General features: G+C 38.2%; 1 long non-coding RNA gene across 1 annotated transcript; it reads left to right on the top strand.

Moving 5' to 3' along the window:
- The first annotated feature begins 10,119 nt into the window (after window positions 1-10,119).
- Window positions 10,120-60,315, top strand: LOC103890507 (uncharacterized). The gene is made up of 8 exons (XR_008524283.1): window positions 10,120-10,410; window positions 11,317-11,454; window positions 16,742-16,797; window positions 49,791-49,887; window positions 55,607-55,669; window positions 57,307-57,371; window positions 58,756-58,850; window positions 59,296-60,315. It is a non-coding gene; the product is annotated as an uncharacterized LOC103890507 (long non-coding RNA).
- The last annotated feature ends 61,581 nt before the right edge of the window (window positions 60,316-121,896 follow it).

Here is a 121,896-nt window from a genome sequence, read left to right as displayed (position 1 = left end):
GAAGTTCAAAGTCAAATAGCAATAAAGAGATTGAAGTTAGAGACTAAAGACAATGCAAAAAAAGTTAAAGACTGTAACTGCTGGTTAACATGTTACCTATTGCCATTGTATCCTCCAGTTTTCAGCAAAGAGAAGAGAGCCATGGAGTAAGGGATTTTTCAGAATTTATGAAAGAAATTACACTACAGATACATGTAGGAGCTTACTGGGGAAATCAAGCTCTGGAAGGAAGACGTTGGAAGATTAGAAGAAATCGTCACTAAGAAATAACAAAAGCACTAGTGCAAGCAAACACATTGGATCTTGTGAAGAAATCCAAGAAGCCAAGCACGCCTGTCAGCCGAAGTGGGACCACACACAGGCGTGCACATACACACACGTTCTAACAGCATCAAAGCAGAGAAAAAAGAATAATGAAGAAAGACAAGGCCCTAGTCAAGGAGCCAAATATGATGACCCATTTCTGCCATGATTTTATTTCAATTATTATTATTAAATAATTATTAAAGGTTCATTTTAAAGACTTCTGTTATATTTCTCATATATGTTGGTTTACAAAATAAAAGGCAATAGGCTAGTAAAAAGGAAATTCACCTTGACATACATAGAAGATTTCTAGGTTCAATTTGCTTTACTTTACAGATGAGTAAATTGAGATCTAGTAAGCTTAAGAGATTTATCCAGTGTACAATTACGTGACACTGTGTGACAGAAGACAGAATTCTTGTTAGTCAACTCCCACTGTAGTGTTTTTTCTACTATGCTTTGTTCCCCTTTGAAGAGACAATTTCACTTAAACTGCTGGCCAGGTCTCATACTCTAAAACACTTTGATCCTGTAACTGGCCTTATTGACACTTACCTTAGCAAATCTACTTTTCAAGCCTTAATTCTGAGAGGCTGGATGGCCTCTTGCTTCCCTAGAGACTATGTTGTAAGAAGTGGGTGACAAATATAATTTACTGTTTCTGTATAACACAAGAATATTCATATTTATCCAATTTTACCAAGAAATTCTGAGAACCTGTTATATTCCATGTACTGAATTAGGCAATAAGAAGAAGTGTAAAAAAGATAGGAACTGACCTCTCTGCTTTAGAATGACATAAATTTTAGGTAATTCTACTGATTCATTCTGTTTTTCCATATCACATTCAGCTACCTTCACATCAGCTTTTTGATGATTGAAAATGCTTGGTAAAGTGGGTAGATTAAATATTCAGCTCAAATTTATCCTAGTAGACAGAAAAATAAAGGGTGTGAAAAGTGGTGAAATTAAGTGTTTTTTTTCAAAGTTACAATAAAAGATAGAAAAATATTACAGCAATTGCAGGCAGGTTTCCACATAAGAAAATTCTGTCTTTTAAAACTGGAACACACAATGAACCAAACTCTATCCTACAATGTTACAATCTGAAATTAAACTCTGATGGTACAGGAACAATTAAAATGGGAATACCTAGATTTCTGTACTATCTAATACCTGCTTTGTCTTCCATTTTCATGAGATTTCTAAGATCACCCGAACAAATTATAACCACATGTAGTTGTGCCTGTTGATCTTTCACTATTACTCTGTTTATGACATGTAAAGTAGAGTAGTAAGTTGCTGATGCTATTGGTTAATAATCATAGCAACACTTGGGAGCTTAATCAATCTTCAATTTATTGTCTGTGCAGCTTACAGTTAATGCTGCAATTGATATTTTTTTCTTTTTATACATTTAAAATCACAGAAAAATTGCCTCTCTTTCTTCTTCTAGGTGGTGGGCTGTTCCTTCTATGACTTTCTGGAAGAGATCAGTAAGAATAAATTATTATCAGCCTTTCCATAAGCTACTGAAGATGGAATCTACTTTTCCTGGGGATACTAGTCATTCTACAATCCTGTTTCTTATGCCAAGAGAGGGTTGAGAACAATTAGACAAATGAAAGTATAACTAATGAAAGTGATACAGTGTCAATTTCTAGGGTGTGGTTATTGAAGAATGAGTGAGCTGAGAGGGAGAGGGTGATGAATGTTTGCTGAACATACAGAGGCAATTCTCTTCCAGATTGTCACATTTGTGCTCTGCTAGATTCCTTCTGCTTCCTGTTTGCTGAAAGCTCTCCATAAACACTCATGCTTCCTTGTCTATTCTGTACCTCCACTTCTACACATCCTTGTTTCCACATGACAACTAAATTAGCCTCCTTTGTTCTACCTGAAGGGAGGACATTGTCAAGTGCATGAATGTAACTTGAATACAGGTGATGCCAAAGGTTTGGCCACATTATAGAACATGAAAACACAAGGGACAAATAGTGGGAGAGATGCCCAGTATTCAGAGTTCCTGCTTTTTCTTCTATGATAGTATTCCCTCAACAATCTGAAGAAACAGGGCCTACACTTCAAGTCATTTTAGGCGGTTTTGTGAGGTCTCCTTTTGTTGACTTGTCTCATAGTTTTGTTTTTGTTTTGTTTTGTTTTGTTTTTTGAGACAGAATCTCGCTCTGTCAACCAGGCTGGAGTGCAGTGGCAGGATCTCAGCTGACTGTAACCTCAACATCCCGGGTTTAAGCGATTCTTCCACCTCAACCTCCCAAGTAGCTGAGACTACAGGTACACGCCACCATGCCTGGCTAATTTTTGTATTTTTAGTAGACACAGGGTTTCACCATATTGGCCAGGCTGGTCTCGAACTCCTGACCTTCTGATCTCCCCGCTTCGGCCTCCCAAAGTGCTGGGATTACAGGCATGAGCCACCGTGCCCTGCTGGATTTTTTTTTTTTTTAATGTTATATCATAGAGGAAAAGAGAAACCAATTTTGATTTGCTCCAGGTCTGATATCTTTGTTGTTTTGCTTTGGAGAGCACCATTTCACTGAATTTAGAGAACTTACAAATTGTCAAGGAAGGGACTAAAATATGACAAAATGATAGAAAAAGAGACATATGTGAAAAGATGTTTATAGAAATTGAGTCTTTTGTCACAAAGAAATGAAAGAAGAGCAGGGATGATGGATTCATGGCAACAAAAATTCTAACCAGCCTGCTAGCAATGCATGGAATGGAAACATATATCAACTGAAAGTGCATGGGATGGAAGGATAAACTCTGACCCTTATTATTGTACCTTTAGTTGGTGAGGCAAAGGCAGTGACTGCTAGATCTCACCTGTCAAATTCACATTATATTTTGCAATCACAATTTTTTGAAATTATATTTTAATTGACAAATGGCAATTATGTATATTTGAAAGATACAATGTGATACTTTGATGTACATAAACATTTCAGGAAGATTAAGTCAAGTTGATTAACATGTCCATCTCTTCATCAACTGTTTTTTGTTTGTGGTGAAAAGATGAAAAATCTACTCTTCTAGCAATTTTGAAATATACAACAAATTTTTATTAACTGTGGTCACCATGGAGTGTAATAGATCACTAAAACTTATTCCTCCAGTCTAACTAAAATTTTGCACTTGTTGATCAACATCTCCCCTGTACCTATCCCTTCTCTACCTATGGTAACCACCTTTTTACCTTGTTTCTCAAAGGTTGACTTTCTTACACTCCAGTGTAAGTGAGATGGTATAATATCTGTCGTTATGTACCTGGTTTATTTTACTTAGCAGAATGCTCTCCAATTTCATCTGTGTTGTTGTAAATGACAGAATTTCCTTTTATTTTGTCTGTGTGTGTATATATATATCACGTTTTTCTTTATCCATTAATCTGTTGATGGACTCTTGGGTTGCTTCTATACCTTGGCTATTTTGAATAATGAACATGGGAGTGCAGGTATCTCTTTTGCATACCAATATCTATTCCTTTAGATACATACTAAGAAGAGGGTACAATCACAATTTTTAAGGCTCCCCTCCCATGTCACTTCTTTTAGAAAGTATTTTGTTTTTCTTGCTATTTAACCCTTCTGTCCCAAACCTCCTTAGACACGTTTATCTTTTCCACATATAACATGCCACCAGTTACAGTAGCTTTTATTTAAGTGTATTGATTTAATGGTGATTTTCCCAAGGATCCTAACTCCTTGAAAACATTAATTACATTCTTTCAATATTTTTTATTAAAAAAACCTATCAGAGTGCTTCATAGATAACTGGTACTCAATGAGTATTTAAAAAAATTAATCTGAAAGAAAGTTGTTACAGAAGTAGTTTGATTTGAAACAAAGACTGGCAGAAAAGGTCGAATGTACATAGATCTCTGTGGAGCATTAGAAAATGGGCAACCCAGGTGGTCAAATCTCGTCACGCCAGCTGTGCGGTTTGAGTCAGCTTCCTGCCTTTTTCCACCATATTCTCAGCTCCTATAATTCTCATCCATTCTAAGCAGATACAGATACTTAATATTCAGCAATCAAAATGAACTCAAACCAAATAATAGAAAAGAAAATGAGGGCATCAAGTGGTCCACTGTCATTCACCAACATAATTCGTTGACTTTTCAATAGAATCTAGGGCACCATATGGGTACACTGAATGAGCTTATTTCCTGAACAACAAAACCAAAGTATAACTCTGTGCAACTGTGGGAACAAAACAGTACCAAGAATATGTATACTGTTGGAAATTGGCCCACAAGGATAGGAAAAGTCCATTTGTTCAATATTCATTTAATTGTTATGACCAATCATAATTTCTATAAGTAGCAATCATTAATCTAAATCTTCAGAACTAGCTCTTTAAACATTACCATAAGCACATGTAGTATTTTATTACCTTCCACAAAAAGAGAATCAGAAACAAAATGTCGACCACTTGAAGTTTGCTTTAGACACTGTCAGTGCCTCCTTACGTCTGATATTCTTCACTTACTGCCCTCACTTTTTTTTTCTTTTTGTGAGCATGGCCACCATGCTTAATATGGCACCCCTTCTGAGTAAAAAAATTTTAGTTATTAAGTCTAATTGAGCAGAGAAATGTCATGTACCTTTTAAAAGGATTTTGGAAAAAAATAAAAGAAAAGAAAGCAGGATTCAATAAACACGAGGAAGGAAACAATTTATTGAGTGGGAGTGAGGAGCCTACGTGACAGTGCTGAAACTTAAGTCTGTAGATGTATATGTAGTCTAGTCATGGCATTCCCTAACTGACGACAGCAAGCAGGATTTTGAAATATTTGTTTAAGTTTAATGGCTGATATAGTATCTTGAATAATTGATTTCTTAAAGAAGTTTTTAACCTGAGTCTTATTGTGTCCTGGCTACATGAAGAAATATGAGTCCCACAGTGGATAAATAGGCCCTGTGTGTTCTAAATGAGTAGAATATTGACCTCTACTCTTTCCAGCAGTGTGGTAGAGCAGAGTGGTGGAGATGACTTATGAGGCGAGTGTACCACATTAATTTAGGTGACATACTCTTTCCTTCACAAATATCTTCAACATTTTCTGCTCACACAGCAAGTGCCTTTGCCTTCTTTTGAATCAGCAATAACATTTGCTCACTTCCACATATTTAAATAACCAGTTCATAAAAAGCATCATAGAGCGTTTGTTTACACACATTATACAAAAGAAAATGGAGTTTGTGTTTGTAAAACTTCACTTTTAGTACAAGGCTTTCAATACTTGTTTTTAGTTAAAATATTAATTTCTGGAACATTCTCATTGGAAATGACAATACAAAAATAAAATATACGATTAAAAGTAAATATATATGTTATATATATGTTAACATATATGTTATATATTAATATATATAATATATATAAATAACTAAGAGTATTAAAGCTGTGGAACCAGGAAAGAAATAATATGACAAAATTTCATTAATTGACATTGATTTTGCTGTTCATCAGCTTCAAATTCTAAGTTCATTTTATTTTAGTAGAAAAACTGTATATTTTTAAAGTATAGTCCTCGAAGACAGTCTTTTGAGTGCTGAATGATCAACAATGTATCATATTTATGGTTTATTTTCTTGATGCATTCCTGTAGCCTTGGAGAGCAAAGTTCTTAATGAATATGGCCACTCTGAATTTTTTACAGTCTTCCAGCTCTGTAAATATTAGAAGGTATTTTGAAAGCCAAGATTTCTCACCTTTATACTTTATGATAGAATTATAAAAGTGAGGCAGGTGGACAGGTAAGAGTTTTATTTACTTTACCATTTAGAGTAGAAAGTAAGAGATAAAAATAAACAAAAGGCAGGAGACGTCAGCAAGATGGTGAAAGTCTTGGGCTTCAATCCCCCATCACAGAAAGTTCAGCAAACAACTATTCACAGATTAGAACATCCTTTTGAAAACCCCAACACTTAGAAACAAGCCTTTGACACCTATGTGGTCCATAGAACTGAATGAAATCTGAATTAGAAGGATAAGAAGAATGGTCTCACTCTGACTGTGCTGCCCCTTTTCCTCCCCCAAGTTAGCACAATGCCAGAGGGAGAGGATTTCCCTGGGCTCACAGTTTTTACAGGGGGAAAAGAGAACTAGAGGTAGTTATCCAGCTTTCCTAGCATTCTGAGTTGTTTCCTACAAGCCCACTCTAGTCTCACAGGGAACACTGGGGAAAATGACATGGCTAGAATGCCTGGTGTCAGGTAGAAATAAAGAAAGGAGGCATAAGTCATAGTTATCAGCACATGGATCTTGGTAATGCCTCTGTGCTGTTGCCAGCTATGGAGCCTGATCAGAGACATCAGTCAACCTTATAGCCCATCCACAAAGCTGAGCTGGTTGCCTTGAGAAGCATGGTGGGAAGTTCAAGCTAGTCTGAGTTTCTAGACTTTTATTCTCCTTGCCTGCCTCAGAGCCTACTCCAGTGGTCCCACCCAGTCAGGGAGATGCTTGCCTCCTCCCATTTTAGAGAAGCAAAGAGACTAGACTGTCTTGATCCAGAAAGTCAAGCAGCAGCTCCATCTAGCCATAAAAACCACCCAGCGACCCTGCATAGGGAAAAAGACTTCGGCCTCAGTGGATTTCAGAGAAGTGAAGGGGCTAGACTGGCTTGACCTTGGAAGTCAAGCATCAACTCCACTCAGCAGCAATTTCACTCAATGACCTTACCCAGGCAGGAAGACTCCCATTTTCACGTATTTTAGAGAAACACAGAGACTAGTTCTGCTTGGCCTAGGAAGTTAAGCAGAGCTCCATTTAACCAAAAAGAAATCTACACAATGACCTTTCCCAAGCAGGGAGACTCCCACCTCCATGGATTTAAGAAAAGCAAAGGAGCTAAATGGGCTTGACTTGGGAGTGGTCAGCTACTCAGCTCATAGAAAAGCCCACCCCATGGCTCCACCCAGACAAGGAGGCAATCCTTAGTCACACATCTGTAAGGAGGGTAGCCTCTGGTCCTACCTGTCCTGAGTAGCACTGACACCTAACCTTGAAGCCCATCCTACAGACCCACTCAAATATAGATCCCAAATAACTGAATTGCCTGTCCAGGGAATATATCTTGTAACTTACCTGACCAAAAGCCATTGTAGTACCCAGCCAGTAGCTTTGCCTCATAGCAGAGCCCAGGTAGTGGTCTCACCAGATAGCAGCAGCCCCATCCAACATTAGAGTGAAGGCAGCATCCTAGTCAACTAAAGAACTCAAAACAAGCTCTGCCTGCCTGGGATTGTTACAGTTGGTCCTTCCAGAATCAGAGACTAGACTAAATAGTGAAGGTCTATTCCTGCCAAAGAACACCTGAAAGGGCCAGAGGGGAAGCTGTCTCCTCAAATGCACGGACAACAGCACAAGAATGCAAGAATTACCAAGAATCATGTAATCATGACACTTTCAAAAGAAACTAGTAAAGCTTCAGTAATGGCCGAGCACGGTGGCTCGTGCCTGTAATCCCAGCACTTGGGAGGCTGAGGCAGATGGATCACTTGAGGTTGGGAGATTGAGACCAGCCTGGCCAACATGGTGAAACCCTGTCTCTACTAAAAATACAAAAATTAGCCAGGTGTGGTGGTGGGATCCTGTAGTCCTAGCTACTTGGGAGACTGAGGCAGGAGAATTGCTTGAATCTGGGAGGCAGAGGTTGCAGTGAGTCGAGATCGCACCACTGCACTCCTGCCTGGGCGACAGAGCAAGACTCCGTCTATAAATAAATAAATAAAGGACTGCAATAAAATGGAGATCTATGAAATGATTTGCAAATAATTCAGAACAATACTCATAAATAAGTTCAGTGAACTACAAGAATATATGAAGAGGAAATTTAACGAAATTTAGAAAACATTTCATGGAAACAGCAATAAGATTGACAAAGAAATAGAGACAATAAAAAAGAACCAGATAGAAATTGTAGAGATGAAGAATGCAATGACTGAACAACAACAAAAAAATTAAGAGAAAACTTCAATAGCAGATTCAAACAAGCAGAAGAAAAAAATCAGCTGAAAGAAAGAACATCTGAAATTATTCATTTAGAAGAGCAAACAGACAAAAGAATAAAAAAGAATGGAGAAAGCCTACAGGAATTATTGGACGATCAAGAGACCAAACCTTTGCATAAGGAGGAGAAGAAAGAGAAAAAAGGCCAGAAATCATATTTAAATAAATAATGACTTTCCTAATATGGGGATAGATGCCAACACCCAGGTACAGGAAGCAGAGGGAGCTCCAATTAAATTCATCTCAAATTGAGTATATTAAAACACATAATAATCAAACTATCAAAAATTAAACACATATAAGAATTGTGGGAGCAGCAAGATGTAAGAGATGCATCAAATATAAAAGTGTCAATATGACTATCAGTAGATCGGTGGATTTCTCAGCAGAAATCCTGAAGGTCAGGAGAGGATGGAATGATATAGCCAAAGTTCTGAAGGGGGTGGGGGAAACTGCTAACCAAAAATACTTTATCCAGTAAAACTATTTTTCCATATTCAGACAGTAATAAAAATTTTCTTACACAAACACCCAACCTTAGAGAGTTCATCATCACTATACTTGCCTTATAGGAATTGCTAAATGGAGTTCTTTAAACTGAAGCAAAAGGCTGCTAATTAATAACATGAAGCATAGTAAATCACAAAACTCAATGGTATACGTAGAGCAGAGCCATATTCAAAATACTATAGTTCTGTAATGATGGTGTGTAAAACTATTAATAAAAATTGTAGGTAAGATAAATTGCCAAGAGATATACATTATAAAATGATGTAAATTTTGACATCAAAAACATAAAATATGTGTGTGGAGGGTGGAGAGTGTAGAGTGCGTATAAATTTCTGTTGCCTTAGCATCCATTTTTAAATGTAAGTTTAACTTTTTATTACCAGAAATAGGGCCCAGTCACACTTGGCACAGTTTCCTATGCTATACTCACCTAAATGGTTCCAGCCAGTGACCAGAGATAAAAACTTAGAGGCATCTCTCCCATGTAGTAGGCTGGGCTCCCAGCTTCTCTCTCACTTATTTTGAATAGACCATTCAGACATTTGCCTGTGAATTCTAAGTGTCTACCTTCCAGTCACAGCGTAACCTCCTGGAAATAATGACTGCTTGCTTTAAAACCACCAGTTATAGCTGGTGGTTTCCCTACAGGAAAACTGTTTGGATAATGCCCTGGACCCAATAAAGGCATTGACACATGGGTCCCTTCTCTTTCTCTCTACCAGAACCCCCTGACCTCTATGTGGGTACTAAAATCTCTTAAACTATTATATGGTGGTTGTGTCACTGAAGCCACACTTGCAATCTGACCCCTGACTGTGAAGCCACCGAAAGGAGACTCATGCAGGTGAATCCCTGAGTGATGCTCTTCTGTCTGGACATCTGGTAGCTGCTGAAAACAATAGCCATCAACTCAAAGAGTTTTATCCAAAACAATTGATGTAGAAGGTATGATTATAGCCAAAGCTTGGATACAATATCATTGTCTGCCCACTGGGAATGGATGACTTATTTTCCATATCAGATGGTCCAGTTGGTATCTGATGGCACTACTACTTGCCAGTAGTCAATCAAGCTATTTTGCACTGGTGCCTACTTCTGCTCTCAGGTGTTGCCTTGGGGATTTGCTTGAAATTGTGGTGGCTGTAGACAGATTGATGAGCCCTTAAAGTTCTTTTGAAGCTGTCAGAGAGCAAGTCTCAATATAATCAGGGTGTGTTTTCCTTTGTGACATCATCAGCTTTTCTTGGGATCTCAAAGGACCCTGTGCAGCAGGCCACTATTTGAATGTGTGTTGCTCCTTGTGGCAGGTATACTGTTCCAATGCCCTGGGATCTCTGTAGTGGTCAGTACTGTATTGATTATAAATGGTGAAGTCCTAGTATCTTGCTAGAGTGAGCTGGCCAGGATGGCGGAGCTCTACCACCATTTCACAGGTTATAGACAGGGGCCACCAGGTTTCAGGAAAGCAGCAATGACCCCTCAGTAATAGTTGGAAAGTGTGATATGACACTGAGCTTCACTGTGTTGGTGAAGAAGAGGTGAGGAAAATAAAAGGTAATTAATTTAATTACCTTTATATATAGAACATTAATACATATATATGCAAACACAATATTTCAATATAAATATATAATAAATTGTATATATATTTTCCATAATTTGATTTCATTGGAAAGTCAAAATTCATATACTAAAGAATTTTTGTTAATAACAAAAACGATAAAGGGCACTGATTGGCTTTTGCATCTCCACAACAGAGATTCTAACTTAACTTTTAACATTTGCTAAAATGCACTAATTGACCAAAATGCATGGGCTTAATTAATACCGGGACTCAAACTATAGTTACATCTGGGGTCCCACTAAATTTAAATATTCTACTTCTATATTTTGCCTGTATAAAATACAAAAATGAGTATTCCTCAATTTAACTATGGCCATGCCTACACTTCCCGTAATCATATACCCCATTGCTATAAAATATTCTATGTTGGACTTAGATTCTCTGACACAGTAAGTAATAAATTTAAATTAAAGTAAGTTTTTGGTACTTACAAATTGGATTGATAAAATGGGACCCCATAACCCCCCCAGTTAATAGTTAATATGGCCCAATATAAGTTGAAACGGGCTCCTCAAGGATTAAAACTAAGTATATAAAACCCAATTATTAAAGGGATAATTCTCCCTCCTGCTTTTCCATTTAGCAGCCAATCTTTCTCTGTTCCAAAATCTGAAAAAAAAGAAAAAAAATATATATATATGTACACATATAAAAGGTGCCATACTACAGACTACTACAACCTTAATACTGTGATCCTATTCATCAGGACCCCTATACTCAATAACTAATATTATTAACATTGTTGATTCAACCCAATTAACATCTGGTACATAGTTTGCTCTTATAGATTTGGCTAACCTGTTCCATTCAGTTTCTATTTCTACATCCTTTCACAGCTGTAGTTTGCCTCCACCTCTGAAGAAGCACAATATACCTTTCTGGGTTACCCATGGGATACTTCCCAACGGCTTTGTCATCACATACAATATTCGCAAACAAGATCTTAATGGCATCCACTTTCTCCAGGAACACAGGTATGATACTACATTAATATCCTCTTCCAAGGAGATTCAGTGTTTACAACCATTAAGGTCAGTTAAGTCCAATATTTCTTAGTGCTTCTGAGTTCTGGTGGCAACATATTCCTCATTTACAAATTTTACTTCTAAATTAAAATCAATAGGCACTCCTGTGAGTGCTCTCAGAAAACTCCTTCACTGTAGAGGCTTTGAAAACCTTTTGGCCTGGCACAGTGGCTCATGTCTGTAACCCCAGCACTTGGGGAAGCTGAGGTGGGGGGATCATTTGAGGTCAGGAGTTTGAGACCAGCCTGGCCAACATGGCGAAACCCGATCTCTACGAAAAGCACAAAAATTAGCCAGGTGTGGTGGCATGCACCAGTAGTCCCAGCTACTTGGGAGGCTGAGGCAGGAGAATTGCTTGAACCTGGGAGACAGAGGCTGCAGTGAGCCAAGATCACGCCACTGCACTCCAGCCTGGGTGACAGGGCGAAAATCCGTCTCAAAAAAGAAAAAGAAAAAAAAATGAAAACCTGCTTCCAGGAGTCCTTGGACCACTGATAACTAACATTGGTTGCCCCAGGGCTTCTTATGCAAGATATTGCCCCTCTTGGCTTTATGCTATACACCATTAAAACAACAAGTGCCTGGCTACCAACAGGGATCTCTTGAAAATAAAGACTTTCACAAACCCTAAATCTGTGATTCTCAATACCCAACCACTCACTATGCTTTAAGTAATAGAAACGGCACCCTACAAGCTTGGCATAGCTACAAAGGCCTCTCTAAGAAAAGCCAAACCTGGGCCTTCTGGTGTATGCTACCTGAAGGAGGGGTGGCTTCCCTGGTCCTCAGTCCCTTAAAAGATGCCAGGGTGCTGGAGGAGGTCATCCTTACCCTATACCCCTTCTCTAGGCCTGGGAAGCCCTTTGGGAATAACTGAGTAAATGATAATGAGTTGGCAAACTATGTAGACAGCACTGCTAACCATCATACATCATGGTACTTAGTGGAATGTTGCTTCTTTCCATCCCTTAGCCACAATGTCCCTGTGTTAGGCCATTTTTTTTAATTGCTATAAAGACTGGGTAATTTATAAAGAAAAGAGATTTTATTTTGGCCTATAGTTCTGCAGGCTGTACACGAAGCATGGTGTTAGCACCTGCTTCTGCTGAAGCTCAGGAAGCTTACACTCATGGCAGAAAGCAATGGGGAACAAGCATGTCACATGGCAAGAGAGAGAAGGGGGAGGTCCCAGACTCTTTTAAGAACCAGATCTTGCATGAACTAACTGAGGGAGAACTCAGTTATCACCAATGGGATGATGCTAAGCTACTCATGAGGGATCCACTCCCATGATCCAGCCACCTTCCACCAGATCCCACCTCCAACATTGGAAACCACATTTCAACATGAAATTTGGAGGGGACATGCATCCAAGCCAAGTCATTATGACCCTGGCCCCCCAGATCTCATGCCCTTCTTACACTGCAAAATACAATCATCCCTTTTCAACAGTCTCCCAAGGCCTTACTTATTCCAACATTAACTCAATCAAAGGTCCAAAGTTTTATCTAAGACTCAAGGCCAAGCTCTTTCCACCTCTGAGCCTATTAAATCAAAAAATAAGTTATTTACTTCCCAAATGCAATTGTGGTACAGGTGTTGGTTATACATACCTGTTTCGAAAGGGAAAAACCAGCCAAAAAAAAAAGGAACGGGTGGCAGCAGGCTCCAAGTAATTCCAAAACCCAGCAGGGCAGTCATTGAATCTTACAGTTTCAAAATAATCAACTTGGACTCCATGTCCCACATCCAGGGCACACTGGTACAACGGGTGGGCTCGCAAATCCTTGGGCAACTCTGTGTTGCAGGGTGCAGCCTCTGTGGCTGCTCTCACAGGTTGGAATTAATGACCTATAGTTTTTCCAGGCTCAGGATGCAAGCTGCAAGTGGCTCTATTATTCTGAGGTCTGCAGGTTGGTGGCCCTCTTACCACAGGTCCACTAAGCAGTGGCCTGGTGGGGACTCTGTGCGGGGACTCTAACCTCACATTTCCCTCTGGGAACTGCCACAGTAGGGATTCTCTGTGGAGAATGCCCCTGCAGCATGCTTCTGCCTGGACACCCAGGCATTCCAAAACATCCTTTGAAACCTAGAGGGAAGTTGCTGCACCTCTTTCACATGGGCATTCTGAGCACCCGCAGACTTAATACCATGTGGAAACAGCCAAGGCTTATGGCTTGCACCCTCTGGAGCTTCATTCTGAGCTACACTTGGGCTCCCTTGAGCCAAGGCTGGAGCTGGAGTGGCCAGGATGAGGCGAGCTGTGTCCTGGGGCTAAGCAGGGCAGCAGTGCCCTGGCCCTAGCCCCTGAAACCGTTATTCTCCTAGGCATCTGAATCTGTGGTGGCAGAAGCCATCCTGAAGGCTTCTGAAATGCCTTTGAGGCCTTTTTACCATTATCTTGAATATTAGCACTTGGCTCCTTTTTACTCATGGTAATCTCTCTAGCCAGTGGTTGCTCCACAGCCTGCTTGCATTCTTTTGTTACCATAGGACCAGGCTGCAAATTTTTCAGACTTTTACACTCTGCTTCCCTTTTAAATATGTTTCAACTTTAAGTCATTTCTTTATTACTATATCTGATTGTAGGCTGTTAGAAACAGCTAGGCCACATCTTAAACACTTTGTTGCTTACACATTTCTTCCACCAGATATGCTAGGTTATCACTCTTAAGTTCAGCCTTCCACAGATCCCTAGGATGTGAACACAATGTAGCCAAGCTCTTTGCTAGGGCATAACATGGGTTGGGCATAACATGCCCAATAAATTCCTCATTTCCATCTGAGACCTTGTCAGCCTGGTCTTCACTGTCCATATTTCTATCAGCATTTTGGTCACAACCAAAGTTCCACATTTTAATTCGTCTTTCTGTCTTCTTCTGAGCCCTCCAAACTCTTGTAACCTCTGCCTCTTACCCAATTCCAAAGCCACTTACACATCTTTCCTTGTCTTTATAGTAACATCCCGCTTCTGGTACCAATTTTCCGTGTTAGGCTATTTTTGCATTGCTATAAAGGAATACCTGATGCTAGGTAATTTACAAAGAAAGGAGGTTTTATTTTAGTTCATGGTTTTGGAGGCTGTACATTAAGCATGGTGCTGGCATCTACTCTGGTGAGGCATCAGGAAGCTTACAATAATGGCAGAGGTGATGGGGAGCCAAAATGTCACATGGAGAGAGCAGGAGCAAGAGAGACAAGGGGGAGGTCCCAAACTCTTTTAAACAACCAGATTTCATGTGAACTAACTAGGGGGAGAACTCAGTCATTACCAAGGGGATTATGCTAAGCTATTCATGAGGGATCTGCTCCCATGATACAATCATCTTCCACCAGGCCCCACCTCCAACATTGGGAATCACATTTCAACATGAGATTTGGAGGGGACAAGCATTCAAACCATATCAGTCCCTAATAAATGATGGAGACCAAGAAACAACGCACTTAGCCAAACTTCAGGCCATTGTGTTTGCACTACATGCCCTGGTCAACAAATGGTTTCATCTTTATATTTATTATAAGCTGTTAGGCCATTGCTTAAAAATTGTACCCTTTAAGGCAAAAAACAAAGACAAACCAAACAAAACCTCTGGGAATTTCTTGATTTATAGACACCCAAAGAATAAATCAAAATTACGAATCTCCGTATGTTCTGAGGCCACAGTCTAAGGCTTTGCTGGGATATTTCTTATTCCCTTCAAAGTTACAAGCATTACTACTACTTAAAAAAAGCACAAATTTCACTTATTAAAATATATCTTGCTAGGTTCTTGAAAAAGACATTCAATAGAACTTTCACATCCTTGATAGCTCCCAAATAACTGCTTTAATTGAGAGACACAATGATGCCCTCAAAAAACTTTTCAAATTCCAAGACAACAAATAAACTAAGGTTCTCCAGTTTGTCCCAGGCCTTAACTACTTTTATATACATTTTTAATCTTGCCCCCATCCCACTAACACTGGAAGCCAGATGAAGGACTCATATTCTCCTAGAATTCATTACAATAGATTGTCCCACAGACCAGGTATCTATTCATATAACCAGGAACCCATTTAAACCTAAACTTTCACCCTGAACAAAACCATGTCAGGGGCAGCTGCACATTATTCTATTGATTATTGGTCTTATTACTATTACTGGTTTGGGTACTTTTATTGGTTTACAATCAGACATCCAAATCCTTCAGCAAATGATTGTTTCAACCAATTATGCTAAATACTATGTCCTACATTAACACAAATGGGTACCCACTTGAAAAGGATACCCAGTCAAACATTCCAGATGTCATTGACCTGACCCAAAATCTCTGCACTGAGATGACATTACCTCAGATGACATCATCCTAACCCAAAACCTCGATGTTGTAGATGACTTCACTCTTTACACTAAACCTCCACCAAGGGATGCTCACAGACTGCCTTTCCTAAGGCAGAAAATGGACCCAGCACATTTTTACATATCCTTCTAAATTCACTATCTGCTTATCCTGTGATCCTGGTATACTACTTCTTCTCTGGTGAAATATATACCCTCACACTTATATACCTAAAGAGAATTCTGGTACAGGTTACTAAAATTAATGGAGATTATTGCTTTCCCCAAGAGGCACCAATTCTATGTCATTAAACCCTTTAACTCCCTGAGGAGAGGACTTACCCACTCTCTGATGTCTTTTTCTACCACCTATCTCCAACTTTTCACTCTAATCTCTTGCCTTGTGTCTCCACACACAACCACCACAACTACTCTCTTCCCTTACAGTCAATAGATCTCCACCACTCAACTCCAATTGCCTTACTTTTGAGTATGATTCTAAGACATCATGAGATAAATTGCATTGAATGTTAATAATTTTATATTGCTTCAGTATTGCTTTTAAAATATAAATTTATTAATACTAGAAGCAGGGTTTAGGCCACCTTGACCCTGTTTCCAATACTGTATCCCACTTGAATGGCTCTAGTCAATGACAAGATATAAAAACATAGAAGCATCTCTCCCATCTAGCAGGCTAGGCTCCCTGCTTTTCTCCCACTTCCTTTAAATGGACCATTTAGACATTTGCTCAGGAACTTAAAGTGATCACCTCTTATTCACAATATGACCTCCTGAAATTAGTGCCTATTTGTTTTAAACCTACTGATTAAAGCTCTCCACAGGAAATTTGGATAATTCTGTAGGTCCAATAAAGGAATTGACCCAAAAGTCCCTTCTGTCCCTCTCTTCTTGCAGCCCCTGACCTGTGTGTGTTTAAGTAGAGACAGCATGCTATGTACCCCCCAGGATATGTGAGTATGAAAAACTTTTAAACTATTGCATTCTGATTGTGTCATTAAACTGCACCTGCAATCCAATCCCTAACAGTGAGACCACCTAGAGGAGACTCATGCAGGTGGATCCCCTGCTGGTGCTCTCCTGTATGGGCCTCTGGTGGCTGCTGAAAACAGTAGCTACCAATGAGTTATTAAAGAAATTCAAAGAGTTTAAATGAAAACAGGGAGTAAAATGTACTATTGTTGTATCAAAGTTAGTTAAGCCATCAAAGTTAAGTTGTTACCAGCTTGAGATAGGCTGTCATACATATGAGATGTTCCATGTAGGCCTCATGGTAATTACAAAGCAAAAATCTTCAATAGAAGCACAAAACAAAACTAGAAAATATTCAAAGCATACTACTATTGAAAACCATCAAATCACAAAGAAAGACAGAAAGAGAGAAAGAAACAAATTCTTTTTTTTTGAGATGGAGTCTGGCTCTGTCGCCCAGGCTGGAGTGCAGCGGCACAATCTCGGCTCACTGCAAGCTCCGCCTCCCGGGTTCACGCCATTCTCCTGCCTCAGCCTCCCGAGTAGCTGGGACTAGAGGCGCCCGCCACTACACCGGGCTAATTTTTTGTATTTTTAGTAGAGACAGGGTTTCACTGTGTTAGCCAGGATGGTCTTGATCTCCTGACCTCGTGATCCGCCTGCCCCGGCCTCCCAAAGTGCTGGGAAGAAACAAATTCTTAATAAAACAACCAGAAAACAAGAAAATGGCAGTAATAAGTTCTTACCTATCAATAATTATCTTAAATGTAAATAAGTTAAATTCTCCAATACAAAGAAAGAGAGACAGAATGAATAAGAAACAGGACCCAGTTATATGCTGACTACAAGAGACTCACCTCAATTTTAAGGACACACATAGAGTAAAAGTGAAGGGATGGCAAAAGATATTCCATGTAAATAGAAACCACAAGAAAGCAAGGGTAGCAACCAAATAAAACAGACTTTACGTCAAAAACCATCAAAAGAAGGGCATTATATAATGATAAATAAGCCAAATCCTTAGAGAATATAGCAATTGTAAAAATACCTTCATTCAACATTAGCACACATAAATATATAAAACAAATAGTAAAAAATCTGAATAAAGAGACAGATTGCAATACAATAATAGAAAGAGACTTCAATACCTCTTTTTCAACAATGAAAAGACGATCTGAACAGAAAAATGTTAACTAAATATTAGTTAAATTATTAAACTTTAAATTAAATGGATGTAATAGACCTATATGAAACAGTCCATGCGGTAACAACAGAATAGGTATTATTCTCAAGAACAAACAAAACATTCTCCAGAAAAGAACACATGTGAGGGCACAAAAACAGCCTCAACAAATTCAAGAAGACTGAAATTATATTGAGTATCGTTTTTGACCACAATAGCCTAAAACTAAAAATCAGTAAGAGGAATTTTGGAAAAACTAAAAATACGTGGAAGTTAAACAAAATACTCCAGAACAATCAATGGGTCAACAAAAAAATTAAAAGAAAAATTTTAAATATCTTGAGATAAACAAAAATGGAAACAAAACCAAATTTATGGGATACAGGAAAAGCAGTTATAAGAGGAAAGTTTATAGCAATAAATATCTAGATAAAAAACAAAACAAACTAAAGCAAAACAGAAAGATCTCAAATAAACAACCGAATATTATACCTCAAGAAACTAGAAAAAGAAGAACAAAGCTCAAAATTAGCATGAGGAAGGCTGTAATAAATAAATAACATGGAGAGAAGAAATAAATAACATGGAGACTAGTAAAACAATACATCCATGAAACTAAACTTTTTTAACTTTTAGGTTTAGGAGTACATGTGTAGATTGTTATACAGGTAAACTGCATGTCGCAGGAGTTTAGTGTGCAGATTATTTAGTCACACAGGTAATAAGTATAGTACCTGATAGGTATTTTTAAAATCCTCTCTTTCTTCCTATCCTCCAACCTCAAGTAGGCCCCAGTGTCTGCTGTTTCCCTATTTGTACCTGTGTGTCCTAATTTTTTAGTTCCCACTTGATAAGTTAGAACATACGGTATTTGGTTTTCTGTTCCTGTGTTAGTTTGTTCAGAATAATGGTGTCCAGCTCCATCCATGTTGCTGCAAAGAAAATGATCTCCTTCTTTTATATGGCTGCATAGTATTCCACAGTTTATATGTGTGAGATTTTCTTTATCCAATCTACCATTGATGGGAATTTAGATTGATTCCATGTCTTTGCTATTGTAAATACTGCCCTGATGAACATATGCATGCATGTGCCTTTATAGCAGAAGTAATTATATTCCTTTGGGTATATAACCAATAATGAGATTCCTGGGTCAAATGGTAAATCTGGTTTAAGTTCTTTGAGAAATGGCCACACTGCTTTCCACAATGACTGAGCTAGTTTACACTCCTACTAGCAGTGTATAAGTGTTCACTTTTCTCCACAACCTCGCCCTCGCCACCATCTCTTATATTTTTTCTTTTTTTTTTGAGATGGAGTCTTGCTCTGTCACCCAGGCTAGAGGGCAGTGGTGCGATCTCGGCTCACTGCAAGCTCTGCCTCCTGGGTTCACACCATTCTCCTTCCTCAGCCTCCTGGTAGCTGGGGCTACAGGTGCCCACCACCATGCCCAGCTAATTTTTTGTATTTTTAGTAGAGACGGGGTTTCACAGTATTAGCCAGGACAGTCTCGATCTCCTGACCTCGTGATCCGCCCACCTCGGCCTCCCAAAGTGCTGGGATTACAGGCATGAGCCACCATGCCCAGTCATTTTTTTTCTTTTTTATAATAGACATTCTGACAGATGTGAGATGGTATCTCATTGTGATTTGGATTTGCATTTCTCTAATTTTGATGTTGAGAATTTTTTAACATGCTTGTTGGCCACGTGTATGTCTTCTTTTGAAAAGTGTCCGTTTATGTCTTTTGACTACTTTTTAATGAGGTTGTTTCTTTTCTGCTTGTAAATTTCTTTAAGTTCCTTATAGATTCTAGATATCAAACCCGTGTCAGAAATATAGTTTGCAAAATTTTTTTCCCATTTTATAGGTTGTCTAATTATTCTGTTGATAAGTTTCTTTTGTTATGCAGAAGCTCTTTAATTTGATTAGGTCTCATTTGTCAAATTTTTATTTTTGTTGCAACTTCTTTTGGTGTCCTTATCATTAAATCATTGCCAGGTCCTTGCCCCAGAATGAAATTTTCTAGGTTATCTTCTAGAAGTTTTATAGTTTTAGTATTACATTTAAGTCTTTAATCCATCTTGAGTTGATTTTTGTATATAGTGTAAGGAAGGTGTCCATTTTCAATCTTCCACATATAACTAGCCAGTTATCCCAGCAGCATTTATTGAATAGGGAGTCCTTTCTCCACTGCTTGTTTTGGTCAGCTTTGTGGATGGATGCATGTGTGTGGCATTCTTTCTAGAATCTCTAATATGTTCTTCTGGTCTATGTGCCTGTTTTTGTACCAGTACCATGCTGTTTTGGTTACTGTTGCCTTGTCATACAGTTTGAAGTCAGTTAACATGATGTCTCCAGCTTTGTTCTTTTTGCTTAGGATTGCCTTGGCTATTTGGGCTCTTTTTGGTTCCATATGAATTTTGACCCAGTTTTTCTAAGTTTTTTTTTTTTTGACAGAGTCTTGCTATCTCACCAGGCTGGAATGCAGTGGCATGATCTCAGCTCACTGCAACCTCTGCTTCCCGGGTTCAAGAAATTCTCCTGCCTCAGCCTCCCGAGTAGCCACCATGCCTAGCTAATCTTTGTATTTTTAGTAGAGACGGGGTTTCACCATGTTGGCCAGGATGGTCTCAATCTCCCGACCTCATGATCCTCCCACCTTGGCCTCCCAAAGTGCTGGGATTACAGGCATGAGCCACCGCGCCCAGCCAGAATTGTTTTTTCTTTTAAATAAACGAAATTGATAAAACTTTGGCTAGACTAAGAAAAAAATGAGAGAAGCCTCAAATAAATTAAATCAGATATGAAAAAGAAAACACTACAGCTGATACCACAGAAATACAAAGGATCAACAGAGACTATTACAAACAATTATATGCAACAAATTTGATAATTTAGAAGAAACAAACAAATCCCTAGACACATATAACCTACCAAGACTGATTCATAAAGAAATAGAAAATCTGAGCAGAAAATAACAAGTATGGAGATTGTATCAGTAATAAGAAAGTCTTCCATCAAAGAAAATCACAAGATCTGATGGCCACATGGCTGAATTCTACCAAATGTTTAATGAAGAACTAATACCAATCCTTCTGAAACTCTTCCAAAAAACTGAAGAGGAGGGAACATTTCCAAGCTCTTCATGAAGTCAGCATTACCCTGATACCAGAGCCAGACAAGGACATTACAAGAAAAGAAAATTGCAGGCCAGTATCCTTGATGAACATCATTGCAAAAACCCTCAATAAAATGTTAGCAAACCAAATTGAACAATATATTTAAAGGACCATCCATTATGATCAAATGGGATTTAACCCTGATATACAAGAATGGCTCAACACACTCAAGCCAATGAATATGATATATTACATTAACAGAATGAAGGCCAAAACACCATGTAATCATCTCATTAGATATAGAAAAGGCATCTGATAAAATTCAACATCTTTTTTATGATAAAAACACTCATCAAATTAGGTACAAAAGGAAAGTACCGCAACACAATAAAGGCCATGTAGGAGAAGCCCACAGTTAACATCATACTTAATGGAGAAAAAGTGAAAGTCTTGCCTCTAAGATCTGGAACAAGACAAGGATGCTCATTCTTGGCACTACGTTCAACATAGTATTGGAAGTCCTTGCCAGAGCAATTAGACAAGAGACGAAAATAAAATACATATAATTAGGAAAGTAAGAAGTAAAATAGTCACTGTTTGCTGATGACATAATCGTATATATAGGAAACCCTACAGACTAAATTAAAAAAAAAAAACCTGTTGGAATTAATGAACAAATACATTAAAGTGGTAAAATATAAAAATCAACATGCAAAAACTAGTCAAATTTTTGAATGCTAATAACAAACTATCTGAAAAAGAAAGAAAACAATCCCATTTATAATAGTGACAAAAATTAATATACTTAGGAATAAATTTAATCAAGGAAGTAAAAGATGTGTACACTGAAAAGTTTAAAACATTGATGAAAGAAATTGAAGAAGACCCAAATAGATGGAAAGATATCCTACGTTTGTGGATTGAAGTAATTAATATTGTTAAAATATTCATTCTACCCAAAGTGATTTACAGATTCAATGTAATTACTGTAAAAATTTCTATTTTATTTTTCATAGAAATAGAAAAAAACAATGCTAAAATTCATACAGAATGACAACAAACCTTGAATAGCAAAGGCAATCATGAGCAAAAAGAACAAAGCTGGAGGTGTCACACTAGCTGATTTTAAACAATACTAGGGAGTTCTCTAGTAATTAAAACAGCATGATGCTAGGAAAAAAAAAGACGTATCAACCAGCAGACTGGTTGAAGAGAGCCCAGAAATAAACCAATGCATGCACAGTTGATTGATTTTCAACAAACCTGCCAATAATACATGGTGGAAAAAGGATAGTCTCTTCAACATATGGTGGTGAAAAAACTAGATATCCACATGAACAATATTGGACCCTTATCTCACAGCATAAATGAACTAAAAATGGATTAAAAACTTAAACTGAAGACCAGAAACTGTAAAACTACTAGACAAAACACAGGGGGAAAACTATACAACATTTGTCTTAGCAATGATTTTTTGGATTTGACACCAAAAGAACATGCAACAAAAGCAAAATAGACAAATGGAGTTATATCAAACTAAGAAGCTTCTGCACAGCAAAGGAAACAATATAGGGAAACAACCTATGGACTGGAAGAAAATAATTGCAAGCCATATCTGATAAAATGTCAATATTCAAAATATATAAGGAGATCAAACAACTCAATAGCAAGAAGACAAAAAGCCCAATTTAAAAATGGGCAAGGGGCCTAAATAAGCACTTCTTAAAGGAAGACATACAAATGGCCAACAGATATATGAAAAAATACTCAACATCACTAATCATCAGGGAAGCGCAAATTAAAATCAGAATGAAATATCATCTCACATCTGTCAGAATGGCTATTATCAAAAAGATAAATAATAACAAGGGTAAGTAAGAATGTGGAGAAAAGGAAACCCTTGTACACTGTTGTTGGGAACGTAAACTGGTATAACCATTTTGAAAAACTATATGGAAATTCCTTAAAAAAACTAAAAAGAGAATTATATGAGGCAAAAATCATATTTCTAGGTATTTACCCAAAGATTTGAAATAAGTTTGTTGAGGAGGTGTGTGCACTTCTATGTTCACTGAAGCAGCCAAGTCATAGAATCAATCTAATTGTCCATCAACAGATAAATGGATAAGGAAAATGTGGTTTATATACACAATGGAATATTCTTCAGCCTTATGAAAGAAGGAAATGTTGTTATGTGCATGTATGCAATTGGAGAACATTACGCTAATTGAAATATGACAGGCCCAGAAAGACAAATACTGCGTGTTCTCGACTATATATGGTATCTTAAAAGAGTTGAACACATAGAAGAGACTAGAAAGTGGTTATGGAGGTTGAGGGATGGGGAAATGATGATCAATATGGGTTTTTTTAAATATCTATTGCACAGTGTGGTGGATATATTAATAGTTGATAATGGAGTATTCTACATTTCAAAATTGCTGAGAGTAAATGTCAAACATTCTCACTACCAAAAAATGTTAAGTATTTGAGGAAATGGATGATTTAACTAGTTTGATTTAATTATTCCACATTATATTCATGAATCATAACATCATATTGTACTCCAAAATTTTCTACAATTATAAATTGTGAATTTACAATTCTAAATAATGAGAAAAATGAATAAATGGCTTGTCTTAGTGTTAGGAACAAATTAGGAGATTTGTCTTAGTGTTAGGAGCAAATTAGACAGATTTTTCCTAAAACCTCCATCTACTTTTGAAATCTTTGTATTTTCAAAAAAAATGCAACTATAATAGTCATTTCCTTTTCATTTAATAATATACTATACTTCTATGTAACATTTTGACTTTAGGATACTAAAGTATAAATAAGATTAGATAACTTTAATTTTATGTGTTATTATTTATATTCTGCATTATTAAAAATGTATAAAGGGGCTGACTTATAAGATTAAGATACCATTTTTTTAAGCAAGAAATTAAAAGAAAATAAGTAGGAAAACTGAGATAAATATTAAAACATAAAATGCATCACATAATATCCAATATACTTGATTGAGAATCTGACCTCAATTTTCCTGTTAATACAGAAAACATTTAAGAAGGATTTTATTCCTTATACTGTAAGATTTTTCCTACACATCTTACTATGAGCTTATAAGAAATATATATTTCCAACATGGTATATTTAACAAAAGAACAGAATAGTGAGAAAAGATTGTTAAATCAAGTATGAAAGCAAACTAAATTTTAATCAAAGCATAACCTAAATTAGTTTTGGGGTCCAACTTTTAGGTGGTATGATATGTCTCCTGGTTGTATGAAGAACAAATGAAGAGAATATTAAAGTGGACATTTGTATATTTTTGTGGTAATATTTATTCAGCATCCCTCGTATGCCCTGAGATTATAGTAAATACTTTTATTACGATAAATTTTTCAGATTGATTGACTAGGTTCATGACGAATTATAAGTAAATATTCAATATAAGCTGAATGTATCTAGTTATCTCTATAAAACATATGGTAATGCCAATGATACTGGCCAATTGGGAGAACATCCAGAGGTATATTTGGATACTGATGCCCCTTTTCTTTTTCCATAAGTCATGCAAATATTCTCTGTTCTCAGATGTTAGTTAAAAAATGTTAACAATATTTATTGAGTAACAGTTATGTGTCACAGTATGTAGTTGCTACAGTTGATATTAAGAAAGAGTAAATCCATAACTTAAGGTGCATATAATACAGTAAAGGTATAAGACAAACTTAAGAATGTAATACACAATCTAGTAAGGAAGGCTGTCAAGAAGTATCAACAATGTCTGATACAGTGCAGATGAGGGAAGGATGGCTTCTTTTGAGGGACAGAAAAAAAGGTTTCATGGAAGAGGTGATATTTGAAATGGGTCTGAAAGAATTGATATGATTTGAACCAGAGGATAAAGGTGTTCCATGCAGAAAGAATGCCATCATTCTAAGAGCCCAGGTGGCATTCAGTTCTGTTCACATCCATAACTCTCTGTCCCCAGACCCCAAAGAAGCAGTCACAATAGGAAAAGTCATTTCATTTCTACTCTTATTTACAGAGCTTTAGCCTGCATCTCACACTCTCCAGTTTGAAGCATGTGTCCTGTCCTCTCTCGGTGTTCCTGGCTTCATTAAGGAATCCTCATTTTTGTAGCACTCATTAAATTGACAACTTATTTGGATGGTCTGCATGACTTTTCTCATCAGCAACTCTGAGAGTTGCTCTGACTCAAATCACTTCCTAGTGCCCCAGCAGCTGCCTATTGATAATATTACAAGGGATACCTCTTCTCTATTCCTCTCCCTCCTTTCCCCCTGAACCAGGCATATAACATCCCACACTCCAGACTAGTTGACCCCAGAGCCCTGATTTTCTGCCTGTCTGGGGTCAGGATAAGATAATAGGAAAGCACCATATAACACAGGAACTGTGAGTAATCTAGTTTACTAGGAACAGGAGATACACTCAGGAGATTGGTAAATTGTCGGCTGGAAAGATAATTTCCATATTATCTCATATTGTAGAAGTCTCATATTAGGCTCATATTGTAGAAGTCTTTGAGTGACAAGCTGAGAAAATTGTATTTGATTTGATAAGAAACGAGAATCCAATGGAGGATTTTGAGCAGAGCTTACTGTTTGCATTTAGCTCTCTCTCTCTCTCTAAGTACTGGGTATGTGTATGAGTGTGTGTGTTCTCCATGATATATTCTTATAGGAAAAAGAATAGGGTCTATTAGATTTTCTTTGCATAGAGCCACTCACAACTGTGTGCATATAAGAAAGGCTTTGTGGAGATGAGGATGATGAGGAAATTTGGGAAAGTTTATTAGACCACAGTGCTTTGCAAAATGTCACATTCATAAAGGGCTCAAGCATTCCTGAGAGGGAAACATAAAGATTATCAAAGAGAAAGTAGGCAATGCCAGTAAAAATGGAATAGGTATTTACCCTGTGGAAGTCTTTAGTTTTAACTGGCAGAGACTAGATGGAAACTGAAACAAATCTCAGAGTTTCATGCTCTGCTGACAGCAGAGATGTGGTTCAGTTAGCTTCTTGCCGAGTGTTTAAAGGATGCTGAAACTCTTCCAGTTTACAGTACATTTGGCAGCTCCCTGTTGGATGATCTTTTTTATGTGTATTTTGTTTAGAAGTGAATTCTACACCAGTTATTTTAAGTATTATTTTTTAAATCTGTTGCTGTGTTAATTATAGCAAGGACAGTAGCAACACAATAATAGGCTGATAGGAATGTTTTATTTAATGAACCAAGGAAATATCCACCAGGGCTGTATAGAAATGGCAGTGGACTGAAAATAATCAAATATGAATGGGTTTAGGTAGCCAATGGCACCGACAGCTTATGAAGCTGAACACCAGATTTTTTTTTCCTGCTGTAGTTTATGTGAGAGTCACTGAAGAAAAGAACCCTTGGCATGATTATATTTTCTTGTGGAATGTAACTAATTTCACAGTGGAATAATTTTGACAAGAGTTCTTAGTTTCCTTCCATATGTTTTATTTCATTTTTTTAAAAAAGAGGTCTTTTCCCTGGCACATTTGAGTGCTATTGAGCACCACAGAAAAACTGTTTATTTTTTGTGCCAAAAAAAAAAAGAAAGGTGAGTCACGGTAAATTGCTCTTACACAATTGCACGCTAGCATGAAGACCTCAAAACCAAACAAAGCAAGAGGCCATCTTGAATCCTCATCAAGGTCTGAAGCAAAGTGAAAATTATGGATGAACATTTAATATTAAGTTCCACACTTTCCCTCTGCCCCTGCAGACCAGGTGTATAACCACCTTTGTTTTAAAGACAGGTGGAGGAGTTACTGTGTTTTCATTCAAATATGTAAACATTTGAAAAGCAATAGCATGAGAATAAGTGGCTGAAGTTATAGAAAATTAAATAATTTTTACTCTTTTCCTGTATGTACAATATGTAAGGAGGAAAATAAAGAATACCTAGCAGTAGTACTGATTGATGTTGGATTTTTTGAAGGGCAGGCCTTTCATTTCCTTGAATTTTCCATTGATTTACTTCAAAGTATCATTTCTAAATAGCTTTCTGGGACTAGGGATCTTGGCATGAAATCTTCAGTATGTTCTAGGATACTTTATTCTGGCACTTATTTATCTTATAGATTAAAAAGAAACTTAGAGCCTTAAATGGTTGGTTATGTAATCTTGCCTCTTCCACCTCCACCCCATATACATGAACACACACACACAGGCACACACACACACACACACACACACACACACAATCTTTTCCTGCTGATATTTTTAAATTGTATGCCAAATAAAAACCAATTGTCAGGCCTCTGAGCCCAAGCCTGCACGTATACAGCCAGATGGCCTGAAACAACTGAAGAACCACAGAAGAAGTAAAAATAGTCAGTTCCTGCCTTAACTGATGACATTCCACCATTGTGATTTGTTCCTGCCCCACCCTAACTGATCAATTGACCTTGTGACATTCCTTCTCCTGGAAAATGAGTCTCAGAAGCTCCCCACCAAGCACCTTGTGACTCCCGCCCCTGCCCGCAAGTGAACAACCTTCTTTAACTGTAATTTTTCACTACCTACCCACATCCTATAAAACTGCCCCACCCCTATCTGCCTTTGCTGACTCCTTTTTTTGGACACAGCCCGCCTGCACCCAGGTGATTAAAAAGCTTTATTGCACACACAAAGCCTGTTTGGTGGTCTCTTCACCCGTACGCACGTAACACCAATCTGCTGAATAAATTCTGCTTGTTGTAAAGGTAGAAAATAATTTTTTCTCTACTTTTTCTGAGTTCTTAACTAGTCCCTCCAGTAACAAAAGATAGATTAAGAGGAGAAAAACAAATAGAAGTTTATTAACATTTATTCCTTAGATAGACATTCATTCTAGATATTCAGAGAAATTAGTCAATCTCAAAGATGTGGGCTTAGTTCAGGCTTAAATATCGTCCTCTACTGAAAAAAAGAAAAAAGAGAGTTGGAGGACCAGTAATGTGGCGGTAACCAGGGAAAACATGGAAAACAAGGAAAACAAGGGTAAGGTTTGTTATGCAGATTTAAGTCAGTGCCTTGTCTATTGATAAGAATCTCTAATGATTTAAAGTCACTCGCTCCTGGTACAGAGAGGAAGACAACCTTACCACTGGAGATTTTCTTTATAACTGTACATTTCCCTTTACAAAAGGGTAACCTCTATTCTATTTTTAGGGCTTCTCATGTATCTGTAGTACCTTCAAATAACCAGCTCAAAATAATCCTTATGCTAGGCAGCCATATTTCAGGGTGGCATATTCTGGTCTCCTACGTAATTGTTCAACTAAATATCAGTAGAATAGGAAAAAGAAGTAGGGCCACAACAAAACAATGCTGTAAATGCTGTTAAATGTAGCTAATACCAACGTAATTATTAAAATTTAACATGCATTTAAGCCCAAAAGAAAAAATAAGCACACAATAATTCATTAAAAAAATTTGTGATTGATGTTCAGTACCTGGTAAGCTAATGTACAAGAGGCATGAAAAGTTGAATAAGATATCTGCTCTTGAGATCCTCAAAGTCTGATAGCAAATGTAGAAAGAATTATGACGTAGTATGGTGAGTTCTATAATAAATTACACCTGCCTTTGCAAAAATTATAACAGTGAGAAAATTATGACAGTGAAAGAGATCTGACCTACCCAACTTCATCTTGCTTTTAGCTTCTAAGCTGCCCTTGTTCATTCCTGGGAGTAGGCCAAGCTAACTTTTGGAGGAATTTCATTTATACTTTAACTTTGAAACAAAGATGACAACAGTTTCTCCTGACACAAAATCCCTCCTGGCCTGGGAACCAGACTGCCTTTGAAAAACTAACAAATTAGCCACAAGATTAGAAATTACGGCTCAGGAGTCATGCAGCCAGAGGCCACAAGATCACCAACCTCCCCAGTTGCTCCTACAGACAACATTACTATTGTAAAACCTAAGCTTGGTGTTTGTGGTATTTCTTAGGAAGTACATTCTGACGGATCAGCTGGCGCCACCTAGACTGGTGAACTGGCTCATCTGGTCTTGTCCCCACCCAAGAACTTACTCAGTGCAAGAGAACAGCTTCAACCCTCATAAATTAGCTTTAAAAAACCCTAGCCTCCAAATTTTCGGGAGGCTGCTTTGAGTAATAATAAAACTCTTGTCTCTTGTTTAGCTGGCTCTATGTGTATTAAACTCTGTCTTGTATTTCCCTTCTCTTGATAAATCAGCTTTATCTGGGCAGCAGGCAAGAAGAACCAGTTGGGTGGTTACAAAATGAATAGTTCACAGGCAGTGATGGGGCTCACATCATCCCAAAATATGATTGTAGGAGACCAGTATATACAATCCTAAAATATGCCTCTTTGGCATATCATTTTGAGAAACTGCAGACATAGAAGCAGCTCTGAAAAGTTGATCCTTTGTAAGAGAAATTGACATCTATAATGAAAATCTCTATTTGTAAGGGTGTCTCCCTCTCTGCACCCTGAAGAGAGAGATGAGTAATTGGAGAAGATATTGACTTAAATCTGCATAACAAACCTTATCTTTGTTTAAGGTGCTTTTCCAGGTCATATCATAACCAGGCCTTTCCCCACATCCTTCTTTCTTTGTTTCAGAGAACAATGGTATGTAAGCCTGAAGTTTAAATGCTTTTCTTTGAGATCTACTCTAGAGAATTACTCATTTCCTAGCTGTCTCATATAAAAATATACATGTTAATAAACTTGTTTATTTTCCTGCTATTAATGTATCTTTTGTTAGAGAGAGTCCCACATGAGAAATACGAATGGTAGGGAAAATTATTTTTTCTCCCCTACAGCAACTAGAAAGTAAGGAGGGTTATTAGTAGCAGAGTCAAAAAGAAGAAAGCATACACTAGAAAAAATTGTGACTCATATAAAAACAAAACAGATCTAATTTTCTTAATATGTAAAAGGTTTCCATAAATAAGACTAATTACCTACTAGAAAAATGTGAAAATTATATAAGCAGATAATTCATTAAAAAGAGATACACATAACCCTTAAAATATGAAAAGGTGCTGAACTTGAATCATAATGAAAGAAATAAAACATAAAATTACACTGCAATAACATCTCTTACCTATAAAGATGGATAAAGATATGTAAGTTTGATACACAGTCTTATCAAGAATGTGGGAGAAATGTGAACTTCACATATTGCTTGAGAAAGTATAAATTTGTACAACACATATGGAGAATAACCGAAAATATTTACCATAATTTTATACTGTCTGATGGAACAATTCCAATTTATTCTGTGAGTATACTAGTATGTTTTTGCAAAATGACATATGTGTTACAGGAAAGGGGTCCCAGTCCAGACCCCAAGAGCAGGTTCTTGGATCTCATGCAAGAAAGAATTCAGGACAAGTCCACAGTGCAAAGCAAAAGCAAGTTTATTAAGAAAGTAAAGTTGGCTGGACATGGTGGCTCACGCCTGTAATCCTAGCACTTTGGGAGGCCAAGGTGACAGATCACTTGAAGTCAGGAGTTCGAAACTAGCCTGGCATGGAAAACCCCATGTCTACTAAAAAAACAAAAATTAGCCAGGCATGGTGGTGTGCACCTGTAATCTCAGCTACTCAGAAGGCTGAGGCAGGAGAATTGCTTGAACAAGGAGGCGAAGGTTACAGTGAGCCGAGATCATGCCACTGCACTCCAGCCTGGGCAACAGAGCTAGACTCTGTCTCAAACAAACAAACAAACAAACAAACAAAACAAAACAAAATTAAGTTAAATAAATGAAAGTAAAGTGGTGAAAGGACAGCTACTCCATAGACAGAATAGGACGTTCCTGAAAGTAAGAGGAGGAACGTGTCCACCTCCACCCTAGGTATAATGCTTGTGTGTATATATATATATATGATAAAAATAGATCTTGGGGAGATGTGCTCTGCTACAAGAGTTTATCAATTACTATATTTTGCAATAATTGATATTATTATCTTTAAAGCAAAATTACGAATGCCTTTGTTCTCCAGATAGCAGGATATCTGGACACTCCCAAGTCTGGGTCTGTTTCGTAAGCATTATTAATTTGTTCCCTTAACCATAAACCTCTAGAGGCTAAGGATGCCTCATTTTCTGGAAATGCAGCCCAGCAAGTCCCAGACTCATTTTCCTAGCCCTCATTCAAAATGGAGTCGCTCTGGTTCAAATGCCTCTGACATATGTACAGGACTATTAATTCCATCATTGCTCATAATAACAGAAGTTAAAAATCATTTAGAGTTTCATAAATAGGAGAGTGATTAAATATACTATGCTATAACCCTGACATAAAATACTATACAGCTGTATGGGAATGATGCTATACTCTCTATACTAATATGAAAACACCTCTCTCCAAAACACAATCATTTAGTGGAAAAAAGCAGTGTTCAGAACACACTGCATAGCACCGTACTATTTGTGTAAAACCAGAGCAAACTTGTCTTTGCTAATTTATGCATAAATATTTTTGGAAACACAAAGTCAGCCAATGAGAAGTGAAAGGCAACAGCATGAAACAATAGTGCAAAGGAGACTTTTCACCACCTGCCTCTAAATATGTTTGGATTTTGGACTATGTGAATGCAATATCTTTTTAATTGCCTGATAGGATTTTTTCTGCCAACTGCACACACAAAATCAATTCACTGAGACCACAGTATTGCACTAAAGAAAGAGTTTCATTGATGCAAGAGGAGCTATGCTGAAGATGGGGTTATTACTCAAACCAATCTCCCCAAAGGCTTGGAGGTTAGGGTGTTTCAAGTATAGTTTGGTGGGCATGGGGCTAGGGAATGGGTGCTACTGATTGGTTGGGGATGAAATCATAAGGGTGTGGAAAATGGTTCTCTTGTGCTGAGTCTGCCTCTGGGTGGGAGCCACATGACTGGTTGAATCAAGAATCACAGATCTGGGTGAAATCAGCCAGCCATCAGAAATGCAAAAATCTGAAAAAACATCTCAAAAGACCAATCTTAGGTTCTATAACAGTGATGTCATCTACAGGAGTAACTGGGGAAATTATAAATTATGTGACCTCCTGAACAATGGCTGGTTATATTTTAGCAGATTTAGGCTCCCTTCATAATGCTAGCCTTATGGCCTTTCATTAGTTTTACAAAGGCAGTTTAGTTTTGGGGAAGGGCAATTATCATCCTTGCTTTAAGGTTAAACTATAAAATAAATTCTTCCCAAAGTTAGCTTGGCCTATGCCCAGGAATGACCAAGTACAGCTTGGAGGTTAGAAGCAAGATGGAGTCAACTATGTCAGATTTCTCTCACTGTCACAATTTTTCAAAGGTGGCTTCACTATTTGAAAAAATGAAATTTTTTTTTAAAAAAGAAAAAGAGGAGGGAATAAATACTTCCAATTTTGGCAGTCAGGAAAGCCTTTAGAAAGGAAGTGTTAGTTGAGCTGAATTTTGGAAGACGAGCAGTTCAAGCATAGAGGAAAGAGAAATGAATGGCATGAGGAAATACTCAGAAATATGAAAATATGTGGAGGGTCAGAAAAACCATAAAAAGACACTTGGAAGGAAGCTTCAAAGAGCGAAAAAGAGAGCAGTGATATATAAAACAAAGGAAGTGGAAAGCTCCAGGAAGGAGGGCATGATCATTAGCATCAAAAGCTGCCAGGAGGTCACTTAAGGCTGCAGCACTCCCGCCGTTTATCTGCAGCTTATCTGCAGTTGATCTCCACTTTCTGCTCTTGACTTTTTGCCATTGGACACTGTGGTTAAAGGTGTTGGTTTTGTTTCTAGTTTTGCTAACCAGTGATTTGCAGATTCTTTGCTATCAATGTGTTTCTTTGTTAGGCACTTGGATAATGAAAAAGGTAACAGATATAACAGATGACTTTAAAAATTTTTAAATCTATTTTGTGAGAAAAATTGCATCAGCTAAAGAGCTTATGGACAGTTAGAACTCAGTATACCTAAAAATGCAAAATAGTACAAACAAATTTATGATTTTCATAGCACTTAGTTTGTTAAGATACATTACAGGGCTCATTGAGTGGTAATCAAATGAGGTAACACATATAATAATAAACCATCATGGAGTATGGTATGAATAGAAGGAATGCTGATGAAGACAATAATGACGATGCAAACATAATGATAATCTTGTGACAAAGGGAACATTTCACCCTAGCTCTGTGTTTTCCTTTGTGCTTAAGCCTGTTCCTCCCCGTGCTTTTTCTTCAGAATGTTCCATAACTGTGTGGTTAAATGGATAAAACTGGCCAGAATTCCAAAAAAAGCTTCATGAATTTATGTTGGGAAAAGGAGCAGGACATTCAGGAAATAAAAGGAGACTGGATGACGTTGACAGAAGGAATAGCAGGAGCACAACTCTAGTCTCCTGAAAGGGTGTGGCTTGTTCTAGCCCCAGGGAATGGGAAGAGTCTGCAGTTCTGACCTGATCATAAACTAGGGGTGTGATAGCGGCCTGATCATCTCACCTTTCTCAATTTCAGCTTGATTACCTATAAAATGACAAGATCAGTGGTTTCAAATTTTTCTTTTAGAAGTGCAATTTTATTTTTCTCAGGTAAACTGTGCTTAAAAGACCAGTAGATAGAACAGTGGTAGGAGCTGCTCTGGCTGGAGCAGGTATGGGCAACCAGCCGCCCTCTTTTCTCACTGCCTTTTGAGATGGCCTCTGAATGAAGCACCATAATCCAGTAAATGAGGGAATTGGACCATCTTATGGCCCATTCAAGTTCTAGGTTTTTTTTGTTTTTGTTTTTGTTTTGAGACAGAGTCTCATGTCACCAGGCTGGAGTGCAGTGGTGCGATCTTGGCTCACTGCAACCTCTGCCTCCCGGGTTCAAGTGGTTCTTCTGCCTCAGCCTCCTGAGTAGCTGGGACTACAGGCACACGCCACCACACCTGGCTAGTTTTTTATTTTTTCTTTTGTATTTTTAGTAGATACGAGGTTTCACTATGTTGGCCAAGCTGGTCTCGAACTCCTGACCTCGCGATCTGCCCACCTCGGCCTCCCAAAGTGCTGGAATTACAGACATGAGCCACTGTGCCCGGCCTCTAGTTTTTAAAATTGTCCATGGCTTTAGTATTCTGAGAGCACTGAAAAGGTGATTAGTCAAAGGATGAGATTATTCTAAAAAGCATTTCTCAATGTCTTCTTTGATCATTTCAGTAGTATTTCAACTTTGGATTATAAAAAAGCTATTTCCTTGGGCATCATGGTGGTCTAGGAACCCCAAAAACCTTACTGAGAAACTTATATACCAACCTCAGAATCTTATAACTGAAAGATACATGGGTTGGCAGTTACATATTATATAAACCTCAAAGGCAAATACAATGCGAGCTGTTTAAAAGTCTCAACTTAATATCAAACTATGCTTATTGCCATTATATTATTCTCCTATAATATATGCACAGGAAAATAAATTATTTTATAACAGAGAGCAATGTATCAAAAAGCTAATTTTCCTCACAGCATAGATAGTTCTCTATATTTCATTATGTCACATGCACAGTGAAAGGTTATTGTGTTAGTGTGTTAGGGTTCTCCAGAGAAACAGAGTCAATAGGAGATATATATATTATTTCCTATTATATATGTAAGTATATATATAAATACCTAGGTTGGTGCAAAAGTAATTGTTATGGACATTACTTTCACTGGCAGTAAGGGTTTTGGACATTACTTTCAATGGAAAAACCTCAATTACATTTGCATCAACCTTATACACACACACACATTCACACATATATATGAGATTTATATATACATATATAATTATATATATGTGAGATTTATTATAATAAATTGGCTTACTTGGTTATGGAGTCTGAGAAGTCCCATGAAGTCCCACGATCTGCCATCTGCAAGCTGGAGACTCAGGAAAGCCAGAGGTATAATTTGAAGGCCTGAGAACTGGAGAGCTGATAGTGTACATTCCAGTCTGAGTCTGGAAGAGCACTGAGAGCAGGAGAAGATTGATGTCTCAGCCCCAGCAGTCAGGCAGAGATTGAATTCAACCTTCCTCAGTCTTTGTTTCATTTAAGCCCTCAATGGATAGGACAATTCCCACCCACACTGACGAGGGGCCATCTGCTTTACTCAGTCCACCCATTCAAATGCTAATCTATCTCTCTTTCTTCTTCTTCTTTTTTTTTTGTTTTTTGTTTTTTTGTTTTTTATGAGATAGGGTCTTACTTTATTGCCCAGGCTGGAGTACGATCTTGGCTTACTGCAACCTCTGCCTCCCAGGTTCAGGCAATTCTCACGCCTCAGCCTCCCTAGTAGCTGGGACTACAGGTGTGGGCCACCACATCCGGCTAAGCTTTGTATTTTTTAATACAGACGGTGTTTCGCCATGTTGCCCAGGCTGGTCTCAGACTCCTGAGCTCAGGCAATCTGCCCACCTCGGCCTCCCAAAGTGCTAGGATTACAGGCATGAGCCACCACACCCGGCTTTCAGATGCTAATCTCCTATAGAAACACCCTCACAGACACCTCCAGAAATAACGTTTAATCAGATATCTGGGCATCCTATAAGCTCAGTCAAGTTGACATGCAAAATTAATCACTAGTCATGAAATTCAAAGCTTAAATGTAGTTATGATTTGTGGTAAACTTTTAGGCTATACTTAATCAATCTACATTGGTTTATTATAAAGAGATGGTACCACCCTAATAGTTTGTTGATTCATATTTCTAACCCTTACATGGTGTTTAACTGAATGTTGGTAAGCCAGCTTCTTGCTTTCCAAAAAAATAAAATACGTCGATGCTGCCTAACTGCAATTAACCAACATTCTTAAAGCATTTGCCAAAATGGATTGTTTATGAGAACTCATGGTGCTCAGCACTCACTTTCTTCAATAAAATCAATTGAAAAGTTCTAACTGTTGGTGAGTGAAGACTGTGGTGGCTTTAGCTGCCTTCTGATTGCTTGGGCAGATGTGCGTCAGCATGCTTTCTCTTCTTCTGCGGAGTGAAGGAAGTCCCCTTATGTGTGTGCCCAGGACTGGCTCCTGTTCCTGGAATAAATACCATCATGTTGTGCAGTCTTGCAGTTTCTAGTAAGTGCTGTGCATGATTGGCATGTCCTTCAGAAAGCAGCGAGCCTGGATAGGAGACAGAAGGGAAAGCGAGAATGATATCAATAGCCTCCAAGGGGATTTATTTTAAAGCCTGCCATGTTGTCAACATTGTTTCAATACGACAGCTGAGGCTTTTGCCAAGTATTGAACATCTGACCCCATTTGGCTCATCACTTTAAGCTGTGCCTTTTTCTAAATGGAAGGGCTGACCCTCCGAGAAACCGTAGTCTGTGTTTGGTTCATCACCGAGTTCAAGATGATTATCTGAAGTTTGTTTGAACCTCAAGGGAGAATAAAATTGAACTGAAAATCTCACCCCAGCAAATTTCCCCAGTGATGTTTGGCCCTTCGGCTTTTGCTTAGAAATGACATAAAAGCAGCTTTTGTCCCCTGGTCATTTGGGACTGGATGGTAGATTCCAGACATATCATATGCCATTCTGGTGATAATCCAGCAGGGAAAGAAATGTATTTAATCATTTTTGAAATAAGAAATAGGACATGCAGTTTAACTTCAGCTTAAACATTGTTTAAGTTGTGTTTATTTTGCTGATAGATATTGTCATATACAACAGTTTATGCATTTCAACTTCCAGAGACTGAGAATTTTCCTACTAAAAATTCAACAGCTAGCATAAGTGAAATCTAAGCTTTCAGAAATAGTCAATAAGAATGCAAACTTTGAAGTTAGACTTGGGTTTAAATTTTGACTCTACCACTTCTTAGAGATGAAGCCAAGAGCAAATTATTAACCTCTCTGAACTTTGCTCTACTTATCTTTAAAACAAGGTCAACAGTGCTCCCTTTATAGGCCTGAAATAACGATTATATAACCTCTAAGTATAGTGTCTGGATCTTAGTAAATTCTTTATAAATGGTGACAATTTTTATGCAATAAACAGAGAACACAGTAGATATGTAAAATATGCAATAAGCCTGTAAATTTGTTTTATTCATATTTGCCACTAATCCTTCCAAGGTAATAGATCTTATTAAAAACAATAATTACAGTAATGCAATGATACCTTTGGAGGGATATTATTTTACCAAACATTGCCATTTTACTTTATAAATGTTTAAAAGAAAGGAATTGTGTGTTTATACTTCACTGCATATTGTAGGTACTTGCTATGTTTTGCTCTAAAAAACTGACATACCACACTATCAAGCAATATTTTAACAATTTTTAAATAACAGAACTTTATGTATAATATTAAGAAATGAAAGGCATTTTTATCTTGGAGATTATAATTTAACAAGTTTTGATCTTCAAATTTTTGTCTTCCTAAACGAAGAAACATTATCATTCTTTGAATTGTAAACAATTACACCAGGAATGAGGAATAGTCCCAAGCTGGCTGTGGAATTTGCAGTAGTATTGAGATGGCTTCATGTGACAGTTGAGGACCAAAATGTGTTAACTAGCTTTGTGGCATTTCAGCTGGACTATGTGGATAACGTTCCTTTCTAAACATTTATCTGGTGATATCATGTATCCTCATATAATCAAATCAATAATAAAATAGGAGTGGATTAGTGGGTTGCTTCATGACTATTCACATCGTTTATTTAGCACAGTAAGATGCCATATATATATATATATATTTGTTGTTGTTGTTTGTGTTTTAGACAAGGTCTTGTTCTGTCACCCAGACTGGAGTGCAGTGGCATGATCATGGCTCACTGCAGCCTTGACGTCCTGGGCTCAAGTGATCCTCCCACCTCAACCTCCTGAGTAGCTGGAACCACAGGCATGTGCCACCATGTCCGACTGATTTTAAAATTTCTTGTAGAGAGGGGATGTCACTATGTTACTCAGTTTGGTCTTGAACTCCTGGGCTCAAGTGATCCTCCCACTTCAGCCTCCCAAAGCACTGGGATTACAGGTGTATGCCACTGCACCCAGCCAAGATGCAAAATTTTAAGTATTTAAAATTTTCTGTATTTAAATTGGTAGTTCTAGCCCAGGCATGGCAGCTCACACCTGTAATCCCAACACTTTGGGAGGTACAGGCAGAAGGATCACCTGAGCCCAGGAGTTTAGGGCTGCAGTGAATTAGGATCCTAGGACTGTGCCACTGTACTCGAGGCTGGATGACAGAGTGAGACCCTGTCTCATAATAACAACAACAAAAATACATTTGTACTTCTAACCATAATTTTTTTTCTTTTTAAATTCTTTAGTTTAATTATATGGTTCTGTCAATGAAATGGGGAAGGGGTAAAAATTGAGTTAAAAATATTAATTTTAGGGCTGGGGACCATGGCTCACACCTGTAATCCCAGCTCTTTGGGAGGCCGAGGCAGGCAGATCACCTGATGTCAGGAGTTGGAGACCAGACTGGCCAACATGGTGAAACTTTGTCTCTATTAAAAATACAAAAATTAGCCAGGTGTGGTGGTGTGTGCCTGTAATTCCAGCTATTCAGGAGGTTGAGGCATGAGTATTGCTTGCACCAGGGAGGAGGAGGTTGCAGTGAGCTGAAATCATGCCACTGTAATCCAGCCTGGGCAACAGAGTAATATTCTGCCTAAAAGAAAAAAAAAGATATTAATTTTGACATATTAGGGGAGGTAGCAGACTTTGAGCTATTATACAGGGTACAGCAAAGCTAAACTGCCTGATTTATCGTATGGCTAGAAATGCAAAGTCAATTCCAAAAGTGGTGTTTTCAAAATACTTAGAACAAAGCTATCAATGAAATAATAGCTTATTGGGGAGGCTCCTTTTAAGGAAAATATCCATTAGAATGGCAGGTAGTTTTAATGCATAAACAATTTTATTCCTTTATAGTCACACACCATGTTGTTTTATTTAAGAACTTGGTCTTTTCCTGAATACTAGCCCTATGCTACTCACTTTCACTATGTCACTCCAATAGAAAACGGAAAATTATAAAATAAAGCATTAGAAACTCTTAAATTTTTTATCAAAAGAAAACTATTTGTTATTAGCAGCCAGTGATTATGTCTTCCTAGTCAACCTTAAACATGAGTCGACATGGATAGGAAAATAACACAGTAGATGCCTTGATTGCTTTTAGCTCTCTGAAAACAGGCACTTAATTTCCTTCATAGAAAAAAAAATTTTTTCTTTAAAGTTGACTAGTTAAGTGTAGGAGTAATCAAAGCAGCCAACTCTGGAGCAAAAGGCAGTGACTTACGATTTGGTCCATTTACTTAGTGCACGAATTTGTTTTCTAAACTGTATCATGGGGTAATAATAGGACTGATAATCATAAGTAGGCCTGTAAGAAGGATGGCATGAAAATATTTTAAACAAATGATGGTGCGTGTGTTTAGAAAGACTAGTAGAAAGGCTGGTGTCTTTCAGGTTCTGTGCATGTTTCCCTGGATTTAACTTCAACCTCTCATATTACATTTTTTATTTTTAAAAAATTGTATGTTCTTAGCAATTCAGAAACTAGACAGTCAACATTTCTGGCTGAAGTAAGTTACATGGCAGACATTCTCTGAGCTCATGCCAAGATATTTTTCTTTTCTTTTTAAAATATATTATGTCTTAATCCATTTTCTCCTCTGACATTTGTATTTCTATCACCTTAATGACTTAAGGAATATAAACTGGACTTATATTCCAGTTTTGCTGAATGGACATTTTGCTGAATGTCTAATCATTCTAATGGCACCTGACTTATCCAAATTTCCCCAGAGAAATGACTAAATTCAGTAGGAAAATTATTTCATTGGTCTTATGCATCACACATAAGACAGTAATATTCTTTCTCTTTTTAATAATAGCATTACTTTGTTGGTAATTACTTCTGTTAATTTCACTGAAGGCATTTTAAAAAATGAATTATACTCTACCCATCTCTTCATAACTGTGTTCTATTAGTTTCTGAGCACTTCTCCATTTAATCAGGGCTGTTTTGAATACCTTTTCTATTCTTATTCTACTAAGAATGCCTGGGTACTTGAAAGATTAAAAAATAAATAAATAAAACAAATTTAATCATAACTAAAACCTCACTGAATTTTTTTTATACTCTTTATTAGTGGGTGTGATCTCAAAGGGGTCTTGTTTTATCTCTCATAGAAAGATGGAGTTGATAAAGAAAGTTGTAATTCAAATTCTGCTAAAGTTAATCTTAAAACAATTAAAGTATTGTATATTGCACAATTAACTGTAGTCTAAATCTCTGCCATACTTTCTAGCTTATTCTCATAGTGTAATCAGCACAAGCAATATAGATCATGCCTACTATGGGTTATTATAAAATACATGAAATGGCCAGAGAGTATACAATACCACTGGGATGCATTTTTTTTTTTAAGATGGAGTCTTGCTCTTGTCACCCAGGCTGAAGTGCAATGGCATGATCTTGGCTCACTGCAACCTCCGCCTCCCGGGTTCAAGCAATTCTCTCTGCTTCACCCTCTCAAGTAGCTGGGATTACCAGTGCCTGCCACATGCCGGGCTAATTTTGTATTTTTAATAGAGACGAGGTTTTGCCATGTTGGTCAGGCTGGTCTCGAACTCCTGACCTAAGGTGCCCTGCCCACCTCGGCCTCCCAAAGTGTTGGGATTACAGGCATAAACCACAGTGCTGGACTGCATTTTTATAAAATTACTTCTCCTAAATACATCCTGTTAATAGCATGAGGATGCTTCATACCAATTTTTCTTTCTCTGTGCTTCAGTATTTTTTTTCTTTCATTGTACTATTATTAATGTGTACTAAGGAGTAGCTCTTTCAAATAGAGTGGTTTTTTTTTTCAGCTAGAAATCTTGCTATCTCCTGTTCTCCCCTTGATCCTCTCTCCTTGTATGTCTGCTGTTTCTCAACTACCTCATACAAGGATAAAGAGGTGGTGGCCTCCTTGAGCTTTTAAGAGTCTTTGAATGAATCCTAAATTGTTTAGAGGCTTTTCTCTCCTATCTAGAGTCTTTCGAAACTGTGACTCAATTTTTTTCTTGTTTGTACAATCAGCCCTTTGTCTTTGGGGGTTCCACATCTGTAGAGTCAACAGATCAGATTGAAAATATTTGGGAAAAAATTTGCATCTGTACCAAACGTTCAGACTTTTTCTTCTCATTCCTTAAGCAAAACAGTATAACAACTATTTACACAGCATTCATATTGTTATGTATTATAAGTAATCTAGATACAATTTAAAGTGTATGGTAGTATGTGAGTAGGTTATATGCAAATACCACACCATTTTATATCAGAGACTTGAGCATCTGTGGATTTTGGGATCTGCAAGAGCTTCTGGAATCAATGCCCCAAAGCCCATGGATATTGAGGGACAACTGTACTTGGAACTGATATGTGTTGCTTGGAAATTAAAATTCCTAGTCTAAAGCTTTAAAAGTGGCTAGCCTAATACAAATTTCAAGGTGACTTTTTTTTTTTTTTTTTAAGAAAACATACCATTACCTAACATGGAAGAAGAATTAGTTTACAAAGAAAACATAGACAAATTTGGTCAAAGATATTGAGGCAAGGAAATAAAAAGGAACCATGAAAAGCTGAGTTAAAAGGATGTTTTCCAATTTAGAAAAAGAGATTCATCTTCTAAAATCCTTTTGAAAATAGTGCAGAAGCCATAAAGTATATAATTATTTCTCTACTCTAAAAATAGTACATGATTGAAACAACGTAATATTCTGGGGGGAAAAAAACCCAAATCACTTCAGTTATATTTGTGCTTTGTTCTTATAAGCCATTTCAATTTGCTGAAGCCAGAGGACTATTAACCTAGTCTCTGAAATTTTGAAGTGTCCTGAATCCTGTTTTCTGTGAACAACTAAAACTCGATTATATACATAAAGTGAAATTTCAATAACTGAACATATGATCGTAAGATCTTATGAAGGGATGATAATCAACAGAATTAATGAGAGTGTTTAATTTCATGCAGCAATTTTCACAAAAGGTAGAGCACAACAGTAAACTCCATGAGTTGCATTGTAATCAAGCTCCTCTTGTAATGAATGCAGGCCCTTAATTTATTGAAACTAATTTTGAAATCATGGTACCATACATGCTGTCTACTGTAGAAATAATTTATAAACATTAATTGCAGGAAAGAGAGGATCCATTTGCTTCAAAGAGCCCATCAGCAAGCTGTCCTTCCCGTTTTATCAGTAAGGAAAGCTGAGAGCAAATAACAGATGGGACTGTCCCTTGGTGGTGGCGCACAGCACGCATGAAATATAGCACAATCTTCCTCCAGTGTGTTATGCTTTTAACAGTGGAAGATCAGAGCAGGAGACGTGTGGGCCAGGATGAATAACTGTCTCTGATGAAACATTCTTTTCTTCTAGCAAGATTCCTGTAGCAGATTGAGCTCTGGCAGTTGATCTCAGTGGTTTGATAGAGTGTCATTATAAAAATGCACCTGGAAGATTCTGTGGAAAAGAGACAAACCTCAGAAGACCAAGGTGAATCCAAGGCCTGATCTGGACTCTTAATGGGTGGTTAAATTCTAGTTCCTTTAAATAAGCATCAAAGACACCACAAAACCACAGATAAAGCTGCCATAGACAGCTATATTTGGTACTCATTTATCATTTGTCATAAGCATTTCATCCTCTTGCAATATTTTTTTCTACTTACTACTTCTACAAGAAGGTGAGTAGTTGTGCATTTGATGTGTGTTGAGGGGTATGAGGCTAAAATCTTCTGCCTCTGTTGTTTGTATAACCACACTGAAGGCTGTTACTAGGGCTGTGGAAGCTGGATTTAGTATATGTTATTCCTAATGGAAAAATCTATCAGCCCCACTTCAGTGGCTATTATTAAACTGCTTTTAGTCAGTCAGATAGGAAGTGATCCCCAATTCCACTAGTAGATTCATGCTCCGTTCATTACCACTGTTCACAGTAGCTTTTCTAAATGTTTTTCACTTATCCTGGATTTCTAAGTCTGCCTCACTCCTTCAGGTTTGGACGCTGCTCTTATGTCCTGTTGAAGTGAAAAGATCAAGGCTGCCTGATCTCCTTTAACAAACAACTGTAACCTGCCCCTCTTTGATTTACAATATCATTGTCATCATTAGTCCTTTTTCTCTCTCCTATTTTAGGGAAAATATTATCCTCTTCTTTTAAAAAGTTAATCCATACATATGCTCTTAATTTTACCCATTTCCATTCATTCTTCAATTATCCCCGTGATTACTGAAATATTCAGTCTTTTTCTCTTAAGTGCATTCTCTGACTTGATGAATTTACCTCTTATAAAGAAAAGAAACAAAGCATTACTTCCAAATCTGCATTGCCCTTCAAGCTACTATCTCCTCTATTTCTATGAAATTTCTTAAAAGATTAGTCTGTCATCATTAGTTCCTGTAATTGTTCTTCTTTACCTAATTTGCTCCTCTCTTTATTGCAGTCTCACTTTCTGCTCCCCAGTCACTTGAAACTATTCTATCATAGCATCTAATTCCTAATCTATCAATCAGTCGTAATCACTTCAGAATATTAGGCATATGAACACTCTTTCTACATTGAGTTTTCAAGTCTTGGCAGAAGGCAGGGCTTCATGTCCAAGGATGAAGAGGTAATATGCTTTGTCTTTCTATACTCAGGCAGAGAGGACAAAGGCACATAGCCTTGGTTTGACAAGTCAGATGGTCCCATCTGGGGACAGAGGAAAAATGATCCACAGTGCCACAGTAGCAGCAGCAGCAGAGACTGGAACAGAGGTGATAGTGCTAGCTGGAGACTCTGTGGTGTCCCAATCTAGCCTTTTCCTATGCAGTGTTTCTTGTTGACAAATCTCCCTTGGTTTCCACTGACTTTCTGAGCCTTCCTGGCTAAGTTTCATATAATTCTGTGAGCTAACTAATATCTTTGCCATAAATTACTTGCTTGCCTTAATTGAAACATATTTGGTTTATCTTCCTTTGAACTAAAGACCTCATTAGTACAGAAAGTCATACTTTGGAATCAGTTTAATGTAATAGAGTTTTAGGGAAAGTGGAGTGAAAAGTCAGCAAGTGGAATTGATTTTCAGACTGGGGCCAAAAGGGGCAAAATTCCATTTGTCATCACAGACACGATCCTGGTAGCCCATCCTATGCCACGGTGAAAGAGCTAACTAAACAGTGCCTTTGGTCCCTGTAATGAAAGGCTCTCTTAGAATGAAATGCCTATTCAAGGCGAGGTTTTGCGGAAACCAAGTTGACACTGTCATTGAAAAGATGAAAGACTGTAGGGATGCAGCTGATGTTTGCAGGGCACCTAAAAGCTAAAAAAAAAAAAAAAAAAAGATAGGCTGGGCGCGGTAGCTCACTCCTGTAATCCCAGCACTTTGGGAGGCCGAGGCAGGCAGATCACGAGGTCAGGAGATGGAGACCATCCTGGCTAACACGGTGAAACCCTGTCTCTACTAAAAATACACAAAATTAGCTGGGCGTGGTGGCGGGCGCCTGTAGTCCCAGCTACTCAGGAGGCTGAGGCAGGAGAATGGCGTGAACCCAAGAGGCGGACCTTGCAATGAGCCGAGATGCGCCACTGCACTCCAGCCTGGGTGACAAAGTGAGACTCCGTCTCAAAAAAAAAAAAATAATAATAATAATCATAATCATAATAAAAGATAAATGATAAGTTAATCTTCTTAAATTATTGATTATGGCAAAGACTGAGTTCCTGGAACTCTCACAATCCTAACAGAGTCTCAATTCTCTCTAATTCTTTCAACTTTCATGTAGGTGAAAATCAAACTCCAAGTTTGATATTATGATCGCCAAATTGTACTATCAGTTGATTTTAGAGTCTTGCCAGTCCTTGTATGAGAAAGTGAGAGACAGCAATGCTCAGAAAACTATAGGACTGGAGGATCCTAAGCATAAGAATTAGACAATGTGGGGTGATTCCAAAGCCTTGAACTCATAGCCTTTTCCCCCTCTGTAGCTGTGTGCTGGAGCCAGCTCTTGCCAGCTCCTGAGATTAACTGCATTTATCTCATCTCTACTCTGTGTCCATGATATGTTGGCAATTTGAAGTCAGTTACAAGTATTTGAAATGCCACAATCAGGGCTGTCCCTAACCCCCTTGCTGGGGAATGGATTGTTAAACATTTGCCAGTGCAGTACTGTTAATGGCATCACAGAAGTGCATCCTCCCTTCTTAGATGGAGGCGGTTATTCTTGCTTGGAGACTGTATTCCCTTTCTTTTTCAGAGGCTGACTTTGCAAGAGAGAATCCATTTACCACTTAGAACAGTGAACACCACCCCCACCCCCATTTATCTCTAGACTTGAACTAGTAGTTAAATCCCAACATGTCCCAGAGAAGTAAAATGCATTGTAAAATCTGGGTGAAAAGATTTCTTTCTTTTATCTTATGACAACAAAACTTGGGACTATGTGCACTAATAATTGACCTTGGACAGGTAACGTGTAATTTTTCAAAAGAATAAATGTATCACTCAGAGCTTCTATATTGGAAGAGTTACCCAGAGTGGCTACAGTGGGTCTGATTCTTGGCTCATTTGCTTGGTTATAATCTGGGTTTCATGGAGGCTTGGGATAGTGAAGTTGAGATTCTAGAAATCTCTTACATAATGCAGGGAAGGGTAGCAAGTACTCTGGGTTGGAATTATACATAAATCACCTTCATCCTAATTTATTACTCAAGATGTCTAGAAGATAATTTCTTTACCAATATCTTGAGGAATGTATTGGTGAAGGGAGTTTTGAGGAGAGTTTGTTCTACTGTTCTTCCTAAGCTGAGGATGTTGATGGCAGATGCTTAGTTGACATGGTTTCCCTGATTGAAATGAGAAGGAAACTATTCTAGGGCAGCAGAGGCCAAGTAGCAGCATTCAAAGGAAGGATGCAAAATCATTGTGGTTGTCATAAAAGGCAGCAGGGCAAGCTCACCAGCAGAGTGTTATGTATTACAGAAATCTTTGGTAGTGGTTCACCAGTCACTGGGTCTCTTGACTGAAATAGATGATAGTACTTTAGTCCTTCTTGATTTGTGTTATGGAAAGCACCCCACACCTGGGAAGTATAGGTCTGACCTGGGTCATCATTATGGGAAGTTGGTCATTCTCTCCCAATTCTCAGACCCGAGTTAATGCCATAATCAAGAATTCTTTGAAGATGGACTCAGCAATAATATCACTTGTTTGTGCAATAAATCTCCCCAGCCTTCAGCAAAGGATCTTTGGCTATTGCAGATATTGCAGATAAATAGCTTTTAATCTGGTTTGCCTATTCTTTGTTCAGGGGTTTATTCAGAACGGCTAGAAAATGCTGTCCTTTTGGAGAAAAAAATTCCAAAGAGCTACTGCTCTTTTACACCAATGATCTAGCAAACAGCATGAATAGTGATATTACATTCTAAGGGTAATGTGTGCTTTTAGGGGTCAACATTCACATAAACATTTTCAGGTAGCAAATGTTACTGTTTTAACTTTGTGACAAAAATAGACTGCTTGCATTTTAGGTCATGCTGATAAAATATTTCCTAGAATCTGGCTACACAGACATTTCATGCCAGGTATTATTTATATGTGAATAGAATGCAATGGAATGTGAATAGAATGCAAAGGAGCTATAAAATTCCATATAGTAAAAATACATACAGTAAACATGCCCTGGAAAACAGAAATAACCAGAGCTTTGGGATACTGTTAAACACCAACTCGGAGCTATCCTGATTCCCGGAGACTGAGAATAACACTGTCTCTACTGATGAGAATGACAAATTGTACTTCAGGTTATAAATTGAGTTTTGATCTCAGTTGGCCTCTAGGTAGTCCAGTCTTGTGGTTATTTTTCTGAGGATATGACTGGAATAGGTTTCTTAAGCAATTGGCAGAATCCCCAACTGGGTCTCTGCACCATGGAGTAGGGCCATTGTGATAGAAAATGCCAAGCTTCTGGAATTGCCCTTACCTCCTAAAGCACTAAAATCCAAAGCAGTATTGCATTCATAGATGAATTACAGAAATTAAAAATATCATTAAAAACCTGAAAGATGTTGGGTTGATGATTCTTTTTGTGTCTCTATTTTGTCCTGTGCTTAGAAGATGTAGTGATACTGAGCAATCACAAATTGTACCCCTGGATGGTCATTTAACAAACATTTATTCAGTAGCAACCAAGATTCATGCTTTGTGCTATGTGTCAGGGGTACAATGATGAGCAAATCTTGACATGTTCTTTGCTTTTATAGCACTAATAATTTAATGGTACAAACTGGACAGTCACTGCTCAAGATAATTCTATAAGCTTGTGTTACAGGGGAACCCTCTGTTGTCCTGGGGTGTGTGTGTATCTGTGTGTCTGTGTGTGCAGGGAGTTTTGGAGGAGAAAATGGGAAAGGCGGGAAAAGTCTTACTTCAGCAAGTGATATTTCAGATGAGCTCTAAGGCAGAGGTAGGTGTCAAAGAGCACAGACAAAGGCGTCCGTGCAGTGATTCCACAGCAGGAGAGAAAAGTGTGCTTGAGAAGTGAATGGAAGACAGTACACCCGGAGTGAGGAATACGAGGTTCAGAGTGACCAAGAGGAGCCTGAAAAGTAGACAGGGACCTGAACTTGCAGGATTTTCTCTGATCTGAATAGCAATGAGAAATCAAATGTGTAGCTTTAAGCAGGGACGATATAATATCATGATTAGACATGTAAAAGAATTCTCTGGGTGCAGTATGGGTATGAACAGAGAGTGGCAAGGTATGTTATTGAATTGTTGCAGTGAGAGTTTGTTGTATGGATGTAGAAATAGGTAGAGTTATGAGATATTTAGGAATTAATATTAATAGGACTCATGATTGACTGTTGGTGATGGATTGAATACTGGGTGTGAGACAGTAGAAAATGTAAAACTGTTCTTATATTTCTGGTTTGCATAGCAGGATATACATAAATATGTATATATATTCATCGTGTATATACTGAATGAGAATAAGATTGGGGCCAATGATCTTAGACCTATAATATTTGAGGGGCCTGACACACATTTATATGAAGATGTTGAGTGAGAAATTAGATATGAGGATAAATAAAAGGAACTGGTTTGGTGATGCAATAAATACAGAAGTCGTTGGTCCATAGATGGGAAATGAGGCCCATTATGTGGAGAAAGTGCAGACGGAGGAGAGAAGAGCCCGAGGCTGTGCACGGACAGACATCAGCACATGGGGTAAAAGTGCCCTTTGAGAAACAAAAATAAAATCCTAAGTCCCTAAACCAACTGAATAGACCCCTTCTTGGCCAAGGGGACCTCAGAGAAACCTTAAAAATGGAGTTCACAGCCATGACACGATGGGAGGTCAGATGTGCCTTGTATACCTCCTCCCTTGCTAACCGCCACTAGGCTCTCTTCCCTAGGTGTTTAACAGAAACCAGCCCTTTTGAAAGATTCCTTCTGCCACTGATAGGAACCAACTGCCTGATGCTGCCCCTCCCTTTCAGTTTTTTCTTTAAATTTATTTTTTATTTTCATTTTTTGAGATGGAGTTTCACTCTCGTTGACCAGGCTGGAGAGCAATGGCACGATCTCGGCTCACTGCAACCTCCACCTCCCAGGTTCAAGTGATTCTTCTGCCTCAGCTTCCCGAGTAGCTGGTATTACAGGTGCCTGCTACCATACCTGGCTAATTTTTTATTTTTAGTAGAGACAGGGTTTTGCCATGTTGCTCAGGCTGGTCTCGAACGCCTGACCTCAGGCTGGTCTCGAACTCCTGACCTCAGGTGATCCACCTGCCTTGGCCTCCCAAAGTGCTGGGATTACAGGCGTAAGCCACTGCACCTGGCCCTTTTCACAGTTTTGACACAGCAACTGACCAGCATTCCTTCCTGATAAGAGACCATTGACCATGAAGTGCTCCTGAGGCCCGTCTTTGGAGGCTGCCACATAGAGGTTCTTTGTGTCCCCTGGTTCACCTTTTGATGTATAAGGTCTAATTGTAATATATTTAAATGTTAAGTCTTCATCCCAGAGTGAACATGGGATGCATGTTACACATGCTGTGCCTCCCCTTTGTGAATATTCATATCTCCTTCTATGACCTGCTGAATATGTATACTTAGCTACCCTGTTAGCCATAAATCCATCTTATTTTTCCTATCCTACCCTCTACATGCCTGTTTCCAGCTTCTGGCCAGAGGCTACACTTCTCAGTCTGTGAGAATGGTCGCCGACAGGCTCCAACCCTTCATGAGAAGAACCTTTAAGCTCTCCTTTCAGATTTATGAAGTTACTCACTCTTCAGTTGACACCCTAAAGTGCAGTCAGTAAACTGTGATGCACTCAGCAAGGACTTACTAAAGGTTTATAGGACTAAAAACAAAACTGGTATGAGGAAAGAGCACCCTTCAGGCTCTCTGACTTCTTGCCAGCTTAGTCTTGGGTTTGTTTTTACTCTTTAGCTCCATTGCAACGTTTGGCTGGATTTCTCTGGTTCTGATAATCTTGGGTATTAGGTATTTGATGAGGTAATTCAAATAGTGTATAAAGTGTTTCTTATTGATAAAATTAATTTTGGGATACTCTCTACTTCACGCTCACACTAATTTTTCTTTGTGTGCTTTTTAATACTTAGCAAACTCTATTTTATCTTAAATTCTTCATCTAGGAATCTGCCCACCACTCAAGCCTGGAAAAGCTGGCAGAGGATGCACGTGTTTTATTCACCTGAGTGTTCACAATGCTCGTGAGGTGCCTCCCTGATAGTAAGTGCTGCTCTTTCTTATTGACATTCTTTTTTCCTTTAAAATTTGTTTCAATCCATGAGATAAAAAATAATGACGATATAGACAGACGAATAGTTCATGTTGTTTTTCCCTGCAGTCAAATAGACAAAAATTTCAACACAAACTTTTATTCCTGGTATTTGGCTTAAAAGTAAACGTCAGGTACGTCAAGAAGCTAATGGTGTTCTCTGCATATCTCACCAGTCACTGATTATTCTACTTAATATAAAAATGCATTTCCAAAATCTTACCACTGGGGGGCAGCATCGTGCAAAGCTAGCCTTTAGTTTTTCCTTCCTGTGTCCAGTATAGAGTGCTCCTAGTATCTATCACAGACTCGTGCTGTGCCATTAATGGAAGAAGAGCGTGCGTCCGTCTGTCCGTCCGTCTGTCTATCTATTTTCCCTTTGCCAAATTCTTTCCTATTCCTTTTTTTCCCAGAGTTCTTTGTGAGTTAAAACTTCTGTTTTTGAAACTTCCAGGAGCTTAATTAATAAACATGAAAACCAAGTTGAAGCTGGCACAAAGCCCTTTTTTGCTCAACCACTTGGGCATGCTAGGGTAACTGTAGTTATTTACATTTGGCATCCAACTGACTCAAAGAGCAACACTGCTTTTTTTTTTTTTTTCCCTATGAGTACCGAAGCTATTAAATTAAACAGGTTAATGTGGCTACAGCATTTCACCCCCTACTATCCCCACAGCTATAGTAAATCTGCCACCTGTTTATTTCCATAAAAATTCAATTACAGCACCACCAGTTATTCTTCTTATGTGAGCAATTAACTTTAGGCAGTTTCAGGCCACAGAGAAGGCCAGGCTGGCGTGCTCCTTTCTTCTTCGCTCCTTTTAGCCGCAGATCGTTCTTTCGCTAAGTGACTGCTCCTTCACACTAGTGAAAAAATGAAAAAGGAAAGAATAGACTAGACTGCTGGGCACTGTCATGCCAATGAAAAAGCAAAAAGCGAAAAACCGCAAACAATCTTCTGCCTCCCTATGCCCAAGCCTTAGAGGCCCGGGGAAGTTAGCAGCAAGCCGGCAGCCAGGGCCACAGGGGCATACCGGTGTTGTTTAATAGCATACCAAAATGAAGAAAAATTACTTGCAATGTGTTCATTTTCTTTTTTCTTTATATTTGTAAAAAACGTGATCAAGAAGGGAAAGGCTGGTAAAATGCCACAGCGTTCTGGCTAAAGCAACAACGCAATTGTGAAGAGAGAAAACCGCATTCATCCACATGTCCCAGCAAGAGCTATTACCAAAGGCATTGTGAAGCAGTTGAGCAGTTACATCTGCTCTCCTTTAACAGGAATGAGTCTTTAGTACCCGGCTGCAAATGTTGACTTTTACCTTTTCTTTAAATGTCTGCTACTCTTTGTCATATTTCTTCTCCTTCTCTCCAAATTCTACCAATAAAAGTAAAAATTACTGAATCTTACATCTAGTGATTTTCTGCATGACCTAATTGTTGAACAGGGATTGAGGTACTTGCTTTCCATCAATCCCTGTAATGCCATTGACACCGATTTATATTTCTAGTAAATACATAAACATGGTTTTAAGAGTAGGTTAGACTCTGAAATAATCTTTAAGTAAACCTTACCCCAGGTTCAGGTTAAAACAAATATTTCTTCATAAGTAGGTTGGTACCAATTCCTATTGAGAGGTGACAGCTTGCTGGCAGCCCTCGCTGGCTCTGGGCGCCTCCTCGGCCTTGGCGCCCACTCTGGCCGCGCTTGAGGAGCACTTTAGCCCACCGGTGCACTGTGGGAGCCCCTTTCTGGGCTGGCCAAGGCCAGAGCCGGCTCCCTCAGCTTGCGGGGAGGTGTGGAGGGAGACACGCGGGCGGCAACCAGGGCTGCGCGCGGCGCCTGCGGGCCAGAATGAGTTCCGGGTGGGCGTGGGCGCGGCGCGGGCGGGAATGGGGCTGCGCGCGGCGCTTGCGGGGTTGCCCGCGGCGCTTGCAGGCCAGCACGAGTTCCGGGTGGGCGTGGGCTTGGCGGGCCCCGCACTCGGAGCGGCCGGCCGGCCAGCTCGCAAGCCCCGGGCAGTGAGGGGCTTAGCAACTGAGCCAGCAGCTGCTGTGCTCGATTTCTCGCAGGGCCTTAGCTGCCTCCCTGCGGGGCAGGGCTCGGGACCTGCAGCCCGCCATGCTTGAGTCTCCCCCACGCTCCCCCGCTCCCCCGCTCCCCCGCCGTGGGCTCCTGCGCCGCCTGAGTCTCCCCAAGGAGCGCCACCCCCTGCTCCCAGCGCCCGGTCCCAACGACCACCCAAGGGCTGCGGAGTGGGGGCAAATGGCGCGGGACTGGCAGGCAGCTCCACCTGCGGCCTGTGCGAGATCCACTGCGTGAAGCCAGCTGGGCTCCTGAATCTGGTGGGGACTTGGAGAGCCTTTATGTCCAGCTAAGGGATTGTGAATGCATCAATCAGCACTCTGTGTCTAGCTCAAGGTTTGTAAATGCACCAATCAGCACTCTGTGTCTAGCTCAGGGTTTGTAAATACACCAGTGGAGACTCCGTATCTAGCTAATCTAGTGTGGATGTGGAAAACTTTTGTGCCTAGCTCAGGGATTGTAAACGCACCAATCAGCACCCTATCAAAACGGACCAATCAGCTCTCTGTAAAACAGACCAATTGGCTCTCTGCAAAATGGACCAATCAGCAGGATGAATAAAAGCAGGCTGCCCCAGCCAGCTGTGGCAACCCCACTGGGTCACCTTCCATGCTGTGGGAACTTTGTTCTTTCACTCTTTGCAATAAATCTTGCTACTGCTCACTCTTTGGGTCCACACTGCCTTTATGAGCTGTAATACTCACTTGAAGGTCTGCAGCTTCACTCCTGAAGCCAGCCAGACCACGAACCCATCGGGGAGGAACGAACAACTCCAGAGTGCCGCCTTAGGAGCTGTAACACTGACTGCAAAGGTCTGAAGCTTCACTCCTGAGGCAGCGAGCCCATGAACCCACCAGAAGGAAGAAACTCCGAACACATCCGAACATCAGAAGGAACAAACTCAGGACACGCCACCTTTAAGAACTTTTAACACTCACTATGAGGGTCTGCAGCTTCATTCTTGAAGTCAGTGAGACCAAGAACCCACCAATTCCGGACACACTATCGAAGTGTAGTTATTATCAATAAATTCAGAGAATAAGAAAAACATCAAAAGAGAAATAATTAGGGTATAAATAGATGATACAACCCAAGGGCACCTTGAACCCCTATCTAGGACAGGTGTATGGAGGGCTCAGATTACTCATCCAAATTGTCATGTGTCTGAGTTGATTCCTGAGCAACATTTGCTCAGGCAGTGTTGCTGGGCAGGCATGGATGTCAGCTGTTGGCCAGTCCTAAAATACTCCCAGGGGATTAAGTGAGTATATAAATATCTCCCTCCTGTGTTCCTGCATCTGAAGGTGCCCTACACCCGACGGCATTAGTGTGCTGCTAGGATAAAAGAATGTAATAAAGTGGACTTTGAAGGCACATGTCACAGGAAAAAATACAGTCTAATTAAATTTAATCTTCTTTTAAATGGTTACTCAAAAGAGAGACTCTGTTAGAAGTTCAAAAGGCCTATATAAATCCTCCCGAGGCAAGTCCATACCTAGAGCTCACATATGGCAGTTGGAAAAGTAAAGGAAAATTTAGAAAGTTTGTTTCATCTTGGTAGGGCTGATGGGACTTTAATGAAGAGAGAACAGTATCACATGGCCCTGAGATCACATTCTCTGCTGTCAAATGGGTTCAAGTTCACAGTCTTGAAAATTGTCCTTTTCCTATATTCAAATGTTCTCATGAGCCCTTTTCTTTTCAGTTGAAAGTAGATGTTAAAATGAGTTTTAAGTGTTTATTCTTTATCCTAGATTTTGGGCAGATGCCTAATTTCCATAGCTTCCTTACCTCCTGAAGAGTTTCAGGCTTTTTGCTTCTGCCAAAATGAAGCAAACCTACAGCTTGGTACTTTGAAGTTTGAGTTAAAGCAAAACTAAATGGACCATGTTTATCTGATCAATTAAGGCATTGCCTACATCCTCAGTACTGATGTTTCTCATTTAAGCAGCGTTCTATACAATCCTCAGGAAATTAACAACAGAAATAGAGTTTGGGGAAAGGGGGGTCATTATACAAAGAAATGCAGGAAGAGTGTGGAAGAATTTGACTAGGCTCCAATATAAACTACATAAACTGGTCTCCAGTGTAAACTGAAGAATGTCTTTGTAGAAGTGGGACCGTAGAAAAATATTTTTTAAAGTTCCAAAAATAGAAGTTTGATTTAAAACTCCTATTAGGTAAAGTGATCTACTAGATTTAATAGTCTTTAACATGATTGATGTTTTTAATTAAAAATACCTCATCTTTCTCTCAGGGATTAGCATGTGTACAATTCAGTTTAACTACAGTTCAACAGGGAGAATTCTATAAACAGTACCATGCTAGGCAGAGTATTCAATTTAAAAAAATAAAATGAGCATAAATTAAAATTCTTCTAGGAGTTTACAATTTTTTTTTCTTGAGACCAAACCGAACAACACCAATTAATTAGTATGAGAATGAATGATAGGTAATTGAACCCTCTGGCTGTTCCCAGTCAACGTTCTGTTCTACTATTCCCAGTAATAGCTGGAGATACACTTGTTTGGCTTCCATTCCAGCTAGCTCAGGACCTGTGTACACAGCCCTTTCTATAGAAAGACAGGAAACCCTCTTTCCTCAGAATGCCTGCTAGATTCCTTAGTCCTTGTTTTGAGCGAATCACATCGTCCAACTGGCACCAACAGATTTAACTTGAAACTTCGTAAAGAAAATGATGTGCTTTTTGATATCTGGCAGATACTATGGAGATTGCCTTCCAAATTCAAAGATTTGTCTCCGAAATTGTGCCTTGGCAAGAAAACTAATGTACAATCTTCACACATAGGGTGTGTTTCACTTCAATTTTAATACTATAGAGGCAAAAAAACAGCTTTCTCCAAGTTCCAAGTTTTATGTCCATAGTCTCTTCAACTATAAATGGGAAAAAATCGCAAAGATAAAGCTATTAATCTGTCTGACCCATATTCCCCTAAAAAGTTGCTTTTTCTTTCTAATTTGGTTTTCCATATTTATTTTATGATTTACTTCGATAAATATTTTTATGATTTTTCTGATTTATTTTATGCATCTGTTTCTTCCACAAAGACATATGATGTCTGTCCAGTTATTTAAATTGCAATAACTTTTAAACTTGATTTATTAAATATATGGTGGAGATAATTGTAGAGACTTTTGTGGAAGCCTGTACAAGAAAAAGTTTTCCTGGGGAAAACTGTTTTAACATGGTACATGTCTTGATAAAGATGTGTTGATTTAATGGAAAACTTATTTCCCGATGTATTTATAAGTAAAATTTCATATCATTAAATGGCAGCCGATGGGGAAAACTTGGGGAAATAAATCACTTTTCCTTAGAAAAAGATTCATTTATATTATAACCCCTGAGACAGTGTTACTGATGATATTATAGTTAGATCATTATTTACCATTTCAGATTTACACTAAATATCTCGATTTATCTAACATGGATGAAGGTGTTCTTGGGCCTACTTATATCTTTAAGTAGACTAATGAGATGACAATTTTGAAAAGGGTAAGAAAGTGTAAGGAATATTTTTATTCTGTTATGTTCAAGTTGTTTTTGGTTTCTTTTTTTTAAGAATATTTCAAAACTGCTTTGGCTGTATTGAAGGTGGAAATGAGGATTTTTCTCTTAACAACAGGTAATTGGTACAATGTGATCTATTTCATGTTTGGAGTGATATGTGTCTTGTACTTAAAGTTCCTGGGTTGACAAGAGCTGTGTGGAAAGGAGAAAATAAAAAGGGACAAAATCAGTGAAGCTAGAGACATAGAATCATGAAAGGGGCTACTCAGGATATCACCCTGTTTAACCTTTTGTGCATTGCTTATTGCTTCTACATAATTAAACTATGATAAGCTTAGGCAATACATATTGGGTTTGAAGTTTCAAACCACAGTGAGGCTATTTTTAAACTGACAGTTAATTTTTCATCTCAATAATGACAGAAAAATTATCAAAATTTTGTAGATATTAAGCCTATCATTGGTTGGAACATTTCAACTGCTTCATGTAGAGCAGTTGATTTAAATTTGTAATTAATTAAATAACTGAAGGACTTGGACCTTTAGTTATCTGTTTACTGGAGATTTATAAAGATAGATAAACCCCTCATCAGCCTCTTTTCTCTCCTCAGAAAGAGTATATTTTATCCCAGGTTTATACAAGTATCTCTGAATCTGAACTCAAATTTTCAAGCATTTCATCTAAGTGTTGTGTGTTTTCTCTTTGACAAATTATAAGTATGGGCATCTCAGTTATGCTGCATGTTAATTGTATTAGTTTTAGTCTACCAAATCTGCTCCAATATCGACTCGCATTACTCTATTTATCAACTTAAGACAAGAACACTTTATGACCCCATTTGGCTTGCAGTGGACTCTGTGGGTCAGAATGTTTTGTTGGTTATTTCCCAAGAACGCTATATGAACTCCTGGTTACACATTAACAAGAATCACTAAAAAAGTTAGGTCAGTGGAAATTCTCTCAGGACTAATTGGATAACGTTTTTGAGATTTTTGACTTCACTTTGTTTTAAATTATATTTAAGACATCGATCTTCTGACCTCATTTTTTTGTTGGTTTTTTTGTGTGTGTGTTTTTTGAGATGGAGTCTCACTCTGTTGCCAGGCTGGAGTGCAGTGGCACGATCTTGGGTCACTGCAACCTCCGCCCCCCGGGGTTCAAGAGATTCTTCTGCTTCAGCCTCCTGAGTAGCTGAGGCTACAAGCATGTGTCACTACGCCCAGCTAATTTTTGTATTTTTGGTAGAGACGGGATTTCACCATGTTGGCCAGGATGGTCTCGATCTCTTGACCTCAGCCTCAGCCTCCCAAAGTGCTGGGATTACAGTTGTGAGCCACCACATTTGGTCTTCCTCACATTTTTGAGAGAAGACTGACAGACCACCCCTTGTATAAAATTTGGTGTAACTGGCTACATTTCCACAATTTCTTTTTTCTGTTATTGTGTGTTTTTTGGCATTGGTTAACCTCTAGGCAAGATTCAGTGTTACTTTCACTCCCAACTACTACTATCCTTTTCTTTTCACTCTGTAAGTCACTAGTGAGAGGTATAGATTTAACTAAAATGGAGGTTTTATTAAGTTCCCAAATTTTATTCATAAAATTGTGCTTAGACCTTTTTCTCCAAATTATTTCCTCTATTTCTCAAAATATCCCTCATCCTTTTGAGAAGGCAGCTTTTGTGTGAGAAGAAAAAATAATTGTTTTTCCAACTGCAAATAAATTTTATGTATCATATTATGCTAATTTGCAGTTTCATTTGACTTGAATGGACAATTCCTAATGCTCTTCAGCTACTGTCAGCAGTAATGCCTTAAGGTGAGTCAATCAAGAATTAACATTATTGTATTTGATACTGTTCTCTAAAATAGGTCAACTCATTTGGTTACTTTGGGACACATTATGTAGATAATTAATCCTAGCAGATACTCCAGTAAGCCTCTTGTTTTATATAATTTCATGAATGAGAATTTTCCATGGTTATTTTAAGCAATAGTAAACCTTTCTTGAAAATTTTCAAGCTAAACAAACTAGAACAAAGCTTCTCAAACTATCTGTGATGAAGGACTGTGTCTTATTATTATTATTTGCTTAAGTTTCACACAGTCACAGACCAACATTTTTGTAAAATGCATTTATCATGTGCTTGGATGGCATGACAATATCAAATTGTCATACAAATTTCTTGGTGCTTATTCTCAATTTCTGTACGTATCTTGCTGTGGATTGGTAGCAGTTTGCAGACCACCACCAGTCCACGGGCCACATTTTGAATTGCTTTGATGGAGGTTATTGTCTCTGGTAGAACTTCGGAGAATTGATTAACAGATTGTTCTTATATTATAGCAAAGTTAAAATTTATTTAAGAAAGATTCATTTCTCACTGAAGGAAATCTTTTGTTGAAGTGAAATATTTCTCTATTCAGGATGGAATTTTGGTTAGGCTTGTGGGTTTTTACAAAAGGATGGCCACATCATCATTTAGTAATTTAATCTGCCATTTCTTATCCCGTAGATAATCCAGCGCCTTGCTAGAGAATATAAACTTGGAATCCTACTTCTGTCAAAAGTTTACATGGAAGACATTATTATATCTTTTAGATGTCTTCTAGGTATTCCAGGTTTTGCTTTAGACTTGATTTGCTCATTTGTTTTTGGCTTAGACTGAATCAGATTATTAAATATCTGATTATGTAAATCATAGTGCCTTGGCTTCTGACAGAATCATTTAATTGAGAAAATTATAAATTGTTCCCTTTTATTTAGAGACGCTATAAAAATATTAATATCAAGCCCAAATACTACATTTCCTTCAGGAAAACTAGGCCCTGGTTACTTAGATGTGAGCAAACTAGGCATTTTACTTGCTTTCAAAGAACATAGAGTCTAGTAGGGGAGACAGGTATATAGTCACGTAATAAACAAATGTAAATGTATAATTATGTTAAGAGCTCATCTTAGTCCATTTGGGCTCTTATTGAGACAGCCAAGTAAAAGGAGCTTCTCAGAGAATCTCCAGGTGGTCTGAGCATGGGGAGGAGGGTGCGGCCTCGGGAAGTTCATGCCATTTGCAGCAGGGAAGGAGCCTGGCCCCTCCTGTTCCTGGATGGTTACTGGGGATTCAATCTGTGAGATGAGGGCCTGTAACAGAAACCCCTGTCTCACTTTGCTGTGTTGTTTTTCTTTTTTCCTTTTTGCCCAGTAAATCCCCCTCCTCACCCTTCAAAGTGTCTGTGAGCCTAATCTTTCCTGGTCATGTGACAGGAGCCCGGATTTTCCTACAGCATTATGACAAAGGTATCATACATTGAGTGATTTATAAGCAACGGATATTTATTCCTTATAGTTCTGGAGGCTGGGAAGTCTAAGATCAAAGGTCCAGTTTGGTTGGGTACCAGTGTGGTCTCTTCTGCCTCATATGTGGAAGAGGAGAACAAACTCTCTGGGGTCTCTTTTGTAAAAGCACTAATCCCATTCATGAGAGATCTGCCCTTGTGACCTAATCACCTCCTGGAGGTCCCACATCTTAATCCTATCACATTGGGTTTCAATATATGAATTTTGAAGGGACACAAACATTCAGAATATAGCAGTACTTATATATACTTATATCAATTATATATTAATATCAACATTATAGGTAAATAATATAGAAACATTATTATAGAGGTATATTTAATTGTTGGAATTATTCAGCCCAAAGGGATGACTCTGTCTTTCATTTTCTGTTTTATGTTACCAGGTAATGATAGCGTCTCACAGTTCAGTTTAAGGAAGCAATACAGAGACATGCAAATCATCCCTAAGACATGAGTACTCCATGTGAGGGTGTTGTGAGGGCCTAAGAAGAAAGACAATCATTTGGGACAACGTTCTAAGAAGGGAGATGGTTGCTGCCCTCGTGGATTTAACAGACTTGGTTATGTGGCTAGTTTTCTTTTTCTTCTTCCATACCTGAACTGTGGTGTTACTCAAGAGAATCATCTGAAGCTTGTGTTGAACAGGACAAGCAATAACTTCAAACTGAATAATGAGGCCCAAGATGGACAGTCCCTCTTTGAGGGTCAGAGTCAGCACCCTTGTAGACTGTGACTACAAAGCCAGCTCCTAGAGCTAGAGTTCCATATGGACAAGGACAAGCTCTAGCTAGATCAGAGCAATTTCATCACAAAGCAAGTTTTATTTTCAATTGTCACTGCAGACCACAAAGGTCAGGCTAAATATCGACAGATCTCTATTGTGGGAAAATTTGGACTTTTGGCTTATTATCAGTACTCAACCTTGATAGACAGCACCAGATTAACTGCTAAAGATTCTATGCATCTTTATCTCATTAGTCTTTTACATTTTATCCTGTTTCTTAGCCTCGGCTGGGGGACTGGTACAGTCAGGTCCCGCTGGAGCAACAACATAAAAGGTGGGAAGGAAAATGTTTATGTTGACACCAGGATAGTGAAAGCTATCCAAGCTATGGGGAATTTAATGCCGAGAAAAGGCAAGATCAGGGTGGAGCATCCGGCTGGGGTCGCTGCCTTTCACTGGACCCCTACCAGCCCAGTTTGGGACATGCAAGGGGAACAGCACATAGATAAAGCTTTCTCAAGGTTTATGAAAAAACAAACGGCAGCACAGCTAACCTCTAGTACAAATAAAAATCATACATTTAAGGAAACTTTAATTCCTGCCTGGTTAAAACCAAAATATATGCTATAATGGTTGATGATAAAAATTTTAAGGACAGTAAAAGTAGGTTTGTAAATATTGTCAATGACCACAAATCTGTTAGAGAATTTCCCAGAAAAAGCAAAGGCCTTCTTTCAGATTTAATTCCTATGGATTCTGAAATTTATCCTTATAGATTTGTGTTCTTATCGCTTTTACCAAGAAGAGCAGACACTCTTCTCCCATGTTCAGCTGTAAGCCACAGTGATTCTGGTTTTCCCTCCTAAAATACAACCTTTTAACTAGAAGCAATGATTGCAAGACTTATAAAACAGATGTGTTAGAAAATTGTATTTGGTCACAAATTTATAGAGTATATTTGTCACTGGTAATTGAATTTTTTCAGTAACCTTGTGATAATTAACTCATGGGCTATGACCTCATAGTTTTGTATTTTTTACTCTACCAATATAAAAAGTGTGAATTTTCTTGCTAGTCAGAAAAATACTCAGAACTTAGGTTTGTTTTTCTTTTTGTCTACTGACTATGTAAGAAAATAAATATGATGGTCTGTGGCAGAGATTGTGACTGTCTAACAATATGCAATCTTCTTTTCTCTTTAGTAATAGAATTTAAACTTTATTTAATGAAGCAATTTGCCTAGCAAGGTAGGAATTATTTGTGTTTTCAAAACATTATTAAGGATCAGGGACTATTGTATACTAATATGTCTCTTGACATACAAGAAACTTGCACTGGATTCATTCAACTTTCGAAGTGTTTAAAGAGTTAACATTTATTTCAGTATATTGTGTATATTTATAGTCCTCGTAATGACAGATAAAAGGCACTGATTTTCCCTGAGTTCCGAATGAAATCTGTGGAGCTGAACTAAGCTTAAAATACATGTGTGTGTGTATATGTGTATGTGTATATATATATATAGAGAGAGAGAGAGAGACAGAGAATATTGGACTTTAATATTTTTACTACTTTACAAGGAGACAGTATTTTTATTTGGTATTTTAATTTCTGTGTGGTAAAATGATAATGGAAGAATGTTCATTATGTTCAAATTTGAGAAAAATGTTCCATCCTAGTATTTGGAATATGATGGCCTCTTGTGTGCCTAAGGCATCTGTGATTTTTGGCCTGCTGGATATCCATTCACTAATAAAAATACTCCTGTTTTGCTTTATTGAGACATCTTTCTCCAATTCTCATGTGATAGGGAGGAGTTGACTCTACCTCGTAACTCCAGGGCTGAGAGGATACCCAGCCTATAGGGTCACAGGGATTATTGTTTCTGGGATAGGCATGTGATATAAGCCTCCAGGTCGTCCCTCTGATGGGATTAGTAAGATAGAAGGAAGTACAAATCACAACAATGTTGATTCTCTTTTTACTGGCATGGGAAAGTCTGCCTGAGAATTAAGCCAACACAAAGGGTAGCAGAACGAAGAGATGGAACACAACCAACTCCTGATATCATACTTTGAAGCACATGTCTGAAGCTGCTGCCACATCTGGATTTTTTAATTTATGTGAAACAATAAATTCCTTTCTTTGCATAAACCTAGTTTGGGATGGTGTTCTGTTACTTATAACAGAAAGAGTCTGACTAACATGTGGTGCTCACTCTATACCCCTCTCTTGTGAATCATGTTGGATCATGTAGCTGGGCATAAATGGAGAGTCAAAGTAGAACAGGGAGAGAACGTAATCTCGTATTAAATGTGTTTTAATGGTGGATGTCTGTTCTGACCTATTTCAGAGACTTAGTGGGCAAAAACTTAATTTTCTACCTCACTGGGCTTAGGAGACTACAAAAAGAGATTTTCTCCTAAGAGAGACACCAGTTCACTGGCTGAACCTTAAATTACCTATCACTGGATGTAGATTAAAATAGAATAAGAAATGAGCAGGCACAAGGGAGAGAAGAAAATGTTAGGCTGCCTTCAGGCCATGCTTCCCTCTGCCAATACGATTCTTAGCCCTTCCAAGGAAGCAAGAGGTACCAGTTTTGATTAGTCAGTGTGCAGAGCAGCTAACAAGGCCACACTGACTTGTGGGTGGAGTTACTGTTCAATAAAACTGTGCACATCTATGCAGGCTTCTTATCTCTCTTTCACTTCTTGGATCCATGCAGCTGGATGGGTCAAGTGAGTGAAGGGTTTTCTTGGGACATGGTACTTTGTTCTGCTCTGCTTCTCTTTCTTTGTCCCTCTCCTCGTCATTCTTTCTCAGGCATGCATTAATGTGCTGTTCTCAAGACTTCAGATTCATGGAATTAGGTGTCTCTTTTTGGAGCATTTAGACTGTGTACTTTAGCTCAAACTTTACAAGAGTTCTGAACATAAGGGTCAGGAACTTGCACAGCATTGAGTACTGAGGTACTTCGTATCACATTTTGCTGCTGTTATTTATGTGAATAAGAAATAGTGTGTTTATACAATAAGAATGAGGTAAATAAACATTTTTTTTCTTCTTACATTACCTTCCAGGAAGCTACAATCCAAATGTATGTTTTAACTTTCATATATGTGAATAATTCTTTGGCTTCATAATCTGTATTCACAAGATTGTACTCAAGGGATCACCGGGCTGTGTTTTCATCTGGAGGCTTGTCTGGGGAAAAAAATCCGTTACTGTGCTCATTTAGGTTATTGGTAGAATTTATTTTCATGTAGCTGTATGATTAAGGGCCCTGGCTTTCTGTCAACTGTCAGTTGGAGGCTGCTGTCAACTCCTGGAGGCTGTCTGTAATTCTCTGCTACATGGTCCTCTCCCTTGGTAACTCCAATATTGCTGTTTGCTTCTTCAAGGGCAGCAGATCAGTCTTTCCTACCAATCTGCTAAAAATAATTTTATATGACATAATGTGATCATGAAAGTGACATCTCACTAACTTTATAATAAAACCTAACTAAGGGATAGATATTATTCTATTATTATATTTGCTATATTCAAGTAGCTAGAAGCAAGTCACAGGTTCTTCCCACACTCAAGGGGAGGAGATTATGCAGAGTGTAGCACTAAATGATGGAGATCATAAGGATCATCTTAGAATTCTGACTACCATAATCAATATTTGGCAAAGTGTGTCTCATTGAAGATTACTTTCATAGGTTTGTTAGTAAAGCTGTCTTCATCAAGAATCTTATTTTTATTTATTTTTTGTTTTGTTTTGTTTTTTTTTTGAGACGGAGTTTCACTCTTGTTGCCCAGGCTGGAGTGCAATGGTGTGATCTTGACTCACTGCAACCTCTGCCTCCTGGGTTCAAGCAGTTCTTCTGCCTCACCCTCAGGGATTACAGGCATCCACCACCATGCCGGGCTAATTTTTTTTTGTATTTTTAGCAGAGAGAGGGTTTCACCATGTTGGACAGGCTGGTCTTGAACTTCTGACCTCAGGTGATCTACCCGGATCGGACTCCCAAAATGCTGGGATTATGAGCATGAGCCACCACGCCCAGCCAAGAATCTTTTTCAAGCAACAGAATGCAAGTGATAAGAGACCAATTCAAACCATCTTAAATGAACAAGTTATTTTACTTACTCATAGAACTGACCATTTCAATGGATCATTTTGGGCTCTGGGCAATAATACAATTGGGGTTGAGAAAGATTCTGCTTTAATACAGTAATTAAAAGAGAGCATGCCAGGAATGGGAAATTATGAACATTGGACAGAAGTTGGAAAAAGATCTGACAGAGAATGTAGCCATAACACAGGATGTGCTAGGGCTGGGACCAAAGGCAATTCAGTCTCCATGACTCACATTAAATCTGAAAAAAACATGTCATATGCAAAATTAGAAAGGAGGAAAACATAGGCTTCCACCCTGCACTCTGTCATATTTGCTTATATGAACACAGCATTGCCTCTCAGATATTTCTGCATTGGTAAATATTGTTACTTTTTCTGCTATAATAATGGTACTGATCTCATCCTTGTCTAAAATGCACCTGCAAATTTTCCATTTATTTTTTCATGTTTCAGTTCAGCAACTCTATGAGGTATTCTCTAACCCCTACTTGTCATTCAGGTGGAGTTGGGTCCCACACCTCATATTCCTATAATTTGGCAGGCACTATTATCAAACTCAGCCATCCCCTACTTCAACCCCTTTGTTTCTTAATACCTCTATGCAGTCGTGACCACAAGACAGGGTTCTCACCAATGAGACATAAACCAAATTTTGATATGGGGAAAACGTTTGTTGTCTTGAAACAGAAATCTTCCATTTTCTCATCCATTCTCCCACCATTGAACACAGACATAATGGCTAGGGCTGCTCGAGTAGCCTTGTGAGCATAATGGAAATTACAAGTTAATCATAAATATTTGGTCTCTGTTATCATTAATATGATGAACGAATCTAGCAACTGACTTCCACTATACTTACTGTATGTAAAACAAAACAGAACAAAAACTAATCTTAACCATTATAGTTGAATTTTTATTATGTGAGGCCTAATAAGATTCTAAATGAAATGCAGTCTTATATATTTCTAGATGATAGCACTGACTGTGACAGAGGCAGTTATTTATTTAATTTTCTGCTTAACCAATGGCAGCATGAATGAACTCCTTCATATTGCAAAGCTTGGCCAGGTGCAATGGCTCACATCTGTCATCCCAGCACTTTGGGAGGCCAAGGTGAGGAGTTCAAGACTAGCCTGACCAATATGGTGAAACCTTGTCTCTGCTAAAAATACAAAAATTAGCCAGGCATGGTGGTGGGTGCCTGTAGTCCCAGCTACTCGGGAGACTGAGACAGGAGAATTGCTGGCACCTGCGGGGCGGAGGGTGCAGTGAGCCGAGATCACACCACTGCACTCCAGCCTGGGAGACAGAGCAAGACTCCATCTCAAAACAAACAAACAACACAAACAAAACATAAACAAAACTTGTCTTATTATTTGTATCTTATTCATCTTAGCATCCTTATTCTTAGAAGAGTACCTAGAACATAGAAAGCATTTAGTAAATATTTGTTGAATCGACTAATACATAAATACGAGATTTTGTCTTTCCAAGTTTTAACAGCTTACTTAGAAAAAGCAATGTGTCTTTGCTAATCAGAATGAAAGATTTCTAGTGGTATGATTTGTCTGTTTCCTCAGTTATTGCCTTTTCTTATTCAGCATGTTATCAACAGCTTAAAAATACAAAAAAGACAGATGAAAATCTATGGGTGCTGCAAAAACTGCTGCTGTAGCTAAATTACTTGATGATAAAAGCAGTATTTAAAATGAAATACTAAAAAATGTGGGAGGATTTCTAATTCTAAATGTAATAAAATCAATATGAATAAATAAATCTAGCACTTAGATGTAAAAAATGAAACTCAAATCTATAATATGGGATCAGAAGCTGAAACTAACAAATCCAAATCTGTTTGTTGAACATTGGACACTTACAGGTTAAAATCAGATGAGTAAGCATCCACAGAATGAAGAATATTTGAGTTAGGGAAGATGATTCTTGTAGATGTGGAAGGGATTAGGAGAAAGAGTATAACATGTGACCTATTTGAAGCTCTTTCTTATAGGAGATAGGTTAGATTTATTTGATTTAGTTTCAAAGGAACTGAAAGAATTTTGGAGCAAAGTGTGGAAGCTTCAGGTTGAGAAATTGGAGCTCGACCTGAGAAAGATGTTAGCAATATAAAATTTTCAAGCTAGATTTGTCTGACTTGTGAGGCCCAAAGTTGTGAATTGTCACATAACTACCTGTAAAGGATAATCACAGACAGTTTCCTGCTTTGGTTAGGAGCTTGACCAACTTGCCTGTTAAGATGTTCTAATTTGATAGATTTAAGTTAAACTAATTTGATAGAGTCTTTTCTTTTGTTCTGCAGGATGGTATTTCTGGGTATTTTATGAAATAAAGTGACAAGGTAGTGGTAGTTACGGGATGAGTATCTGATGACTATACTATTCGTTTAGCTTTGTTTTTATAACAAAGTAGTTCCCTATGCTGTTTTTTCCTATCCCAGATGAAAGTGTGTCTGATATTGCCTATTGGTATAGGATGAGGGAGGCTCTATTATACTTTGTTGTTTTAAGTATTAGGTAGGCAGCTAATTATACAGAAACATAAGCTTGCTCACATCTGAGAATACTAAAACAGAGTTTGAAGTATGCACATTTGCATTAACATAGCGTGCTTTAAATGTGGCTAATACTGTTCCTAGACTTTCTTGAATTTTAATGCTTTTAAAGGTATAATCACGGTGAACAAAAGGGTTTACCACAAGCTTTCCAGACTATGTTGTGTTTCATTTTCTACTTAATGGATTGGCTTTTGCAATCTCTGAAAGCTGTTTTGATTTCCAGGGATAAATTTGAACTATGCAAAATGGAGATGAGTTATTGACTTGATAACTCATATATTAATATTCCTGCCTAAACCTTTAAAGGGAGTCCCATATGAATGACACCTAAGCTTCCAGGGATTTACCATGGGATAATTTCTCTTTCCTAACTTTATCTCTTCTCTCTTTATCTAAATTTTCTTTTTTTTTCAGGGCTTTTCAGTCTTCTCTAGTCCCATCTCCCTCTTTCCAAAATAATTTTCCCCAGTTTTGCAAATTATTAAGTCACATATTTGCTCTTGTGTCTTGTATATTATAGAGTAGTAATTTTAGTATGTTTTCTTCACTATTATATCTCCAAAGCCTAGAATATTTCCCAACACATAGATAAGAATTAATAAAAATTGGTTAAATGAATGAATAGATGAATGAATGAATTCATGCTCCAGAATAAGCCATGGATTAAAAATGCTTCCAGCTCTGACAGATTTTGGCACCTATCTGGGGAGAGGAGTGATCCTATCTGGGGAGAGGGAAGGGACATCCAGGTGATCCAACTGGAGAAGACCACTTCTTCCCCACAGGGGCATTAAAAAAATTTAATATTGTACACTGTGGGTTTGTTTTCTCTGTAAGATAATCCTATTTCTCTGTTAATTTTATTCTCATTATCAAGAAATGTTGATTCTTTACTTGATGCGGATTATATTACAAATCCTCTTCAACACATTTGAAAACAAAGGGATCCACACCTGATTCTGTTGCTGATGTTTTCCTGAAGTGCTACTATAGAGGCTAAGCTTATCAAATGCATTTTAAAACTATATATATTCAGGCTTCCACCTTCTTTTTCATTTATCAGCTAAGCCCAGTCCCTTAAACATAGTGGTCAATAAACATAATCAAATCATTTAGCAAAGCCGATCCCTATCCTAGCCACATAAAATACATTAGTCAACAATTTAGATAAAGAGCCCTGCCCCTATGGAGCTTACATTTAAGCCAAAAAATTAAAAGAAAGAAGATCAGTAAGCCAGTCACAAAAAAATAAGAACAAATATACTATCTTAGAAGGTGATACATTCATGAACAAATATATAGCAGGAAAAAGGGTTTTGGAGGGATGGGTTGAAATTCTGCTACTCCAGCTTTATTGAAGTATACTTGACAAATAAAAATGGTATATTTAAGAAGTACAATGTGATGTTTTGATATATGCATACACTGTAAAGTGATTAAGTAGGCAATGAATTAAAACATTTTAATTGATGCCACCATGCTCTGATCTCATACAATCTGGAATTACTTTAAAAATAGAAAAATATATTAGTAACAGACACATATTATTTACATGTATAAAATGCAACTAAGTTTATTTTTATGTGAAATTTTATTTGTATAATTTTACTTGGCAGTCCTTTAGTTTGGATGTGACTGAATTGCTATAAACTGAAAGGTAATGATAGAGGGCTATATAACCAACTGAGAAAAATATAATCAGGGAAAAGGTTATTAGGTGTCTTATTCAATAATATTTAGTTGGAAAAGGATAGAAAAATCATGCCAACAAATTTGGAGGAGTTTAACAAATTGTCATTGCAAATACTGTTCAAGATAAACCAATAATAACAATTAATTAAAGATGGTAAAACTACAAAATAAAAGTCAATATGAAAAAGAGTCATAACATATAGCATGCAAATTATAGTCTTAGAAAATAGCAATGAAGAAATGGAAGCGATATCAAGCTAGAAGTCACAGATACAAAATTGGACTTTTAAGATTATACATTAAAAATAAGTTATATCTGGGAACTTCCCAGATGTATCCTCGTTCATTCAACAGAACCAGATAAAAATGAACTTTTCCACCACATTGTATTAGCATAGCCATAAATTGAGTACAACAGATAGTTAAAACAAGCAGAATAGTAGAGAAAATTACGGTAATCTTTGATCAAGAAGATGTGAATTTGGTCTCACATGTGACACAAAGTGACCCCCTGTATTTGCTGCTGCAAATGAAATGGCTGAACCAAATGTCCAATAAGATCATTTCTAACTGTAGAATTATATGATCCTGGCCTGTCTAAAGATTCTTCTGGATTATTGTAATTAATGGAAATGATTAGTTGGTCTTGGAGATCTAAACTTATTTTTTAGACTCATGTAATCCCTATCATAAACCTGAGATCACACAGCTGCTTATTAGCACAAATGTACCTTTTAATAGGTCATTTATGGAAATATAAATTTTTTCTTTCATTTCAGATACCAATCTATTCTGCCCTGTGTTGGAAATGTAATGGTAGAGGACTAAGTGGGAATAAAGATATTTGGTTAGATCTGATGCAAAAAGATATTGTGGAATTTTTCTTTTCTTTAAATGGAATGGGTAGCAGATAAATCAATACCCTTAATCATAATGCCTTAAATAATAGGAATATGACAATAAATCAATGGGATACAAAAACTAAAGTCACTGATATAAGGACTTTAGTTTTGGATAATCATTACATTATCTTTTCTTAAATTATTACATAATATTTGGACATATTTATGGGGTTCATGTGATATTTAGTTACAAGCATAGAATGTATAATAATCAAGTCAGAGTATTTAGGGTAGTATCATTTATCATTTTCTATGTGTTGAGAACATTTCAAGTCCACTCTTTTAGCTATTTTGAAATATATAATACATTGTTAACTATAATCACCCTACTCTGCTATCAAACACTAGAACTTACTCCTTCTATCTGTGTGTTTGTAACTCATTAACCAACTTCTCTTCATCCTCCTTCCCCCAACCCACACACCCTTCCCAGCCTCTAGTAGCTATCATTCTACTCCTAACTCCATGAGATCAAATACTTTAACTTCCACATATGAGTAAGAACATGCAATATTGGTCTTGCTGTGCCTGATTTATTTTACTTAACCTGATGACCTCCAGTTCCATCCATGTTGCTGCAAATTGCATGATTGTATTCTTGTTTTTATGGCCAAGTAGCATTCCAATGTGTGCATATATCACATTTTCTTTATCCATTTGTCTATTGATAGACACTTAGGTTGTTTCCATTTGTTTCCATATCTTTGCTATTGTGAATAGTGCTGCAATAAACATGGGACTACAGGTATTGCTTTTATGTAATGATTTATTTACATTGGATAAGTACCCAATAGCGGTATTGTTGAATCATATGGTAGTTCTATTTTTAGTTTTTTGAGAAATCACTATGCTGTTTTTAGAGTGGCTGTACTAATTTACACTCCCTCCAACGCTGTATAAGTGTTCCCCTTGCTCTGCATCCTTGCCAACGTTTGTTGCTTTTTGCCTTTGTGGTTCTGATTTGCATTTTCCTGGTGATCACTAATGTTGAGGATTTTTTATACACCTGTCGGCATTTTGTGGGCCTTTTCTTGAGAAATAGCTATTCATGTCCTTTGCCCACTTTTTAATGAGATTATTTGTTTCTTTACTGCTGAGTTGTTTGAGTTCCTTGTATATTGTGGATGTTAGTACCTTGTCTGATAAAGAGTTTGCAAATATTTTCTCCCATTCAACATGTTGTCTCTACATTCTGTTGATTGTTTCCTTGGCTGTGGAGAAGCTTTGTAGATTAATCTAGTCCTGTTTATTTTTGGTTTTGTTGACTGTGTTTTTGAGGTCTTAACCATAAAATCTTTGCTTAGACTAATGTCCTGAGGTATTTCTTCTATGTTTTCTTTTCTTTTCTTTTTTTTTTTTGTGATGGAGTTTTGCTTTTGTTGCCCAGCCTGGAGTGCAATGGCACAATCTCGGCTCACCGCAACCTCTGTCTCCTGGATTCAAGCGATTCTCCTGCCTCAGCCTCCCAAGTAGGTGAGATTACAGGCATGTGACACCATGTCCGGCTAATTTTGTATTTTTAGTAGAGATGGGGTTTCACCATGTTGATTAGGCTAGTCTCAAACCCCAGACCTCAAGTGATCTGCCCACCTCAGCCTCCCAAAGTGCTGGGATTACAGGCATGAGCCAATGTACCTGGCCTCTATGTTTTCTTCTAGTAGTTTTACAGTTTCAGATCTTACATTTAAATTTTAAATCCATCTTGTGTTGATTTCTATATATGGTAAGAGATAGGAATCCAGTTTTATTCTTCTGCATGTGGAGTTTATTTTTTATTTTTAATTTTTTTTTGAGACAGAGTCTGGCTCTGTCTCCAGGCTGGAGTGCAGTGGCACGATATTGGCTTACTGCAACCTCCACCTCCCAGGTTCAAGAGATTCTCCTGCCTCAGCCTCCCCAGTAGCTGGGACTACAGGTGCACACCACCACGCCCAGCAAATTTTTGTATTTTTAGTAGAGATGGGGTTTCACCATGTTGGCCAGGATGGTCTCAATCTCTCTACCTCATGATCTGCCTGCCTCGGCCTCCCAAAGTGTTGGGATTACATGCATAAGCCACCGCACCTGGCTGTGGAGTTTTCATTTTCTCAGCACCCTTTGTTTAAAAGGATGTCCTTTCCCCAGCATATATTCTTGTTTTCTTTGTCAAAAATCAGTTGTCTAAATATGTGGGTGAGCTTCTGGATTCTCTATTCTGTTCCATTGGTTTATCTGTTTGTTTTTATACCAATATCATGCTGTTTTTGTTACTATACTATATTTTGAAATCAGGTAGTGTGATTCCCCCAGCTTTGCTCTTTTTGCTCGGTATTGGATTGACTATTTGTGCACTGTTTTCTTCCATACAAATTTTAGGGTTATTTCTTCTATTTCTGTGTAAAATAATATTAATATCTTAATAAATATTGCATTGAATTCATATAGTTGTTTGGGTAGTAGGGTAATTTTAATTATATTAATTCTTCTGATCCATGGACATGGAATGCCTTTCCATTTGTTTGTGTCCTCCTCAATTTCTTTCATCAGTGTTTTGTAGTTTTCCTTGTAGAGGTTTTTCACTACTTTGGTTCAATATTTATTTCTAGATTTTTAAATAGCTATTGTAAATAGGATTGAATTCTTAATTTCTTTCTAGTTTTTTTAAATAGCTATTGTAAATGGGATTGTCTTCTTAATTTCTTTCTCTGCTAGTTCATTAGTGGTGTATAGAAACACTACTGATTTTTGCATGTTGATTTTGTTTCCTGCAACTTCACTGAATTTGTTTATCAGTTCTAATAGTTCTTTTGGTAGAGTCTTCAGGTTTTTCTACATATAAGATCATATTGTCTGCAAAAAGGGACAAATTGACTTCCTCTTTTCTAATTTGGATGTCTTTTATTTCTTTCTCTTGCCTGATTTCTCTGGCTAGAATTTCCAATACTATGTTGAATATGAGTGGTGAAAGTAGGCCTCCCTGTCTTGTTCCAATTCTTAGAGGAAAGGCTTTCAGCTTTCCAAATTCAGCGTGATTTTAGCTGTGGGATAGTCGTATATGCCTTTATTATGTTGAGTATATTTGTTCTATGCCTACTTTTTTGAGAATTTTTTTCCATTAAAGGATGCTGAATTTCATAAAATACTTTTTCTGCATCTATTGATAATCATATGGTTTTTGTCCTTCATTCTGTTGATGTGATGTACAGCATTTATTTATTTGCATATGTTGAACTGTCTTTGCATTACTGACATAAATCCGACTTGGTCATGGTACATTATCTTTGGATTGCTGTTGTATTTGGTTGAGGATATTTGTATCTATCTTCATCAGGGATATTGGCCTCTAGTTTTCTTTTTTGTTGCATCCTTGTCTGTTGGTATCAGAGTAATGCTGACCTCATAATATGAGTTAGAGAGAAATCTTTCCTCTTCAATTTTATGGCATAGTTTAGGAGGATTGATGAAAGTTCTTCTTTGAAAGTTTGTTAGAATTGGCAGTAAAGCCATCTAGTCTTAGACTTTTCTTTGTTAAGAGGCTTTTTATTACTGATTCAGTCTTATTACTTGTTATTGTCTGTTCATGTTTTCTATTTCTTTTTGATTCAATCTCTTGGTAGATTGTATATGTCCAGATATTTATCCATTTCCAGTTTGTTAGTGTACAGTTGTCAATAATAATCTCTGATAATCTTTTGTATTTCTGTGCTGTCAGTTGTTACGACTTTTTTCACTACTGATGTTGTTTAATTGAATCTTCTTTTTTTTTTTTGGTTAGACTATCTAGTAGTTCATTGATTTTGCTTATCTTTTCAAAAAACCAAATTTTTGTTTCATTGATATTTAAAATTTTTAAAAATATCTACATCCTTTAGTTCTGCTCTAATTTTTATTAATTTTTCTACTAGTTTTGGTCTGGCCTTATCCTGCTTTTGTAGTTCTCTGAGGTGCATTTGTAGATTGTTTATCTGAAAATGTTCTACTTCTTGTTGTAGGCACATTTTGGTATAAACTTCCCTCTTAAAATTGCTTTTGTTATATACCACAGATTTTGATATGTTGTGTTTCAATTTTCATTTTTTTCAATAAACTTTTTAATTTCCTTCTTAATTTCTTCCTTGACCCAATGGTCATTTAGGAAGCACATTGTCTAATTTCCATTTATTTGCACAGTTTCCAACATTCCTCCTGTTACTGATTCTAGTTATTTTTCATTGTTGTATGAGAAAATACTTAACAGATTTATATTTTTAAAAATTTGAGACTTGTTTTGCATTCTAACTTATGATCTGTCCTGGAAAATGTTCCATGTGATTATGAGAATAATGTGCATTCTGTAGCTATCGGATGAAATGTTCTGTAAATGTCTGTTAGGTTCATTTGTTCTAATAAGTAACTTAAATTCAAAGTTTCTGTGGTAATTTTCCGTCCAGATGATCTACCTAATACTGGGAATGAGGTGCTAAAGTCCCCTACTATTACTGTACTAGAGTCTATCTTTTCCTTTAGATCTAATAATATTTGCCCCAAATTTCTGGTTGCTCCAATGTTGGGTGCGTATGTTTATAATTATTAAATGCTCTTGCTGCATTAATTTCTTTATCATTATATAATAAACTTCTTTGTCATATTTTACTTTTTCTGACCAAGTCTGTTTTATCTGATATATATATATAGCTACTTGTACTTCCTTTAGATTTTCGTTTGCATGGAATATATTTTTCTATCCCTTTATTTTCAGTCTATATGTGTCTTTACAGATGAGATGCGTTCCTGTAGGCAGCATATAGTTGGGCCATGTTTATAATTATTATTATTAAGCCAGTTTATATCTTTTAACTAGAATGTTTAGTTCATTACATTCTTGGTTATTATTGATATGTGAGGGCTTATTTTTGTCATTTTATTATTGGATTTCTGGTTCTTTTGTATATCTGCGGTTCCTTTCTTTTTATTGTTTATCATTGTGATTTGGTGGTGGTTTATAGTGGTAACATATAAGTCTATTCATCTATTCTCTTTCTCATTGTGTGTTTGCTCCACCAGTGAATTTTATATTTTCATGTATTTCCATGAAGGTACGTATTGTCCTTTTGCATCCTCATGTGGGGGCCTTAAACATTTCTTATAGGGCTACTTTAATGATGATGAATTCCCTCTGCTTTTGCTTATCTGAGAAAGACTTTATGTTTCCTTCATTTATGAAGAATATCTTTGCTGAGTCTAATATCCTTGGGTAGCATTTTTTTTCTTTCAGGAATTTGAATATGTTATTCCATTCTCTCCTGGCCTGTAAGAGTTCTGCTGAGAAATCTGCTAGTAGTCTGATTGGGTATTCGTTACCCTGTAAGTGACTAGACACTTTTCTTTTGCTTTGTTTAGAAATCGTTCTTTTTCTTTGACCTTTGACAAGTTAATCATAATGTGCTGGGGAGAAGACCTTTTTGAATTGTATCTATTTGAGAATCACTCAGCTTCCTGTATCTGGATGTCTATATTTCTTGCTAAGCTTGGGATGTTTTCATGTATTACTTAGTTAAGTAGGTTTTCTATCCCTGTTATATTTTATTTCCCTTCTGAGACACTGAAAATTCAAATATTTGGTCACTGTATAGTCTCATATGTCATGTAGTTTTTGTTCATTCTTTTAAATTCTTTTTAAATTATTTGTGTCTGATTGGGTTTTTTCAAATGACTTTTTTTCAAGTTATGAAATTTTTCTTCTGCTTGGGAAAAATTATAATTTATTATTGAAATTTTGAATGTATTTTGTATTTTATTCAATGAATTCTTCAGTTCCAGAATTTCTGTTGGTTCTTTTTTATGATATTTATCTCTTTGGTAAATTTATCATTCATATTCTAAATTGCTTTTGTTATTTCTTTGTGTTTTCTTTCAATACTTCTTGTATCTAACTGAGCTTTTTTTTTTTTAATTATACTTTAAGTTCTAGGGTACATGTGCACAACGTGCAGGTTTGTTACATATGTATATATGCACCATGTTGGTGTGCTGCATCCATTAACTCGTCATTTACATTAGGTATATCTCCTAATGCTGTCCGCCCACCCCCCACCCCATGACAGGCCCCAGTGTGTGATGTTCCCCTTCCTGTGTCCAAGTGTTCTCATTGTTCAATTCCCACCTATGAGTGAGAACACGTGGTGTTTGTTTTTTTCTCCTTGCGATAGTTTACTGAGAATGATGGCTTCCAGCTTTATCCATGTCCCTACAAAGGACATGAACTCATCATTTTTTATGGCTGCATAGTATTCCATGGTGTATATGTGCCACATTTTCTTAATCCAGTCTATCATTGATGGACATTTGGGTTGGTTCCAAGTCTTTGCTATTGTGAATAGTGCTGCAGTAAACATACGTGTGCATGTGTCTTTATAGCAGCATGATTTATACTCCTTTGGGTATATACCCAGTAATGGGATGGCTGGGTAAAATGGTATTTCTAGTTCTAGATCCTTGAGGAATCGCCACACTGTCTTCCACAATGGTTGAACTAGTTTACAGTCCCACCAACTGTGTAAAAGTGTTCCTATTTCTCCACATCCTCTCTGGAGTCTGTGTACAGTGGCACAATCTTGGCTCACTGCAACCTCTGCCTCCTGGGTTCAAGCAATTCTGCTGCCTCAGCCTCCTGAGTAGCTGAGACTACAGGCGTGCACCACCATGCCCGGCTAATTTTTTGTATTTTTAGTAGAGACGGAGTTTCACCATGTTGACCAGGCTGACCTTGAACTCCTGATCTCGTGATCTGCCCACCTCTGCCTCCCAAAGTGCTGAGATTACAGGTGTACGCCACTGCGCCCAGCCCTAACTGAGCTTTTAAAATAACAATATTTTGAATTATTTTCCTAGGGTTTTATACATTTCTCTTTGATTTGAATCTGCTGCTGGTGAATTGTGTTCCCCTGGAGGTATCTTTCCCTGACTTTTCATGTTTCTCATATCTTTATGTTGATATCTGTGCATCTGGTGTAACAGTCACTTCTTCCAATTTTTTGAATTTGCCTTCCTAGGGGAAGAATTTCCCTAAGATACATTCACGGTGTTGGTTGGATAGGGTGCTATGGCTTTGATTCTGGGTGTGTGCAGTAGTGGAGTAACTATATGAGTTATTTGGCTATAAATAGCATCAGTAATTTCTGTGATTTCCTCAGTGGCCTAGGGTGCAGTTGTTAGTGGAGACTGTGGTGAAGTTTTTCTGCAGAATGTCAGGTGGGCCTGACAATGAGGTCCCAGTGGTGGCAGTGGCAGACTGACCATGCCTGTCTTTGGGCGCCAGGGCAGCATAAGCCAGCACCATTGTTAGCAGGTCCATGTGGGTCAATTCTTGGGCCTCCATACAGTTTGCTTAGGTGCTGGCAGTGAGAGCAGTGGGCTGACAGGTGAGTGGGTCTTTGGGTCGGTCCCTGGGCAGCAGATGTGGCATGGACAATGACAGTAGCAGTGGTGGAACAACATTTTTACTCCCAAAAGATCCATGCTAATGTTGGTGGTGGCTGCAATAGGCTGGGCAGGCCAGTCCTCAGGCCCACAGGTAGTATGTGCAGGTGAGTGCCAGCTCTGGTGAGAGCGGCAGGTTGAGTGGGCTTGCTGTCAGATTCCCGGGAGGAATGCTCAGTTGCTAGTGGTGGTGGATGGGGCTGAGCCATCCCCACCCAGGCTCTCAGATGGTGTGGTTGGGCACTGGATGTTGGGAGGAGCCATGCTGGGTGTGCCTGTCCTCAGGCATCCCTAGTGGTGTGTCTGGGCACTGGCTGTAGTAGGCAAAGGTTCCCAGGCCTTTGGTAGAATGCTTGTGTGGGGGTAGCACCAGCTGTGCTGTGGACTTTCTTCTGGTGAAGGCAAGGTTGCTTTCAGTCATATCAGCCATAAACAGTTAACTGGGGAGCATCTGCTTTGGTTCCAGTTGGTGGCTGTAGGCGGGGCAGCTTGTGCACAAGGGACTTACAAATATGAAGTGACTTCATTCCTGAAGATGGTGGGATTGCTGCCAATGGCTCACACTTTGGACCTGGCAGTAGCAGCCAGCTGTAGAACCTGGTTGCAAGTGGGGGATGTCAATAGGGCTCCAGGGATAAGAAGATAAAGGGGTGTTGAGCCTTAAGACAAGATTCAGTCTGTTGGTGGTTGGACTCTCAAAATGGTGCCTTTCTGTAGCTTCTTAGGACTTGAAGAGTGTGTAGGACTCAGTGTGAGTTCTTTTGTGGAGCAATGCTCTTGCAAGATCTCCAGGTAGCTCCCTATATTAGTTTCAGGGCCTGTGTGGATGAAGGGGCTCTCTCATGGCTAGGATTACAACAGCCTGCAGTGGGAATGTGGACCACTAGGAGTCGCTCACTTACCCTTTCCTCACATTAGGCAGCCTCCCTGAGATTCTAGCCAGTTCCAGCTGAGCAAGCTGACTCACTTCTCTCTCCTTCCTTGTGTTACGTGTTTCCTGTCACTTCTCTGTTGAATTCCTGTGTTTTCTCTTAGGGAATCTATTTGAAGTGTGAATATCTATTCACTCTTTTGCTTCCTTTTCATAGAGGAGGCAAGTATCAGATGCCTCTAGTCAGCCATCTTGAAGCCCCTCCTTCCATCACTAAATTATCTTACCTTTAAAACTGAAATTTAAGAGATCCACTTCCAAGATGACAGTGTGACGACCTCAGGATGCACTCCCCAGTGAAACATGAAAAGCTGATGAAAACTATTGAAAAGAGGAAAAGAAAACAACCAACCACCTAAAATCTCTGAGAATAGTTCTACAAGTATATAGCAAAGGAGGAAACACTTATTCAATAAAATATACTACAACAGAATAAGATATGAATATGTCGCATTTGAATCACAGTCCGTTTCGTCTCTCTTGCCCACTCCAGCTCAGTTTGACAGAATTTTCATTTAGGATGCAGGAGGCCAATAGATAAAGCTGCTTCTTCCCTCAGCTCTCAATAAAAGCTCACCTTATTGCACCATGAGAGAAAGCTTCCTGCACTTCTCATTTCCTCCAACTACAAGATGAAGTGAAATTCCTGGTGAGTACGGATGGGAGTTCAGGGACTACCTGCTTTCATCCCACTCCTATTTGTAGAATGGCAACTGTATCCCACACAGGGAAAGCTGGGAATACTTGAACCAAGATTGCTCTAATTTTAACTTGCTCATAGAAAGAGGTTCCATGATGAGAGGCAAACCGAGAAGAGTAGAGGCTACTGTGGTATGCTGTGCCCAGAATAGTGGCTCAGAAAGTTTTTCCACAGGGAGAGGCAGTGACAAAAAAAAAAGAGAGCTCTGGTGCTCTCCCCAAATAACTGATTTTATTTGAAACAGAGTATGGGGAAGTTTAAGGATGAGGGCATCCCTATAAATAGTAGCTCCTCTTAATTGACAGCAACACTATAAATCATAGGCCAGCTAGTTCAACAAAGAAAACCAGGAAAAGGGACACCTAAGAAGAGCTCTGCTAGGGTTTTTGAAAAAAACTCAAAGACAGCCTTCAAAATAATCCTGCATAAGACACCAAATTTAATAAGATCAGACTGCTGAGCAATTTGTGTTTCAGGACATTGTCAAAACTAGTAGAGCTGGTCATTAGGGAAGCATTATGGGTAGGGTCTAATACCAAATGAAGCAGCCACCTTACCAGAGATACCATGGAAAGGGTCAAAGAGAGCCCTGCTAAATTACTGCTATAACTGTGTTCCCAGGGTGACACAGGAGAAAAGCGGCCATTTTCAAGCTGAGAAGAGAGGCATCAGCCTCAGAAGAAAATAAACTCGCCAACACTTTAGTTTTGGACTTCTAGCCTCCAAAGTTTAAGAAAATAAGTTTCTGTTGTTTCAGCTATCTAGTTTGTGACATTTTATTATGGGAGACCTAAGAAACTAATATAAGTAGTCACAAAATACTTTTTATACTCATGAAGAAATAAAAAAAACATTTATTTATTATTATTATTATTTGGGACAAAGCCTCGCTCAGTTGCCGAGGTTGGAGTGCAGTGGCACAATCTCGGATTGCTGCAACCTACACCTCCTGGGTTCAAGCGATTCTCCTGCCTCAGCCCTCTGAGTAGCTGGGACTATAGGAGTGCATCACCATGCCCAGCTAATTTTTTTTTCTTTTATTTTACTTTAAGTTCTGGGTTACATGTGCAGAACGTGCAGGTTTGTTACATAGGTATACATGTGCCATGGTGGTTTGCTACCCAGCTGATTTTTTGTATTTTTAGTAGAGATGGGGTTTCACCATGTTGGCCAGGCTGGTCTCGAACTCCTGACTTCAAGTGATCCGCCCACCTTGGCCTCCCAAAGTGCTGGGATTACAAGTGTGAGCCACTGTGCCCAGCCAAAAAATTACATTTAAAAAGAAACAACCAATGTATTAATAGACAGATATGAGCTACAAAGAGAAATACTGGAAATGAAGAAGTAGTCATTGAAATTTAAAAATCTACTAAATGAGAGTTCTAGACTGGACAGAGTCATAGAGATAATTAGTGATGTTGGATACTTGTTTTGAATAATTCATTCAGAATATATCACAGCAATGGAACAGAATAGAGAGCCTGGAAATAATGCTGCACACCTACAACCATCTGATCTTTCACAAAGCTGAGAAAAACAAGCAATGGGGAAAGGACTTCCTATTCAGTTAATGGTGCTGGCATAACTGGCTAGCCATATGCAGAAGATTGAAACTGGACCACTTCCTCACACCATATACAAAAATCAACTCAAGATGGATTAAAGACTTAAATGTAAAACTTAAAAGCATAAAAACCATTGAAGGTCACCTAAAAAATATTCTGGTCATTCTGGACAGAGGACCTAGCAAGGATTTCTTGATAAATATGCCAAAAGTACTTGCAACAAAAATAAAAATAAAAAAGGGACCTAATTAAACTAAAGAGCTTCTGCATAGCAAAACAAACTATCAACAGAATAAAAATACAATCCACAGAATGAGAAAAAAATGCAAACTATGCATCTGACTAAGGTCTAACTATCAAAAATCTATAAGGAACTTAAACAGATTTACAAGCGAAAAACAAACAACCACATTAAAAAATGGACAAAAACATGAACAGACATTTTTCAAAAGAAGACATACACGCGGCTAATAAGTATGTGAAAAAATGCTCAACATCACTTACCATTATAGAAATGCAAATCAAGGGCGGGCGCGGTGGCTCATGCCTGTAATCCCAGCACTTTGGGAGGCCCAGGCGGGCGGATCACGAGGTCAGGAGATCAAGACCATCCTGATTAATATGGTAAAACCCCGTCTCTACTAAAAATGCAAAAAATTAGCCAAGCATGGTGAGCTCCTGTAGTCCCAGCTACTCGGGAGGCTGAGGCAGGAGAATGGCATGAACCTGGGAGGCGGAGCTTGCAGTGAGCCGAGATCATGCCACTACACTCCAGCCTGGGCAACAGAGACTCTGTCTCAAAAAAAAAAAAAAAGAACTTAAAACAGAATCACCATTTAACCCAGAAATTCTATTACTGGATATATACCCAAAGGAATATAAATTCTTTTACGATAAATTGACATGCATGGGCTGAGGGCAGTGGCTCAGGCTTGTAATCTCAGCACTTTAGGGGGCCGACGTGGGTGGATTGCCCAGGCTTAGGAGTTTGAGACCAGCCTGGGCAATATGGGGAAACCCTGTCACTACTAAAATACAAAAAAAAAAAAAATTAGCTGGGCATGGCGGCTTGCGCCTGTAGTCCCAGCTACTCTCGGGAGGCTGAGGCAGGATAAGTGCTTGAACCTGGGAGGCAGAGGTTGCAGTGATCGAGCCACTGCACTCCAGCCTGGGTGACAGAGTGAGACTTCGTCTCAAAAAAACAACAACAAAAAATTCACGTTCATGCACATGCTCATCACAACACTATCCACAATAACAAAGACATGGACTCAACCTAAATTCCCATCAATAGTAGACTAGACAAGAAAATGTGGTACATATACCCATAGGATACTATGCAAAAAGAATGAGATCATTTCCTTTGCAGCAACATGGATGGAGCTGGAGGCCATTATTCAAAGCAAACTAACACAAGAGCACTAAACCAAATACCACATGTTCTCACTTATAAGTGGGCACTCAACATTGAGTACATATGGACACAAAGAAGGGAACAACAGACACTGGGGCCTACTTGAGGGTTGAGGGTGGGACAAGAGTGAAGATCAAAAACTGCTTATCCAGCACAATGCTTATTAACTGGGTGATGAAATAATCCGTACACCAAACCCCTGTGACATCCCGTTTACCCATATAACAAACTGTACATGTACCCCTAAACCTAAAATAAAAGTTAAAAAAAGGGAAAAGATAACCTACAAAATAGAAGAAAGTGTTTGCAAATCATATGTCTGATATGTCTAAATTCCAGAATACAGAAATCATGTATCTGATATGTGTTTAAATTCCAGAATACTACAACTCTACAACAAAAAGGCAAACAATCCAATTAAAAACAGGGTTGAATAGACATTTCTCCAAAGAAGATACATCAATGTCCAATAATCCCATGAAAGATGCCCAACATCATTAGTTACTAGAAAAATGCAAATCAAAACCAAAATGTGAACCATTTTATACCTCCATGAATACCAGTATTCATTGCAGCACTTCACAATAGCCCAAAGGCACAAGCAACCCAAATAGCCATCCACAGATGAATGCATAAATCAAATGTGGCATGTATGTGGAATGAAATGTAATTAGCCATAAAGAGCAATGAAGTTCTACAGGCTACAACATAGATAAACTTTGATAACATTTTTCTAAGCAAAATAAGCCAGACACAAAAGGACAAATATTCTATGATTCCATGTATGAAATATCTAAAATGGTCAAATTCATAGAGAAAATAGATAAGAAGTGACCAGGGGCTGAGGATAGGTATAATGGGGAGTTATTTCTTAATGGGTAGAGTTTCTGCTTGGAGTGATAAATAAGTTTTGAAAATAGATAGAAGTAATGATTGCACAGCATTGTGAATACAATAACATCACTGAATTGTGTATCTAAAAATTGCTAAAATGGCAAATTTTATTTCATGTATATTTTACCATAGTAAAAAGATAGTTAAAATGTGGAACTAAAGTTCAAGACAGCAGTAATGAGGAAGGAGGAGGAGAGAGTACACTGAACAGTGAGAATGTTTTGCTCCTTATTCAGGGAGGATAGGGATATTAAACAAATTTTGGCATTGCCGGAAAATATTTATATAAGAATGTTTGTTCAAATTTTACAGTTAATTACTAAAAGAACAGAAATATATTGTCTAGTTTCAAAATGAGCAGAAGAGAAAGAAGAACAGAAAACAACATTTAAAAAAATCTCTGGCTGTAATCCCGGCGCTTTGGGAGGCTGAGGCAGGCGGATCACGAGGTTGATAGACTGAGACCATCCTGGCCAACACAGCAAAATCCCATCTCTACTAAAAATACAAAAATTAGCTGGGTGTGGTGGTGTGCACCTGTAGTCCCAGCTACTCAGGAGGCTGAGGCAGGAGAATTGCTTGAATCCGGCAGGTGGAGGTTGCAGTGAGCTGAGATCGCACCACTGCACTCCAGCCTGGTGACAGAGCGAGACTCCGTGTCAAAAAAAAAAAAAAAAAGAAAAAAGAAAAAAAAAAAAGAAGAATAAAATCTCTGGAGATTACCAAAGGCTGATGAGAGGAAAAGGAGACTACAAGTTAGCTGACTTAGGAAGTGAGACAGGGTCTCGTGAGGGCCTCATCTGATCTTCTGTACCTTACTGTGTGTAACAGAGGGGCTGGACATCTGAAAACTGTTTTGCCTAGAAATGTCTTTGCCAGCTAGCTTCTGTTAGACTCTCACAGTGAGAGGCATTGGCAAGTGATTGGAAGGTAGAAGGAAGGAAAAAGCTAAAATCCCTTTGCATTCATCAGTTTTTTATGCTGCTGATAAAGACATACCCAAGACTGGGTAATTTATAAAGAAAAAGAGGTTAAATGGACACACAGTTCCACGTGGCTGGAGAGACCTCACAATCATGGCGGAAGAGCACGGGACATCTTACACGGTGGCAGGCAGGAAAGAATGAGAGCCAAGTGAAAGGGGAAACCCCTTATAAAATCATCAAATCTCGTGAGACTTACTCACTACCAGAACAGAATGGGGGAAACTGCCCTCATGATTCAATTATCTTCAACCGGGTCCCTCCCACAACACGTGGAAATTATGGGAGCTACAATTCAATATGAGATTTGGGTGGGGACACAGCCAAACCATATCACTCGCACCCTTTTAAAGTTTTAGGTGGTGGGGGGTAGGGGTGCTAATACTGTGACTCCTTTAGCAGCAGTCACAAAAAGTGATGTGGAGCACTTGGTTCCTGCAGCATGTTTCCAGCAGCAGCACAGGTTTTGTGGGTCATAGCAAAGCAGCAGTAGCAGCAGTCCTGGCAGCACAGTGTCCTGCCTCTATCTGTCCCAGCTGTCCCAGCTATGCATCTTCTGTGACATCTGCAGGTAGCTTTGGGCCCCAAGGTTCCCACACTATCAGGAAAATGGGCCAGAGTTTTCTGCAAGGCAGCTTCAGCAGTGGTTCCAAATAGGAGTAGCAGCAGTGGGGCTCCAGCAGCTCCAGGTGGGCAGGGACCGTGGCTGTAGGTGACACTATATCCCTTTTGCTCCTCTAGCCTAGGATGGTCGTTGCTTCCTGCAGATACCAATCAAGGAAGTTTACTTTTCTCTTTTGGCTATTCCAGGCTTTCTGACCCTTTTGTAACTATACCGTGTATTAAATTTCCTCCGATTGAAACACCAGTTCAAGTTTCTGTTACCTTAACTAAACAATGATAAATGATGGAAGGGCAGTACTTCAGAAACCAAACTAGTTTTCCTTTTATCTTTGTTTCCACACTGACTCATATGTAATATAATTTAGTATTATTTATTTTTGATATCATATATGTAGAATACTTTCTCTCATTGATTTCATACATGATATAAAATGCAAAAAAATTGCATGATAAAAGATATCTTAAATCAAAATAAGAATATAAATCAAGAAAGAAATATAAATTTGTATTTCATAGTTTGATATATTAAAGTACACTAAGTCTTCTTCGGAATTAATGGATGGTGTATAAGTAATAACATGACTTAAATCAAGATAAGAATAACGTGATAAGCCAGTACATTTTCTTTCTCCTGACAACTCTTTTTTCGGCACATATAGAGAAAAAATTGTAATTATACTTTAGAAAATCTCTTCTAATATTGTTTACTGGATTCCAAGTTACACATTGTAATATTTTCATGACTTGTCACAATGAACCCATTAATAGGTATGACATTTCCTGATTATGTTTGAACTATGACAACATACTTCTCCAATGAGTTGAAAGGAACCAAGATGTGGTTCATTAAGCATGCTTATGAGTTGTTCACACAATTACAAAGAGAAACCATCCACGTGAAAATAAAAACACAATTTTAGGCATAGGAGAAAAGCTTAACTTCTATGAATATTAGCTCCAGTGAAAGAATGGAATACACCGAGAGAGAAATATACTGGGTGGACACAGCATTATGGAAGAGAATGTGCCTCCCTAATTTCGTGCATTTCCGTGCGCTCTTGTAGCTAAGTTCCCCACACCCAGAAATGATAGACGATGGTATCAGAAAGGTCTTTAATCCAGAATTTTCCAAGTATGACTAAAAGATTTGTTGTGAAAGGTTGAGATTCTAATCAGAATTGGAACTAAATATCTTACTACACATTAAATTAGGCACTAATAAATATATATACACATACATAATTGGATATTTTGAAATGGAATTTCTGTTTTTTGCTTCTTTATATGTGACTCCTCCCCTTCTGGATCAGCGCAGATTGCCTTAAGTGGTGTAGCATAGCAGAGTGTAGGCTCTGGATGCAAGCTGCCTGGCTTCATTGCCTGGTTTCATCACTAACTGTGTGGTCCTGCATGAGTTACTTAATCTCTCTGTACCTCAGTATCCTCATTTGTTCAGTGTTGTGAGTATAAAACGAATAATACATACAACTACTTAGTAAGATGTCTACATCAGTTGCAGACTATTTCCAAGCAGCACATTACCATATTAGGATTGTTATAGCTGAAATGCAAAGAGAACAAAAGAGTCAAAGTCAACCCCTCACCCTTTAAAATAGGCTCTTGAAGTCCATTTCTGAGATTATATTACTAAAATATGGGCTTTCAGTAGCAAAGGACAAACACTTGAAAACAGTTTTCTAAATTCCAGATTTTTCCCTTTAAACATCAAGAACAAAAGTATAGAGAATTGAACATGACATTTTTACTATAAACTATAAAATAGGAAGGATAGCTTCGGGACAATTTCCTGCCAAACAGGGATTAGATAAAAGCTTTCCTCGGCTAGAGGAAAGCGTTGGAACAAGAAAGAAAGAAACACATTCAGGCTTCAGTGAGAAGCTCACTCCCACATCTTTGGTAATTTCAAGGAGAAGGGGCATGTTCTCTGTTCCCTTCCAGGAGGCAAAGCTTCATTATGCTCTCCAAATGGGATGCCCAAAATGTTTCATCCAAAGGTTTTGGATTTTTCAGGCAGAAAGAGGGCTTGAGATAGTGTCTTTCACTACATCTCAGAATTATGAAAGACCTGGTGTAAAGAAAATCAAGAAATTGCTTCATGCCTTAATGGAACATGTGGATTTGCAAAGAAGGTTGGTAAATCATAGGAGACCTAGGGTTGAGATGAGCAAATACAACGTGTAGATATCAAGGCTATGCTACGGGTTTTGGGTACCAGCAAGGATGCTTGTAGGTGTGCAAAGGCAAGATGGGACCACTTTACGTTAGATGTAGATACAGAAAGAACAAAGGTGGCCATAAAAAGACTCATGGGAAGAGTAATACAGTCCATTGGAACCTGAGGAGAGCCCTTGTAAAATACATTCCGCGTGACCTCTGTTGTGATACTCTGCTAGCAATTTTTTACTCTCAAAAGCTTTCTCATGGAGGAGAAAGGCAAGAGGCAAGCATATAAGAAATGTATGTATTGCTGCTACAGAGTTTGAAAAAGGACTTGTCTGAGTTTTGTATCTCTATTAAAAAAATAATTACCTTGAGATCTTTTCCAGTCAGATGTGGCTGAGTTACCTGGAGAAGCCTGCATTACATTTTTAAAAGAAGGCTCAGAGAATAAGTTGAATGCAGTAGGGAGAAATATGGAAAATTGCGTATTTGCACATCTGACTCATAATGGATAATTTCAAACCTTCTATAAATAAAAGTTTTACAAACATTGCACAACACATACTTCTTAGCCGTCTACACTAACACTTGTATATGTGAAGGACAGAAAAGGAAAGGGGTCCTCTTCTGGGGTGCTTCTCCTCTTTCATATGCATTGTCTCTGCTATGCAGTTTCTCTTCTTGTTTCCACAGTTTTTTTCCACAAGCTGTGTAAGGATGAAACACAACTTCACTTCAAAAACATTCTAAATTCCTAGTTATCACATTTGCAACTCAGTGCTGCCTTCCTGCCTGCATGATGTTTCTATTTGTGCTGTTGATCTCAATTATGTTCTCTTATCCTTGCTTTTTAGATATGCTGATGATTTCTGTGATTCTCATAGGTTCTGCATCTCTCTTTATCATGTAGGCATCCTTAATTTAACATTTTTCTCCTCTGCTTCTGTATTTGTCCTGCTGCGCAATCAGCATTCTGGGTGATGCATCAGTAGGAGGGTCATTGTAAATCACCTCTGGCAGGATGAGTCACTTTGTGCTTAGAGTTGAGCTGAAGAGCGATTCCTCATTCCAGAGCAAGGCAGCATTTCGTTTTTAACCATAAATGTTCCCTTGCCAGCAACAGCTAGAACATGTTACTTTTTAAACATTTCCCATCTATAATAATATTGTATAGGCAGCAAGAATTCTGTATGTCCCCAACTAAGGACATATTAAAGAAATAATTATTTTTTTCAATGATGATACTTTCATGAAGATTGAAATGACATTTTCTTGTGTACTATTGAGAGGTGACAGCGTGCTGGCAGCCCTCACAGCCCTTGCTGGCTCTGGGCGCCTCCTCAGCCTTGGTGCTCATTCTAGCCACGCTTGAGGAGACCTTCAGTCTGCCGCTGCACTGTGCGAGCCGCTTTCTGGGCTGGCCAAGGCTGGAGCCGGCTCCCTCAGCTTGCACGGAGGCATGGAGGGAGAGGCGCGGGTGGGAACTGGGGCTGCCCGCAGGGCTTGCGGGCCAGTGTGAGTTCCGGGTGGGTGTGGGCTTGGCAGGCCCCACACTGGGAGCAGCCAGCCAGCCCGCTGGCCCCAGGCAGTGAGGGGCTTAGCACCTGGGCCAGCAGCTGCTGTGCTCGACTTCTGGCAGGGCCTTAGCTGTTTCCCCGCGGGGCAGGGCTCAGGACCTGCAGCTCGCCATGCCCGTGCCTCCCCCTTGCTGTGGGATCCTGTGCTGCTCGAGCCTCCCCGAGGAGTGCCGCCCCCTGCTCCACGGCGCCCAGTGCCATCAACCACCCAAGGGCTGAGGAGTGCAGGCGCACGGCAAGGGACTGGCAGGCAGCTCCACCTGCAGCCCCGTGCGGCATCCACCGGGTGAAGCCAGCTGGGCTTCTGAGTCTGGTGGGGACTTGGAAAACCTTTATGTCTAGCTAAGGGATTGTAAATACACCAATCGGCACTCTGTGTCTAGCTCAAGGTTTGTAAACACACCAATTGGCAACCTGTGTCTAGCTCAGGGTTTGTGAATGCACCAATTGACATTCTGTATCTAGCTACTTGGTGGGGACTTGGAGAACCTTTGTGTGGACACTCTGTATCTAGCTAATCTAGTGGGGACTTGGAGAACTTTTGTGTCTAGCTCAGGGATTGTAAAGGCACCAATCAGCACCCTGTCAAAACAGACCAATCAGTTCTCTGTAAAATGGACCAATCGGTTCTCTGTAAAATGGACCAACCAGCAGGATGTGGGTGGGGCCAGATAAGAGAATAAAAGCAGGCTGCCTGAGCCAGCAGTGGCAACCTGCCTGGGTCCCCTTCCACACTGTGTAAGCTTTGTTCTTTAGCTCTTTGCAATAAATCCTGCTGCTGCTCATTCTTTGGGTCCACGCTGCTTTTATGAGTTGTAATACTTGCCGTGAAGGTCTGCAGTTTCACTCCTGAAGCCAGTGAGACCACAAACCCACCGGGGGGAATGAACAACTCCAGACACGCCACCTTAAGAGCTGTAACACTCACCACGAAGGTCTGCAGCTTCACTCCAAAACCAACGAGACCACGAACCAACCAGAAGGAAGAAACTATGAACACATCCGAACATCAGAAGGAACAAACTCCAGACACACCACTTTTAAGAACTGTAACACTCACCGCGAGGGTCCACGGCTTCATTCTTGAAGTCAGTGAGACCAAGAACCCACCAATTCTGGACACACTATTATCCTATAACCAAACACTTATTAGTTGTGATTTTATTCCATTTTCAACAGGTTTGAGTGGATTTGAAATGTATGAACCATAGGTCACTGAAAAAGTTAATTTTCCTTTTTGAAGAAAGATAATCACAGAAGGACCAAATTTAAGTTTCACATGCCAAGTTTGATTACCTTTCTATAAGTAGTTAGAATGTTATTTTTTAAGCTACAGAGCAATTAATGACTAGAACTGCAGGAAGTATTTAATTGGGTATTGATTTAAAGCCAAGCTGTTGTTTGGCTGAAGCATTGCATTATAATTAATGGACCTTAACCAGACTTTAATTTTTCTACACTATATTTGATTTTCAAGCGTTGTAATCGCAACCTTTGAACAATCTGTAGAGCAAGGCTTGTACTATTCCTACTAAATTTTTAAAATTTTGACTGAATTTTTAACATACCCCCCCCTAAACTTTTGATAGTAACTTTTGATGGTAACTTCAAAGTTTGCTGCATTGTGAAAACGGTACACTCAAGATTAAAGTCTCCCATTGACATATTGTCAACTAGTCAATAAATTCATTCATAGTTTCATACATGATAATAATATCAGTGGCAGGGTTTACTGAGGAAAACTGTGCCTTATTTCCCTGCAGTTCTGTAGCCAAATAGATTTTCATTTGTTTGGAATGGTACAGCTAAACACTTACTTGGGCAGAAGATGGGGCAAAATGCCTTTCAAAAACTCATCCATAATATTCAATGACTGATTAGTCTCTGTAGAATGGAAGAAATATATGAGTTTGTAATTTTTAAAATCGCCATCTGGCCACTGTTTGATTTGAAGTTCAAGCCTTGCTATGTTTAAGATGACCACTTAAAATTTTATATTTGGAGAATTCAATTAAATGCTTATCAAGTTCACAGCATCATTAAGATCTGTAAGGATACAAAAATGACAAAACATGTATGTTACATGAATAAAATGTGGATTACAGCCTACTTTGAACACAATACTGCATAAATAACTAAACCACAAGGCAATACATGCTGTATATAATGTACTAATTAAATCTTTTTACAAAACTTACTAAAATTATCAATCATCTCTTTCTTTTTTTATGTAAATTTTATTCTGTATATTTAAGGTATACAACAGGGGTCCCCAACCCCTGAGCTGTGGACAAGTAGCTATATGTGGCCTGTTAGTAACAGGGCCACACAGCAGGAGGTGAGCAGCAAGTGAGCATTACTGCCTGAGCTCCACCTCCTGTCAGATCAGCAGCAGCATTAGATTCTCACAGGAGACAAACCCTATTGTGAACTGCCCAAGTGAGGGATCTAGGTTGTGTGTGTGCTCCTTTTGAGAAATTTTCTAATGCCTGGTGCTCTGAGGTGGAACAGTTTCATCCCAAAACTATACTCCTGACCCCACCCCAGGTATGCGGAAAAACTGTCTTCCAGGAAACTGGTTCCTGGTGCCAAAGAGATTGAGGACTGCTGGTATACTGCATTATTTTATAAGACAAATATATATATGTGTGTGTGCACACACACACAACTTTACATATGTAGTGACCATTATATACGTAAATATGTATGTGTAAATTTACATGTATATTTAAAATGGTCACTATACTGGAACAAATTTGCATATCTATCATCTCACGTAGTTACCCACTTTCTCCTTACTGTGATAAGAGCAGTCATTGAGCAAAAATCCTGAATACAATTCGCTATTATTAACTGCAGTACTCACTGGATCTTTTGATTTCTTCCTGCTACATATTTGCTACTTTGCATCCTTTGACCTTCATCTCCTCATTTCCTCTTTCCTTTGATCCTGGTAACACTGTTTTATTATCTAGCTCAATACGTTTGATTTTTTTTTTTTTTTTTAGATTCCACATGTGAGATCATGTAATATTTTTCTGTCTGTATCTGGCGTATTTTACTTAGCCTAATGTCTTCTAGGTCTATTCATGTTGTGGCAAATGACCAGTGTGTCGGTCTTTAAGGCTGAATGTGTATGTGTGTGTGTGCGCGCATGCGCGCACATTCATTGTCCTACTTACAAGTGTTTACTTTTCTTCCCAGCTGCTATTACAGCCAAATATCCTTAATTTCAAGTCTTATCAATGTTACCTAATAGTTGCTACGAAAGATTCTATGGTGTAAAAGTTTCGGTCTCCTCCATCTTATTTTGCTATTCTAACATATGAGTCTAGCTGCTTGTTTCTGCTGTGGGGTGGTTTGGGAATTTGTTGTAATCCCCACCGCAATTTCAAGTCTGGCAACTGGTGCTCCCTTTTTAAAGTGTGGAACAGCTACTTTGTGTCAGCTCCTGGGAGAGCTCACACACTGGGAAACAGCAGTGGAACACTTGCAGGAAGGGTTATACTGGCTGAATTTTAAAACACTTCAATGGATTCAAGACTCCAGTACATTTTATTGATTGTGGAGCTCAGCGCATAATTGGTTGAATCTCTCAGGAAGTAGATGTTCAGGATTAACCATGCGGTGTTTAGATATGAGTCACTGAGTGACCTTTAATTTACTCTGCATCTTCAAAATCAGGCGGTGTGAAGAAAAATGAGGCAGTAGATTGTAGATGATTTATTTCCATTTCAGATCAACTAAGTCACTTGCTGGTAAAACAGCATAACAATTTTGCATGCTTATATATAGAACTTATATAACTATATTGATTTTGGTCACTGATCAGTACATTTTAGGTGGTGTACCTGTGTGGGAATATGTATGAACTGATTGAAAAGCGTATTTATCTCTTCGTGAATGTTTTTCATATGTAACGAAGTCTGAATGGCATTTAACATTTGCAGAATTTTCAGTTGTCTTAGAGAATTATGCTTTTCCCTCTTTGCATGCTGATGTTCATTCACTTGCACTTTATTGGAAATATTGGATAATTCGAAACCTTTTTGAGTATGTGTGCTTGTGTGACTCAACTTGGTATTTCAGTAATGTTACAGAAAAACCATTTTATCAAATATTAATTATCAGCATATTAGTTCCAACAGAACTGTGCCTTTTATTTTGATATTGAAATATTTTCACTGTGAACACAAAGAACTACTAAAAATATATTCATAGTTATATTGTAGTAGCAGAGGAATTCTGGACTGTGACCTTCTTTCTGTATTACTGAATTAGTGATTGGGAAGCAAATAATAAAGACATGTAGTATTACAGGCTGTACATGGCTTCCTCTGAGAAAGGAGGTGGGCATATAGGCCTGAAAGTGCTAATGGATTATTTACTCACCACTTAGGACACATGCTGGGTAAATGAAGTAAAGGGTGGGGTATCTTGTTCAATATATGAATAAATAGATAAGTGAATGAATAACAAAATTAAAAATAGCCAGTACTATTATTGACCACCATGTTTAAGTTGTATTTTCTGTTACCCACCTGCGTTTTCTCAGTTTTTATAGCAGAATAGGGAAACACAACCAAGGAGATACATCTAAGTAACAACAGCAATGATGTCAAAAAGAGTGCCTGAATACTTAGGGTGGAGGTCCTGGACATGCAAACCCAAGCCTCCTCTTTGCTGTGGCCAGGAATCTGCAGTGATTGAGAGCACAGACTGCATCTAAAATTCCACCTTTCAAAGTTCAGCATATTACTTTTTTTTCTTACACCTATAGGTAAGAAACTGAAGCTCACTATCCTTCAATTTCCTCATCCGTATAAAGTGCATAATAATTGTCCGTATCCCATAGGAATGGCTTGGATATCAATGAAATAATATATGCAAAATATTTAAGACAGTTTTTGGCAAATTTGAAGTATCAGCAATCATTATTATAATAATTATTCCTTCTATGGAATCTTGAATGTTTTGTCCATTTTCTTTTGTAGCCTTTAAAACTTGCTTTTCTATAACTGATGTTCTGCATTTATATCTCTGATCATTGGGGTTATCTGCTGTGTTACTCTGACAGTCATGCTGACCTGAACCACACCGCTGTTCTCTTGTGTTCTAACCCTGATATTGTTTTCCCTTTCCCTGTGTGGTCCTTGTCATTCTTCCTCTCTGAAATTTCTAGTAGAGGGAAAGAAAGGATGTTCCTCTCCATTCTTAAGGTAAGTCTGGCTTTCTCTGTTTCTTGATATTAAAACAATACTTATAGTCCTTCCCTTTCTCTTGTATTCACAAGAGATTTTTCTAGGAACTAGTTGGGAAACAATAAATGTGGGTGCTTAGAATGCTATACTCTAAAATGCCTCTCACTCTGCTAGTAGTCATCCAGTGGCCCCAACCAGAGCTCAGCCTCTGTCTCCTACTTCTGGCGTCTTTGCTGATCACTGAAACGACACCTTAAAGTTAACTGAATATCATCCCCAAATCTCTTATTTGATATTTCTAATTTTGATGCTATAGACACCAAATAGTACTTCAAAAAAATCTCTTTATCATTTCTCTAAAGTTGCTACTTGCTGCTTCTATTACATGTTTACAGGAGGCCAAGTAGAGAGGTTGCAGGATAAAGGCAAAGACAGACAAGTGGGTATAGCAGGGCTATGCAAATGAAGAAGTCTCAAAGCCAAAGCAAATCATTAGGACTCTATTGTGTTACAAATAGGTAGAACAGTGTAAAGGGAAACAACTTGAAGGTCTAAGGCCATGTTTTACATGATGATTTTGTTCAACCGAACCCTGTTTCCTTGACCCTTAAAGTTAGAAATGGTTTAGAAGAATGTCATACTGAAGCAGGACGACGCCCAGCTGCTTGTGTCTTCTTCTGCCGACCCATTCCTCTCAATGTCCAGCCGCTGTGTCTCTGTCTGCTAGGGTCTCGGGGTTTTCATAGGCACAGGATGGGGGCATGGCAGGCCAGAGTGGTCTTGGGAAACGCAACATTTCCACGCCAAAGCAGGAGTGCTTGTCCTCACCTAGGTCCGTGGGCACAGGCCTGGGGTGGAGCCTAGCCAGGGACCACATTCTTCCCTTCTCAGCACTTCCCTGCCCCACTCCTGTATCAACACTAAAAAGATATTATAATAATTTTCCTTTACACATATATTTTATTTCTCTATAGAAGACTTGTGTTTTTGACTATTCATGAGTCATTTTGAAGAGGCTGAGTGTAAATCTAGTTAGTGACCAGACAGGGGAAAATGTTGCTTATTTTTTAAAATAAAAATCTAATGGAGTGAATTAAGAGGACAATTCATTACTCTCTCATGAGAGATTTCAGAAAAACATTGCCACCATTCAGCAGAATCGATTTGAGGATTGTTAAGGAATATGTGAAAGAATGAAATTCACAGATAGACAGAAATGATAAAAAGTAAAAGCATGTCCTGAAAACTACAATATTTCTTGTTCTTAAAAGGGATATGAGAATATGAAATAAAGTGATGACTTTTAAAGCAGATGTACAACACTGTGTATGCCATTCTGTTGGTATGAATCATAAAAATGCTCCACAATGTAAATGCTTAGGATACTTCTATTGAATTACTGCAACAATAATAACGTGAGATGAAAGAAAGGCATCCATATGCATGCTAATTAAGAAATGGCAACACACTGTAGCTACTGCGCAAACCATAAAATATTCAGTTCATGTTTGTTGAGAATCCAGAGAGGTTCTGTTTTAGCTTTATAGGTGCAATTTGGCTGGAAAAGAGGTGTACGTGAAGCAGATTGTTAAATGCTCTTTTACCATTACTTGCTGTTTAACAAGGTGCTCCAGTGTGATGAAAGGGAAAGACAACTTGGACTTGAAACACTCCTTTAAATCACTTTTATGAGTTTCAAGAAGGATATTGACCCCTCCTCTCCGAAAAAGTGTCTTTGCTTTGCAAATCACTTTGAGGAGTATAAAGAATATTCTATAGGTATTGATCAAAGTGATGTGGCTGAATAGTTGAAATGGTTGTAAGTTTGGTAGTGCCTACTTTTTTATTTGCACGTTAAATTCAGAATGAAAGTAATGAATTTAACTCATTCCTTAATTGGTCTTAAAAGTATCCAACCAAATTATTGTTTTTTCTACATCTACACATGAGGCTACATAACAATACGTAACTAAAAATGTTATTTCCGTGATCAAGTGTTAGTTAATTGAAATGATCTGACAAACAATACTATATAGTTTCTTACTTGTTTGTTTTATTTTGAATGTCAAATTTATTTATTTTTTAGAATGTCAATATTTTCAGTCTTTGAACCAGACTTATGTTTTAAAATTTTTGGACCTATGGACTTTACATTTTCTAAGTAGTGTGCCTAAATTACTTCTGCTTCTATAACTTTGTAGATAATAACATTTGCTTCTTAATGTCTTCACATTCCATGCTGATCACACAGGCTCTCTTGCTATCAAGTTGGTAACGAGATATTGAAAATGGGTCAGAGCACTATGCTGATAATTGCCATTTTGGGAACTCCACACCTCTTCACCCACTGGCCACTCCCTTTGTAGTCTGAGTCCTATAATGATCTGGGCAATTTTAGCTGAGTGCTAATGACTCTATGGATCAATTGCTTTAACTCGGTTTCCTCACTACAGCAGGGATCTTTGTCCTGGTAAAATTACTAGTATGGGTCTAAGATTGCCTGGATAGTGTTGAAGGTTTTGCACAAAGCTAGTGCTCTGGCTAAAAAAAAGTTTCTGAAGGCATGCGAGTGGAAGCATTTTATATGAGAGAAGAGCATATTTTGTGTCCTAATGATAGAGGCAGGAGACAGCCAAATGTTGCCCAAGTCATTGTGCACAGGCAGCTTGACTAAACATGCACATGGTGAAAAATTCTGTCCCTTAACACATGCTCAGTAAGGGAAATAAATCAATGTAGAGTGGCTCAGGCTAAGGGCCCACATGTGCACTGGGAGAATGGGGTGGAGCCACCAGGAATTCACACTTTATGCAGGGCAGGAGCTGGGCCTCTTCGGCTCCTGTGTGGTGGCCTGGTGTTCAAGTCTTGTGAGGTGGAAAACCTGCGTGCAGGACTCCTCTTTTTGTTGAGAGTTTTCCTTTTCACTTAATAAATTGCATCCCCGTCACCTTTCAATGTGTCCGTGTGCCTAATTCTTTCTGGTTGTGAGAAAAGAACCCGGATTTTAGCTGAACTAAGGAGAGAAAAATCCTGCATCATGGATTATAAATTTGCTATTAGAATTTGCCAAGGCTGGAAAAGGCATATAGTTTCAGCTCTTCACTTGAAAGAATCCAGGCTTACTCAAGCTGCCTAGAAATATATTTGGAGCCCAGAGTGTAAACATTTCTTTACTCTTCCTTTCAGATCACATTTAGTCAGTGTAGAGACTACTTTGAAGTAGTGCTAGAAGTATCTTTTTTGACTCCTTCTTTGTTCCTTTTTTATGTCTCCCTTCCTGAGGGGCCTGTTTCATCCTGCCCATTCCCTTTGTAATTAAACCAGCTTGTCTCATTTTTTTTGTTGTTGTTGTCATCCCAGGAATGGGCATCAGCAATCTCATTTGGCTCTGAATGTTACACTCTTCAGAGTGGAGTTTTAATGACACTGTGGTGGTTTGTAATGTGTCGACTTTGTAAGAGTGAACTAATTTTCTAAAATTTCCTTTCCTGCATGTTTCTGGTTATGATAAGATCATGATATATTCTTGTGAGAGATTTAGAGACTGGGGATGAAGCATTAACCACTCTGTAGCTCATATATGTTACTGACAAGTTACTGACATGTCTCATATATTGGTGTGAGGCATTAGTGAGACTAGCAATTGCTCTGTCCTCTGCCAGATTCTTCTTTAGTTCCTCTGACTCCTGGGTGTATGTGCTTAGCTCCATGAAGGTGGGCCCTTGCCTCTGCAGGACACCTTTTTCACCAAGGTCATACACACAAAAAGGACTGACAGGTCTCAGTTTGTCCTTGTGGGCTCCAGCTCATGATTGTGAGTTCCAGGTGGTTCTTTCTCTCTACCACATTGGGGCCATCTTTCCTTCCCAATTGCTTGTGTAGTGGACTTCAAGGTTTATAATTAAATGCAAAGACAATTGCTTAATTAGCTCCCCAGATTTCATAAGGTCAAATCTCCATATTAAATTGCTTAGTATCTATCTGTATCTATATCCATATCTATACTACTTCTCTAATGAACGTCTGATACTAGTTTGGTGGCAGAAATAATTCTAGAAGAACAGAATCTTAAGAGTGATTAATCTGATTTTGTTCTGGGTTTTCTGAAATTAGTTCTTTGATCTGATTACATATGAAGGTCATTATATGTTTCCAGTGGTATAGAGGGCTAGACTATGTCATGCAATGGAAAAGCAGTTACATAAATTATCACTTTTAGATACTTGTAATCAAGTACTTACAGATGGCCAGGCTCTGGTGACCACGTATTTGCTGTCATAAAAGCTTTTACTAAAAAACTGAGTATAATGGCATTGGTTGGTTGCTTATAACTATGCTGGAGACCTTGGGGGGAATATACATGACAGGTGCAGAACTTTACATTTCCAGCTCAAAGTCTGCACAAGGGACTGGAAAGCTTCTATGATTCCTCTATGTTTTGTAGTTATAGAGCTGAGATTTGTGAAAATCAAAATCAAATTTTAATCTTGAGTGTGACTGAATTGCAATGCAAATGATTCCCCAACCACATAAGGTCTCCTGTTAAAGTTAAGGCATTGATTAGGGAAGGAGTGGGTTTGTGAAAATAGGGGTAGGGACATATGAGCAGATTTGAAGATGCTGGAGTGCTTGATCCCCTATATTTCCCCAAGCCTTGTTTGTCAGTTGAAGCAGCCCTTCTATTCTTGCTTGAGGTGGTTAGCCTCTCCTTGTCTGAAGAACCTGTAAGTACTTCCCCTGGGTGGGTTGACTTGGAAGGCACTGCTGATCCTTCTCAGGATATACCTCCACATCCTCTCCTTGCTTCTAGACTTAGAATCAAACTCAAGTCCCAGTAGACACCAGTGGGTATGGTAAAAGCATAACCTTTGAAGAGGTATAATACAGACAGAAAGAAATGCACGTTTTTTCCAATTTATAGTGACAAAAATCTGGAGAATATCTGTGGGAAAGGAACTTTAAGGAAGAAATATTAAATTGGGTCAGGGAACTTAATGATATGAACCCACTTAGCAAAAATTCCAAATTTAATGTCTTAGCTTGAGAGCAGCTGGAAATTGTTCTAACCCCTTGGTTGGCTGCTTGACTGATACATAGATATAAATGCAGCCTACACTAAGTAACATTAAAATACCCAAATCTTTTTCATACATAGAAGAACAAGGAATTCAAAGGCTTATGAAAACTGAAATGCTAGAATGAATTTATCATGTAAGATCTGCTTACCATCCTGGGATGGTCCAGAGGATACTCTCTTCCACATGGCTTTGATAAATATATTCTTGGAGAGTTCTGTGATGGTTCTTCTCTGCAGACCAGATCTTACCATGGGACTGCTGCCATCAGACTGGGATTCCTAGAAGTAATGAGGATGATGAGGTTTCATGGTGGCAGGGGACAAATGGAAGCACTTAATTGACAAAGACAAAGTGGGCATGCTTATCCTAATAGACAGCAGAGCCAAAGTCATAATCAGAAGAGTATAGCTCAAAGCTCTTTTGCATTGACTAATTAACTTTGGTGTTCCATAAACTAAAATAGAGTGAATTCTCATTATTCATTAATTCTGTATTTGCAAATTCACCTACTTGCTAAAGTTTATGTAACATCAAAATTAACACTAGCACTGCTTTTGAGGTCATTCGTGGACATAAATGTGTGCAGAGTGACAAAAAAATTGATTCACAGACACATGTATTCCCAGTGGAGGTCAAAGAAGGCCTAGCTATGCTTTCTTGTCTCAGCTCTCATACTGTAAACAAGTGATCTTTTCATGGTCTATGTAGCGGCACATTTTCTGCATTTTTATGCTTTTTGTTAATGATTAATTTTGCTCTTTAAATGGCCCCCATCATAGTACTAAAGTGCTGTGTAGTGTTCCTTAGTGCAGGAAGGCTGTGCTGTGCCTTACAGAAAAAATACATATGTTAGATAAGCTCTGCTCAGGAATGAGTTGTAATGCTCTTGGCCAATAGGCCAAGTATCTTTAAACAGAAATGCACATAAAATAAGGTTATATATTGATCAATTGATAAAAAGTTGTGACCAGAGGTTTGCAGGAACCTAATGCTATATTTCTCCTAAGAACAATGGTCCAGTATTTGCTAATTCAATATTCATGATGACTTTATAGAACGTAACTACTGTGAATAACAAGAATCAACTGTAGGTGGTACTGAAGTCTTGATTTTGTAAGCAGAAAAGCTCTAAGTCCAGTGAACTTGATTTATGAAAACAGAGCTACAGCTTCTTAATCATTTCCCAAACTTGAGCCACTTTACATACTCAGATCCCCTTGAATGGAAGGAAATCTGGGTCCTCTTGAGGAAAGATCTTGCTACACTGCCACAAATATATCATGCTAATAACTGCCCAGCATTGCTCCATGGGACTTGCATCCATTGACCAGGGTTTTTGCGTATTTTAAGGGAATTACTGGACACTGGCTCTGAAATCTCATTAAATCCGGGAAATCCAAGATGTCACTGTGGTCCACCAGTCACAAAGGGGCTTTTGGGGGTCAGGTGATCAATGGATTTTGGCTTAGGTTCTCACACAGTGGACCCAGTTGGTCCTCAAACATCCTCTGTCATCATTTACCCATTTCTGAAATGCATAATTGGAAGAGACATACCCAAAAACTTGTTTCCTGACCTGTGAAGTGAGGTAAGTCACTAGAACTGCCTCTTCATGAATTGGGTGTAAACTAAGTGAAATACTACATTCCTGGAAGCTCTACAGACATTAGTGGCATGAACAAGGACTTGAAAGATGTAGCGGTTATGATTCCCACCACATCACCAGTTGACCGGCTTATTTGGCCTATGCAGAAGACAGATGGATCTCAGAGAATGACAGTGAATTAAGTAAACTTAATTGAATGGAAACTCAAATTGCAGCTTCTGTTTCATTTCTGGAGCAAAGCAACACATCCCCTGCTCTCTGGTATATAGCTACTGACCTGCATAAAGACTATAAAAAACAGTATATTTTCATCTGGCAAGGCCAATAGTACACTTTGTCCTACTTCAGGGATATAGCAGCTCCCCAGCAAAAAGTTATAATCTCTAGCCCAGGAATCCTGATCACAGTTCCCTTCCACAAGAGAACATACTCATCCATTATATTGATTATATAATTCTGATTGGGTCAGGTATGAAGGAGCACATCGATAGGACACTTACATGCCAGATGATGAGAAATAAATCTCACAAAAAATTAGTATGCTAGCTTGGCAAAATTTCCAGTTATTCAGTGGTATGGGCCATGCTGAGATATCCTTTTCAATGTGAAGAACCAGTTACTGTATATGACCCATCCAATCACTAAGAAAAATGAACAATACCCTGATAGGTATCTTCAGAATTTGTGTGTGGTACACTGACACATTTATTGATGGTCAATAACTTTGAGTGAAGCTCAGAACAAAGGAATGCTTTGCAACAGGTCCAGCTGCTGTGCAAGCTGCTCTGCCACTTGGACCATACGACATAGCAAATCCACTGATGCTCAAAGTGTCAATGGCAGATAGAGAACTTCTCTATTTGGAGCTTACATCAGGCCCCTAAAGGTGACACACAACAAAGCACTTAGGATCTTGGAGCAAAGGCAGGCTATTCTCTGCAGAAAAACTATAGTCTCCTTCTGAGAACAGCTTTTGGTTTGCTACTGAATCTCAGTAGAAACTGAACATCTGACCATGACCTGCCTAGTTACCATGTAAACTGAACTGCCCTTCGTGATCTGGGTGGAATCCTATACATCATACCATAAAGTCAAGCATGTACACCAGCACCCCATCATCAGATGGAACTGGGCCCTGATGGCACAAGTAAGTTGTGTGAAAAAGTTGCCAGGACCGCCCATGGCTCCTACTTCAGGAACAGTGTCTTTTCTTTCTCAACCTGTTTTTGAGGATTCATGGGGAGATCCCTATGCTCAGTTTCCTGAGGAAGGAAAATTCAGGAGCTAGTCCAAGAGGTATGACTGCTGCACTACAGCCCTCCTCTGAGAAGGCCCTGAAGGGGAGCGAGGAAAGAAAATTCCTCCAGTGGGCACAAATTCAGGGTTCATACCTGGCTGTCCATTTAGTTTGAAAGGAGAAATGACCAAAAAGATGGGTGTATAGCAACTCAGACTGCAGCTAATGCAGTCTGATGGGTGCATTTGCTGGATGGTCAAATGGGCATAAGCTTTGGAGATATTTGTGTGTGGATGCTCACCAAAGAGTGACTTCGCTATAGAAGGATTATAACAATCAAGAAAGAGAAGGATTCCTTTGGTGAATGTCAGTCAGCCTCAGGCCTCATGTAATCAGTTGATGAATGAAGTGGTCGTCGTGGTAGGATGGAGGTGTTTCCACTTACTGAGGCCAATATGACCATAGCCACTAATGAGTGCCCCATCAGTTATCCAGTGTGATCACACTGATATGTCACCATTCCCCAGGGGTATCCGGAAGCTACATGGGGGCAGGTTGATGGCAATGGGCTGCTTTGATTAAGGAAGACATTCATTTTACTGGAATAGACACACTGGGTATGAATTTGCCTTAGATTTCCTTAGTGTCTCTGTCAAAACTACCGTCTATGAATTTATAGACTACCTTGTCACTATTTTCTTTTTCTTTTTTTTTTTTTTTTTTGGTACACTAGCTTTCCTATAGCTTCTCGCTCTGATGGAGCAATCACCCTCCTAATAATAGCTTACAACCAAAATCTTCTTTGTTTTTGAGAGCTTTCTTAGTCATGAACCTTTCCATATTCTGTTGTATATAAAGTCAGTTCCTTTGGAGTGACCTTCAGAGCATTCTGTTCTTATGCCTCACCTCTTCTCTGTACAAAACTCTGAGCCACTGCTCCAGAGTATGGAGTTGGGGCAGTGGGTCATTTTTCCTGGAGGAATCCCTTACATCATTGGTCCCCAACCTTTGTGGCACGAGGGATCCGTTTTGTGGAAAACAATTTTGCCACTGATGGCATGGGGAGGTTTGGGAATGAAACTGTTTCTCCTCACAGAATAATGCATTAGTTAGACTCTCATAAGGAGTGTGCAACCTAGATCCCTCTCATGCGCAGTTTACAATAGGGTTCAAGCTCCTATGAGAATCTCATGCTACTACGGATCTGACAGGAGGTGGGGCTCAGACAGTAATGTTCCCTCACCCACTGCTCACTTCCTGCTGTGCAGCCCGGTTCCTAAAAGACCATAGACTGGTGCCGGTCCCTGGGAACCCGTGCCTTACATTTTGAGCAGTGTGCCAGTTAGGGTTGGTCATTCCTGGTCTTTTCGGCTTGCCTCTCCTGGTCTGCGGCCTCCATCCAATAAGTGAGCTGGGGTGAAAATGATTGTAACCTCAGTATTCTCAGCTTGCCGTTCCTGGGCTAGAGCCTATGTCCTGAGAGTGGGAGCTGCTTAGAGATCCTTGACCCTTTGTTTGCACTCATCTGGAATTTACCTTGGCCAACGCAGAGCTATGGGAAATGATAAATGCTGCTGGCTTGTCCGTCCTGGGGAGAGATAACACAACCCTTGAGCTGAGGTGTGGGGGATCTCTGTGTTTTTGGCCACACTCACCTGAAGTGGCTCTCTTATCACCTCCAGTATGGAGAGGACAGGAATAGGCAGGTCATGGCTCAAATGCCAGAGACTATTGCTGTTCTTGCCACAGTTTAATAGATTTTCTTGAATAAATGTTTCTTCATGTTTAATGTATGTACTTTGGACAATATCTCAAGACTTAATTTTTTAAAAAGTAATTTTTACCAAATATGGCTGTTTGACTGGGAAGTTGATCCACAAACCTCCTCACACTACTTTTCTGGACATGTATTTCCAGGTGAGCTTGCCTTTTGATTGTCGTCAAGATATTGTATGTTTGGTAGGCAGAGGCCTGACTTTGTTATTACCTTTATTTGGAGGTTAAGTATGGTTTAATGAAATGTGGATGTATGCCAAATAGAAAAGAGGCTGATTGTGGTCACTTTGCCTTGTGTCACTTTGGCTCGACTGAACTACCTTTCCCAGAATTCTCATTCTGGTATGTTTCTGGTTAGGATGGCCACATGAGAGATTCTTCTGGGATTATTTGGAGGGCAGAAGTATAGCAACAGCCATTTTTACTCTCACACACTGTTGCTTATTTGCTGGTTCACTTTATTGTTGTGAGGCAGCAGCCAGGCCTGCAACTGTTCCACATTTCTTTGAAAGCATTCAGTTTTTCTGACTTCCAGGCAGGTGTGTGTGTTGAATAAATGTCCCAGCTTTTTTTAGACACCCGTTCTACCAAGTTCAAAGGCTTGTATTTGTGGGTTCCAGTGTTTTCTTTCTGTGTCTTACTTCACATCCATTTTCCCATCCTGATTGTCTGATCTATAGAATTTGAGCTCCAGCATCAGACTGTTACAGGAAAGGGGTCCTGATCCAGACCCCCAGAGAAGGTTCTCGGATCTCGTGCAAGAAAGAATTCAGGGCGATTTCACAGTGTAAAGTGAAAGCAAGTTTATTAAGAAAGTAAAGGAATAAAAGAATGGTTACTCCATAGTCAGAGCAGTGGTATGGGCTGCTGGATTGGTAAAATTATAGTTATTTCTTGATTATATGCTAGACGAGGGATGAATTATTGATGAGCTTTCCCAGGAAAGGGGTAAAATCTTTACCCTTTTACCCCGAAACTGAAGGTCTCTCTAGTTTTTAGACTATATATGATAACTTCCTGATATTGCCATGGCATTTGTAAACTGTCATGGCACTGGTGGGAGTGCCTTTTGGTATGCAAATGAATTATAATTAGAGTATAATGAGCAGTGAGGACAACCAGAGGTCACTTTCATCACCATCTTGGTTTTGGTGGGTTTCGGCCAGCTTCTTTACTGCAAACTGTTTCATCAGCAAGGTCTTTAGGACCTGTATCTTGTGCCAACCTCCTATCTCATCCTGTAACTAAGAATACCTAACCTCCTGGGAATGCAGCGCAGTAGGTCTCTGCCTTATTTTACCTAGCACCTATTCAAGATGGAATTGCTCTGGTTCCAACATCTCTGACAAGACACAAAGGCTACCGTTTACAGACACTACTAAGCCCGCCTCACAATTCTGAGACGTCAACTATCTATTAAAAATTATTATGTATGTATATATCTCTTAGTGCTTCCGCTTCTTTCACTGAAACTGAATGATACAAACTTCAAATCTTTTTTGATTTTTGTTTCCATTGAAGAACTTTCTAAACATAACTGAAGCGTAATTATACAAAAACAACAAACAAAAACACTTTTGGGGTGAGGCTGGAGAAAGACAAAGAGGTTGGGGTATATAGAGAATAACCTTCTGTATCTTTATTGTAGAAGGACCCTGAAGAAACTTGAGACTGAAAATTATAAAAACAAGATTCCTCTTCCATGTCACACTCTCCTTTTCAAAGCCATGACCACTGGGGAGACTAAGACACTCTTTCACTGGGACATAGGAGAGCACCAGGGAGCTAAGATGGTGTCTCTGGACCTCCGTAGAAACCCATAATGAGTAAGACTCTCAGCTTCATCACTTTTAACTTTGAGACCTTGGAAGGCTACTTAACCACTCATTTTCCTTCTAACTTAGGACACTATTCTGAGATGATAACATTTGTGCTAGCTATTATCATTATTATTCCCCCACCTTGCCTCAGGAGTTCAGTTCCCTCCACATTGGGAAGTTTGTGATGAGCTGAGGAAATGCTGCAGGCAGCCCTGCTCAGCTGACTCAACACTGGCTGTTTTGGTCCCCACTGTCAGGGTTGCTGGCCTTCCATGTATCAGTGTTCCTCTTACAGATTTCTGAGGTCCCCAGATCTTGTACTGGTTTTCTGGGGCTTCTGAAGTTGGCTCCAAACCAAACTGTTTGCTATGAGCCATCATAATGCTTTCTCCAAGAGGAAACAGTATTTCCCTAAGTTGTAACATTTCCCATTGTCCCTCTGAGGAGATTGGGCCTTTGGGTCCCTCAAGAACCCTGCCTGCTTTTATAGGTTTATTGCTCCATCTGCTGGAAAGACGTATAATACAAGCAAGAGCTGGGGGCTATTTCACTGGGTGCCTGGCACTGGGCTAAGATCTGCACCCACATTACCTGGTTTCACTTCCACAAACACTCTATCAGTTCTGTCTTACAGCAGAGAAAACTAATGCTTACAGGAAGTGACTTCTCTCTATCATTCAGCTGGCCTGCCAGCATTGGACCCAGCTAGTCTGGCTCTGGAAAGTGTGCATTTTATCACTATTCTATAACCATAGCTGATTTGGGCTCTATTAGGGTTGGAGTAGAAATCTTTCCTACCCACTAATAAATATATGTATTCTATGTGTGGCCTTCTCAAAGGAACTTAAACTCATGCATTCAGAGAAAAATATCTACTTCATAGAATTTCGAGGAGTTGAGAAAATATTTTAATGCAAGAAATCTAGCTTAGTGTCTGACACGTAGTAAGTTCTAAATAAATGCTATTTACTTTACCTTCTTCTAGATCCTTGTAGTGCCCTCTCACTTCCATCTAACTGTGGGAACATTTCCTATAGCCCTAGAGCATATTTCTGAAGAACTAAAAATGTTTTAACCCTCTTTTATCATGGGACCCTAATCATCATACTTTGAGTTCCCATTTCCAGTTCAGAAGGCTCTGTCTCAGTTTCCTCCCCATCACAAGACCAAAACGCCCTTAATGCAAATAAGATCCTTGAGGACTTGCTTTGATATTTCAGCGTTAACAAGGCAGGGACAAGATCTGTCTCCTCTTCATTCCTAACTTCCTAGGTACTAGATTTAGCAATGTTAGCACTAGCTCATATTTGCAAATCTCTTTGCAAGTCCAGACTTGCTCCTGTACAAAGGAGGTGATTCAGAATGCCTTTCCTTTAGATTAGTATGTAATGCAGTGTCATGTCGATTAGTCAATAGAAAATATGAATCAGCATGTTTGCTATCAGATCAAAACGACTTGCAACATATATTCATCATTGAGGGGTTTGGCCTTTATTACCAGTGCTGGGAAAATGCCTGGATATTTAAATATTCTATGTCTTTCCCAGTTTAAACTTCCTGTGCAAATTAAAGAGGTTCGACCCAATGACCTCTAAGGTTTATTTATCTTAAATTCAGGTGCTTTCATATTTCATGTCTTGTTCATATTTACCAAAGAATAACCTTGGCACCTTGCTGGGTATCTCATTAAGATTCAAAAATAGGTACCAGGGTTCTTATTAATTCTAGCTTGAAAACTACAATTAATAATATACAAATTTAATTTATGGTATTTTAGTGACATTTTATCATACTTTTATTGCAAGGAAATTTGTTTTTTTAACTCCTGGTTTATCAATGTGTACTTTTTTTTTTTTTTTGAGGTGGCGTCTTGCTCTGTCACCCAGGCTGGAGTGCAGTGGTGCTATCTCAGGTCACCGCAACCTCTGCCTCCTAGGTTCAAGCGATTCTCCTGCCTCAGCCTCCCTAGTAGCTGAGACTACAGGCACGTGCCACCACGCCCAACTAATTTTTTGTATTTTTAGTAGAGACAGGATTTCACCGTGTTAGTCAGGATGGTCTTGATCTTCTGACCTCGTGATCTGCCCACCTCAGCCTCCCAAAGTGCTGGGATCACAGGCATGAGCCACCATGCCTGGCCCAATGTTTACTTTTAAAAACAGCTTAAATATAAAAGAGCTTTATACATAGTTATTGATAGGAAAGTTTAATGGTCAAAATTTGAAATGTGATGAAAAACATTTCATAACTATCGATTTCACAGATGAACTTTAAAATTGTAACATACGCTATTTTTATTAAAAATATCACCATTCTCTATATAATTCTGAACATTTCTGAATAATGTTAAGTCAACTAGTTATAATACACCTTTAAAAGAATGTTTTAAATTTGTCCCTCCCTCTGTGGGAGGAAAGTTGGCCTAGTTGAAGTTAGGAATCCGTGACTCTAATCCAGATCTCCTTTATGAAAAGAAAATATGCTTTAAAGAACTTGGGGATAATCTTATCAAAAGGGATTGGAAGATGTACTGGAGGAATTATGATTTGTCTGGAGAATCAAATGGCTCACAATGGTTATTACCTTGTTTAAGTATATAGTAAAATAGACTGATTACAGCTTCCTGCTTACCAGGATTAAATACTATAATTTCTAAAATGCTCCTCAGGTATTTTAAATCCTTGTTCATTTTTTTTTTTCGCTCATTGGCATTTTGTGTTGTAATTAGTGTGCAGAGAAAGTCTGCATATGTCTATTGTATGAGCCCCTACACCTGTTTTACCATCTGTCTCTTTCAACAGATTACTTTAAGGGCAATACAAAATACTTCAATTTTTCGATTCAAATCAGTCATATTGGTAATATGGCATTTCTCTGCTAACTAATAAATTATTCTGCATCTCAAAACATGTGGCCTGAAAGACAGGAAAGGTCCAAGAGCACGCGTGAAAAGGAGTGCACCCTTGTAGCAGCAAGATTTGTATGGCATTCTGCTCACATGGATTCCAATCTGTAGTATTTTATTTGACTGGTATACTTTTACAAAATAAATGAAATCAAGAAATTTGAATTTATCTATTTCAAGGAAGCCCAGTAAACTTTACTTATATTGAAAAGGTAGGCAGGGCGCAGTGGCTAAAGTCTGTAATCCCAGCACTTTGGGAGGGTGAGGTGGGTGGATCATGAGGTCAGGAGTTTGAGACCAGCCTGATCAACATGGTGAAACCCTGTCTACTAAAAATACAAAAATTAGCCGGGTGTGGTGGCACGTGCCAGTAATCCCAGCTACTCAGGTGGCTGAGGCAGGAGAATCGCTTGAACCTGGGAGGTGGAGGTTGCAGTGAGCCGAGATTGTGTCACTGCACTCCAGCCTGGGCGACGGAGCGAGACTCTGTCTCAAAAACAACAACAACAACAACAACAACAACAAAACAAAAAGAAAGGTAAAAATCTAGATAAGGACCTCTACCTCTCAGTATTTGCTTTAGACTATAAGAACACTATACTCTTCAAAGGCTATTTATTTCCCTCCCAGGACATGGGGCCTAATGTTCTATGGCACATTTGTCATGCGACAGCATGATTTATATGTCTACATATTAGAATTCTCTTGCTTCAAAGATGAAACAGCAACTGAATATAAAGTTATATATTTGGGGTGGGAGTTGATATAGATATAAATAGCAAAACTCTTAATATTAATTATTATATAACTTAAACATAGATGGCAAGAAACAGGCTAGAGTAGCAAGACAAAAAATTTAAAAGTCATTTTGCTTTAAGTCATTTTGCTTATCTGAATTTCTTATTCCAGCTACAATTCTCCTTATAAATTAGTATTTTCTAATCTCACTCTTGATGCAATGCTAGAGCTAACTGCGCTGAATAATAATTTTTTTCCTCAGGTACAGAGGAATGAAGAAGAAATAAACAGACCTTCTTGATAATTGCATCAGCCTTCCCCACTATTCCAACACCATGCTAACATTTCAAGTAATGTCCCTTTTGTCTTGCTGAGAAAAAATCATTTCATGATTTATTACACTGGATTAAAGGCTATGCACACTCTGGAGTTGGAACATGACTGAAGAGCAAGCAAGCATAAAGGATATCAGAAACAGCTGGTGTGTTTAAATTTTTCTGAATTTCTCAAGTAAACTTTTTAGAAAGTGGTCAGAAGATAAAATGGTTGTATAAGTTACTTAAACTGTAGATGATGGCAACTTTATCCCTATATAATAGAATTAAGGTAAGAATTAGTTCTGCAGAAAGCTTTCTCTTTTAGAGATTTCTGTTTTATCAGATTACCATTTGCCAAAGTGAATTTCATAATATGTGACTTTTTTCAATATCATTAATTGTCATTGAGCTTGAGAGCCTGAGTTTTTGCTGAAATTGTTCCAATGCACAGAAAATGCCATAAAATTGAGCCTATCGTGGGTTTTTTTTTTGTGTGGATATTACCTACACTTGTAGAAAATCAAAGTTTATTCTAGTTGTTGTATGCTCTGCATATCTGAAATACAAGAGGGACTTCAGTCAGTCTGGAAGTGGTGATATTTGATTTCTCATGTCTTACTATGGTCTCTCTCTCCAGATAAGTAAGTTAGCTGTTTCATCTACTTGTTCCTCAATGAATGGCCTTCTTGATTAAATAAGAAGATGACAAGGTTTCTCCTTAATGTGAAATTTAAATTACACAGAGCAAAAAAAAAAAAAATTGTATTAATCTTTAATACCTCCCATGGAGACTTGAATTTTTCACTATACAGTCCAATAAATGGAATGTTTAAATATTTAAAGGTTCCAGCAAAAAGTTCCACCCAGCTGTACTGTTTCTAATAACAAAGTCTATCAACTTTTTTTTAACTGAGGAATTTTATGATATTTTGTGAAGAGAAAGAAAAACCTGCTTAGCCAGCCAATTACCTGCTTACTTAAGGCAGATTATTTATCCTAGAGGTCCTATTTTCTAAGGCAGATTATTTATCCTATTGTCTTCTACTGACATTCATTTCTATTCATCATTTATAAACTTTATTGAAACATAATTTCAAAATAAAAAGATATGCCATCATCATCACCAACAAAATTATGTTGATGATAGAAATCTTATTGTTTTCTCAGACTTAATCTATCCTCAAAATATACTTTTCAAAACATTTAAAAACTTGATTCTCTTACAAGTTGAGAGAGGATGAGTCAAAAATTTATTTAACTAATTAATGATGAAAACAATAGGATTGTAAAACTGATTCATAAAATTATAGATAAGACAGAAGTATTTATAGTCCCTGAAAGACATAATATTGATATAGGATTGTTAAATTAAATAGAAAGCTAGTACCCTTCAAGGATTTGTGGGTGTAGCTTTTGACTGACAGAATAAAACTCAGATTCACAAAAGGCCAGAGAGTTTTTCTGGGAGAATTATATCAGCAGAAACACTATCAGCCACCAGCTTGCACTGTAAGTGAGAAAGACAGTACAAAATGAAAGGGGGTCATTGAACTCCCAGAAAACAGGCTTAGAAAATGATTCAACTGCAAACATGTGCTAGCTTTCTTGAAAAAAAGGGGCTAAATATTTGTTGCTTAGTGTCGTGAAATTTGGGGGATAATTTAAGCAGTAGATAATTAAGACACAATGAAAGGTTAAATGTTATATTTGAAATAGGTGTTTTACACACAATTTAGAAATGGAGATAAGAAAAGTATGCAGATATCGATAACACAAGTAAAGTAAGATAAACGTCACAAGAGAAATTCACAGAAAGTCTATGTCAACTCGTTGAAAGAGTGAGCAAAGCGAATTCCTGACCATATTGATTAGAACCAGGCAAGATGTTACGCAAGAAGAAGTAATTGAAAACACAGGAAATGAATTTGAAACCTAACAATTAGAAGTTGTGTGACCCACAGCTGGTCAACTGCCTTTACTTGTTTCTCTGAATGAGAATCCCTCATGAGGATTAAATAGGCCAAAGGTACATCCTTTTTTATCCAGGGTGGTCTACCTTCATGCCATTTTCCCAGCAAATATATTAAAAGTGCCCTCTTTTACTCTCAATGAAGTCTTGCTTTGAATGATGAATTATATGGTTACCTGAGGATTGGTTGAAATAATGCATGGGTAATTTTAAAAAGTGATACTAAACGAAAAAAAAACCCACCAAAATTTTACACTTTGCAAGAAACATAATTAATTTTAATAAATTTTATCACAAAGTTACCCTTTGCACTTACATACAGGTATGAACAGAGGCTTCATTTACTTACATATATGAATGTATATATGAGCATATTTATACTATACACCCCAAAACATATAAAAATAGAAAGCATGTTTGCATAACAGTTTAGAAAGATTAATCTGACGGTGATGAGTCATATAATTCAGAGTAAGGAAAAAGATATTGCCTCAAGTTTGGTATTGGATTTTTCCTTTTCACGCACAAGATTGATGAATTTCTGTCTAATGGGGTATAATATATGAAATCAGATATATCATAACATATCTATGGTTATGTCTCACCCACAATAAATTATTTAAAAAGGAAGCAAAATCAATAAAACAACAAAAAGCTCAACTTTAAACACAATCATCTAGGGTAACTAGAGGAGCAATGGGAAAAGCAACTGAAGGATAATTGGTCACAACCGTTTTCATCAAATATATTTTTGGTGCAGAGAAAAACTATTTTCATTATTCCCAGAGCGAGTAAGAATGCAGAGACATGAATACTTTGGTTGGGATTTGGAAAATATAGTCAAACTTTAACAGCCTTATACAACAGTTCTTAAAAATGTATTAGTGTCAAACTCACCCTTTAGTGACGAAGAGGAGTAGCAGTGAGCTGTCTTCGCACAGCTGATGGCAGAGAATAGTGTGTGCAATGTCATTGCAGGTTCCACTTCAAGGTGATTCATTGGAAATCTGTCTTGAGAATTAAAACATTAACCAGAACTTTTAATAAAATTTTTAAGCTAAAGAAAAATTTATTGGCTTGAGGCACTTTTTCAGAACATGAATTTAACACTCTGGCAAGGGCCTGAGGATGAGGCAACCTTGCTGCTAAGGTAGCTTCTTAGAAGCCTAAATAAATTGATAACCCAAAATCAGGGCAGTGAAAATACCTGTGTTGACCTGGCAGATGGTAAAGAAAGTAAAAAAAAGACTTAGATGTGGACATCCTGAAATGTATGTATTAGGTGAGGCCATAACACTTATGAGAGAATTATGTTCCAGGGAGGACCCAGAGGACAATCTAATCACCAAGGGCATTAGGAAAGCACTGGATAGAAGGCCAGCAGCATTGCTGAGAAATCCAGCGGTGGTTGTGCTCTGCAGACAGAGCCACCCACCTCAAGGGTCATGTTACATTTCTATTGTTCTAACAATCATAGAATTGTTAATATTCTAACAATTACAACTAACCAATTCATAACTTAAAGGCAATTCTTACACTCAATGATTTTCTCAAAATTGAGGTTTAAGCCTGAGTTGTACTAAATTAATAGTATGAATGTATGTGCTGCTTAAAGAAAGCAATTGCTTTTCTTTTTTTGCTCATGTATTACTTGTCTTCGAGAAAGCTGTATTCTGCATAAAGCGTAATGTTCTGGTGGTCAGAAAGGTTTAGTAGAATGAGCACAGGCTCTCAAATCAGAAAGAATTCTAATTTTGATTATAAAAAGTATTTGAATTTTAAATTATTTATATTTAATATATTAAGCTCTTACACTTATTGAATGCATATTATGTGCAGATAACTCTTCTGGGCACTTTATTTGGAATTAATTATTTAATCTTCATAACAACCCCATGAAGATCATACTATTATCATCCAAAGTTTACTGAGGAAGATACTGAGGCAAGGTTGGTGACTAGTAACATGACCACATTTGCTGTGGATAGGTCAATCCAGGATATCTGACTTCAAAACTTGCAATCTTAGCCATATGATAATTTGCATCTTTATTTTGATTCATGATTCTAAGAAAAGTGCATTGAGCTCTTACTCTGTTACAGACCCCACAGAACCAGCAAGTAATGGAATTAAAAAAAAATCTCTGCTCTCTTGGAGCTGACATTATAGTAGGAAATGGAAATAATTAGGAGATTGTTGTCATATTAAAACATACAATCCATTGTGCCTGAAACTATGGAGGCTAAAATGAATAGCTTGCTTCCTTGAAATCTTAGGGAAAAGATGATTAATGTTTGCCAAAGAATTGAAAGGACCAAATTGAGAATAATTGGAGTCCTTAAACTTGCCATTTTGCATTCTAGCAAAATCATACATCTTTGATTTAATAATTAGAAGGGAAGCAAGCTACTGCTCCTTTGTGTATAATTACAAGCTTGTTGCAGGCAAATAATTTTGTATATTAACAACTTTTTCACATTTTTGGTGAATCATTATCTCTTCCGTTTCTGACATTATAACAGCGATCATATTTGTATACTTTCTGCCAAATTTGCCTTGATATGAAGGGGTTTTACAAACATTGATCATTTATGCCATGTATAGTGTTATTGGGGATATAACAAAAATAAAGAACTATTTTGGTCCTCAACAGATTTACAATCGAAAGCAGAGTGGGAGGAAGAGACCTACAAGACCATGTTTCATTGGATAGCTTTGGAGTAATAGCTATAATTTTAGAAAAATAAGAGGAAGAAGAAACTGGTGTCAGCTAGACTTAGAAGATTTTACAACCGAGACTGGTTTCCATTCACTGATCAGACATTCACTGATTTTTAATTCTTACCACCAGAGAAAAAGTCATTATGATGAGGGTCCTCAGGAAAGACAATACAGTCAGCTGAGAAATGCAATTTTCTTTGTCTACTGTTGTTTCCTTTATACGGACCATTGAAATATATACTTAACCACCAGCAAAACTCATATTAAACACAAGTAAAAAAAAATCACTACATGCAAAAGAGTGAACACCAGGCAAAGTGGTAATTTATTAATTTCCAGGATTTTTGTTGTTGTCATATGTAATTTACCCCTGTAAGTTTACAATAAATGATTGATGTAACTAAATTTATGGATTGCAATTAATTACTAGGTTTGTACCACAGATGAAGTAATATATATGTTGTCTAATTTAATAATGATTTGTCTACAGAATTCAACCAGCTGCTCATTACAGAATCTGACGAACCTAACTTTAGACCACCTGTTAAGATACTATATATGATGTAAGAGGTTTAACAAATAATGAAGGACCTTTCGTCCTTGCTTGACTCAAGTAGGGATGGAGAGTCTCCAAGAAATATAAATGTAGTCTGCTATAATGGGTATTAGCTACATGAGTACTTCAGAAAAGGATGAGTGATTTTCATTATCAAATGATTATTTGATATTTCCATTCTGCATTCTAAGCACTTATTAGTTGATGTACAGGTGCTGCTGGATAACTGTTTGGAAACAGACCACAAAATCGCTCCAAAACATAAAGTCCTCAAATAACAGAGTTGTCATGGTTGTAAAAAAAGGTATGATAAATACATAAAGGCTGGCAAAAATGGGGAAGGATTAAAACTGTAACTTTAGTTATCCCTCAATAAAACATAGTTAAAGTAGAATGAAGCAGATGTTTATTCTGGTAGATTCTATTGCAATGTTACATTTTTTTTTTTTTCTTTGTAGGTTACCCAGTCTCAGGTATTTATTCATAGAAGTATGAAAATGGACTAATACATTGTCCTCCTTCAGCAATGTTACATTTTAACTTAATATTTCTATTTTGTGATTTATTTTTAGTATAGCAAAATGTTTGGTTAATATTGTGGATATTGATACTGTGTTAAAATTTGTGACAGTCTATTTAATTTCTCAGTATGAACAAGTATTACTGCTATGACGAAATATTTACTTTTGTGGTGGAAATAAATAAGAAAATAGAATTGACTAAAAGCAAAACAAACCAATAAAAAAAGAAAAAAAAGTCTGTTATTTGTCAACAAAACATTAGGAAATTTACATGCTTAAAGTAAACTTTCATTCCCTATTCCAAAGTTCCTTATATATTCTACTCTCTTTGCTTTCACATAAATTTATTCTATGCTATAATGTAACTGGTATACTATTAAGTCCCATACAAATGTTACATTGAACCGTACATTTTTCTATTCCAGGAAAGAGAATTTTCTCATTTTTTCCATGACTACCACCCACCACAATGACAACCATTTTTCTCTTCACTTTAAGATGAGAGGAGACTAAAACACAAAATATTAAAACGTATCATTTGTCTAAAGTTAATGGCATAGTTTCAGACTTCTCATGTGTCCAAGCATATGAATTCACAGTTCCTATGTCATTGTCCTAAGATTTGTAGGTTAAACCTTGGATATTCCCATCTGAGCATCTATACTAAACAGAAAAGACCTGTGTGAGTTCCTGAGAACCAGTGCTCATTCCAGAAGGGACAGGTTTGTTTCCAGGAAGAAATGTCTGAAATTCAGTGAATTAAAATCCTCACTAAGTCTTCATACTCTTTACTTCTCCCTGGAAAAACTGGCTAGGAAAATTCAATATTCTGTCATGATAAGATCAAGCTCTATCAGATCAGCCATACATGTCAAGTACATTTTGACAAACTTGATTCATACTAAGTGTTTTCAAACTATGAACAACCAAGGGTCTTCTATCCAAAAATATTAATTATTTAATTCTGAATATCATTACAGAGCAGTAACATGCTCTCAGCATTTGGGAATACAAGAGTCAGGAGATGGACAAGATTCCTTCCTAACAACAATTACCACTTAATTACAATATACCAAGTAGTGTTTTATCTGCTAGGTATATTGGACTTACTTTTCACAGATAGTTTATACTAACAAAATTTCTAACCAAAATGTTTCTTGAAAATTGCTAATTTTATTTGAAATTATGTACAGGAAAAATACAAGCATATCTCTAAATTTCTATTTGTCTATTAAACAAAAGGGGATAAATATGACTAATATCATTTAGCAGGAGAAATTACAGACTATGAAAAGAGTAGCTTATTTATATCAACTCACAACACTTTCCAGAGAGAGAAAGAAAAAAGCTATTATGTGGTCCGACCAAGAAGTTGGCCATCATTTTCCCTTTCTTTGTGGAAGATGGTCCTGATAGGATAGAGACTTAAATAAAGGAATTGATTTGTTTTCTCCAGCTGTCCTAATAGTGAATGAATAAAATTAACTGTGAACTATTTCAATGAATTACTCAATGATTGACTTACATTGATTAGAAAAGAACTGATTCTTTGCCATAGATATCTAGATACCTTGATGATTCTATTTTGAACTAATTTAAAAGTAGGACAATACTCACTGGATGGAAGTTTCAAAACTTGAAAACAATAAAACCCACATGATTTTATTTCTTTTAATAATTTCTGTGACAATGAAATTGAAGTCTTACACACATTTTTTTTTTTTTTTTACTCCAGTGTCTTATTGGTTATCTGGAGCAAAATTCAGAAAGGAGAGCAACTATGTAAAAAAGTAAGAATTTTGGCTTGCTATGCCATTCTTAGAGGTTTCTTTTATCTTTATATTATCTTGAAATGTCTTGTGTAAAATTTAAACAACTTCCTGTACTATGAATAAGATATTTTGAAGGCAAGGATATGCATAGATAATACTTTAGAAAAGAATTGTGATTCCAATTCTGTACTTAGCAATTAATATTAAAAGTTCCTTATAGTGAATATAATTTTCTGCAACAGATAGTACAATTTTGTTTCACCATTAACAGGTAAATAAGTAAATATACATTTAAATATATATTATAATCTTCATTTGTTAATTAATACAAACATTATGAATTATTGAATACTTTTTCCAATAGACAAGCAGCTTTAAAAATCTGCTTTCACCACTTTTTTTTTGAGACGGAGTCTGGCTCTGTCGCCCAGGCTAGAGTGCAGTGGTGAGATCTCGGCTCACTGCCAGCTCCGCCTCCTGGGTGCACGCCATTCTCCTGCCTCAGCCTCCTGAGCAGCTGGGACTACAGGCGCCTGCCACCATGCCCGGCTAATATTTTTGTATTTTTTAGTAGAGACGGGGTTTCACCCTGTTAGCCAGGATGGTCTTGATCTCCTGACCTCGTTATCCACCCGCTGCAACCTCCCAAAGTGCTGGGATTACAGGCGTGAGCCACCGTGCCAGGCCACTTTCACCACTCTTAATCCTCTGAGGTGATGAGGTCTTTTAAACTATAGTTTGTATAACTGAAAATCAAAAGAAAAAAGTTTTAATGAAGTTTTTGTAATTAATAAGAAACATAAGGGAATACCAAAAGCAAACTATTTTGAATGCTTACTTTTGGGGAAGCATTGAATTTTATATCTGGTATATGATAATTCATATCTTAGGATATGCTCCCCTTTCTATAAGTAGGAATTAGGAAACACGGAGAGGTGAATTTTTTGCTCATGAATGAATTTACCCATTAGGCATTTTTGAGAGGGATCAGTAGTCAGCAGTTATCACTTTCTTGCTACTCTTCATATTGCTAGAGACATAGTGACTCCATGTCTTATAGAATGTTCATTTTCTCTTTCACTTATCCCATATCATGTGCCAGCTATTGATCCAATCAATTTTAAAAATAAAAGTTCTAAACCAGGAACCATTTACACTGGATCTTACATTTACCCTGGGTAAGATGGCAGTTGATGGCAGTTTCCATGTGCATCAGGAAGAAGTCTTCATTAGCTTCATGATTTAAGTCCTTAAATGTAATTTTATCACAGAAAACATAACCTGTATTCAAGCCTTAACCTTAACTTAGTCCTCATATTCACTGTTACCCTTACCAAATTTTTCTTAATTGTATGCCTAACATGCAAATGATATGGACAGGAGACAGGGAAATACTGGGTAGAAAAGGGCAGTTCCCCAGCAAAGGCCCCACCCTCAAGCCTGAAAAACCATGGCCCTAAATGAGGACAGGCATTCCTGTTGCCATACCCAAAAAGTTGCCTTTTGGCCTGCTATGCCCCATATACTGTACCCATATAAATCCCAAACCCCAGGCTCCAGAAGCAGATGAGCAGGTGAGGAAATGAGGTGTCAAACAGATGGATAGTAGAATGACACAGCAGAGAAAGAAGAGGAATGTCTGAATACCAAGAGGAGTTCAGCTGGGGGCAGTTGGAGAGAGGGTTGGAGACTGAATGGCCAGTTTCCAGGGGAAGATCACCTTCCTGTCTATCCCCTCCTTCTGGCTCCTCATCCAGCCCACTGAGAGCCACCTCCACCACTCAATAAAAACCATGCATTCATCCTTCAAACCCATGTGTGACCTGATTCTTCCAGCACAGTGGGCAAGAGCTCAGGATACTGAAAGCTGTCACACTGGCTTCTGCGCTTGTGAAAAGGCAGAGGGTCCATTGAGCTGGTTAACACTTAAAATCATCTGCAGACAGCAAGGCTAAGAGAGCATTAGTTAACACGGTGGCTGCAGGCACCCACCCCTAGACATTGCCGTGTGACCAGAGCCCACAGTGCTTGCTCCAGCCTCTGCACCCACCTGTCTGCATGATCCCTCTCCCTCAAGGGGTTTGAGCAGCAGTGGTGACCAAATAGCCGAGCCACTCCCCTGTTGCAAGTCCTGAGAGGGGAATCAGGGAACTCTCCCATTTCACTTAGGCAGGGAAGGGGTAAGACTCTGGGATGGACTAAGAATGTAGATTTTACATATCACTTGGTAATTTGTTACAAATTATTTGGTAATTTTTTTTTTTTTTTTTTTTTTTGAGACAGAGTCTTTCTCTGTTGCCCAGAGCTGGAGTGTAATGGCCAATCTTGGCTCACTGCAACCTCCACCTCTTGGGTTCAAGCAGTTCTCCTGCCTCAGCCTCCCGAGTAGCTGGGATTACAGGTGTGCGCCACCAAGCCCGGCTAATTTTTGTATTTTTGGTAAAGATGGGGTTTCACCATGTTGGCCAGGCTGGTCTAGAACTCCTGACCTCTTAATCCACCCACTTCAGCCTCCCAAAATGCTGAGATTACAGGCGTGAGCCACCGTGCCCAGCCTACTTGGTAATTTTTAAAAGCTACAGGTTTAATAGTTAATTTCTCAAGCAAATAAAAGATGTTCCCAACTCCAAACTGCTTTATTAAATAATTTAACCTAATTAAATAGAATCCTGATCGTGGACAATATAGTTTATTATCCAAACTGGAGCCACAGGCAGTAGACAGGATTGAACCAGACAATCCTGCAAGATCACCCACCCTCCTTCGAAGAGATATTGTCTATGAGTGGACATTATCCTCACAGCCTTACACCTCTTTTTCAATGGACAATTGCATATGAAATGACAGCAGAAAAATGAAAAAACAGAGCATCCCCAAGGGCAAAATAATGTAGGCCCAACTCAACACATCAGAGATGAAAAATTGCAGAATATAGCACTCATCCAACTTGAGCTGTAAACAGTTATATTCTTCAAATAATTTTCACTACCACTCTATATAACCATGTTAAATACATTAGCACAACATACTGATGAAAATAAATGTCTTCCAAGATTTGCACATAAATGCAAAGAGGATCGTAATCATTACTTTTAAGAGATTTGGGGTCAGTTGGTGTGTGTGTAGGGGAGTGTGTTTTATTGTGATATAATTCAAAAACCATACAACTGAACAGTTTAATATATTAGCAGAGTTCTGCAACCATCACCACTATCTAATTATAGAAGAATTTCAACACCTCAAACACAAACTCCATACCATTTAACAATCACTCTTAATTCTTCCTTCTCCCCATTCCCAGGCAAACACAAATCTACTTTCTGTCTCTGTGGTTTTGCCTGTTCTGGACATTTCATATAAATGAAATCATACAATGTTTCATACAATCATACAATGGCTGAATTCTTTTTACAGTATAATAATTTCAAGGTTCATTCACGTAACATGTATCAGTACATCATTCCTTTTTATTTCTGAATGATATTGAATTGTATGGACATACTACATTTTGTTATCCACTCATCAGTTGCTGGACATCTGTATTATTTCCATTTCTGAGGTATTATGTGTAACACTGCTATGAACATCTATGTGCAATTTTTTGTGGACATATGTTTTCATTTCTCTTGGATATATACCCAGGAGTGTAAATTGCTGGTCATATTGTCTCTGTTTTATAATACATTTTGAGGAACTGCCGAACTGCTTTCCAATGTGACTTCACCACTTTAAAATCCCACAGCAATATATGATAATTACAATTTCTCCATATCCTCACCAACATTTGTTATCATCTGTCTTTTTTATCTTAGCCGTCCTAGTGAGTATAAAGTGGTATCTCATTATAGTTTTGATTTGCATTTCCCTTCTGGCTAATGATGCTGAGTATCTTTTCATGTGTTTCTTAGCCATTTGTGTATTTTTCCTTGAAAACAGTCTATTAAGATATTTTTCCTTATTTTTGAATGGGTTATTTGTTTTTTCACTACTGAATTGTAAGAGTAGTTTCTTTATGCCAAATACAAGACCTGTATCAGTTACATGTTTTGCATTTTTTTCCCCTTTTACTGGATTGTTATAATAAAGAGTCTGACTCCATTATTGATGTGTGACTCTTGGCAGCTTTTAAAACCCCATCCTAATGTCTTCCCCTTCTGTCCTGCAGTGGACCATGATGATAAGAAAGTCTGGGTTTTCCCACCTTTGGCACTGAAGGGAAGTTCAAACCACGCAGGGGGACCTTCAGCCCAGCCTCATCTTATAACCCCCATAAAACCCCCAAACAATTGTCCTTTCCTGGCTCTCAAGACATTTTTACACCTTCTTTGGAGCCAGCTTGCTCACCTAGAAAGCGTCATCCTATGAGGGAATGTATTTCATAACCTGTTGGTGCATGTGTATGAAACATCAGTCTTGACATCAGTAACCAAATTTTGGGTGGGAGGCCATTCTGTTTATAAGACGTGGCCAAAGAATTATTTTTTAGTATCTCAGTAGCGTTTTTCAAGACACGAAATTTAATAATTTTGACAAAGTTCAATTGATCTTTTTAAATTTTGTCACATGGTTTTGCTGTTATTTATAAGACTTTGGACAACTCAAGTGTATGAAGTTTCACTCCTATATTTTATTCTGAGTTGTATTGTTTTATCTCATACCATTAGTTTATACTCCATTTTGAACTAATTTTTGTATATGGTGTGAAAGGAGGGCACAGCTTTATTCTACTTTATGTGGATATCTAGTTTTCCTAAAATGATTTGTTGAAAAGGCTATTCTTTCTCCCATTGAATCGTCTTGGCACCCTTGTTGAAAATCAATTGATACTAAATGCAAGGGTGTATTTCTGGACTTTCAATTCTATTCCATTTATCTATGTGCCTATCCTTATGCCCGTATAACACTGCTTTGATTAGTGTAGCTTTGTAGTAAATTTGAAGTGAAAAAAATATATAATGTCTCCAACTTTGTTTTTCTTTTTTATGATTATTTTGGTTATTCTGGTTCCTTTTATTTCCATATGAATTTTAGGAACAGCTTGTCAATTTCTTAAAGAAAAAGGCAGTTAGGATTACGATAGGAATTGCATTGCACCAGAAATTGCATTTGAGAACAGCCATCTTAATAATATGAATGCTTTTTTTATTTTGAGACGGAGTCTCGCTGTCGCCCAGGCTGTGGCACGATCTTGGCTCACTGCAGGCTCCGGCCCCTGGGGTTCACGCCATTCTCCTGCCTCAGCCTTCCGAGTAGCTGGGACTACAGGCGCCCGCCACCTGGCCTGGCTAATTTTTTGTATTTTTAGTAGAGATGGAGTTTCACTGTGTTAGCCAGGATGGTCTCGATATCCTGACCTCGTGATCCGCCCGCCTCGGCCTCCCAAAGTGCTGGGATTACAGGCGTGAGCCACCGCGCCTGGCCTGAATGCTTGGTATCTGTAAACATGAGAAGTGTTTCTATTGATGTCTTTAATTTCTTTCAATAATGTTTTGTCATTTTCAATGTACAAGTCTTGCTCATGTTTTGTTAAATTTATTTCTAACGTTAGTTTCTTTTTGATAAATAAACATGTTTTAAATTTCGTTTTGGATTGTCCATTGCTCTGTATTCAAATATAATGGATTTTGTTGGTATACTGTTCTTTTATCCCACGATATGGATGAATTTGCTAATGTGTTTTGATAGTTCTTTTGTTCATGCCTTTGGATTTCCTGTATACAAGATAACATTCTGTACAGATAGAGTTAATTTTATTTCTTTCTTTTCAATACGGATGCCTCTTATTTTATTTTCTTGTTTAATTTTCCTTCCTAGTGATGCGGCATTTTTGCTCTTTAGTTCAACTGAACCTGGATTTTTGTCTCATAACCAGGAAAAATTAGGCACACAGACACATTGAAGGGTGAGAAGGACAATTTATTAAGCAAAAGGAAAACTCTCAGCTAAGAGAGGGGTTCTCCAAGCAGGTTTCCCCTTCACAATGCAATACAGGATTTCCACACGTGAGCTGAAAAGACCAGGCTCCTCCCTTGCATAGGGTGCGAATTTCGGGTGGCACCACCCTGTCCTTCCAATGCACATGTGGGCCCGTTGTTTGAGCCACTCCACATTGATTTATTTCCCTTACTGTGCAGGTGTTAAGGGATGGAATTTTTCACCATGGGAGTGTTTAGGCAAGCCCCCATTGTACAATGACCTGGGTGGGTTGAAGACTCTCTGGGGACCCTCCCATGTCTGCCTAGGAGAGTTCTCTGCCTCCTGCCTCTATCACCAGAACCTCCAGTATAAAATTTAATGTAAGTATATCTCCCAATGGAGATATACCTAATGCTAGATGACGAGTTGGTGGGTGCAGTGCACCAGCATGGCACATGTATACGTATGTAACTTACCTGCACGTTGCGCACATGTACCATAGAGCCTAAAGTATAATAATAATAAT

Source organism: Pongo abelii, chromosome 3 (genome assembly GCF_028885655.2).
Source record: "Pongo abelii isolate AG06213 chromosome 3, NHGRI_mPonAbe1-v2.0_pri, whole genome shotgun sequence".
NCBI classification, from domain to species: Eukaryota; Metazoa; Chordata; class Mammalia; order Primates; family Hominidae; genus Pongo; species Pongo abelii.
This window is presented reverse-complemented; position numbering and strand designations above follow the sequence as displayed.